Source organism: Canis aureus, chromosome 8, assembly GCF_053574225.1.
Source record: "Canis aureus isolate CA01 chromosome 8, VMU_Caureus_v.1.0, whole genome shotgun sequence".
NCBI lineage: Eukaryota > Metazoa > Chordata > Mammalia > Carnivora > Canidae > Canis > Canis aureus.
The window spans coordinates 427,916-568,956 of record NC_135618.1 but is presented as its reverse complement, the minus strand read 5'-3'; the positions used below and the strand labels follow the sequence as shown (position 1 = coordinate 568,956).

The following is a 141,041-nucleotide window of genomic DNA, read 5'->3' as shown; positions in this document are numbered from 1 at the left end:
ATTAGAAAAGCTGATATCAATGACCACTGCGTGTGCAAGTCAATTCACCAGCACGCAGTGAGGCAGTGAGAACTCCCCGACCTGCGGAAAAAGTAGGACGAGACCTTGACAATAAGCAATCGCTGTTCCAAATAAAGAAATTAAGACTTCTCTCCGGGAAGTGTCGTCGAGGACTGCACACCGAGTGGCCCCACAGCCATGTAATAATGTTGCTTATCGGCCATGGTGTGCACCCGTAGGTTTTCAAAGTGTGGTTGAAGTCCCTGGGGACAACCAAGACGGTTCCGGGACAAAACTATTTTCATGATAATACTAAGATGTTTGTGCCTTTTTTGCTAAGTTTTCCAGAGGCTATAGGACGTGAGATAATGCAACAGATGGAGTGCAGAAGTACACGTGAGCATCCAGCTGTCTGCCGTTGACACACATACTAAAGAGATTTGCAAAATGTTAAACAATGCCACTCTTCTTACCAAATTATTTTATATGGGGAAAGGTATATATTTTTCATAGAAGTTAAGTTATTTATGTTGACCTATAATGAACGTGTCACTGTTATTTTAAAGCAAATATATAGGGGATCCCTGGGTGGCTCAGTGTCTTGGCGCCTGCCTTTGGCCAAGGGCGTGATCCTGGAGTCCCGGGATTGAGTCCCACGTCGGGCTCCCTGCATGGAGCCTGCTTCTCCCTCTGCCTGTGTCTCTGCCTCTCTCTCTCTCTCTCTCTCTCTCTATGTTTATCATAAATAAATAAATAAATCTTTAAAAAAAAATAAAACAAATATATATATATTTAAGCTTTTATTTATTTATTTGGGAGAGAGAGAGCATGCACATGAGCAGGGGGAGGGGCAGAGGGAGAAGCAGGGAGCCTGAGGCAGGGATCACGACCAGAGCTGAAGTCAAGACACTTGACCAACTGAGCCACCCGGACGCCCTAAAATAAATCTTTTTAAATGCCTTAACTTCTATGCATAAATGTTGGTAGATACAATTAGATATATTTTATGCAGATATGTTGCATATGGTAGATATTTTATGCATAAATGTTGGTAGATATAATTCACATCAACAAAAACTCTTTGATAATTCTTAAAAGCATAAAGATGTCTTGTAGCCAAAACATTCGAGAATATCTGAGGCCTTTATAAACAGCAAGAATTGCTGAGTGCCTCAGCTGGAATCTGAAGCGACTGAAATCAAAAGTAGTTTGCGGGTGGGTGCCCGGGTTGCAGCCTGTTGAGCATCCCACTCTTGGTTTCTGCTCAGGTCATGATTCTGCGGGTTGTGAGATCTAGCCTCGTTGGGCTCCGCGCTCAGCAGGGAGGCTGCTGGAAGAGTCTCTCCCTCGGCCTTTCCTCTCTCCCTCTCTCTCTAATAAATAAATAAGTGTTAAAAAAAAAAGTTCAATATAAAACTATATCTAACGGGGAGGAGTAAGAGAGAGCCACACAGTTAGCACTCACGAATTACGATGTTTAGTAACAATGAACAGTTGGCGTCTCTCAAATGATCATCAACTCAGGGGCGTCATTTCGGACCACGACAAGGGAAAATGAACAAACTCAGAAGAAATATAGCACCCTGAAAGTGTTCACATTGTATATATGTGACATACGTGTGTGTGTGTGTACATTTTTATGAAATAGAGGCCGTTGAATTCCAAACGTCGCAGTGATAGCAGCGATGTAAAACGTGCCTGCTGGTGCACGGGCCTGGAATAGGAATGTGGAAAATGAAGGCTTTGCTTGGGAAGTCTGCATAGGAAAATCTGTTCTTTTACAAATTCCTTTTACTGGTGTCCCCAAATTGCTTATCTAACCACTATAAAGGGGTAAAGTTTTCTCTCTTGTCTGGTCAGAGAACTGCTGAAAGGTTGGGACACTTAAAGCCACGGTTCTCTGATCACATGGTTGATTAAACCCACAAGTCAGGCCCGCGTATCCTAAGCTATTTTACGGGCTGAATCCTATCAACCGTACAGCCATAAATTGTGACTATCAGCTGAGACCATGGCCCAAAAAGTATAATTGTCAATTAGTGTGTTTCATGTAGATAAGGCCAAAGTGTATTCATACCTATACTAAACGTCTCCCTCTCATTTTGATTCTGGGAGCTCAATTTACAAAGAGAATTAACATTTCTCTTTATTTTAAGTGGTTTCTATGGATACCTTCCATGAAGCATTTCATTCACATCTATCCAATTTAAGCTTCTTATTTTAATTTAAATACATTTTCCATCCCTCCGGAATTTGTATATGATATCTGCAGTTCATTTTCTGGATGTAAGTAACCTACAAAACGCATTTATGCACACAAAATTTTAAATTAATATGTTTAACGGTTTAAAAAGACAGAGAAACTCCAACGGCAGAGAAAGTCATAATCTCAGAGTTGGAGTTCTATTTTTATTTGCCTCATACTTGCTCAAAACGTGACCTGTAATCTGTAGAATCGTGTTTTTCTGATTTTGGTGTTGTGGATCCTTATTGGGTGCCTTTTTTTCCTCTCCTTTCTTGATCTTATCTATTGTTATACTGCAGTTTGCTTAGTTAGTGGAGATGGGATTAAAACTTTTTAGGTTCTAGCACAGTTAAAATTCAATCGTAATTTGACAAATAACTGTTAGATTTCTACTTAGCATAGAAAATTTGAAAAAAAAAGATTTTTTTTTAAAGAATACGGCCTCAAAAAAAAAAAAAAAAAAAGAATACGGCCTCACAAAACTGATGTAACATTGCCAGCATTTTCTGATCAATAAGCACGTTTTTAAAAATTTTCCTTTTCCGGGAATAACACGTAAACTTGTTAGGAAGATATCTGACGTCCTCTCCAGCTACACATCTCTCCTATATTTATCTGTTAGGCAAATTTCATACGCCTCAGCCTCGAAACCAAGGTCTCCCAATATGATTCCAGATTCTTGCCAACTTTTTCCACCCCCCCACCCCCCCACCACAGACCCCCTGCTACAGCTTGGCCTACTGAGCTCTCCAGGAGGTGAGTTCCCCTGCTAACCTCGGGTTTTCGCTCTTAACCATTCTTTCTCACTTTGAAATGCCTCCTTCAGTCTTCCCACTGTCTGGTACCCGAAATCTTATCCAGACCCCAAAACAGATGACCGGCGCCATTTCCCTTTCTTGATCCTCCCCATAGAGGTGGCCACTCTTCTCTTGATGGCCGCAGCCCGCTCACTATCCCATACTCTGGGCTTTTTTAAGATTCATTTGTGTGTTTGCTTTATCCCCTACTCCAAAATAAAACCTCCTTCAAAATGTTTATACTTTTTAATAAGTAACACACACCTATAATAATCATATAATTCAGAAGGCACCGAGGGATATTTGAGGAAACACATCTGCTTCCCACCCTCGTCAGCTCCCCAGTTCTCCTCCCCCGAGGCACATGCTGTCCCCAATTCCTTGTATATCTTTGGGGCGCCCGGGGGGGTCAGCGGTTGAGCGCCTGCCTTCGGCTCGGGGTGTGACCCCGGGGTCCCGGGATCGAGTCCCCCATCGGGCTCCCCGCAGGAGCCTGCTTCTCCCTCTGCCTGGGTCTCTGCCTCTCTCTCTGCATCTCTCTGGAATAAATAAATAAAATCTTTTTTAAAACCTCCTTGTGTACCTTTTTAGAGATAGTCTATATAATCCTGTGTGTGTGTGTGTGTGTGTGTGTGTGTGTGTTCACGCTACTCTGCGGGGCAGACACACCATGCTGGGTGGGTTATTCCTTACACAGGGCACCCCGTGGAAAGGGCCCAGGGGCTGAAATCCCGCCCACGCTTCTCTTGCCATGCTCTGTGCTCCTGCGAAGCACGTCCTAAGGAAAGGGGTTTTTCTTCAAATTTCCACAGATGCTCCTCAGAGCCTTGCAGCCTTCCTACCCTGTGTTTTTATTTCATTTTTAATTTTCACTTCATTATAAAACATCTTTGTTAATTTCTTTGCGCTATGATGAGAAAGGGCTTGTGTTACAAACTCATGTTTAAACAGTATAATCAGGGAAAAATATTAATTTGCAAAACCTGTCTTCAAGCACTGGCCTATTTCTTTAGACTTGCCGCTGTATAAGTCACCCGGGGATACACCAAGCTGATATTATTGGTTTCAAATAAAATATCCATGAAAAGACTTTCCAGAAGTCATGAGAATATCAATAATCATACTTATAATGGTTATTATTCTTTTTTGAAGCAAGAATTTTAAGCACATTTACTAGGCTAGGTTTTTGAGGTTTATTGAATCTAAAAAAAATGTTAATGTAATAATTACATCTTTTTCTTTTCCCCAAATTAGTCTAAGACATTTAAGGGGGAAAAAAGCACCATCTCCCTACCCTAAGGACTCATTGGGCGTCAGTTGCTGAACACATCAAAATCCAAGACTCTTATAGTTTCAGAAAAAAATTTATTTTTAATGCTTCTCACTCCAGGGGTCCCTTTTGATGTATTTCTGCCCTCATTTCCAATAGTTAAATCTAAACCTGTGTTTCTTCTTAGAAAATTCATCATTCCACTCTGGAGCCTGAGATTTGCAAGCAAGGAGCACAGCTCCTGGATTTGAGAACCCAGAGATTCACTCCTATAGCCAACCACCCATTTGTATCTTATAAACCCATCCAGATTATAAACCTTGCAGTCATCCCTCCAAGAACTTTATTTTAAATGGTCCTGTCACTCTGGGCATGTTACATTTAGGTCAAGATCTCTGGGCACCTGGCTGGCTCAGTCAGTAGGGCATGCAACTCTTGGTCTTGGGGTGGTGACCTCAAGTCCCATGTAGGGGGTAGAGACGACTTTAAAAAGTAAAATCCTAAAAAAGAAAGAAGGAAAGAAAGAAAGAAAGAAAGAAAGAAAGAAAGAAAGAAAGAAAGAAAGAAAGAAAGAAAGAATAAAAATCAAGTAACGTGCCAGTCATCATCTGCAAACCCAGTGCTGACCTCTAGACCTATTCCTCGCACTCAGTTCCCCTCCACCCTCAGGCTCAGAGAAGAGGGGGCACCATAATGACGATGAAGATGATGAACAGAAGGAGAAGAAGCCATACGCTTAGTGGTTGGCTTTGTCGGGTCTCCAAATGCCGGGAAGCCAAAAGTGCCCTGTGGAAACATCTTGCTTAATTTAAGGTGAGATGTATCCTGGCACAGTTTTCTCCAAGCAATGATAAGCATTAAGACATCATCACCTTTCTTTGCAGTGAAGGAGCCTAGAATTCTTCACTGTGGCATAAAAACGACGTTGAGCCAAAGGCATTTGAGAAGGCCTTTTTCCTCCTTGTTCCTTAACTCCTTTATCTGCAGAGGAGCAGAGCCTCCCCCAAAGAGCTCCAGGGAACTCAATTGTCATAAATCCCTTCCCCCTTCCGAGCAGCCGGGAGAGCCTGACTCTCAATCACCCCATGGAAACGGGGATTTTCATAGAACTGCCGCGTCTCCCACCCACTCTCACAAGGGCCCATTTACCTTGCCTAAAAGTCACTCGTTGCCCAAGAAGTGTCTTTCCGCCCCTTCCCCTGGTAGGAGAGCCCTCAAGGCCCAAATTCTAACCGCCGCCCCGAGTCACGGCTTCCTGCGGACTCCCCTGTACGGTGTGTGTACACGTGTGAATCCGAGTCTGTCTTTTCTCTTGCTAATCTGCCTTTTGTTAGTTTAATTTGCATATCCCCAATTATTAAACCTAAGAGGATAGAGGAAGAGCTCGTCTTCCCTGACATTCGGCAACAAGGGTAGGATGGTCGGGATTCCCCTACTTGCTCCAGAGACGGAAGCCGAGACCCTAGGCCTCTGATGAAGCTGGCCGGGGTAAGTTTCTTTCTTTTCTTTTCTTTTTTTCTTTTTAAGATTTGATTTATTTATTCATGAGAGACCCAGAGAGAGAGGCAGAGACACAGGCAGAGGGAGAAGCAGCTCCCTCCTGGGAGCCCAACACGGGACTCGATCCCGGGACCCCGGGGGTCACGCCCTGGGCCGAAGGCAGACGCTGCACCGCTGAGCCCCCGGGGGGCCCCGACGAGAAGCTTCCCTTGCAGTCTATCTCCTGGATTTCCACTCGGAGTCCAGTTGAACAGGACAGCTAAGACTCTCTTTTTGCCTTTTCTTTCTAAATTTAGATTGGCAGGACAAAACACCTGAAGGGACTAATTTTGGGGTACTGTAACCTTGGGTGACGCTCTGTTTTGACTATTCTTGGTTACGTATCTTTTCCCTGCCGGGGATAGCCATTGTGTCCTATTTGTCTCATTCCGTGTCCCCAGAGCTTGGCTTGGACTCGGTGAGAGCATCCTCTCTGGGGTTTCTGCTGCCGGGGAGTGCACACTGCTGGGCCTGCGTCTGCAGGTTGAGGGCCCCAGAAATCTATAATCGACCAAGCAGAAATGTGGGAGCCTGGGCGCCCAGTGTGTGGCGGGTGCCCTCCCGGCCGCTGCCGGCTTCCAGGGATTTGCCTATCTGTCCTCCCCGCCTTGCCAGCTCGCAGACCGCCTATGACAATTAGGGCCTTTCTTTCTCTTTTCTCTTTAGAGGTGACGTTGGGTCATGAAAGTGGCCTCTTCTACCCCCTTTTGGGGGACACCTTCTATCTCCATGGTTAAACCATAAAAAGGCTTATTGGATTGGGGGTCACTTTTTTTCTATAAACTCCTATAATTATGCATATGAATAAAAATCAGTCGTTTCTCCTGCTAATCTCGATGTGATTCATAGCCTCCCAGCTAATGGACAGAGAGGGTAGAAGAAAGGGTTTCCACCCCGCCGGCAGCATCTCTTCCTAGGAAAATAGTACTCACCCCTTAAGGCTCAGCTCAGATGCTACCTTTTTGTTTTCCTTCACTAGGACGTGGGTACCCCTTCTTCCAACTCTTGAAGCGATTTGCTCGTCCTTCTTTTAGAGCATTTCTGCAGATATCCTGATGATCTGTGCACCTGGTTTCCTCCCTCCTATTCTAACATGTGTGTTTTAAAGGCAAAGGCTAGATCTACCTGCCTTATCTTAGGATGACCAGTAGCGCTGAGGACCACGCGCTGTGTATACAACAGACACCAGGCAGGAAGAACACCTACCTGACGGCCCCAGCACTGTGAATCGAATAGCTCCTGAGGTGGTCAGGTCTTCACTCTTAGCTTTGGGCACGTTCCTTTCCACCCTCGGCCTTAGCTACCTCACTTACAAAATGACAAGTGCAGTACCTACGTGGAAACTTCCATTTTCCCAGCAGTAGCAGAGCCGTCTTATTTAAGCCAATGGCAGAAAGTCTAGGACATTCGTGACATGCTGTAGCGTTAGCTCCTCTGACCCCTCACACCTACCCGAACACACACCTGATCACCAAGGAAGCTCAGCAGCCTTCGCACCTGGACCCACCTGACTGTCTCCTGTAGGAGACGACCACCCTCTCTCCCACCCACATGAAAATGCCCCCAAAAAGAGTTTCTCCTCATAGGCAACAAATGGTGGGCAAAATCCCTTCCTTAGGCCATACAGAGTCAAAATGTCGGACTTCTGGAAATTGCCATGATCTTGTTCTGGGCATAAAGTTAGATCAGCTTGTCAGTGAGCTTAGTGGCTCCTGGGTCAGCCGAGAGAGGGTTCTGGAATGGCGGTGGGGGGAGGAGTTGAACTGGTACCGTTGGGCTTCAGAGAGGAGGGAGGAAAGAGGTGACCGTACGAGGCAGTCGTACCACCACAGGGAGGCCCCCGTAATGAAAACAGAGTCTTTTTTCCCTCGTGACTATAGATGAATACGTGCAGTCTTGTCCTCTATGGGAACCGGGAGTCCATATGCAGGGGGGCAGGTGAATCACGCAAGACAAGCCCATGCATCCCTTCATCCATCCATTCCTTTTCGTGAAATTAAATGAGCTTTATAAATGTCCCGGGGTAAAAAATAAAATAGAATAAAATAAAATAAGATAAGATAAAATAAAATAATAAAATAATAAAATAAAATAAAATAAAATAAAATAAAATAAAATAAAGTAAAATAAAATAAAATAAAATAAAGTAAAATAAAATAAAATAAAATAAAATAAAATAAAATAAAATAAAATAAAATGTCCCAGGGGTGCTGTGTGGCTCAACTGGTTGAGCATCTGACTCTTGATTCCTGCTCCGGTTGCGATCTCGATCTCGGGTCGTGGGATTGAGCCCCTCACAGGGCTCCCAGGCTCCCTGCTCAGGGTGGAGCCTGCTTGGAGTTCTCTCTCTCTCTCTCTCCCTCTCCGTCTGCCCCTCCTCCTCTCGAACAAATAAATAAAACCTTTAAAATGCCCCAAGTACCGGGAGGAAAAAAGACAAGCTCGCCTCCACCTACAAGGAGTCTGACTACAGCTGGTTCGCAGTCTGTTGGGGGCAGACGAGGATGCTCCACATGCCCTGGTCCACGACGCGCTAGCCCCACGCTCGGATGCTTGCCCAGGAAGGTGCGCTGGAGAAAAGGGAAGAAGCAGCAGCCCGGGGGGCTCAGCGGTTCAGCACCGCCTTCAGCCCGGGCTGCGGCCCTGGGGACCCGGGATCGAGTCCCGCTTCGGGCTCCCTGCATGGAGCCTGCTTCTCCCTCTGCTGTGTCTCTGCCTCTCTCTCTGGGTCTCTCATGAATAAAGAATTAAAATCCTTAAAAAAAAAAAAAAAAAAAGGAAAGAAGCACTACATGGGAAATTTTTTCTCTGCAGGTTCTACAAATACATATATTCTCCTTCCCGTCCCTTCCCCACCCCAGGAATTCATTTGAAATAGAAACAAACTTTTTTTTTCTTTTGACATCTACTGAAAGCCAGTACTATGTCGCATTTCCTCTCCCTTCCTCTACCAAGTTCCAGTAAGCAAAATAAAAATGTCTTTTAGCTACTGCATTTCCCCTGGTTAGCTGCGGTGGATTGCCGACTCCGAGCCACTGGCGTAGGACCCAGCCCGTGGCAAAGTCTCAGAAAGCGTCTGAAGGGTGTGATTTAGTGAAATGGTCTCGTTGGTACAGTGGAGACACCTCCTCCCGGTTCTCCGTGCGCTTGTGAGAGAAGCCCTGCCCCGGGCCTGGCCTTAGGACGCAGGCACATTTCCATACGTGGTAGATGGAATCGTTGTTGTCATCATTAGTATCAATCCTTAGAGTTTAGCAGATGGTGTTAAAACATTGAAAATATTTATTTTTGCTTTTAAAGTAAGGAGAGAGAGAGAAAGAAGGAGCATTGGGGCCCTAAGTGGGACCTATGGTGTGGTCCGCAGCTCTGTTTTCCAGAACTCTGTGAGAGCGCGACGTGTGGTCGCCTCCTCTTAGCCAAGCACCAAGGCCCAAGGGTCACCCCCAGGAGAGGACGTGGCCTCTGGGGCAGCCTGTCGCCCCGCAGCCTCCGGTCCCAGACAGGTGGTCTCCTTGGCTGCACCGAACGAGCCGGGCAGCGCACCTGGATGCGGGATGGTGGGCCTGGGCCCTGCACACGGGCCGCCCTTGGGTGCTGGCCGGTGCCTGAGGAACCTGGGTGGCCCCCCGACGGCTGCCTCACCCGTGCCGGGCGCCCAGGGCCTTGGGTCTTGGCCTGGGAGACCTGGGCCCCCCACCAGCTCCTGGCTGCCGTGTGCCTCCCGGGCCGCCCCTGCACCTGACACCCCTGCACCTGCCGCCCCTGCACTTGCCACCCCTGCACCTGCGCCCACCTGTGCCTCCCAGGACAGCAGGACCCAGTCGTCCACCCAGGGCCCCCCGGCCTCGTGCTGAGCACGGACAGCGGGTGTGTGAACACCTGTGGGAAGCTCTGGGTGCCGCCTGACCCCGACGTCGCCCGGCTCCCCGCGGCTTTTGGAGCGGCCTCCTGGGCCCCGTGGCCACGAGAGAACGGGGCACCCTTCAGAAACCTCGGGCAGGGCTCCGCTGAGGGGGCCACGGCGAGGGGACACGCAGGGACCAGTGGGGGGCCGGGCCTCCCGGGAGGCCAGCTGGGACCCGGGACCCCCGGCCGTGGCCGTGGAGAGCTGGCTTCTGGGCCCACGCGGGCTCCGCTCCGTCCGCGACCGCCTCCCACCACCTCCCGCCCAGCAGGTGCAGCACATGGAGCTCTCGCCAGGCGGAGACGTCGCCGGGGCCCAACCCGCAGGGACACGTGGGCCTCAGCTGGTCGCAAGGCCGCGCTGGGCCGGGGCCGGTGTCTCAGGAGGCCCACGCTCGAGGAACCGGAGCCCGAGTCCACATGCTCCCGTGTGAGCGAGCATCTCTATGCGTAAAGACTAAAGGAAATGGGACAAAATGCTGCGTGAATTGACTTTTCACGTTGTGGGGAATTTTGCCGGTTTTTCCATATTCTATGTCTATGCAGTCCGTATTTTTTAAAAAATTCTCAAAGTTCAAAACAGAGGATGTTGCCTGGATTTGGTCAGAGGATGAGGCTCAAAGGCCGCCAGGACCCTCACGAAGGCGCGGTCGGTCCCGGCCGGGGAGGGGCACCTGCCCCCCGACTTCCGCTCAGGTGCCACCTCCGGGCCCGGGACCCAGCTCTGCACTCGGCGGGATGTGCTCGCTCTCCCTCTCCCTCCGCCCCCCTTCTCTCTCTAAAATAAATAAACGTTTAAAAATGTATGTATAGGCGGAGTCCCACGGCCCCCCAACAGCCTTGTTTGTCCGGTATTAGTCATTTGCAAATGGAACAAAAACAAATGCAGAAAATTTAGGTAACGGGCTCCAGACCCCGCCACTGTCCGCGCTGGGACGGGGCCTCGAGCCAAGCAGCGGCCTCAGAGCCCTTCTCCCTCCCCGGCCGTGACGCGCTGGAGCCACTCAGATTCCCGTCGTAGGACGGGGCGACGGCCATCCTGTCTCCTGTCCCCCCGGACTCAACAGCTGTGCAGGAGAGTTTCATAGTTTCTCTAAGGCAGTGTTTCTGAGCCTTTTTTTTTTCCATTATGACTTTCCTTAAAGAGCCTTTTTAGACTTTTTTTCCTAACTGCCCCCCCCCCATAAACTTTTACTACCACAGATAAACTGTCTATCTGCTTACGCACCGTGAAGTGACACGAGCCGGGGTACAATCTGCTTTCTCACCTTCTAAGAAACAGTTGTTGCCTCCTTGGCGGTAACATCCTCCATTAAGAAGATGTTTTCTCTTTTTTAATATTTTTTATTTATTTCTTAAATTTATTTTTATTTTTTATTTATTTGTTGAGAGAGAGAGAGAGCAGGGGAAGGGGCAGAGGGAGCAGCAGGCTCCCCACCGAACAGGGAGCCAGACACGGGGCCAGATCCCAAGAGCCAGGGATCATGACCCAGGCTGAAGGCAGACACTTGACCAACTGAGCCATCCAGGTGCCCAAAGAATATATATTTTCTTTTTTTAAAAAAAAGATTTTATTTATTTATTCATGAGAGATGCAGAGACCCAGGCAGAGGGAGAAGCAGGCTCCATGCAGGGAGCTCGACGCGGGACTCGATCCCGGGTCTCCAGGATCACGCCCTGGGCCGAAGGCGGCGCTAAACCGCTGAGCCACCCCGGCTGCCCAAGAATACATTTTCTAAGTCAGGAAGCCAATGTCAAGGATTTCTCCAAGGCCTTTTATTTGTTCTTATTTATTTATTTTAACGAGGGAGAGGGGGCCAGAGAGAGAACCCAGGCAGGCTCCCTGCCCAGTGCAGAGCCCAACGTGAGGTCCAGCCTCACAACCCCAAGACCATGAGCCAAGCCACCATCAGGAGTCGGATGCTTAACGCTAAATGCAGCGACAGAAGATTCCAGTCCTTTCTCCCAGCTTCTAGGTGGCGTGTCTGGGGGCGGCTGCTGTGTTCTGGGAGGGTGGGAAGGAGTAACACCAAAGTAACTGCCTCCGAGCTGGAGATTCCAGTTGTCCTTGTTAAACAGAGTCAGTTTTCAATTACGTCTGCTAATGAGGTCCAGCAATAGGATGGGTGATTAAAATCCACAAAGAATTCCCAAACCTCATTTAGAAAACTATTTCAAGCTCCTTCTTGAGCCTGTGAACATGTAAGAACCAGACTGGGATAACTGTTCATTTTCTTCTATTATCTCCAGGCTCGATGGAAGGGGCACAACAACGGTGCCAGGTGCAGCGCGTAAGCGCTTACTCGGAACCCTCCCCTTGCCAGGCGCTTTGCGCGGTCACCCGGGTCTCCGGCGGCGTCTCGTTAAGCCGCCGTGTGCGGGACTATCATCCTTTCCCTTGAAAGATGTAAAGACTGACTCGCCGGAAGTGCTGGGCAATGGCAGAGTCAGAGTTCAGACTCAGGTGTTTCTAACTCCAAGAATATTCCTTTGTGGTATCTTCAAAGCCTTAGGAAAAAAGCTAGAAAGTCCTGGAAAATGTTCGATTCAATTGAATTCAGTGTACTTTGAATTGTTGATAAATTCAGACGCTAATTAGGTAAACTTTAAAGCCAGACAACCTGATTTATTTCTTTCTGATTTTGTGTCCATAAGCACGTCCCACGGATCTCGTGCTCAGGGTTCTAATCAGGAAAACTGTGTAAGGAGGATTAGGTGACGCAATGCTTCCAAGCACCTTGTGCATCATCTGCATCAAAATATCCTACTTCCCGCCCCATCATTAGTCCTCACGACACGTCACGTCACGTATTTGCCTTTTGTCCTATACTGCCCTGCTTCCTTACCTCTCATTTTGCAGTATCCGTCTGGTCTTAGCTGAATCATAAGAACCGCAGGATCGTGAGCTGTTTCTATGAAGGGGGTTCTCAAATTTTCATATCTGTATCTTTTTCGATGCATGAAGCTGCAAACACTACACGTTGAGGCTCCTAAAACAGCAGTTCTAAGCTAATTTTGGGCTTGTACACATCACCCGATGAGCAAGAATCTGAACTCTCAAATGGCAGCATCTCTTGCCAGGATGGTGACAATTTTTGCCTGTTCTGTGATATGAGCAGTTTATTGCATTTGTCCTTCTAATTTTATAACAAGTGAAAAACAGCAACCAAAAAAGTGATACATGAGATTAGGAGCTGAAAGGTGCCCCCTAAATGGCAGATCTAGAGCCTCCAATGGATGGGTATTGAACTTCAACCTGTATCTGCATCAGCTCCGAAGGGTAAGAACAAAGTGAAAAGTCATCGTGAGACGTGGAGAGTCTCTTCTCAGACTCTGCCTGAAAGGACAGCGCGGTGGTAGGAGACACGTAGAAATCTTTAGACTATGAGTTGCGAGTCTGTGTGAAAATCAGTGCTATGATTCAGACGCCCAGACGAGTTCGAGGCTGAGAGGGATAGTGCCAGGGGTAGAGCTCACACAGATGCCTGGGAACGAATGCCAAAGTTCAATTTCCTCTGACAAAAATTAAGAGAAAAAAAAAAAAGTACCATAAACTCATCATCATAAAGTCCTGCTCCATCTGCTGCCCAAGCACATGCACAAATCCTTCTATCCGCAATAAAATTCTTTTTTCTATTTACAAGATGTCATTGTTAGTAACCAAGGCCTCCACAAGCAGAAATATCTGTTTTGTTCACTGGTGTGCTCCAAGCACACAGATCCCCGCACCGAGTAATCACTTAATAAATAGTTACTGAGTATAATTGAACTAAACTGAAGTTGGCTGGGCAGCCTGGGGCGGGGGGGGGGGTGGGGGGTGGGCTCAGCGGTTTAGAGCCGCCTTCGGCCCAGGGCGTGACCCGGGGTCCCGGGATCGAGTCCCGCGTCGGGCTCCCTGCATGGAGCCTGCTTCTCCTTCTGCCTCTATCTCTGCCTCTCTCTCTCTCTCTGTGTCTCTCATGGATAAATAAATAAAATCTTTAAAAATAAGTAAATAAACTGAAGTCGGAGTAAGATATTACTTATATTCAGTTTTCTCTGTATTTAATAATCACATAAGCCTAGCATGATCCAGGAGCCTAACAGCACCTAAAACGGAGAATACACTTCAGATTTTATTGTTTTAGCTCTTGAGTCCAGAAAACTACTGGGTTAGTTTCTGTCTTGCATCAGGACGTACAGTATTGACCAAGTCACTAAAGCTGAACCTGGTTTGTTTTTTTGGGGGGTGGTTTGTGTGTGTGTTTTAGAGGGAAAGAGAGATCGTGGTGGAAAGAGGGGCAAAGGGAGAGGAGAGAGAGAGAGAATCTCAAGCAGACTCCTTGCTGAGCATGGAGCCCAATGCGAGGCTTCACGCAGGGCTCAACCCGAGGACCCTGAGATCATGACCGGAGCTGAAATCAGGGACCTGACACCACCTGAGCCCCCCAGGCGTCCCCTGAACCTGGTTTAAGGTAGATAAATAGTAACATATTTATGCAGCAAACTATTTATTTATATATCCACTTCTTAGGACAACTTAAAAGAGTACAAGAAACTGAATAAAGAATTATCTAAATATACACAAGTTCTAAGAAAATATAGGTGAAATGAGAAGATACGATAAAGAAAAAAGGCTCCATTTTTTTTTTTTTTTTCATTTGTAAGTTAAGAAATGGCATCAACTGGGGCACCTGAGTGTCTCAGTTGATTAAGCAGCTGCCTTTATCACGATCCTGGAGTCCTGGGATCAAGCCCTGCATTGGGCTCCCTGCTCAGCAGAGAGCTTGTTTCTCTCTCTCCCTCTACTCCCCCCCCCCCCAGTCATACTCTCTCTCTCTCTCTCGCTCGCTCGCTCGCTCGCTCGCTCGCAAATAAATAAATAAAATCTAGGAAAAAAAGAAAAGAAATGGCTCCAACCTCACAGGTTGATGTGACGTGTCTGGATGATTCCAGGTGATCTAACTTGCTAAGGTCAACACATTTTAGACCTTTTAGTTTAACAGTCATAATCATCATCCTAAAGGCCAGTAGGGAAACCTCATGTTTCTACCTTTACTCAACTGGTGGCATTAGTCCCCGAACTGTAATCTTCATGAGGGTCGTAGATGCTCGGCGGGTTTGCAGTGGGTCTTACTGAGGGTGACACAGTATGTGGTAGGTGATCTGCAAACCTGGCCACCGACAGCCGGTCCTATTCCCACATGTCTGCTGGTCTCTCATCTAGAACAGTCTAAAAGCCGGGAGGGCCTCGTGACTTGCTTTGCCGGAGAGAATGGAACGGAAGTAACCCTGTACGAGCTTTGTGGAGCGTTGAAACCAGCGTCCTCAGTCCCCTGGGAGCCCTGAAGCACCACGGAGTAGAGGAGCCCCCTACCCTGCGGGACAGAGAAGCCACATGCACAGACACTGCCCATCCCTGGCCTTCCAGCCACCCCGACGGGAGCCCCGGACACGTGGACCACCCCAGCCAATGCCGGAGGGAGCAGAGGCAGGCTGCCACCCAGACCTGCCCATTCAGAGACTCCTGGGCAAAAACATGGTTATTGTCATTTTAAGCCAGTAACCTGGGGACGTTCCTTAGTCTGCAACTGCTGGCCAGTTCGGCAGAGCCGCAGCCTCAGAAGGGGCCGTCCCTACCCCGTAGGGCCAGTTTTGTTGGTCTCAGATTTTATCGCCTGTCCTGGGCAACTTCCTCTTTACCTCGTCAGCTCCACTCCACGCTCCTGCTGTCTGCTACTCACGGACTTTGGAGGAAGATCAGTGACGTGGCGGAAAAGGCCTCGGCCTCGGGCTGATGCCCTCAGAGGAGACTGCCAGGTGCGAGTACCAGGTAGGCGAAAAAACATCTAAAACTCAGTTGTTTGGAAATACAGAAATGGAAAGCTGGGCCCCCTGTGGACCAAATACCAGAGATTGGGTGTCACGGCGGCTTGTTTGCATTAGGCAAGAAGGAAGGAGAAGGACGTGGTAGGTCCCGGCAAACCCCAATGAGATACGGGCAGTGCACGGGAAACACAGCCTCACATCCCTTGTGAAGTCATAAAGATTAACACACGCACAAACATGCCCTTTTTAGTCCTGGGTTTAATGTATCGTACAATCAATATTTTAATGACAAGGAAAAGAGTAAAATAAGCCACAATCAACTATTTCCATTTGCCAAGTTCCTTTCCAGTCATTTTCCATGTGCATTAACTGTAAGCCCCTATTTTTAGCTGGTTAATTATCCCACTTCTCTTGCACAGGCCCAAAGGCCAGTATGAACCCGAAGCAACGAGGGGGGCAGGAAAGGACAAGAGAAAGGAACGGTGCTCTTTGTCTCCACAAAGGTACAGAGTGCAGGTGTTAATGACTCATTTATTTCTCCATTTATTCAGTCAATGGACATTATTGCAAGTATTTTTAAGTACGTTCCACTTTTTAACATTCTTCGGCTGCGTAATTACTCGTTCACTGGTCTTCGGCCCAATTAGGCACGGCCAGGTCTGTTTTTATCTAATTCACTACTATTTTCCTAGCGTTTGATATAATGCCGAGCACTTCAGAGGCATTAAGTAAATATTTGTTGGATTAAAGCAGGAGAATTGCAAGCCCAGAGAACACATTTACCAAACCAGAGATGCAAAGGAAGAGGGAAGGGGAAATGGTGGTTGTTAAATTAAATAGTGTCTCAGAGTCTATATATTAAAATGAGAGCTCGCATGCCCTAATGTGCTTTAAAATGAATGTGGTCTATTTGATTAATGCTGCTAGGTAGAATTTGGGTCCACTGGAAAAAAAAAATGATGAAACCATCTCCGGAGACATTGTGTATTCAGTTCATTTAATATTTATATTGAGCTTCTTAACTCAGCATCCTCGAGGAGACCGAAAATGATCATTGCAATATGCAGAGTGATACTCAGGAGGATGGGGCAGGAGCGCTCCCCACTCTCCCAGTCCCAGATAAATCAACATAGATGGAGTTAAATTTAGATATTCTCCTAAGGGGTGGAGCGAGCGCTCCGGAATATTCAGAGAGGAAATATCCTTTCTTATCTCTTTCTCCGTAAGACTTCGGAGGAGGTTTAAAAACGAGGTTTGCTACCGCAAGGAATAAAAACCAGATAAGTTAGAGTAGAGGGCAAAAAGGGAGCCCCAGATTTAATGGCTTAAAGTGCAATTTTATCTGCTCGCTCGTAACAGGCCACAGGTAGGCAGGTGGGGCGAGGAGACAGCCGGGCTCTAACCAGTAAGTGAGCCCTGGATTCCTCCATCCTGTTGCTCCGTCGTCCCCGACTCTCGCGGGCCCTCTCAAATGTGCATTCAGAGCACCTGAGGATCCTGCTAAAATGCAGACTCCAGTTCAGTGGGCCTCGAATGGAGCCCAAGATTCTGCAGTTCTAAAACGTATCCAGGTGCGGGGCGCCTGCCTGGCTCAGTCGGAAGAGCAAGAGACTCTTGCTCTCAGGGTCATGAGTTTGAGCCCCACACTCAGTGTAGAGATACCAAAATAACAAGGAAACTTAAAAAATAACAAAAAGAGGGGATCCCTGGGTGGCTCAGCCGTTTAGCGCCTGCCTTTGGCCCAGGGCGCGATCCTGGAGACCTGGAATCGAGTCCCACCTCGGGCTCCCTGCATGGAGCCTGCTTCTCCCTCTGCCTGTGTCTCTGCCTCTCTCTCTCTCTATGTCTATCATAAATAAATAAATAAATAAATAAATAAATAAATAAATACATCTTTAAAAAAAAAAAAACAAAAAGAAAAAGAAAAACCGTCCAGGTGCAGTTGATGCGGTCAATCCAAAGACACGCTTTGGGCAGCGGAGCCCTGGGGCCCAATCGTCACCTGCATGGTCTGAGCTGGGCGGCTGGCACACCTTGCTTCCTGCTCTCAGGAAGAGAAGAGAACAAGTTCAGGGCAAAAAAAAATAAAAATAAATCAAAAATAAATTTAAAAAATAATTTAAAAAAAGGTTCAGGGCAAGAAGTTTCCTGTAAGCAAACAATGTGGAAATAGCATACACACTTTCTGGTGGCATTAAAAAGTTAAAGTCAGGCGCTTGGGTGGTTCAGTCGGCGAAGCACCTGCCTTCAGCTCAGGTCACGGTCCCAGAGTCCAGGATTGAGCCCCACATGGGGCTCCTGGGTCATCGGGGAGTCTGCTTCTCCCTCTGCCCCTCACCCCACTCATGCTCTTGCTTTCTTAGATGAACTTTTAAAAATCTTTAAAAATTTTTTAAAAAATCTATAGAAGTTAAAGACAGTAAGATGGCCCATCCTGCTTCCAGGGGGCTCGCAAGCGGGCTCCACCTCCAGCGGCAGCCACATTCCCAGCCGCAAAGTGAGGGAGAGAGAGGAGAGGTGCCATCCCCGTGGGAAATAGAGGACGGATATTGGGGAGCAGCGAGCACTCTGCTAAGAAGGCAGGACCTCGTATTTAAGCAAGAGGACGAACGTAGGAACCTGCCCCAGATGTGACTCTGGACCCTGGAAGGCAGCTTTAGCGAGAAGCTGTTGGAGCGGCAGCCAAGGAGGGCTGCTAGCCCCCCATTTCAGTGTCGGTCGGGGCGTGCTCCGCCTGAGTGCCCCCGTGCTTGCTCCTGGGCTGCTGGCCCTATGACAGGCGGGTGGGGACAACTCCGAGGCTGTCTCCCAGAGCCAGCGAGGCCCTGACGTCCACCTGTGTCGTGAAAAAAACAAAGGTGAACCAAAGCACCACTAAGAAAGACAGTAGGCCAAATGTTAAGATGACCCAGGCATGAATTAGGAACTTCTGCACATATTTAACATGAATTTATATCCCCAAGACCGTCAGCTGACCCAGGACCTATTTGGAAAGGTACGTGTCCCCGGCCGCCCCAGAAACAACATGCACTGTCCAGCCTCCTACACGCAACAGATTTCCTTGGAACCCTCAGTTGACTATTTCAGCAACTTCCAGCAAAGGAGATTACACGATCCTTTCTGACAGCCCCACCCCATTTCAGCACTTAATTATCCCGGATCTTTCCCAAGATCCCTTTTGCAGCTGATCCAGTTAGAGTGACTCTTGAGGCTGAAGCATCCTCAGTAAGATTGTGCCGGAACAATAGCCGTAAACGAGGACGATCCCGGGTGACCCAAGGCCGTGTAACCAAGTCTAGGTAATACCTCTCATATATTTTCCTTTATATGTATTCCTTATTTTTTATTTTTTTCATATAAAATAACACAATCGTGTAATATTTTTACGTATGTGTATTCGTTATTCCTGAGGGAGAAGCGGGGAGCACTGATTGTGGTAATAAAGCTTTTAAAGGTGCAGGGAACAGTCAGCTGCCGAGTCCGCTCTAAGCAGTTCGGGTCAAGGAAAGTGGCGGAGCCCGGCCCGTGCCCTCCGCAGATTAGACTTCAGCGCTGTTTGGACTGTCGCCTGGGTCCCCCGTGCGCCCCTCGCCGTGTGCCCTTGTTGGGCCGCGGTATCGCCGAGGCGTCTCCGGTCCCTCGGCCTCCCTCCCAGCAAGCCCGTCCCCGTCGCCTCGGCCACTCGGCAGGAAGCAGGGGACAAGGATGATTTAACTCATTGAAAATGCCGACTCCGTGTAGACTTCTTGTAGGAAAAAAAAAGAAAACCGGCCTGAGGATCCTTTGCCCCGGAGCCCAGCACGCACGGGCCACTGCGGCCTCTCTCCAGCCGAAGCTCCGTGTGTTCGGTGTCTGCGCTTGCCCTTTCAGGTGGCAGAGGCGTGCGACTGGTTGAGACGTTCAGAAGGGACACAACATCCTTCCTTCTCTCCTTCTTCCCACGTCTCCTCGCAGGGTAAACCGTAGCCTTAACGACAAGGCCATCACGCCCCAAAGCTTGTGTGGGCGCTTGGTAGCCCGTGCGGGCTCCGTTACCAGGAGAGGCTGGGAGAGCGAGTGTGACAAAAATACGAGCCCTGTCCCCCCGGACAGGTGACCCGGGCCGACGGGGGAAGGTGTGCAGAACCTGCCCCGGCGATGCGCCAACCCGGCAACCCGGCAGGAGCGGCTTCCCGCGGGCGGCCTCATGTGCCCAGGCGCGTTCCGTGGGGGCTGTTAACTCAGAACCGCGGCCCGGGGACGTCCGAGAGAAAACATCACGTGGGAAGGGAGCTGAGGGAAAAACCCAAGGCTGCCTTAAGCCACGGAGCCTCAAATGGAAGCACAAATAAGGAAATGCGGGAGATGGAGGGAGGCGAGAAGCCGAGGGCGCGGCGGCCAAGGTCTGCATGTCTGGATACGACCCTTTAAGTATTGCACGTCCGGTAGAGAAGTTTTCTTTTAAATGTGGGCTCTGGTTTGTCCTGCCCGAGTGGAAAGTAATCCTTATGCAAGTTGGAAGGTGCCAAATAAGGTGTATTTGTTGTTTCTTTTTCTTTTTCTAAAAAGATTTTATTTATTTATTCATGAGAGACACAGAGAGAGAGAGAGAGAGAGAGAGAGAGGCAGAGGGGGAAGCAGGCTCCGTGCAAGGAGCCCGATGCAGGACTCGATCCCGGGACCCCGGGGTCACACCCTGAGCCAGGGCAGATGCTCCACCGCTGGGCCACCCAACTGTCCCTGCTCAGCGTTTTCTACAAGCAAATAAACTTTGTCTATTCCCCGTTGTTGTTGTTTGAATCAAGCAGGCTCTGTGCCCCACGTGGTGCTTGAACTCCCGACCCGGAGGTGAAGCGCTGTGTGTTCCACCGACCGGGCCAGCCTGGCACCCCTGTTTATCCAACTCGTCAAGTAGACCCAGCGAGTTCTCTTAATTATATTCCCTCTCGGGGCCAACGGGACGCACTGCCGAGAGGCAAGAGCGAGCACCCAGGGTCAGCTGGCGGAGTCGGGGTACGGAAGCAGCTGCCAAGCAGGGGTCGGGGCCGACTGCGGCCGAGACTGCGGGCCGTTCACCAGAGCTGTTTTCCCTTCTCCCTGGAACACTTTCTGGCCTTGCTTGTAAGTAAATGTGATCACTTTAGCTAATAGAAGGGGAGCCCAAGTGAGCTGTGCTAATTGTAGGCCCACTCGGTGACCTTCCACGGCTCCATGACACACCGTCGTCTTTGTCTTCCTTTCTAGGCCTCCTGCTTGGTGACGGTCAACACGGTGCCCCGGGAGGCCCCAGGGTGGAGAGAGCAGAACCACAGGATAAAGGAGGCAGCCCTGCAGCTGAACTCGGAAGAGAGCCACCTGCCAATCAGATACCCGTTCCGGACTGTGTGAGAAAGGACTACGTCTCGTATTCTGTTCCTGGGACGCTGGTGCCCGTCTGCTAGAGCCACTGGCATCACCCTCGCCGACTCGTGTACCCACGAGAATGATGCAAAGTACAGCCCCAAGCACTTTAGAGATCAAGCCCAGCTCTCAATAGTATTCGGGGAGGTGACGTGATTCCCCAAGACCAACAGTCTAGCACTGGAATCCGGGTGTTGTTTATTAGGATGAACTGAAACCGTACAAAACAAAGAGTCACGTATTGGCTCATTTAATTGAAAAATTCCTGGGTAGGGCTGGATCCAGAGGCTGAGACAAATGCGCCCCGATCCGGCGTCTCCCTCTGAGCACTGGGTGGGCTCTGTTCCCAGGAGGCCTCTCCACGTCTGGGAGCGGGACGTGGCTGGCAGCTGCATGATAGAACCCCGACCAAATGGAAGTCTTTCCTCGCCCACCCTTGAAAACCTTGGAGGAATTGCTTCTGGTGGACCTGGCCCTGTCGGCTGCTCATCGCCCACCCAAACGCTGCAGCCACCAGCCTAGTTGACCAGCTGGGTGGCATCGGCCCCAATCGGGAGAACTGGAGCCAGAAGTCGGGGTTCTTGCCCTACTAAACTCACCACGACACCTCTCACAGGAGCATTGACTGCACGTCTACTCGGCGAACATTTGCAATACGCCGGACTCGGCGGGAGGCTCTCGTGGAGAAAAAGACGAGCAGGACACGCGCCTCCGCTCGACCCCCAGTCGTGTGGGTCTCGTCAAACGTGTGCACAAATAGGCAGCTGGGCCCCGGCCCACGGTCTGAACAAGCTGACTAGGAGGCACGGCGAGGGTGTGCCTGGGGCCCGCGGCTGTGAGTTCTTGCTGTGGGGCCACATGTTCAAGTCCGCGGGGAGTCGGTGCCACTAGAAGGAGTAGACACAGTGAAGCCGAGGAGTAAAAGAGCAAACTGAAGCGCAGCTGGACAAGGCAGGGAGGACCCGGACGTCCCTTGCGCTTCCCAACCCCACCCGACCCGCCGACCCAAACGGCCAGCTTATGGGAAGCAACTTAGGATGGAAGCGCGTTCGTCTCCCATAAGACGTCCTGCTGACAAGGGGAGAGCGGGCAGCTTAGCCGAAGGCCGCAGGTTCCTCCCGCCGCGGGGTCGGTGCTGCTGCTCTCCTCCCCCGGATGACGAGGAATCGCTGCTGCACCCCGAGGCGGCGTCCGAGCGAGCAGAAGGGGGCGAGATGCGGGGAAGGACATGTTCCTGCCTCCAGAGTTACCCCCAGAGGCTGGGGACACCAGCCCCGCTCCCGGCACATTGGCCGCTCGGGGGCCTGGGGAGCAGCTTTCGGGGCCGGGGCTCTGGTGAGGGGCCTCCTGTGGGCTCAGCAGGGCCAGGGCCCGAGGGGGTCGGCCTGTTCGGGGGGAGCGAGGCCGGAGGGGCCAGCGTCCTGCCTCGGTCACGGTCACGTCGTGGCCCCGCTCGGCAGCGTCGCCCCGGGCTGCCCCTCAAAGCACCTTTTAACACACCTCCGTGGAGACGACAGTAACAGGCACCAGCAAGAGCTTCTGGAAGAAATGTCCAAAGGCAAAGGGACTGCCAGCTGTCACCGCACGGCTCATAGGGCTTATGCAGATTTTAAAGTATTTAGTCGTGTTCGTTGACGCAAACTCCGATGCCATCAAAAGAAACGTAAATACTACAGAAGTTGTTCAAAGTGCAAATCTTCCTCTTCCCAGGAGTAACTGCTCTTAACGACTGGTGCAGATCTTCTCATAGGGACTGCAGAGGTGCTTCTGTCTAACCCCAAAGTGATAGGGTTCCCAGCAATATCTTTTAGTAGGACCAAGGGAGAAGGAATGGTCCGCGGCTCGGCAGAACCCTCCTCGGTCGTTGCAAAGTGACGTGGCTCTTAGGTCGGGAAACCCTGGGGGCACCCGAGGCCAGGCAGCAGAGGACGAGTTCCAGCACTGGGTAAGAAATGGGGTGCATTGGGCGCCCGGGGGGCTCACTCGGGTAAGCACGTGCCTTCGGCTCGGGTCACGATCCCAGGCTGGAGACCCAGGCCCAAGGCGGCTCCCCGCGCCGTGGGGGACCTGCTTCTCCCTCTCTTTCTGCCCCGCCCCTGCTTGTGCACAGCTGCGCGCGATCTCTCTCAAATAAATAAAATCTTTTAAAACAACAACAAAAAAGGAGAGAGAGATGCGGTGCACCTGTACCCGTCATCCTGCCAACACCTGGCCTGGCTCCTCGGCACCAATTCTTTCCTCCCCTCCACCGCCCAGCTCCCCACGCCCAAGCCGCTATGTTCCCAAGGACGCTGCTTCTTCCCCCCCCCCGAAGACTGGCTTCCACAGTCAAATACACCAGGTGGAAAATATTACAGGTGGGGTGTGGGGAGAGGAGGCGCTTGGGTTTTCTGTGTCGTTTCCTGACCATTCAGCAGTGACGGCCCCGGGAGTTTCTCTACATTCCCAGGGGACTCTGCCCCCCGGCGAGGACAGTGTATGCTGAAGGGCGGGCTCACGTGCACCAGCAGGACCATACGTGTGCCCTATAACCAGTGTCTTTATGGAGACTGGGGACAATCTCACTGCGTTAAGAAAATCAGTGAGATGCTGTGTAGGAACACTACTGTCTTATAAGCCTTTGTGGAGCAGACGCTTTAGGGCCCTGCTAGCAATGGCCTAGACCACTGGGTTGTTTTTTTTGTTTGTTTGTTTGTTTAAATTTTTTTTTATTCAAGTCATTCCTAGTATCAAAAAAGAGTAAACAAACTCATACACCGTTGACATTAGTGTCAGTGGATCCATAAATTGTGATTTATAAAAAGATCTTGAGAAACGAGGACATAACAACAAAAAATATTAGACCGAAACCTAACACTCCTAATTCCTTAGAGACTTAGCAAGCCTCGGAGTACAGACCTGAAGTGCCCTGGAAATTTTTAGCATCAATAACAGGATGCTTCGCGATGAATAAGCAAGAATTCTTTTTTTTTTAATAAGCAAGAATTCTACAATGTTTTTCTTGATCTCAGAGGGGCTAGTCCTTCCCCCTCCCCCCCTTTTTTTTATTAAAATGATGTCTATTGTTTTTATTTTTAGTTCTGAAGTTTTATGAAGATATTTCTGGACAAAAAGAGAAATGCATTGTGGAAGCCCCCCGGGGAGGGCTGCCGGTCAGCAGGTACCATGGATTCGGGGGAGGCTGGCCTCTCTTCCGATTAATCCCTACCCGACCAATGGTAATAGCCAGGTTTGTGTTTAAAAAGCGAATGTCAATTTGAAAACCAATTCATTCTTAGGGAGAGTAGGGTAAACTTAAAGTTTCTTCATTTTCTTGTGATCAAAAGTTTTAAATCAAAGGCAGCTATGGGGACTGGGTGGCTCAGCGGGGAGCGTCTGCCTTTGGCTTAGGGCGTGACCCTGGGGTCCCGGGATCGAGTCCCACGTCGGGCTCCCCGCAGGGGCCTGCTTCTCCCTCTGCCTGTGTCTCTGCCTCTCTCTCTGGGTCTCATGAATAAATAGATAAAAAAAACTTTTTAAGGCATATATGTTTTTCAACTCCCCAAACAAGTATCATTTACAAGTTAACTGAAGACAGTTGCCCTTGAGTTCTGATGCTCTTTTAGTCATGGTTTGGAATCACTTATAAAATAAACAGACAAATGAACCCACCTCTTCCACTGCTCCCCTCCCTGCAAAGAAACCCAACAAACAAAACCAGTGGGTGTCATTAACGCACTAACCCTTGCATATTTGTCTTCCTCAGAACACAAACACTTAATCCTTTTCATTCCCTCTGAGCTATTCCTGAATCTCCATTTTCTGTTCAGATTTGAAAAGCTCTACATACAGATGATGTGTGTATATTGATTCCTAAGTACTTACCAAAAAAAGGGATTTCTGAATTGGTATATTAGGTTTGTTGTTGTTGTTATCAGATAAACTTTCTAAGCTAGTGACCAATAAGAGAAAGATTCCCCAGCTTTTTCAACCAAAATTGGAGACTCTGCCCATTTCCTGGCCTTTAATAATGTGTCTTCTATTCATAGGACACCAAGATGGCGTGGGGAATCAGTTAATTCAGAAATTACTTCTCCATCATTCAAACATATAGAAACCAGATTTATAGACATGTAGAAACCAAATGATGAGGAAAAAACAACCTCGAGAAACTCAATCGTTTCTATCATGAGGGAATAAAAAAAATAAATTATTTAAGCCACTACACCTTACAAGTCTAGGCATAGCTTAAATAAACGACAAGTTTGAGTTTATTTTAAACTGTGAGTTATTCTCCCATTGATACTTTTCCACAATACACTGAAATAATCACTTGTTATGTTTTAGATGTGAAATTGTAGGTGACCAACTGCTTCCTCTTTACTTCAAAATTTTTTGACTTACGTATACTATTAAAATTGGAGGGGATCCCTGGGTGGCTCAGCGGGTTGGCACCTGCCTTTGGCCCAGGGCGCGATCCTGGAGATACGGGATCGAGTCCCACGTCGGGCTCCCCGCGTGGAGCCTGCTTCTCCCTCTGCCTGTGTCTCTGCCTCTCTCTATGTCCATCATGAATAAATAAATAAAAATTTTAAAAAATAAAAAAAATAAAATTGGAATTTTTTAATTAGAAGAATAATAAAACATTATAAAGTCAAATGACTTTAGTATTACTAGAATGCTAATTTGGGTACTAAAATGTTGATTCCACTGCTTTGCAAAGTTCCAAAGAAATCTGAAATGTAAGACTTAAGTTGTTCATTTTGCTGTTGTCCTCTACTGTTCAATTAATCTTAGAAATTTTTTGATGAAATCTGTGTTGGCAAAATAGTTTTGAAGTCAGCCTAGTTTCATAAAATTGAATATTTCTCTTATGCAGTAAGTCTCAAGGAAGTAACATGAGCCAAATTATTCAACCTAGAAAGAGCCTGAATCACTTCTAGTGGAAGTTAAAATTCATAATTTGGTTTAATTTTGGGTTATACTCATTTTATGAGCTTTAGTTCCACCTAAAGAAGGACTGGGTACCTGATTCTGACCAGGCAATGAAGCAAACACTTGGGCAAATTTCCTTAACCAGGGTGAAGTCTCAAATTTCTGACAGTGATACAACCATTAATGCAATTAATTGCAATTAATGCAATTTGTTATTTAAATGTTTTTTATATTTATCAACCAGATAATTTCTTTAAAAAAGATGGACTAATGAGTGACATTAATCAGAGGAACTCTACTAGTCAATGAAAATCGCCAAAAGAAAATATCATGACAATCTTCCTCGGTTTAATTTCTGAAATCAGTCAATGAGACTGAAGGCAACATTTGCCTTCATGGCAGAGATGAGTGGTTTATCGTGAACTCTGAATATTCGCAGTCGGTTACAGCAACATTAGACAAAGAATGGTCAAAACATGCTAACTTTCAGGGATTTGATTAATTTCTACCTTTAAAATGATTATTTCAGATTAGCATCCCTCCTAATACCCCAGTCTCTTAGGGGAAAAGCCTCTGTTGACTTTCTCAACAAATGCAAAATGTATATGACTTTTCCCCTGAGAATTGAGGCTAGAAGTTATTAGAAATCTTTTAACAGTAAAAATAATAGGTGTTACTGCAATAAAATCATTCTGTGCGTGTGCTCTACTTTTCACCATTAAAACATAAACATTGGGCAACCCGGGTGGCTCAGCGGTTTAGCACCTCCTTTGGCCTAGGGTGTGATCCTGGAGACCTGGGATCGAGTCCCACGTCGGGCTCCCTGCATGGAGCCTGCTTCTCCCTCTGCCTGTGCCTCTGCCTCTCTCCCTCTCTCTGTGTCTCTCATGAATAAATAAATAAAATCTTTAAAAAAATAAAAAAAATAAAACATAAACATTTTACATAAACATTTTTTAAATGTTTACAAAAATGTTTGGCACGAGGTGAGCAGAGCAAGCAGCTCACGGTTTCTCAACAAGGAACCGAAGACCTACTGTGGATTTTTTAAAAACTCCCTGTTTACACACGACTCCGGGACTCCTCCAGCTGCCTTTCAAGATCTAGAACACCTAGTCGCTGCTTTACTTTGTGTCAATGCCACTTATTTACCTGTGAGCTCCCGACGGTCAGCAAACCAGGCGAGAGACGTGCTCCAGGCTTCGGGCACCAGGCCCGGCCCGACGGCACCGAGTCTACACCCGTTGAGCCCGAGGAGCGGCCGAGTAGTGAGCCACACGTGCGTGCCTCATGCATCCCACACCCGAGCCCTGAAGCCAGCAGCCTAGACCTCCCAACAAGTCACAGACTTCTTCCCCTCCTGTCCTTCCACTTTGCAGTGTCTACGCCTGACACTCGGGCTGAGCCGGGGAGGCCTCCTCTCATCTCCGCCCGCCGCCTGATGTCTAGTTGCCCACGGGCCTGGGGGCTCAGATTCCACCCCGTGTCCGCAGCCCTCGGGGGGCCCAGAGGAGGCGCCTAGGAAACTACCTCACTCAACTGGATGCCAATGTCCCTGAGCCGGTGGCCCCAGGCAGGCGAACCTGCGCCAGGAGGAAGGCCCAGGGACATTCCTGGCCCTGTGACGACACCCTACCCGCTCCTACTCTCTTAGCTCTGCTGGCAGGACGTCCGAGCAGTTTCGGGGTGTTCACTAACTTCACGCTCCCCCATTGACTCACCGACGCCTACCTCCGTGTTTATCACGAGAGTGGGACAGTTACCTACTTCGGTGGCCTCTAAGATAGAGCCGTGGGCGCTGGAGTTCTACTGAAGGCCAACCGATAATTAGCGACTATACCATTTTTTCTATTTCCTCCATTATCTGAGGATCGTGTTTGTGAGGCGATACGAAGTAGGGCTGTGGACTTGTGTTTAAAGTGGAATATTGCCCAATAATAGTGCTGTCTACCATATACTTATCCCCAGCCCTTCTCGCCTAGATTATAATTAAAAGCAAGGGCTGTTACCACTGCATGGTTATTACTTGTTTCATGTTACGGTAGGTTGGTTGATGTCTTCTTGAAAAATAAAGAACTCGACTTCCAGCAGAGGGATTTTTCTAAATACTCCAAAGCAATCCTTGTGTGCTCAAAATTATGATTCTCAAGTTTTGGGGAGAACATTAAATAAATCCAAACATTTGTGAAAGAAAAATAATGGAAAACAATACTGCTGGGTTACTTGCAATTGAACCAGACCTGAATCAAAATGAATTGCATTTCTTTTTTCTTTTTTCTTTTTTTTTTTTTTGCGTTTATTTTTCAAGCTAGATCGTGAAGAAACAGCAAATCAAAAATAAGTAAAATGCGAGACGATTTTATGCTCTCAACTATTTCTCGGTGAATTTCTGGGCCTTTAAAAACTGACACACACACACACATAGAAAATTGACACAAATTTCCCATTGCTTTAAGAAATTAACTATTTTATTACAACAATAATATAGGTTCAATATTTTTAAAATTAACAGAATAGAAAGGTAAAAAGTAAAATAAAATTACCCTCTTTCTATCCTCTCTACTCTGTAGTCCTACTTTCTGGAGATAACCACTGGTAACATTTTTTCCTTTTATAGACATTTAAAATATTTCACTTTTACTGCTTGTATTATTTTTGCTAGATTTGCCATAACACAATACCAAACTGGGTGGCTTAAACAACAGAAATTCATTTTCCCAGAGTACTGGGGCCAGAAGCCCAAAATTAAGGTGTTCACAAGGTTAATTTCTTGAGGCCACTGTCCTTGGGTTGTGGAAGGCCACTGTCCTTGGGTTCCCGTCGTCCCGTGGTCTTTCCTCTGTTCTAATCTCTTATCTGGACATCAGTCAGATTGGATTAAAATCGCCTTGTCTCAATATAACCACCTCTTTAACTGTGATCTCCAAATACAATCACATTCTGGGATTCTGGGCTTCAACACATGAATTACGGGTAGACACAATTCAGCCCATAACACTACGAAAAGCAATACTACAAGAAAACTGGAATTCCTGTACATATATTCGAAAACTTTTGCAGGTATATGAGAAAGATAAATTTCAAGATAGACATCAAAGGATATGCTCATTAGTAATTTGGAAAGATACTGATACATTTTCTATAAAAGTTTTGTAATGATTTATACTATCAACAATGCATAGAAATGCCTATTTCCCTTGATACTTGGACCTACCTAATCAATTAACTTTCTAATTGTACAGAAAAAAAATGACTATCCTGGTTTTAATTTGTACACTTGAAAACATTAATATGGTTGAGTATCTTTTCTTATGTTGATTGTCTAAAATGTTTTTTCCATGAACCCCTGTGCCCATTTTTTCCACTGAGTTATCTTTTGTTTACTTGTTAGAATTTTTGTATATCAAAGATGGTTTGGGGCGCCTCGGGGGGCTCAGTTGGTTCATGTCTGCCTTCGGCTCAGGTCAGGATCTCGGGGACTGGAATCGAGTCCTGCATCGGCTCCCGGCTCAGTGGGGCATCTGCTTCTCCCTCTCCCTCTGCCCCTCCCCCTACTCATCCTCACTCTCTCGCTCTCTCTCACTCTCTCTCTCTTTCTCTCAAATAAATAAAATCTTATAAAGATGGTGTGTCACATGAATGGCAATTTTTTAAAATCTGTTTTTGTCACTCCTTTTGCCCCTTTTTACTACATATAGTTTTAAAATTGATAAAAATTTAAAATATGAAGATATAATTTTGGATATTAACTTTTCCTGTATAGCTTGATGACTTTGAAAATACTAAGAAAGGCCTTTCCCATGCCAAAATTATGTATGAGCTAATATTATTCCATGTTGTATTCTAGACATTTTATTATGTTTGTTTTTCACATTTTAGTATAGAAGGAAAAGAGGAAAATTTAGCTTTATGTTCCTTAAGCATTTGGCCAGTCTTACTGGCATTGTTTATTCAATAGTTCACATTTACTAAAGTGCAAATTTTATCATTTATTAAATTCTGATAATAAGGATGATTTATGAACTTTCTCATTTGTCTCATTGATGTGTTTGTCTTGTCCAAGGTTAGGGAAACACAATTTTAAATATATTATCTATTATTGCCCTTGTGATTCTTCTCTTTCAGAAATTTTCTTATGTGTATTTTTTTAATATGGATTTTAGTATCATTTCGTTCAAGTTTCAAGAAAAGTCCAAAATCCTTGCTCATATTTTTGATTGATTGAAAGATAAACTGATGTCTTTTTTTTTACTGATGTCTTTTAAAATATCAAATCCTATATCCAAATTAAAGGCATCTTTACATCTATTTAAGTTTTTTATGTACCTCTGAGAAATTTTAAATTTCTGTGCTTTCTTATTCATTCTTTTTTTTTTTAATTTCAACCCTTTTTTTTTTTTAATAGGCTCCACACCCAGCGTGGAGCCCAACACAGGACTTGAACACACGACCCTGAGATCAAGACCTGAGCTGAGATCAAGAGTTGGATGCTTAATCAACTGAGCCCCCCAAAAGCCCCAAATTTCAACTCTTCATAGTAATTGTGAATGAGACATTTCCTTCCATTCTGTTTTCTGAGAGATAATCATCATTCTAAAGTATTTGACTTGACTTTTATATTAAATTTGTGATTACCAAAAATCACATGGGGGGGGCGGGTGTGATGTTAGTATGGCCTTGTTATTTTGGACACTTCAGTGAGCTGCAAACTATTGGTGGATAATCTAGATCCACCAACAACGTTTTGAGCAACCCTGGATTTCTGCCTTCCTCTCCTTGAACTTCTACTTTCCCATATGAAAAATGGCGATAATTATAATTGGACAGACCTCCAAGGTTGTGAAGATTACCAAGATATTATCTTAAAATTGCACAGAATTGGTCCTATACAAACACAGGATAAGGTGTTATTATTCTCCATCTGGTAATAAACGTGGTTGCAAATGATAGCTCTTAAAGATCTGTAGATCTGTAATCATAATAAGAACAGCGCTTCTCCACCTTGTTATGTCCCTATCTCCCATGGCCATAGGTCTCCAAAGCGACAAGCTGAAGACAGACGGACCAATCACCCCTTCGCCGGGTATATCAGCTTTAGAAGTTATGGTTCCTTGATTTTAACCTTGCCCGTCTGTATTTTCCTGTTCGTCTACCGAGAGAATACCTACTCATCTTCTAAAACTCATCTAGAGCTATGTTTTTCTCTAAAGACTTATCTGAACTCCTTTTTTGCAAGGTAAAAAGTCAGCCTCTCTTTTTCAAGTGGCCCAATGCCAGGGTACCCTTATGCGGCAGCACCACTGACTACTACTACTACTACTACTACTACTACTACTACTATTACTACTCACTATGGCCACCCTTAGTATTACCGTGTTTGAAGCACTGATCAGATTTCTTTACGTGATTAAAACTTAAAGTCTTGGCATATGAGGTAGGTACTCTGAGAAAGTATAAAGCACAGGCAGTTTAAATGAATTTCCTAAAGTCACACAGGAAGTAAGTGGCGAGACTAGGCTTTGAACAGTCTGTCTAGTGCTTGGGTCTATTCGCTTAACTTCTCTGCAATCCTACCTGTCACTCTCTATTGTATTTGTTGGCCTTAATGTCCTTTCTGTTTTCTAGCTTTTTATTTTCTTGAGAAAAGAAACATTTTTTTTGAAGTATTTATTGTCTTAAATACATTAGGTGTTCAATAAATGTTTGCCGAGTGGGTGGAAGGTTGAATGAGTAAGGAGATCTTAACTTTCATCCTGGCAAGGTACCTCATGTTGATTATCTGGGAAATCTAAAAAGGAATTCTGGAACAAGGCTTTTAGGAGAGTAAATGCCTAATTTTTTTTTAAACGTTTTTTTTTTTCCTAAAGATTTAATTTATTTATTCATGAGAGACACAGAGAGAGAGAGAGAGAGAGAGAGAGAGGGGCAGAGACACAGGCAGAGGGAGAAGCAGGCTCCATGCAGGGAGCCCGACGTGGGACTGGATCCCGGGTCTCCAGGATCATGCCCTGGGCCGAAGGCAGACACTAAACCACTGAGCCACCCAGGGGTCCCGCCCCCTGCCTTTTATTTAAATTGCCTACTTTTTTGAAGTGAGTATTCACTTCCAGATTATTCTGGGTTTCCAGTTGAAATTTTTATTTGACTCTCTTTAAGCCAAGTCTATTTGCCACATAATCATGGAGAAAAATAGCACCTACCTCACAGAAGGTGTTGTGGGGATTGAAGGAAGTAACATCCACAATACATTCAGAGCAGCGCCTGATGCCTAGGAAAGCCGAGGGACGCTGCTATGACTGCTGTTTGAACCAAAGGCGGAAGAGAGGAACTGCTAAGTGCATGGACTTTGGTACCACATTGATTGGGTTCAAAGTACAGCCCCAGTGTTTACTAGCTCTGTGATTTTGAGTAAATCACTAATCCTATCTAAACCACAGCTTCCACAGTGTCTAAAATGGAATAATAGTTTGTATCTCAATGGCAGTGAGGACAAAATGCTGCAAGTGGCATGTGCAAGAGCACACTCAACACTTTAATCCTCGCCATAGCCATTTGAGGCATATACTTTTATTTTACTATTTTAGTTCTAAGTGTTACACACTTGTATACTCATCTATCTATCCATCCATCGCTCTCTCTCTCTCTCTCTTTTAAGATTTTATTTATTTATTCATGTGAGAGAGAGAGAGAGAGAGAGAGGCAGAGACACAGGCAGAGGGAGAAGCAGGCTCCATGCAGGGAGCCTGACGTGGGATTCGATCCCAGGTCTCCAGGATCATGCCCTGGGCTGAAGGTGGCGCTAAACCGCTGAGCCACCCGGGCTGCCCCTATCCATCCATCTCATGGCAAACAACGCTCATTATGTTGTAAATATAAGTGTTTGGTATTATTATGACAACGTATTATTTACGTGGGTTGGCAGATGATATGCTCAGTATCTGTTTATTACACTTATAAAACAGAAGTCTAGGATGATTTCTTGGTTTCCATTTGGGTCTTAGGACAGCCAGTACCTTGAAATAGGTCGTACGAGAAGAAGAATGCACAGAATCATAGCTTGTGACACCACCATAAGGTCGACTGCTCTATCCCTGAGATAATGTTATAGGGAGAGAGACAAGAGCTCCCCTGTGAGTTATAGGGAGTAATGTATGGAGACATGTCTTGGGAGCCTGGGATAATCCAAAGTAGCTAGACCTTAGACTACTCAGTGAGGTTGTACTAGATACGGGCTTTCTTTGTAGGCAGTGGGGAGATATTGCAGAGTTATATTCAGAAAGTGAGGAAAACAGATCTGTATTTTATAATGATCACACTTTGGAAACTGTACACAGACTGGGTTATCTGTGGTAAGAAGCTAGCGATGGGAGAGTTGATGGGGAAGATCTTTAATCGTCCAAGTAGGGAGGTGGAGAGGATGGGGAGGAGAGGCCCGCCCATGTAGCAGGGGGTAGGATCTGGTCTGGCTAACTGACTGTATGTGTGGGTAACGACTCGAGGACGGCCTTGAGAGCTGTAACTTGTGGGACTGGTTGCAGAGCTGGGCCATTAACTCGGGGAAGGCATCTGGTTGATTTGGCTCCGTGAACCTAAAGTTCGGGCAAAAGGTCAAAGCCTGAAGGTACATTTGTTCTCAGAACCCATGGGAAGAGATGAGGTTAAGGAGAGATTGGTTAAGGATATTGACTTTCAGGGACTGGACGGAAGAAACAGCTGATGAGTGAGAGAAGGGGATGTTAGAGAAGTAGGAGAACTGAGAAAGCAGAGTTATTGCAGCTGAGGAGGTGAGTTTCTTTTTTTTTTTTTTTTTCAAAAGAATGAGTGTTAAATTTCAGAGGCATCAAGGAAGGTGGACACCAAAGAGGCAACCAGTGGGCTTTGTCACAGCAGCGTCAATGGAATGCTGAATCTGGAATCTGGATGGTCTGCAGGGGGTCGGCGAGGAATGGGAAGGGAGATTCTAAAGCCAGTGAGTGTGAACTGTCCTTTTCAGAAGTGTGATTTACAGTTAAAGCAAAGAAGCCAGTGAAGGTTACGGATTAAGGAGAAGGCAGGGCTGAGAAGGGTATTTTTTAGGGCAGAGAAGATGTGGACAGAAGATTGAGGAAAGACACGAAAGAAGATCATTGACGAAGCGAGTCGTAGAAGGTGATGGAAGATAATTAAGAATAAAAGCTAACATTTACTGAGTGCGGCGCTGTGCTCAGCACCTTCTCTAGTAAGCACTTGCCATGTGCTAACTCAGTAAACGAAGCACAGGCTCTTACCTGGGAGGCTACGCTGGGCGGCTCTCTAATAGGTCCGAGCGTGGGTGCAGGTGGATGTGCCCACCTGAAGGTTCGTGCTGTGTGCAGGCCGTGGGTCACTGTTTCCTCGGGGAGCAGCCGTGGGAAAACGGTCATCAGGGTGCAGGACCTGCACCCTCGCATCAGGGTGCGAGTTTATGCCTGATGGCTCCTTCTCGCCACCTCCCCAGTAGGATAGAACATCTGTTTTGAGACGGAGGTGAAAAGGCAAAAATCTGCAAGTAGCAAAGCTCTGAGAGAATTGTTACAAAGCCTAAGGTTCTACTAGAATTAAAAAAAAGACTTTAGGGGCAGCCCGGGTGGCTCAGCAGTTTAGTGTCGCCTTCAGCCCAGGGCCTGATCCTGGAGACCCGGGTCGAGTCCCACGTGGAGTCCCAAATCGAGTCCCATGTTGAGTCCCCCGTCGGACTCCCTGCAGGGAGCCTGCTTCTCCCTCTGCCTGTGTCTCTGCCTCTCTCTCTCTCTCTGTGTCTCTCATGAATAAATTAAAAAATCTTTAAAAATAAAAATAAAAAAAGACTTATGTTTCAGGCACTGTTTTCAATACTTGAACAGATCATCCCATTCAATCCATATGACAATCATATATGGGGAGCATATTTTATCTTATTTTCTAAAACTTACTTTTATATTTTTTTAGTAAGCCCTACACCCAACGTGGGGCTTGAACCTCACCCCCGTGAGATCAAGAGTTGCACGCTCCAGCGACGGAGCCAGCCAGGTGCCCCTGGGGAGGGTAGGATTATTCCCATTTTACAGTCAAGGGCACAGAGCGACAAGAACTGCACCCGAGCTGGCCAGGGCGCGCTCCAAGGGCCGCAGCCAGGATCAGACCCCAGGAAGTCTGGCTCCAGAGCCCGGCAAGCTCTTCCTGCCACGGGGCGCCGGCCCCAGAGCGGGGAGGCCTGTGCCAAGCCCAGCAGAGCGCCTCGCGTCCTCTCGGTTCTCCACCTGAGCTCTCCCCCATGCCGCTCGCGCCCGGGCCTCCCGAGGACCCACTCGCGGCTGAGGGTGCTGCTGCTTCCCGCCTTGGCACACCCGACTCGCTAAGTGCTGCGAGAGCCAGGGCATATCTGGGCTTTTCTATTTGTGTCTCAGCACTTGCCGGAGACCTGGCATGTGGGAAACATGAATATTTACGAAAGAAATGGAAGAAAACATCATCAAGTCACTCAGGCTTCAGATTTCTCGGAAACGTAAGGACATATGTCAGAAATTGGGCACTTTCAGCCTCATAAATTCTTACCTGACAATCGGTGACATCGATCAAGCAATTGAGGTCTTTGGAGAGGAGGGTCTTTATTAGGGGTTCACATCACGGCAACAAAGGAAGGAAGCAAACAGAAGTACTTTAGGAATCCAGTTGCAGGTGAGCTAAGCCCAACCTGATTTTGTGCCCGGGACCGTCTGGCAGCGTGGATGCCTCAAGAAGGTCCTCAAAACACCGAAATTATGCTTAATTACTTCATGAGTCATTTGACTTGAAAATTGATCTTCAGCTTGGAAAAGCCTTAATGGCAAATACTACCACAGAATGAATTGCAGAGATTTAAGGCGTAATTGGTGGGAGTTTGCTCTGAAGTGGGGTGAGGAGATGAGGAGGAAACAGAGCGGACCGTGAACAAAGGAAGGGCCAAAGCCTGTCTCTGATCTGGCAGGAAAGGGGCTTTCTGCGTGAGCGTGTCCCAGGGAAACGCGGAGGGAGGCCCGGCTGCAGACCAGGGCTGGCCTCCTGCGTCCGCCACCCTGCTGGGCTCTTTCCTCTGCCCGGTTCAGGGCCTGTGACCCAAGGGAGGCCGGATGCAGGTTCCCCGGTGCGCTCGCCCGAGGTCAAGGACGCGTGGGCCGCAGCCCCTCCCGCGTGTCCATCCAGTGGGCCGCGACTCCTCCCCTGTGTCCGACGTGTGGGCCGCCGCTCCTCCCGTGTGTCAGGGCCCCGTGGGCCGCAGCTCCTCCCCTGATCCGGGCCAGTGGGCCGCAGCTCCTCCCGTGTCCACCCCGTGGGCCGGCTCCTCCCGTGGGGGTGGTCTGCAGGGGAGGGTACGTGCTTTCACAGCAGGTGGTGGGACTGGGCATGTGTTCAGGGGCTCGGCCCAGGGGGACAGCCCTATTCCCTCTCTCTCGGGGTCCTCCCCTTTGCCAGGGGCACCTGCTCGCTTGCTTGGATGTGCCGGGAGTCTGCGTGACATCCTGGCCTAATAACAAAGCCGCTTGCACTTCCGAGGGCAGAGCCCCAGGTCCCCAGAGGGCCACAGAGAAGCCCCGGCCGCAGGCAGGGCAGGTTCACGGTGTCACTCGTTTGGGTTCATCTCCGCAGACATGCCTTGGGTAGGAGAATAGGGAAAATCTGTCCTTCTCAAAGTGCAGTCTTATTTTCTCTGCCTTTAAGTGTCCCACATACGTGTTTGTAGTTTGTTTTTTTCCATTTTTTTCTGAAGAATTTATTTGGCAGAGAGAGAGAACATAGGCAGGGGGAGCAGCAGAGGGAGAGAGAAACAGACTCCCCGCTGGGCATGGGGCCCGATCCCAGGACCCTGGGATCATGACCTGAGCCAAAGGCAGATGCTCAATTATTAAGCCACCCAGGCGTCCCTGTAGTTTGATGTTTATTCATTTAAAATAAGTAAGTAAGGCAGCTCTGGTGGCACAGCGGTTTAGTGCCGCCTGCAGCCCGGGGTGTGATCCTGGAGACCCGGGATCGAGTCCCACGTCGAGCTCCCTGCATGGAGCCTGCTTCTCCCTCTGCCTGTGTCTCTGCCTCTCTTTCGCTCTCTCTGAATAAATAAATAAATCATAAATAAATAAATAAATAAATACGTGGGCCGGGGCTCCTCCCCCGTGTCTGCCCCGTGGGCTGCGGCTCCTCCCCTGCATCAGTCCAGTGAGCCGCGGCCCTTCCCCTGCATCCCTCCCCCGTGGGCCGCAACCCCTCCCCTGCGTCCCTCCCCCATGGGCCGCGGCCCCTCCCCTGCGTCCCTCCCACGTGGGCCGCGGCCCCTCCCCTGCGTCCATCCCCGTGGGCCGCGGCCCCTCCCCTGCGCCCCTCCCCCGTGGGCCACGGCCCCTCCCCTGCGTCCCTCCCCCCTGGGCCGCGGCCCCTCCCCTGCGTCCGACCAGTGGGCCGCGGCTCCTCCCCTGCGTTCATCCTGTGGGCCCCGGCTCCTCCCCTGTGTCTCTCCCCAGTGGGCCGCGGCCCCTCCCCTGCGTCCAACCAGTGGGCCGCGGCTCCTTTCCTGCGTCCATCCCCGTGGGCCGCGGCCCCTCCCCTGCATCCAACCAGTGGGCCGTGGCTCCTCCCCTGCGTCCCTCCCACGTGGGCCGCGGCCCCTCCCCTGCGTCCATCCCCGTGGGCCGCGGCCCCTCCCCTGCGTCCAACCAGTGGGCCGCGACTCCTCCCGTGTCCCTCCCCCGTGGGCCGCGGCCCCTCCCCTGCGGCCCCTCCCCTGCGTCCAACCAGTGGGCCGCGACTCCTCCCCTGCGTCCATCCCTGTGGGCCGCGGCCCCTCCCCTGCGTCCATCCCGTGGGCTGCGGCTCCTCCCCTGTGTCCCTCCCCCGTGGGCCGCGGCCCCTCCCCTGCGGCCGTCCAGTGGGCCGCGGCCCCTCCCAGGCGTCTAGGCCGCGTGGGCACTCGCAGAGTTCAGTGCTCACTTGCTCACTGGGTGGTTGACCGAGGCTGCCATGCCGCCGCTGCCCTAGGGTCGCAGCTCCCCGAGGGAGGACCGGGCCCTCTGGCCGCTTTCTCCCGGTGAAATAACAAACATGCGGGTGCTTGGGGATGGATAGGGGTGTGTTGGCTGCCCGGCCTCTGCTGAGCTCAGCGTCTCAGGGTCCTGAGATCGAGCCCGGGTGGTCTCTGTGCTTGATGACGAGTCGGCTTGGAACGAGCTCTGGCTCTCCCTCTGCTCCTCCCCTTCATGCTCTCTCTCTTCTCCCTCTCTGTGTCAAATAAATAAATCTTTAAAAAAACAATAAAATAAAATGATAAAACAGTACGTACCTCACAGAACTGTGGTGTGGATTAATGGTGGTGGAGGCCCATCCCGCCCGTGCTCCGGGTAGCTTGGGGATGGATAGGGGTGTGTTGGCTGCCCGGCCTCTGCTGAGCTCAGCGTCTCAGGGTCCTGAGATCGAGCCCGGGTGGGCTCTGTGCTTGATGACGAGTCGGCTTGGAACGAGCTCTGGCTCTCCCTCTGCTCCTCCCCTTCATGCTCTCTCTCTTCTCCCTCTCTGTGTCAAATAAATAAATCTTTAAAAAAACAATAAAATAAAATGATAAAACAGTACGTACCTCACAGAACTGTGGTGTGGATTAATGGTGGTGGAGGCCCATCCCGCCCGTGCTCCGGGTAGAGGCCCGTCCCCACACGTGCTCCAGGAGGAGGCCCTTGCCAGCCTAGCCCACTGCCGCAGCCCCTGTCAGGCCCAGGAAACCACAGGGGCCCTGCTGCTCCTTCAGGTGTCAGCTGCCCCCCTGCAGGCCTTGGAACCCCATAAAGTTTTTTACCTGCCCCTTCCAAGCTGCCCTGGTTCAAAAAGCAATTTCATAAGAGACAATAATTAGGGGTTTTATAGTTCTTTTTTCTTCTTTTCTCTCTCCCTCTATTTGGGAACAGAAACCTCCTCTTTTATAACATGCAAAATGTTTGTTGAGTGCCCACCCCATGTCAGACTCCCTGCTAGGCCTGGTGACGTCTGTTTAATGCTCGCCAAGACCGTGAAAGTGCTACTAGCAATTTTTTTTTTAAGATTTAATTTATTTATTCATGAGAGACACACAGAGAGAGGCAGAGACTCAGGCAGAGGGAGAAGCAGGCCTCATGCAGGGAGCCCAACGCAGGACTCGATCCCGGGTCTCTAGGATCACACCCTGGGCTGAAGGCGGCGCTAAACCGATGAGCCACCCAGAGGTCCCCCTTAAGGATTCTTAAATACTCTTAAATACAATCACCGTCACCGCCCTCTCTTACAAGAATACCAGGAGGCAGGTAGAGTCACCGAGTCCAGTTTCCAGGTGACAAAGCCCAGCGCCAGAGCGCCCACGGCCCAGCGCCGAGCCAGGGCCCAGCCGGTTGCACGCTGCAGCCCAAACCCGGACAACCCTTGCGTGGCCATTTGTCTGTGTTGTTCCCTTGGGAAATACAGATCGGAGTCGCTTTTAATTTTAATTTTTTAAAAAGATTTTATGTATTTATTCATGAGAGACACACACAGAAAGGCAGAGACCCAGGCAGAGGGAGAAGCAGGCTCCCCGTGGGGGACTCGATCCTGGGACCCCGGGGTCATGCCCTGGACCAGAGGCGGGTGCTCAACCGCTGAGCCCCCCAGGTGTCCCTCACTTAATTTTTAAAGAGATCTGATAGAAACTGGGTTTTCCTTAAAGCCGGTGGCGACCACGGTGGCACATGTCGCACCCTCAGGTCCGCAACTGCAGGCCCACCCCCTCACGGCCGACTCTGGATTGCTCTCAGGCCCCAGGCGCAGGCTATGAGGAGGAGCCGGACCTGGAGCCCGCTTCAGGCTCTCTGTCCCTCCGCCTCTGCGGGCCCCTCATGTGCCTTGTCCCTGTGTCTCTTGTGCTCTCCTCTCAAAAAGACATTGTCCTGTATGTACCTCTTTTTAATTAAGTGCCCTTAGGGCAAAGGGGACCGCGTGGGTGGGCGTGCAGTATTTTGTCTCCAGCCTGTCACTTCCAGATGGGGAACCTGGAGCCCAGGAACTGAGGCCAGTTCCTCTGAGGGGACCCTCGGGGCTGGGGGAGGCAGTGTGGCTGTCGCCCATGGGAAAGGGAGCCCAGGAGCTGGGGCCGTCACCTGTGGGAGGTGCGTGCAGGGACTGCCGGATGCCTGAGACTCGCCGGGGCACCGCGTGTTTCCCGCTCTGTGCCCCCCACAGGCCGTGGGTGCCGGGAGAGGTTCGCAGCAGGACCCTAGAAGGGGACACAGCAGGTGGGTCAAGCCGCGTGCTGTGGTCTGGCCCTCCAGATGCCTCCCTGCGCGGCATGCCGCCTTCCCGCGTGCCTGAGACACCTGCGTGCCGAACCAGGTGCGTGAGTGAGCAATCATTGTGCCAGAGCCTCAGGCTGCTCACCGACCTCCTGACAAGAAGGCACGAGGATCACCTGCTTTGGGCCCATCGGGCCCCCGCTGACGACAGGTAAGTGAAACCCCAGAAAACCAAGCTAGGATAAGCGGCAGACGACTAAACACATTCTGTGGATCCAGTTCACATTTCAAGTGCATAGAAACACCACCTCTTTCTTCTCCTTTATCTTTTTTTTTTTCTTTTTAAGATTGTATTTACTTATTCATGAGAAACACAGAGAGCGAGAGGCAGAGACACAGGCAGAGGGAGGAGCAGGCTCCGGGCTCGGGACTCGATCCTGGGTCTCCAGGATCAGGCCCTGGGCTGAAGGAGGTGCTAAACCACTGAGCCACCCGGGGTTCCCTCTTCTCCTTTTTCTTAAAGATTATATTTATTATTTATTTGAGAGACAGAGCAAGCAGGAGCAGGAGACAGGGAGAGGCGGACTCCTCGCTGGGCAGGGAGCCCTGACGTGGGCTGATGGGATCCAGGACCCCGAGATCTCGCCCTGAGCCCAGGGCAGGCGCTCAACCCACCGAGCCACCCGGGCGCCCCTCCTTTCTTTCTTAAATAGCAAAACATAGGATCAAGTGGAGGGGGAATCTTGATGTTGTGCCCTATCAGCCTTCACTTAAATTCCCTGGTATTAAAAGGAAAGTCTCACCTAAAGGCATCACTACTATTCCAGCGGGCGGAAGCTGGCAGCCTGCAGAGCCGAGCGCGCAGCCCGTGGGGTGGGCTGGGCACGCGGGTGAGAAGGGCATTCCCACCCTTCAGGATGCCCCGGAACCTGCTCTTGTCCGGGGAAACAGAAACGAGGTAAGCTTGTGAAAAGATAACGAAGAGAGGCAAATAACCGACGCGGGGTGCGGGTGCTGGGGTGCCGGGCCCTTCGGACCCCTGCTTGGCCGCCTTCTGCTCGCCCCTCCACCTGGCCTGGGGCATCCGGGGTGAAGGGCGCTGTCACTGCTCGGTGGGTGGGAGCTGGGCCGGCTCCTGCAGGGCGCTGCGGCGTCCTCACATCCTGCCCTCCTCGGGGCTGAGGGGACACAGCCTGGAGCATGAGTCGGGCTCGGTGTGTGAGCCAGCTGCCCACGAGGAAGGGGTGATCCAGCAGCACCCAGGTCCCCCGAACTGTCAAGACCTGTTAGACTCCCAGGAGACGGCCGTTCCCGTGCGCAGGAGCCTGTAGCCGGGTGGGAGCCTGGAAACGAGTCCTCGCACCCACCCGGGGGCATCTGCGGCACCTTCCATCGGGGAGAGGAGGGGAGACTGGGGGTGCTCGCTCTGCAAGAGGGGGTGCGGGTCCAGGGGGGCGCAAGGAGCCCGTGTCTCGGCGGTGGCAGGTGGTGGCAACCGTGTTCAGGGGTGTGTGTGTGTGTGCGTGTGTGTGTGTGACCAAGCGCAGGCAGGTTGTGGATGGAACATGGGACCCGCAGGCCCGGGAGGTCGCGCTCGGGTGGGACGGGAGCCGTCGGGGGCTGCCGCGCCGCCCTCCTTCCTTCCCCCTGGGGGAGTTGCAGGGACGCGCGCGTGCACCCCGCGGGGCGGCGAGGGGCGCTGCCAGGGCGCGCGCGGGCAGGCGCGTGGGGCTTCGCGGCGCCTCGGCGTGGTCCCGTCCGCGCAAGTTTGCGGAGGAGCGAGCGGGGCTGGAGTTCCGCGGGGGCGGCGCGGCGGCCTCCCAGTGGGTCCCCGCGGCGCGCCGGGCTCGGGGTGGGGGGGACGGGCGGGCGGAGGCGCGGGGGGCGGGCGGCGGCGGGCGGCGGGGGAGGAGGGAGGAGGGAGGAGGAGGAGGGAGGGGGGAGGAGGGAGGGCGCGCGGCGTCATGTGATCCGCTCCTGCTCCTTTAAGCGTCCGCAGGCGGCGGGCGGCCCAGTCTCGCGCCGGCCCCGGGAGCGCCCCGCGCCGCGCAGCCCGGAGTCGGGGCCCCGAGGGCGCGGCGGGGCGAGCGCGCGCGGCGAGGGGCGCAGCCATGGCCGGGGCCATCATCGAGAACATGAGCACCAGGAAGCTGTGCGTCGTCGGGGGCGCCCTGCTGGCGCTGCAGGTCGCCGCCTTCCTGGTGGGAGGCCTGGTCGGTGAGTGCGCGGCCCGCAAACTTTTCCCCTGCGGCGCCCGGGCCGCGGCCGCTCGCGGCGACTCGTTACAGTGTCGGCGCCGCCTCCATGAGCTAATTAGCGCGGCTATTGTGCGGCGGGAGCGCGGCCGCCGGCTCCGTGGGGCTCCATCCAGTCTAGTGGCTCGCAGAAAAGGAGGCGAAAAAGTTTTGGCCTAGTTTCAGTATCCACTTGAGAGGCGGCGGCGCGGGCGGGGCGGGGGCGCGCGGGGCGGCAGCAGGGACCGGCCGGGGCCCTTCCCCGGACCCTTCCCCGGCCCCGGACCCCCCCCCCGCCCCCTGCACGCCGCCCGGGGAGCCGGGGCAGGGCCCGGGCGCGCCGCCCTCTCCGCCCGGGGGTGCGCTCCGGGTGGCCCCCTGCGCCCCGCGGTCGCGCCCCGGCACCGGCGGGAGGCGGCGGGGGACCCCGAGCTGCTGCCCCGACCCCCGTCCCCGCGACCCCCGCGCCCCGGCACCCGGCGGGGGGAGGAGGCCGCGGAGGGGCCGGAGGGGAGACCCGCCCCCCCCGGCTGCTGCCCCGGCCCCGGCCCCCCGGGCCCCCCGCCCCGCGCCCCGAGACCCAGTGGGAGGCGGCAGGCGGGAGGCGGCAGGCGGGGGGGTCCTGGGGGAGTCCGCGGAGGGCGCCGGGGGCCGGGAACTGGGACCCGCCCCCCAGATGCTGCCGCGCCCCCGCGCCCCCGCGCCTCGGACCCCCGGACCCCTCGCCCCGGCTCCCCGCGCCGCGCGGTCGGGCCCGAGACCCGGCGGGAGGCGGGAGGCGGGAGGCGGCGGGGTAGGGGGGAGGGCGGAGGGGGGAGGCGGGGGGAGGGGGCCGCGGAGGGGGCCGGGAGGGGGCCCCGCCCCGGAGCTGCTGCCCCGCCCCCGGGACCCCCGCCCCCGCCCCCCAAGGCCCCCGCGCCCCGCGGTCGGCTCCAGACCCCGGCGGGACGCGGGAGGCGGAGGCGGAGGCGGCGAAGGCGGGGAGGAGCCCGGGGCGGGGGGCGGGCGCCGGGGGCCTGCGGGGGGGGGGACCCGCCCCCGGAGGTGCCGCCCCGCCCCGCCCCCGGGACCCCCGGGCCTCCCCCTGCGCCCCGCGGTCGGGCTCCGAGACCCGGGCCGGGAGGCGGGACGCGGCGGGGCGGGGGGGGGGGGGAGAGGGGGACCCGCCCCCGAGGAGCTGCCCCGCCCCGCCCCGGCCGAGCGCGTCCCGGACCCCATCCCCCACCCCCACCCCGACCCCGCCGGCCAGCGCCTCCGCGCCCGGGGCGGAGGGGGGAGCCCAGCGGGCTTCCTGGAGGAGGCGTCCCGCCCGCCGAGGCGCCGCCCCCCTGCCCGCGGGTCCCGGCCGCACGCGCGCCCTCGCCCCGACCCCGGCCCCGACCCCTCGGACCGCGGCGCAAACTTCGGCGCCAACTTGGCGGCGGGCGCGGGTGCGGGGAGGTGCGGGGAGGTGCGGAGAGCCCTGAGCCGAGCCCTGAGCCGAGCCCCCGCGCCCCGCGCCCCGCCCCCGCCCCCGCCGGCCCCCGCGGCCCCACGCCGGGCGCTCGCACAAAGGGCAGGGGCGGAGCGTCCCCCAGGCCCCCGCCCGCCGCAGCCCCGCAGCCCCCGCGCCCCCGCGCCCCCGCGCGCCCTGGCCCGGAGCCTCCGCAGCCTCCGCAGCCTCCGCGGGGCCCTGGCGGTGATTACGCAGCGGTTGCAATTACACCTCTTGTCTCCCTTGATGAGCCGTTGCAGGAGATGCCACCGGATCCTGTGTGATTTCCGTGGCAGACCGTAATTAAAATTTCTTGCACCTTGTGCTTTCAGAATTAAATTGGCCTATTATCCCCGTCTGACCTTCATCCTCTTTGAGGTTTTTGCACAAGCGCGAGCCCTGCACGTCGTGGCCGGGTGCTGGTCGGGGTGCGCGTGCCTTTTTCCTTCCCGGCGAGGCTGGTCCCTGGCCCCGGGAGCCCACGCCCCGCTGCGGGGCCGCCCTCCCAGGGCGCAGTGTCCAGCGTCTTCGTGCTGGGGACAGAGGTGCCACACCACGGTTGCCATGGGATCGCAGCCGCCCTGTGTTCAAAAGGGGTTTGTCTGGAGGAAGTGGTGCCAAGGCTTGCTTTTCCCACAGGGCTCGGCTGGCCACCGGGCCATCCCCGGCTCGAAAAGTTAGCGCTGGGTCCTCACCGTGGATTCCTCTCCCCCGGGGAAAGGGCTGCAGTCCCAGCTTCCCATAGAAAAGAAGGAGCTCTGTGTGGGACACCTGTTGGGGGCAGCTGTGCGGGTTCACCGCCCGGGCCCCCCTCCTCCCTCCCTCCCTCCCTCGGTTGCAGGGCCTGTGCCCCCGCTTGCCCGAGGCTGCGAGACCAGATCCAGTTCACCCCAAGCGCTGCCTGGTGGCTTGGTCAGCTCGGCTGCACCAGCTAGAGCCTGTCTCTCCGTCCAGCCCATCTGAACTGGGGTGCAGGGGGGGCTGGGGGAAATAGGGGCAGAGGCGAGGGGGATGCTTCCCCACAGGACGTCCCTAACATGGGCAGCGGGTGAAGCTGGGCGAGGGCAAGGGCGAGGACCGGAGCTGAGCACTGGGCCGCTGGGACCGGTGCTTGAAGACGCGGTTCCCAGGCTGCCAAGTCGCAGCTCCGCGGAGAAACCTCCTCCTCCACTGTCCCCAGTGGGAAGAGCAGCCGTGGCCGCTCAGTGCCCCTGCTGAGTAGGAAGCCAGGGGTGTGTGTGTGTGTGAAGTGTCGTTTCACCTCATCTGCAGAGGCCAAGTGAGAAAGGAAAATCTTTGCTTTGAATCGGCCCTAATATTTGTTTCTTTTTCATCACTGTTGTCCCCCACAAAAGGGAAACGCGGCAGCCTAGGAAAGGGGGGATCTGGAGGGCAAAGCCCCGTCCGGGAGAGCCCAAGGCCCCCGCCTGTGGACCTGCCAAGCACAGCAACCGGCCACCCCCTCGGTCGCCGCACACTGTGCACCCCAAAGCCACCAGGCACTTAGCCAACAAGTTTCATTTCCCTCCTTGGTGGAGTTTCATAGGATGTTTAGACTGGTATCTGGCTGCAGCCTTCTAGAGTGGATGGGAAAATGGAAACGTTAGATAAAAGCAAATAGGAGGGATTGGGTTTTCCTTTAGCCGGCTTAAATACTTCCCAGGGGCCTTCTCTGAACCAAGTTTTTGTCTCGGTTTCTGCTTGTTTTGGTCGTCGGCTCTTCTCTTGCCAGTTCTTTATGCTGCAGACCTTTCCTGGTATTTTGTAAAAAGGCTCTAGAAACCAGTACCTTATATGATAGCATTTGGGGTATTCAAAAATTCACAGTTATGCCATGCTTCTGTAAAAACTTTGAGCCGCTATAAAATCCTGCATCTGATTGTTTTCCTACGTGTTGAGAAGGGTTCTTAAGTGGCTGGCTTCTTTAGTATTTAGAATGTATTTAAAAAACTTAAGAACCCCTAAAGGAAAATAAGATATTTTTCAAGATGTAGCCTAATCTTCATCCTCCTTAAAAAGAAGCCCGCAGAAAATGTAAAAAAATAATTTCCCTTTGATTTCATGCACGGAGAGGCAGCTGCAGGGGTGGTAGGAAGGGGGAGGGGAGGGGGGCCATGTGCCCTGAAACAAGAGTGCAGCCTACTAAAAATCATGAACTTGAATCCCTGGCCCATTATGTGCAATTTGCTCAGCTTCAAATTAGTCATGTCTGGGGGATATAATGGTTGCAGAAGCAGGTCACCGTTCCCACCTGTTCTAACCCTGCGAGGAAGAGTATGGAGATCAGAGCTGAATGAATAAAACATGATTGCATTGTTCTAAGCATGCCGGAAACGAGGCTATTCCAAACTGAAACTCCAGATAAGTATCCACAAATCGCCAAATATTTTATCTTCGGGGAGGATTGCCTTCTTTCCAAAGCTTACCATGAGTAGCCTTCTTTGTGTCTTAATGCCAAGAATATCCCATATTTATAAACAATACATAATCAGTTTTCTCAGTTGGTACATGGACTGATTTACTGCTTTTCCGTGCTACAGCCCATGTTACGCTGCTATTGTTATTTAAATGGGAACTATTGATAGTCTTGATTGTGGTCCATTCATGTGGATTTTTGTTTCTGCTACTGTTTAGTTGGCAGTTGCAGGATTTTAAGAAACCAAATAAATTGAGAGCTATGCAGAGTATGTAAAGGTTTGCTTCCCAGGACATTAGGTTTTAAGCTTGCTGTGGTGTACATTATATTTCTGCATATATTAATAATGGAATGTCTGTAACCCTGCAGTGTTTGGGTATCCGGTGAGAATCTCAAAAAGAACTAATTAGTTGGCATTCGGTGGATGTTAGCCTACATTTTTTTCTGTATTTGAGTCTCCTTTTTGTTTTGCAAAATTTCATATCTGGCTGAACCACGTAATTTTTTTCTCTTTGTTAAACCGCTGGAGTACCTGGTGTGGCTTGTAGGACTACTGTGCAATCTCAAAAATTCTGCTTGTAAAAGGTGGGAGATTTTTTTTTTTTTTTCCAGTGGGAATTACATTATTTGACTTTTAAAAAAAACTTCATTATCCTCTTGGTTATTGCAACAAAACCATGCTTGTTCTCATAATCTCTCATCACGCTTTCATCTAATCGCTAGCCGCCTGTCTAGCCTTCTACTGGAACTTTCCCTTTTCCTTATTCAAGGTGAGAAACATTTCCTTGAGATAATCATGTCGTGTAGGGCTTTGGAAGGCTTTCAGATCTCCCGCCTGAACCCAGATCTAGACTCAAAGCCTTTCCTAGCTAGTTGACATTTTGCAATAATTTGGCCTTTACATTTTTTTTTAAGTTCATATAGACTGAGGAAAGATTCTTATCATCCTCGTAAAGGTGTTTCTATGGAGATTGAGAATTTGAGATTCTGTGAAAGTCCTTAGCTCAGAGCTCATGTGGGTCTCCTGCCTCATAGGCCAACTATTGATGAGAGCCGGCCGTGTGCCCAGGATGGGGCTGCAGGGGCTCCTGGGGGTTAGGAAGGAGGAGACTTGAAGCCCGGGTAGCCCAGGAGAACCAGAGGTAGAAGGGAGTGCTTCTTAATCCAAGTGCACGGGCAGAAGATTTCCTACGATGAAGTTCTAGCATCAAGATAATTCTCACTCATTTACCGAGAACCTGAGAACATGTGAAATGCGAAGCCCTGTCAGTTACGCTATCAAATGATTGGTCTTTCATCTTGAAAGAAATGTGTGGCTAAAATAACACAGCGGATGTTTAGCGTGTTAGTTAAACGTGCGCCGTGAGCCAGACTTTACCCGGTTCGGTCCATGCAAAGCCTTGGCGGATTGGTGGCCCCGAACCTACCTTACGTGTAAGTAAACCGAGATGACCCAGTGAGTCAAGACTGCCCAAGCTGGTCGGGGCCAGAGCTCCGCGCGGACTCTCGTCGGTCTGACATCAGAGCCACGGTCCTCAACCATCGGGCTATCCTGCCCCCACCTTCCAAAGCCTTGAAGATCAAACGAACGCGGTTTAAATCCAGAAAGAGATGATGAGCAACGCTGTGAACGCAGCTGCTTTCTCATTTTACTCATTAGGTGACATATCAGATGGGAAAAATCCAATACGATGATGAGCGAAACGGAGCTCGGCTTTTTATGACTGCAGGGCCGGACCACGGCTAAGGGGAGGACACCTTTCGAGAAGTTCTGCATGTGCCTCTCTGACCAACTTCTTACAGGTTCTAGCTAGTTCCTATAATTGTCTGAATCATCCAGTTGGCTGAGCAGCCAAGTTCATTATCCATAAAAGCGTTTGAGCTCTACTTTAAGAAAGATTACCCGATTTTATCTTCCCAGGTTGGTGGTTTTAGCGTATTTACACAGTTTATATACATCAGGGCTTTTTCAAAGGAAGAGGAGAGAAGGGATCCACCGGGTGGAGAGGCTTTTAGAGGGTGTGGATTGGCAGCCATGGGAGAGCCTTGAAAGAAGAGCCTTTAACCCAAAGTTGAAAGTTCTCTTCTCCAAAGGGAAATTTCTGTTTGTACACACGCCCGTGCATAATAACGAGAGAGCATGTCGGACCGGAGGCTTCCATGCTGACACCATGAATAGGTACATTTTGTTCTTTGGGAAAAATGCTGACGGGCTTTCTCTATTCAAAGATGTACCCGCCCTCCGTTCTGATAGAGACTCTGGGGGACGGTGGGAGACGGGACACCGAGAGGTGAAATGATTGTGTCTGTTTCATTCATGCCTGGTGTGGTCAGGGCGCCCTAACACACACGTGCGCCCAAGGTGGACGCTTCTGAAAGTGCCAGGATGGGGAGCGGGTGGCAGTGGAGGGGACCTCGACGTGTCGGTGATCTCAAACTTTTTTTTTTTTAAATGGCTTTTTTGAAAAAAAAAATTTTTTTTTTTAAAGATTTTATTGTATCTCTTTGGGAGAGAGAGGGAGCACAAGCAGGGGGAGAGGGAGGGGGAGAAGCAGGCTCGCTACTGAGCAGGGAGCCTGGGTGTGATGCAAGGCTCCAGCCCGGGACCCCGGGATCATGACCCGAGCCAAAGGCAGTTGCTTAACTGACTGAGCCACCCAGGCGCCCCGATGATTTCAAAATTGATGATGAAATGTTTTGCAATCACTCATTTTCATAATAAGGCTAATGTAAAGGGATTGCTAAATACCAGAAAGGAGCAACCCTGTGTTTGAGAATACAGAAATACTTGGTTCACCTCTTTGCCTTTTACTGCTACCTCTTCTCCCCTGCGTCCACCGTGTTCCACCTCTAATTAAATTTTATAGGGGAGCAAAAGCAGTAATCAGATTGTCATCGGACCAGTAGTGAGGGATCTGCCTACTTGTGATTTGTTGCTTTTTGAGTATTCATTGGGAGGCTACGGGAAGTATTTTACACGTGTGGATTCCTTTAACCATCATGACGACCTGGAGAAGCAGGTGCTTTCTCCAGTTTTCAGATGAACCAGATGCTCATTTAAGGAGCGTTTCAGGGGATCCCTGGGTGGTGCAGCGGTTTAGCGCCTGCCTTTGGCCCAGGGCGCGATCCTGGAGACCCGGGATCGAATCCCACGTCGGGCTCCGGTGCATGGAGCCTGCTTCTCCCTCTGCCTGTGTCTCTGCCTCTCTCTCTCTCTCCCTCCCTCTCTGTCGATCATGAATAAATAAATAAAAATATAGAAAAAAAAAATAAGGAGCGTTTCAGAGGTGACCGAGACCGGAAGCGAGAAGGCAGGCACGCGAGTGCGCGATTCTCCACTGCCTCCTAAGTCGTGCTCCTACGTCTAAAGCCGCTCTCCTATTGTTCCTTCGAGTTTTACGGAGACCAGGTGTCGAGCGTGATAAGATTGGTTCCGCACAGATTCGGCACAGGCTGGAAGTCCAGCCTCCCCCTTTTCTGTTTCTACCTCTTTCCCAAACCACGTGCCCTCGTCGCTGCGTGGGTACTAATCGTTGACCTAGTAACTTCCTAAACCAATGATCCTGATTTTGAGTGCAGCGGCCGTTGGAAATGCTGACCAGCGCTTGCAGGCCGAGCTGGAGAGAGCGGACCTGAGAAAGTACCACCCCAGCTCCCTCCAGAGACAGATCCTCCCACACAGCGGACGGGAGCTGAGAGTTGTCGTCGAAGATGAGTCAAGATAACCGCAAAGTCCCGAACGCCCGGGATGCCTCCTGGACTCAGCTCGCAGGAGACGTCCTGAGTATGGCCCCCGAGCGCAGGGGAGGCGAGGGAGGGTGGGGGTGGATATGGACGCAGGGAGGGAAACTCAAGGCCCTCTCTTTGGGACACGACTTGTACCTGGGTTTCCGAAACCGATCTCCGATGCCGTCCGCCGCCTCCAACCTGAGCCGTTTCCGGCTCCTGTGTTTTTTAAACCCCGGTCCTCAAGGGCGATTTCCTGTTCCCTCTTTCTCCTCCCCCCCACTCGGTTAGACAGGTGTTCCTCCTTCCCTGGGCCCCGGGAGTCCTAGGGCCTTCTGAGACGCCTGGCGAGTGCCCTGGGTTAACTCAGAGGCCTTATCCGCAACTACGCATTTCCAGAGCCGAAGTAACTAAAGACGAGGCCAAGTTCTTACCTTTGCTCTGCAAGCTCAGTTATGATTTTCATTAGAAGGAAGGTAATGGAGCTGTCAGTGGTTGGTTCTTCTTCTTCTTCCGTTTCTTTTTTCTTTTTTTTCCCCAAAGCCCAGATTAATAAGCTAAGCTCACAAGGCCTGGTTGGGGCCCAGTTGACTGCTGCCTTAGTCCTGGCTGAGCTCCTCCCAGAGAGAGATGGAGGAGCTCCCCATGGTGGAGGGAAACCTGGCTTGACCTCGGCAAACCTCCTCTGGTCTCAAGTCACAAAAGCCTCTTGGCCGCCCCCCTCGACTCTGTGGGACAGGGCCCTCCTGCGTCATGGTGATGGCCGTGAGGAGCCACCCTCTACAGGACATGGCACCTGTTGGGCTGTCGCACCGGAGCAGGCCCAGCGAAGATGCGATTCCCAGAGGACTTCCACCGAAGCCGTCTGCTTAACCTCACGTCCATCGCCTACTTTTCTTCCCCCGTCCTTCTCCGTTCCTGGATCTGGGGCAACTTCCCTACGATGTTGTTTATTTCCTATTCCTCGTCTTCCTTGAGTCAGCACCACTTTGTCCAACACCTCCAGATTCGGGAGGTATGGGAATGACCCAAAACATAGCTGCTTTGGGCTCGAGAGTGCGCAGAGAGGTCATCTTGCTTCCAAACCGTAATTCCCGTTACCACCTGGGGTCTCGTAGTGAGCCTTCCCCAGATGGTGTTAATGTTGTAGATCGTCAGTAAGTCAGAACGCAAGTCTACGTGGTCGTCTGAGGCAAGCGCATTTTATTCCCAGGAGAATTCCTCATGCTTTTATTTGAGGCCTGTTCATTACTTTTGCTTCATACACGATTAAAAAACATGTATTTAAGGAACTTGTCTACCCAACGTGGGGCTCAAACTCCAAGATCAAGAGTCACACGCCCCACCCACCAACCCAACCAGGCGCCCCTGCTTTCTACACCATTTTAGTAGAGCTCAGGTGTGCCGTTTCCTAAGTCTACGGTCGTTGGGGTGATTCGCCTCCTGAGTTCACTGGCGGCAGGGAGATGTGGACGTGTAGCAGGTAACACGAGGACAAAGGAAGCAGGCCCAGGATCCTGGGGTCTCTGGGATACAGGCGAGTCGTCTCGCACCTCGGTGGCCCCCAGGCGGCGTCATTGCAGGCCGCCGTGACAACTGGTCTCTCCAGTCTTGTGACCTGCAGCAGTGCAGCTCGTCGGGTCCACCGAGGCTGTGCACGGTGGTGGTGTTTGGCCTGAGTGGAGGCTGTGGGTCTGCTATCAAGCTGTAAAGGGGCCTTGGGGACCATCTTGCTTGACCTCCGTCGAGGAGGCATCAGAGCCCCAGGAAAGGGAGGGGCCTCGGCTTACGCAGTTGGAGGCAGGGCCATGGCTTGGACTGAGCGTAGGGCCGGTCAGCCCCGCAAGCTCATATCTGCTGAGCTTCAGCGTGAGGCTCACCTGGAAGGCCCTGTGGTTTGTGTGCAGAAACCGCCGCGTGTGGTTCCTAGAGCTCCGTTGACTTTGCTGTTAGTTGAAAATGTCATAGTGAGGCCCCTGGGGGGCTCGAGGTGCCTGGGGCTCAGTCGGTTGAGCATCTGCCTCTCGTTTTTGGGTGAGGTCATGGCCTGGGGGTGGTGAGGTCGAGCCCGGCGTCAGGCTCTGAGCTAGGCCTAGAGCCTGCTTGAGATGCTCTCTCGCCCTTTCCGTCCGCCCCGCCCCACCCCCTCCCTCTCTTAAAAAAGAAAAAGGAAAGAACAACAACACGAATGTCTTCTCACTCTTGCCTTCGTACACTTGGTATTCTTGGCAATTACACCCAGTGCTGCGCTGTTCTACGCGGATTTTAAAGAAACTACAGAACTTGACAACGACTAAATTCCTTCCCTGCGTGCAGAGTGTGGCCCGGGCCCTGCATCCTGCTTGAGAACCTGCGGATTTAAAACTTAATGATAAAAGAGAAACCTCACAACCTTGGTCCTTCCTCCTGCCACCTGGAGTTCCGTCCTTGTGCTGAGTCTTAAGACGTCACCAGTCGCGGGCGTCCTCGTCTGAGAGTCTGTGACTCGCTCTTCTACTTTCAGGGATGTCTGGGGCGGGGATAGATCTGAAGTCGCAGTGGGTCTGGGGGCGTCCACATGCCCTATATTCTTTTGGTCTGTGCTTGCTCGTTCTTCATCTCCGCCACCTCTTCACCCCGCCGGTAGTCGCAAGCAGAACGTTCCAGTTGGCCCGGTAGGGCTTAGAATGGAGCTCTCCGTGCCTTGAGGGCTGCCGTCGTGCATGTTTGTGATTCCACAGGGCCACGCAGGATACCGTGAATTATCCGTCCTCCGCCTGCCCCTTGGTTGGAAGGAGGCAGTCACAAAGACGAGTTTTCCCCGCGTCCTCTGATTTAGCAGGAGAGTACGGACGTCGTAAGTGACGTCTGATGAGCCTGGAGCATTAGTGTCCGGCGTGCAGCATGACGCCTGGGTGCTTGTCCCGCGAAGTGGTCACCACGGAAGTCTGCCTACCATCGGTCACCATGCAAACGTACACGGTGGATTTTTCTGGCGATGAGAACTTTTAAGATCTGTTTGAGCAACTTCCAGCTAAGCGCTGCAGTGTTGAGGCTGCGGCCCCTGCCGGACCCTGCACACAGCCCCGTGACTGACTTATTTCATCACTGGGGGTTAGTGCCCCTTGACCGCATTCACCAAGTTTGCCTGACCCCAACCCCCTCCCCTCTGTTAACTACCAGTCGGCTCCCTGTAGCTCTTAGTTTGGTTTTGTGTCTTCATCTGGTTTGTTTTTCAGGTTTAGATACAAGTGACATCATAGGGTATTTGTCTTTGGGTTATTTCATTTATTAGCATGATGTATTCAGGGGCCGTCCGTGTTGCTGCAGATGGCAAGACCTCACCCTTTTTCATGGCTCAGGACTATTCCGTTGCGTACAGGCCTCACATCCGCACCCGCTCATCTGTCGATGACACTTGGGATGTGTCCGTAGCCTGTCGTAAAGAATGCTGCAGTGAACAAGGGGATGCATGTATTTTTTTGAATGAGTGTTTTCACTTTCCTTGGCTAAATACCCAGGAGTGGAATTGGTGGATCATACGGTCATCCTATTTTTAATTTTTGGAGGAAGCTCCGCAGGTTTCCCACTGTTTACATAGTGGCTGCGCTGGCTTCCATTTCAACCCTGCACAAGGGTCCCTTTTACTCCACATCTTTGCCAACACTGGTTATTTCTTGTCGTTTTGGTAATAGCCATTCTAAGGGGTGAGGTGATATCTTTCTGTGGGTTTTGGTTTGCATTTCCACGTGGATTAGGTCTGCTGAGCATCTTCTCGTGTCTGTTGGCCATCTGTATGTCTTCTTTGGAAAAATACCTATTCAGGTTCTCTACCCGTTTTTTTTTTTTTTTTTTTTAAGATTTTATTTATTTATTCATGATAGTCACAGAGAGAGAGAGAGGCAGAGACACAGGCAGAGGGAGAAGCAGGCTCCACGCACCGGGAGCCCGACGTGGGATTCGATCCTGGGTCTCCAGGATCGCGCCCTGGGCCAAAGGCAGGCGCCAAACCGCTGCGCCACCCAGGGATCCCTCTCTACCCGTTTTTAAATCAGATTGTTTTTTGTTGTTGCTGTTGTTATTCGGTTGTGTGATGTGGCTTTTGTTTTTGGGTTTTTTTTAATATTTTATTTATTTATTCATGAGAAACACAGAGAGACAGGCAGAGACCCAGGCAGAGGGAGAAGCAGGCTCCCTGCAAGGAACTGGACGTGGGACTCGATCCCGGGACTTCAGGACCAGGCCCTGGGCTGAAGGCAGGCCCTAAACCTGCTGGGCCACCCAGACATCCCTGTTTTTCTTGTTTCTTTTTTTTTTTTTTTTTTTTTTTAAGATTTTAAAGTAGTCTCTACGCCTAACTCAGGGCTCAAACTCAGGACCCTGTGATCAGAGTTGCGTGCTCTGCTGACCGAGCCAACCAGGCACCCCAAGTTCTTTATGTATTTTGGGTATTAGCCCCTTTGGGGATCTATGTTTTGCAGATATTTTCTCCCATTCAGTAGATTTCCTTTTCATTTTGCTGATGGTTTCCTTTGCTGTGCAGAAGCTTTTAAGTTTGACGGAGCCTTGCTTGTTTATTTTTGCTTTTGTTGCCCTTGCCTTTGAAGTCCGATCCAAAAAATCATCGCCAAGACCAGTGTCAAGGAGCCTACCAACTATGTTTTCTTCTAGGAGTTCTGTGGTTTTAGGTCATACATTCAAGTCTTTAATCCGTTTTGAGTCGTTTTTGTGCGTGGTGGAAGAGAGCAATCTGATTTCCTTCTTTTGTTCAGTTTTCCCATTTATTGGCGAGACCGTCCCTTCCCCCTTGTACATTCTTTGCCTCAAATCTTGGCTTTCGAGTCCCTGTTTCACATGCTTGCCTTTAGGTGATCACAACCAAAAGTTGGGTTCCATATTTTATTAAATCCAGCCCTTTCTCAAGGCAAATCGGGTCTTTTTGAAGCCCTGTTCTTTTTACTCTGGGTTCTTAGAGATTTTATCTGCTCTCATTTAGGTTGTAACTTGCCCGAGAATGGAATGCCTTCAATGTGGAAAAGACATGTCCCCACATTCCTTTCTTTTCTCTGTTCTGTTAAGCTCGTTCTGGCTTGTGTGAAATGGGCTCCAGCCTCAGCCCCAGCCTGCCTGGGCGAAGGGAAGGTGTAGATAAGATTTTTACTGAGCCTTTGAAAAGGCTGAACCGCGTGGGGCCAGGCTGCCACTCACAGAACACACCTCTCTAAGCTTAGAAAGGCTCAGCTTCTGAATTCTAAGTAGGGCGTGGGGTGGGGCTCGCCTGCGACGGGAATCCGGGACCTTAGGCATCTTTTTGCTCACCCTTCCTCCTCATTTACCCAGTTTGCAGGTCCATGAGCCAGCCAGGGTCACATCCCCAGCATCATCCTTTGAACATGCCTAAACACAAAAGAGTTTTGTACTGAGAACATGACGTTTCTGGACAATGGTTGATGAAAGAGAAACAGGATAATTTGTACACAAGATCTGTAACCTCAAAGGACACTTAAGGTCACTTTTCTTTCTTTTTTTTTTTTTTTAATTTATTTTTATTTTTATTTTTTCACTTTTCAATTAGTATGTTTTCTTTCTTTTTCTTCTTTCTTTCTTTCTTTCTTTCTTTTCTTTCTTTTTTTCTTTCTTTCTTTCTATAGGTATCAGAAGAATCCTCCCATTCCCCTCCTCCCTGCTTCACCCACCTGTTTAAAAAAAGGCAAAAGAGAAAATAGAGTTTGGGAGAAGGATGAGCAATCCATTTGGGATTTGAACAAAATCAGCATACGTATATATTTGAGACGGTAATATTTCTTGTCGGGACTTGGGTTATGTCCTGACACCAGCCCCGTCTGGGGAAGTCCTCTGCCTCACATCCTAGGAAGTCTCCTGGCTAACCTCAGCTGCTGCGATAATTTTCGACGTTGCCTTTGATGACTTGGGCTTCTGACTGGATTCCTGGGGAACAGTCACTGTATAAACAACAAGGCAGTCGGTTCAAGGTTTTCCTTATGATGCTTCTGTGTTTCGATAAACATACTGATCCTTCCATTCAAAGTGATCAGAGTTCTGACTGTCGGCATGTGGTCTTATGGTTGATCAATGGGTATGATCTGGTTTGTTCACAAATTTGCTTTGTAACTTGGATAAACCATGTACGTGCTGTGAGCCTCAGTTTCCTCATCTAAAAATGTCTCCTGGGGCACCTGTCGGTAGAGCGTGCGGCTGTTGATCTCAGGATTGTGAGTTCAAGCCCCACGTTGGTGTAGAGCGTACTTAAAAAAATAAGATAAAACTTCCCCTTTATAGGGAGGCTGTAGGGTTTGAGGAACCTAAGTGACCTACACCTACGTGTTACATCAATCTGTGTATTTAACTATTTCCCTGATTTACGGGTTGTCACTAATTAACTTCCCAAGGTTTGCTCTTTGGTTCTTTCCTTCTTTTGATCCCTCTTTCTCACTCTATCTCCTTCTTTCTTTCCTTTTTTGAGTCCTCCTCTGTCTGGTTAGGCTCATGGCAGAGTGTTTCTGCTTCTTAGTGGAGGATGTAAAGTTAGAAACCCAGCAACCCTGCTTGACAGCCTTCTATTAGGCACCTTCCATGCTATAGCCAGCAATTTAAGAAGCATGTCATTTACCCATTTGGTGAATTAGAGCGATTAACTTTTTGAGCCAGTTAGTGATAGTTTTCACCAAGGTTTAGTTTAAATCCTAAATTTTTGCCTTCTTTTAAAATGCCAGACCAGTCTTCATGGCTCTTTATAGCATGGAGAAGCCCAGGTAGCAAGACTTTTAAATGGATATCACTCAGTACATGGGAAGAGGTATAGTCCATCCATGCTTGCTGCAAAATTGAATCCCAGTTGTTCTGTTTTAAATTATAAAATTGAAGTCATCATCCATTGGGAAATTTTCTGCTTGCAGATAGGATGTAAATGACAAAGAGCTTTGAAAGTCAAACTTCGAGGGAAAAGAAAGTGATGATCTTTTTCTTATAAAATATTAACTACTTCTGATACATTAGCTAGACTTAGAATGCTGTAAGAAATCGTAAGCAAAAAATAAAGATGAACATCTCACCTCTATGAGACCGTAAGCTACATGAGAGCAAGGAAGGGCCTAGTTTGCTTACCTCTGTCTTGAGGGCTTGCCACAGCGCAGTGCAGCATGGGTGCCCAGAAATAGAGAAGGGAGGCAGGGAGGATGAGAGGGAGGGAGGAGGATGGGAGGGAGGATGGGACGGATGGAAAATAGGAGGGAGGAAGGGAAAATGGGGAGGGTGGATGGGAGGGAAGGAGGATGGGGGAGGAGGATGGGAGGGATGGAAAATAGGAGGGAGGAAGGGCAAATGGGAAGGAGGATGGGAGGGAGGATGGAGGGAGGGAAGGAGGGAGGATGAGAGGGAGAGAGGATGGGCCTCCCCGGTCCCTTCGACTGGGCCTCCCCTGAGCTCGGGCCCAGGGTCAGGGAAGCCCGCTGCGGGGCAGGGAGCCCAGGCTCCTGACTTTGGTCTCCAGACTGACCATAGGATTGAGAACGTTGAACAGTGTTGGCAATTGTGTGCTTTACTGTCTACGTTTCCTTTGTGGTAAATGCATTTCTTCTGCCCCAGGAAGGCTGGGTTTCAGGGGCTTCTTTAAGAAGAGCACATGGTTTGTGTGACGTCCTGTAAGCTCTTCAAGCTGGGATACTCCCCTTGCCCAGTTTGCCCCTAAGAACTGCGCAGACGCTTTTGCAGCTCCTCGGAGGGATGGGTGATGCGTCAGGATGGCCGCCCTTGTCCCTGCCCTCGACAGCAGAGCCCGGCGCTCAGGTGGCCGCCTGTGTGCGGGCGAGCATCCCCCGGCCTCCAGGCCCCGGCCCGGCAGAGAGGGATGGGGGCCTGCCGACCGTCCAGCGGAGCAGGTGGACGTGGGAAGAGACTGAGGAAGCAGATGTGGTCTGACAGGGACGGAGCCAGAAGCCAAAGAAAAGCCCCACGGACGCCGGACAGGGACGGGACGTGGGATGGGACTGGGATGCCGGACAGGGACGGCTCTCAGCTTGGGGGGTGGTGGTGCTGGGAGAGCTGGGGCTGGAGAGCAGGGGCCGGGCCTTCCTCCCCAGCTGGGTCATCGTGTCACTGTCTTCCTCTAAAATAATGAAGATTCTCCTCCCCTCCCCCTCCTCCCCTCCCCCCCTTCCTCCCCCTCCTTCCCTCCTCCCTCCTCCCTCCGTCTGTCCTCGTCTGTCCTCCTCGCAGTGCCCCATCCAAGGCTCCAAAGCCTGGGTAAAACCGCACTGGCTAGGGGGTTGCTGTTCCGGTGTGCACCAGAACTGAGGGGTGGGGAGCAGCACCGGGCGCACAAGCCAGCCCCCCCTCGTGTGGCTCCGTGGCCCCCGCGTACACCCCACCCCAGAGCCTCAGTTGCCTGGTCCCTCAGATGGGTGAATAGGGCGCGGGAACGTGCATCTCCCGACCTTTCCGCGAGGATTAAAGGGCCTAGTAAGTGAAGAGGATGAAGCTTTGAGACAGGAGCGGCCGGGGACGTGCTGGGTGCGAGGTGCTGCTGCGTCGCGGCTGGTGGGGTTTGGGCCGGGGGGAGCGCCTGGGGTCCCCGCCACCCTGGGGAGCTGGGCCGCCCCGACTGCTCCGCGGGGAGGCAGGTGCTTCCAGGGTCGGCTGGGGGGTGCCCTGTGGACATCTAAAATCTAGAGATGAGGGTCACATATTTTTGTTCCCTCCTCCTCCTCGTTTTCACTGATGTTTTTGAACAAGAAGACGATGCTGGTAAAGGCATTAAAAACGAAGAGAAGGATCCTCCGGAAAGCCACCATTTCAGTACAAATCCGTGTTGATTTTTTATTCTTTTTCTGCGACTGAACGTTTCCAAGTTCATATAAAGAAGCGGAAAAGCCCAGCGGCAGAGGCTGAGGCGCTGGCGGCTCGGGCAGGTCAGCAGTCGCCCCCGCCCTCCCCGCCGCCTCCTCCTCCGCCCGGGCTGCTTGCTGAACCACTGAGCCATGGGAAATTCATTTTAAAAATCGGCTTAATTGCTGTGAGACTTTTAATTTGTTCTGGATGATGGTGCTAATGTCTGGGAACGGAGCGGAGCCTCCGAGGTGGCTGATTCAGCCGGCCGGCGGGGGGGCGCCCAGCTTCCCACGGGGCGTCGGGCCCCTCGTGGCCGCCTGGGCCCGGAGGGACGGAGCCGCCCGCCGTGGGGTCGGCGCTCGGGGCGGACTCCCGGGACGCCCTCCGCGGCCCCCTCCGGGCTTGCCCCGCCGCCGTCTCGGGTGCAGGTGGGGCGTCCGCGCCCGGGGCAGGTGTGGCGTCTGCCCACCTGCGCCTCTGCGGGGCCCGGGGTGTCGGCGCGACCCCGGCCGTCGGTGCCCCGTAGCCGCCGCGCTTCTCCGCGGCGCGACTGGTGAAAGCTCGCTCTGTCCTCCTGATAAATTAGCTTGTTTATTCCTCTTCTGCTTATTTCCATCCCGCTGTTGATTAGCGTAATGAAGCGGAAGCGCATTGTGTGTGTTCACTGGGTAGCGCTCCTCGGGCTCCAAAGGGGGTAATTGAGTAGAAAGGAGAGCGCTGTTGGCGCCCGGGAGAAGTTAACACCGCATGAGGTCACCGGGCTGCGGGCTCTAATCCGCGTGGACACAATGCGATTGAGGCTTTGAAAGGGGTTTGTTTATGGTGTGCGAGCAAGGGTCAGTAGTTAATTTGAAATGCTGTAGGTGTGTTTTCCTTGAACCGAGAAGGTACAGAGCATGTGTCACGGGGGACTGTAAATATCCTCGAGGGAGGGATGTAATTGGGGTAGAGGTTTAAAAAGGACGCCGCTTACACTCCAGCCTGCTTCCTATTGACCCGGCGCGCTTTATTTAAACGTGCACCGTCCTTCCAAACGGGAGGGAGGCTGTCGGGGGACGCCGCGGAGGCCTGGAGGACCGAGGAGCGGGCCGCCGAGAGGCACTTGTCGTCGTGGTCGTCGTCGTGGTCGTCGCCCCGAGCGGTGGTTTCCGTGGGGGGTATCAGGAGCGCGCGGCCTGCCGCCCTCCGAGCCCCGTGCGCGGAGACCACAGGCACCTCCCCTCGGGAGCCCCTGGCCTGGGGACCGTCCCCGCCGGCAGCCCGTCCTGGCCCCTCTCCTCTCGGCGCGGTCCCTGCCCCTGGAGCCCTCCGGGACTCCGTCCCCGTTCCCACGGCTGGGAGCGCCAGGCCTCCAGGATGGCCCGGGGCCCGCTGGCGAGGGGACGCCCGGCGCTCTGTCGGGTCGCAGGGCAGCCCTGAGGGTGGACCTGGCTCCTCGGAAACGGCCGGGCGGGGGGCGTGGAGCCCACGCGGGCGCCCGGGCACTTTGTGGGTGCGTGTTGCGTTTAGGCGGTGAATTCCTGCCCTCGCCGCCTCGCGCCTTCAGACTCTCCTCCTTCCTCACTGCGCGTCCTTCGGCCTCGGAAGGGGCCTCGGGTGGTGGGTCAGGACCTCAGGCAGCAAGCACATCCGGGACCTTGGGCGGCGGGTCAGACCTCGGGCGGCACCTCGGGCCTCGGGCGGTGGGTCATGGCCTCGGGCAGCACGTTGGGACCTTGGGCGGCGGGTCAGACCTCGGGCGGCACGTAGGGCCTCGGATGGCGGGTCAGACCTCAGGCAGTGGCTCAGGACCTTGGGCGGCGGTTCAGGGCCTCGGGCAGCACATCAGGACCTTGGGCGGCGGGTCAGACCTCGGGCGGTGTCAGGCGGGCCACCGAGCGCAGCCACCTTCTAAACCTCCGGGAACCGAGGGTGCACGGCCGCGTGGCGGGGAGTTGGGCAGCGTCTCACTCGGTGCGACCGGCCGGGTGGAATCACGGGGACTTGCGGTCCAGCGGCCCCCGAGCATCCGTGAGGCTGCGGAGGGTGACCTGTCACGGGAGCCCCGTGTCGGCCGAGCGTCGGGCTGCGAGCTGCCCCGGGGAAGGTCAGGGCCTCAGCGCTCTCTTCTCGTCACCCTAACCTGCCGGGACACGGAGATGCCCCATGAACAGTTGCCGAGTATGAGGAACGGCCCTTTGAAGGTTCCGCTAACTTCAGGCGTCGGGGAACATCCAGATGTTTCGATCTTTCCTCGGCAGCATCTGGACCCTCAGAACCTTGTGGTAAATCCTGAGGAGGAGCCGGGGAGCGCCCGGGTGGAGTGCGCCGACTCACTAGGTTTGGCGGGCGGGTGGCGTGTGGGGTCCCCGCTGCGCTGACCCGTGTGCCTTCTTCCGTTGATGCTGCCCACTGTGTAGGCGTCTGAGGGCCCTTTTTGGTGCTGGTGTGATACCCGTAGAGTAGAGGTCCTGTGATCAGGTCACTCGGGGTCCTGCAGCTGGACATTGATCTTTCCCTTTGGGGGGCGGTGTGTTAGCCCCCCAAAGGGAAAGGGGACTGGGGACATCCTTCTGGTAGTTAAATTCTTGTTGACACCCTTGATTATTTCCTTAGAAATTTCCTTCTGGGCCCCTGGGTGGCTCAGTCGGGAATAAGCACCTGCCTTGGGCTCAGGTCACCATCCCGGGGTCCTGGGGTGGAGCCCCGTGCCTGGCTCCCCGCTTCCCTGCCTCTCCCTCTCCGTCTCCCTCTGCCGCTCGCCCTGCTTGTGCGCTCTCTCTCCATCAAATAAATAAAATCTCAACGAAAAACAAGAAAACAAACTCCGTTCTGTGAATTTATCTTAGGTCAAAAGTCATACTTTAAGGGGTCCCTGGGTGGCTCAGCGGGTTAAGTGTCCAGCTCTCGATTTCAGCCCAGGCCTTTATCTCAGTGTTGTGAGATTGAGCCCCGCGTGGTTGGCTCCACGTTCGGCAGGGAGTCTGCTTCTCTCTTTCTCCCTCTCTCCCTCCCCCTGCTCACACATACATGCTCTCTCTCTCTCTCTAAAATAGGTAAATAAATATTTTTTTAAGGCATGCTCATTTTTAAGGATTTTGATGGATGGAGCCTGCCAACTTGCCTTTCGGACCCCTGCTAACCACCGTATAACCCATTGGTCAAGTCCGGAAGTGTCCATCTCCCTGCATTTTGGCCGGTCCTGGCATTGTTTTTATTTTTAAGATTTTCTGATGTGCCAAGAATATCTTGTAATTTCCATGTCTTTGCTTACTAGTGAGGACGAATCTCTTTTCATATGCTTTCTGGCTGTTTATACTCTTTTGTGACTTGCCTGGTTATTTCCCTCTTTATGTCCATCCCTGTGAATACAGCTTCTTAGAGATTAGGGCAAGAGAGAAGACTTCCTGGGCAGGATGGTTCAGCCTAATCCTGTCCGTAGCAGGACCCTGAGTGTCCTTGTTGCATCTCCCCCTCCCCACTCCTCAACTGTGTGGTTGAAGAGAATCTTCACCTGCGTCTCCGGTGATGAGCACGTAACCAGGGCACAGGGAACACACGGCTCACGGTAGTAGTCTACTCGGACTGCGTTCTGAGGCTTGTTGGAGGCCACCACCACGACAGGTCTCTTCTTTTTCTTCCTGACCTTGAACCTGGATAATGGGAGCCCAGAGCTGTTGGAGTCCCTCTAATGAAGCCCAAGAATGAAGCTAATAAGATCTAAGGTAGAATTCAGGGACTGTAGAGAAGTGAGATCTTTCACAGGATGTCATTTCTCAGAACAATCACTCTCCGAAGACCACTCTGTCTCTGGACATTTTTCAGCTTCACCTTGTTAATCGGTTGATTAATTTTTGCTAAGGCAACTTTGAGCAAGATTTCCATCTCTCTTGCAACCCGAAGACCCAGACTGATGCACTTTACTGCATTTTGGTTTGAGGATAAGTTGGTGGAGACCATCCGGATACTGCAGAAGGGCGGGCGTATTTAGAGAGTTTGCTCATGTTTTATGCAATAAGTCTTCTGTAACAATAAAAAATAAAATCAGGTATGGAACCAGCCTCTGTGAGGCATAGCTCATCCGACCAGGGTAGCGGTTGAAACGACGTGTGTATGTGTGCGTATTGTACACTGTTGGAGCATCAAGTTGCTGGTGAAGATCATTAGTGACAATTCCTGGAGCTCGGCCAGGCTGCTGGCTTTGAAGTGAAGCTCATTGCAACACGTACTCCTGCTGAGCTGGATGTCTGTGTGAAATGGATGGCAACAGGATGTCCCAGCAGCTAAAACGAGGTTCTCGAAGGCATCGGAGAAGCTTTAATGACTGCCCAAGCAGAGCTGTGTTTCTGGGGATGGTTGGGAAGCTCAAGGAGATGCTGCAGTGGCTTGAGGTTTCTTCAGGACACCCAGGAGTCTGTGAAGCAGAACAAAGACCGAACCAGCACAGCACGTGTTCCCATCGTCCATGAACCCGGTTGGTGACGGGCTGCAGACGGAAGTGCACACGTGGCCCTTGTCTTCGAGCAGCTTAAATTTGATTGGAGAGGCAGGATCGATAACATGAGACAGTTTGTCGTTAAGGTCAACGCTGGGTGAAATAGAGTGTGTTCTAAGCACTTTTTAGATCAGATAAAAAGGTTTTTTTTTTTTTTTTTTAAGAATTAGAGAGTTTGACCTGGTCCTGTAAAGTACAGGGTGGTCATTTGAAGCAGAACTTGATGTGCGTAACCCATGACAAGACTCTCCCCTCATGTAAGGCACTGAATGAAAAATTGAGCTAAATAGAAAAAGCCATGAGCAGATTATCCAGAGATCTGACTCTAGCCCCTTTTGCCCCCTTACACGGATCTTCCAGTCCCCCTGCTGCTTTTTGTCTTTATTATTTGCTAAATGGACCTGGTAATGCTTTTTCTTGGCAAATAAAAACAGAGCCATGTCTTTCTCAAAGCCAGATAGGTTGGCTTTTCCACCCATTTCTTTTTATTAGAAAATCCTTAATAAATCCTCAGAGCCTTTAGTTACCCACAGTTTGGAAAACCTAAACAAATTTTAGATGGCGATTAAGGTATGTTTTAGTACGTTGCTGAATTCTGAGGAATATCAAGAGCCACAAGAAGGGATCACGCGCTCATCTATGGAAAGAAAGCACCGGATGTGAAGTGAACGAATTTGGGAATTGACCACTTGCCCGCTGTGAGACCAGGTTTGCGTTTCGTGTCCCGTCCATCACGGGCCATAGACCGGCAGGACCTAGGATGGTGACGCGCAAGAAGGTGTAGATGATGGTGTAGATGGCGCTTACCTTTTGGAATGGATCGAAGACCAAGTGGCGCTGCGTTCGCTGAGTAGATGGGGCAGGATGTGAACAAGACTATCCGTAATACATCAGCAGCGTGTGATAAAACGCCGGGTGGTAGTAGTTGGAGCTTTTACCGCGTGCCTGCAGCATGCTAAGTGTTTTATATGTGTTCTCTCAACTGCTAAGGTGGGTTGAGCTGGGAACTGGAATCTTTGTCTCACTTTTGTTTTTATGTTTAAAAGTCTTAGAGATAGGAGGATCCTTAAAGCCGTGGTTTGGACTTTCTTAACTTGTTAACTGCTATTTTTTTTTTTTTTAAATCCTTAATTCTAAAAGCAAAGGAGTTTGGGGGACAAAATCTGGAGGTGGTTGTAAATCGACCAGAGGGTTTACAAATACCCGTAAGGACAGGCATTATGTTAGACATTGTGGGCAAATCCATTCAGCCCAGGGCCTTCGGTTGGTATTTTCTTTTGTGAACTCTTTTGCTGAATGTCCCATCATCCTTTGTTGAGATGAGGTCCTGTTCATCCTGTCTGCTTTCACGACATGAATGTTTTAGGAACTCTCCACAGACTGGCTGGATTGTCCCTGTGAGCTCTGAACAGATTGTGTGGGTGATGAGACAAGTAGGAAAAGACTCAGCAGTCAACAAAGCGAGTGGAAAGCTCTTTCTCTGGCTTTCAGAATGGAGCTTAGACACAAAGGAAACTTCGTTAATCATGCCTCCTTTGTAATCAGAGTGGTAGGGGCATTTTTTTCAGCCACTATTATTTTGTCCTCTGTCTCGTCTGAGTTAAGCCAATTGTTAATAGCTAATTGAGGGGTTAAAATTTTCCCAGACACAGCCAGGCGGAATCCACTTCCCTTGCTAAAGGAGCAGGGACGGTTCTGGTCGGAAAACCAAACCAGGTGTAGGGCAGGTTTCCCGTGGTCGGGGCCCGTGGCCTGGTAGGCTGCCCTCGTCCAGCGTCTACGTGGGGGCAGCGTTGTGCTTCGATGATGATGAAAATGTGATGTGTGCGTGAGAAGTGGGGAAGAGATGGGTAAGACTTGGGGGTTTGGGTGAGTTTACAAGATTCAGTCACTTTTTAGTACTGAGTCTCTAAAACAAGCACTGGATGGAAAGCTCCAAGCATCTCAATTACTGAGCAACCTTGGACAACTTCACTCGTTTCATCTTTCTGTAGTTGCTTTCTTAGAAATCAAAGGAGGGTAGTAATCTTTGGTACCCACTTAACCAGCATTGTGTGAAGTAATGAGACTGTAAATGCTTTGAGTGCCCTGGAGATGAAGAGATAGGGAAGATTCTCTTAAGTATTATTCATATTTAATATGGAAAGATGAATCAGTATAGGTTTTTTTTTTCTCTTTAACCCGTTGGGCTTTCAGCACCTCCCTTTTATAAGAGAATGTGTGCCTGAGCAGAGGCTGACTTTGTAAGAATTCAGTCTTCCAACACAGGCCCCGCAAATTGACGACGTGGGTTGGTTTTCGAAGAGGCGAGTTTGAGGGTAGCCCTGTCCTCCCCATTCCCTGACTCTGCTGGTGAGGGGTTCTCTCTAAGGAACTCTTGGTGGAGCGTAAACCAAGGGTAGTGATACCAAGGCGATCTTCACGTTTACAGGAGAGCTAATCGGCTGTTACTCTAGCGAGCCCCTCGCTGTGTGTTTGCTACTTTCTCTTAATGGACTTTTGAGGCCAGAACAGTGAGAGGTGGTTGCAGATTCCAAGGAAGAGGCAACACCTTGTTTTAGGGCTGGAAGGTGCCTGGTTTCTGCTCTCTCTTTTTTAGCCCTAGTGCCCTATGTCTTGGTCGTCTGTCTAGGGCAGGAGGAAAACGTCCCCCGCAGAGCCTTCGCCTCCTGTATCTTGTCTCCCCTAAGTGTTTGCTTCCCAGGCGTGGCTGGGGTTCACGCCTCCCCTCTCGGGGAGCGGCTATGCTGGTGCTTTCTGCCCAGTGGAGATTCCCACCACCCCTCCCCGCCATTTTTCTGTTTCCCACAGGAATCGATGATTTCCCAATTCTTCAGAGAAGCAGGTGGTTCTTTTGTAGGGGGCATGAGCATTTATCCAGTCCGGCCTCACCCACCCTGGGGTCTCCCCACAGGGACCACCTCCCTGCCATCACCTTCTCATTCCAGTGATGAGTTCGTTGTTCTCTAGGCAGCTTGTTTAACTTTTCAGTCCAGTTGAAACACTGGTGGTTAAGTGTCCTTTCTCATCACTTAGTGGAAAACGGAAAACTTCCATTACCACGTCGTAATTTCCATTTACAGATCCTGGATTTTCCTTTTGAAATAATCTAGAACACATGCTCCCCTTCTGTGGGATGGTGGCCTTTCAAATACTTGAAAACAATGACCATTTCTGTCCGATGACTTTCTATTTTCCAGGTAAAAAACATTCCTCATCCGGTTTTGACTCCTTCCCGAACTTGCTGTCCCTCTCGGGTGATTGTATTCCCAGTCAAGATTAAGTTTATCTCGGCTACTATGGCAACTAGCTGTTGCTTGTTTCTACTCAGAGGAAACCACCATTTTCCTGTTTTCAGCAGAAAATCCGTAATTAAAAAATCGACATGTTCATAACGTGCTTAGAACAAGGCATTTACGTTGCCGGTGGTCAGTCTATTGCGGAGATCCGTGACTTCTGCGGCGGTCTATGCGCCGGCCTCCCCATTCTAACTCCCGTAACTTACCCTGAATGCATTTCCCGAATCTCTCTCTGCGGTGGTTTTCTCATTAGGAAACATCGTGTGGCATGAGTCAAAGAGAGACTGTAGGCTCCGATGGATTTAGGTTCAAACCCCAGTTCAGCCACTTACTGGCTGTGACCATGGATGAGTCATTAACATGTCAGAGCCTCATTTTCCTCATCTCTAAGTGAGACAATAACTACTACTTCTGTGTAGACGCAAATCAATCGAGTTAAATCCCCTAGACCAATGCTTGGCACATAAGAAATTTCCAGCAGACGGTGGTTGTTATAATCCTTTATAGCGTGTAGATGACAGCCTGATGCGGGAAGTCCAGCAGGTGGGCAACTGCAATGGTCGTGGATTGTTGAGACTTTGGAAGCCCTCGAGTTGTCAGCTCTGTACAGGGAGGGTCACGGAATGGCTTGTGGGGTTAAGTATCTCTTCTAAGCCTGGGTGGTTGGGATAAAACGGGTTCTTAACCAGGAGCAGTTTCCCACAAGGGGACATTCGGCCATATCTGGAGACGTTTTTTATCTTCACGACTTGCTGGAGGAGGACGGAAGATGCTATTAGCAACCGGTGGGCGTAGCAACTAGCATCCTGCGATGCACAGACGGCCCCCAGACAGTTCTCTAGCCCCGGATGTCAGTGGCTCCTCGGTCGAGAAACCTGGGATAGAAGCACGGGCCGGGGGGCGGGGGGCAAGGCTTCCAGGATGACTAAGAAGAACCCGGCAGGTGCAGCTCTCTGATGGTGAGGAGCCCAGACTTTGACCAAAATATTGAAATAAGATAATGACCTGGTGTAGCTGCAGCTCTAACCTCATGTAGTCTAGTCCCATAGTCCTAATGTGCCTTTCTAAGATGTCCCTCCTTTCCAACTTCCAGTGTCATGGGGTAATTAAATAAATCCTGCCAAAGGCTTATATGAGAGGTTTGTGCCTGCCGTCTTATGTTTTTATGTCGCCCCTACTAAAGGTGTGCCTGACCTAATTGGTCCAGTCTTGAAGCACTGATTGTGTCACAGAAATGGACAATCATCCAAAAATCAATTCCAAATAATTCCGTAACTTCAGTTCTTTACTTACATTGCCAAAACCTGGTAAGGAAGACCTATAGTAGCAATACTTCTAGACATCCTCCTTTCCCCCCCTCCATTTGATACTTCTAGCCTCTTCCAGAGTCTCTCAGAGACCTCCTCTGATAAAACGGTCCCCCCAACCTTAGCCCGTCTCCTCTGCTGCTCCCTTTGTCTTGATCGTGTCTCATGAAAACCCAGAGGGGCCGCATCTAGCAACAGCTTAACTCTCATGGGGTGGGGGGTGGCTGGGCAGGTGAGGGCGTGCAACGGAAGAGGCAAAAAGCATCCCCTGTACCTGTTGGGAGGAGGGGAAGGAGCAGGGAACACCCACGTAAATACTTGGGACTATCATGATTTTATAATTTGCGAACACAGTTGTGGAAAGAAGGTGTCATAGACCCATTTCACTGAGGAGAAAACTGAAGGCTCATTCTCATGTTCCCTCAAACAACAGGTTGCTCAGGATGTCCCTGGGATGTTTCTCAGGGAACGGCGTCTTAAACGTTTGAGTTAAAGTTCTTTGAGGATCATCTCTGATTGTGGGGGCTCTTCGCTGAGAGACAAGGAGACCTAAGGTCCCCAGATCCAGACCTTCTAGTTCCCTACACGTTGGCTTACACGTCCCTAGGATAGAGAACACGGAGCATGGTGCCCGCTTCCACCCCATTATCCTTCTCCGTGTGTTGGCAGCACCGTTACCGCTAACATTTAGGGCCTCACTATGTGCACGGTGCTGTAATGGGCTCTTTCTATTAATTATCTTCGCTAGAAACCTATGGGGTGGGAGCTCCTAGTGGGAAGCTGGCCGCCTATGAAGCTGTGCGGGTTCCCTGATTGAATTGCTAGTAAGTAACAGAACTGGGATATGAATCCCAAGGTTTGGGTTTTTTTTTTTTTTTTTTTAATTTTTAAATTTTTTCTTTTGTATCTACAGCTTTTGCTTTTAATTTTTTCTCATTCTGATTTCATAGAATACTTTGGTTTTTTTCCAGCAGCACAAAGAGCCCTTCCTGTAAAAGCAGTTCGTTCCCTTGTCGCACTGTAATCATGGTGTTTCTCCTACGGAATATTTATTTTGTAAAGGGTAATCTGGGGGTAAATTTCGAAATATATTCCGAATCCCGCAGTTTAAATGAAAATTGGAATGTCGTGAATTGATGTCTCATTAGCAGATTTTGTCAGTGATCTTTTGGCTTAGGGCAGCGTGTGCCACGACTTCCATTTCTTCTGAATAATAGACTCAGCTCTGGCGAGCTTATTTCTATCACCCTGAAAAATAGAGGTTGGACTGGCTCCAAATTATTTCATTGTATTGGAATGTCTTTGTGTTGTATTACGCGGTGAGCGTACGGGCCATTGGCTGGAAGCTGGAATGGAGTTTTGCTTTTTTATGCCTTAAATGATTTCATTATGATTGGATTAGACCCACCTTCCCGTGGTTTATTTTATGGGGATGCATTTCGTCATGCCGAATACATCAGCATATGAAGGTTTACATTTGCTCTGGTTTGCCCTTGCTTCCAGAAGAGTTAGTTGGTCTCACCAGCTGTTGAGAGAGAGAAAACACCCAGAGCCCCCCGGGACCCCTAAGAGCACCGGAGCAGAGTAGGAGGGTTCAGACCTTTTCCTCTAATAAATGTGAACATAGAAGGAAAACGAGGGGAGAAGGAAGGGGCTTCCACGGACGAGGCTTGGTGGCCTCTACTCTGGGTGTATAAATTGACCCTGACTTAAAAGGTTATTTTTTAACCTTAAAAGAATGACTTTTGCTGTAACCTAGAGCATATACATTCCCCTAAGAGGCATGGGACTTCTAAGTTAGGAGTGACCAACAGGTAGAATACTGCCTTTCACAGCTGAGAGACCTGGGGGCCCGTGTCGGTTGATTGCCTGCCTCGTCGTGTATCCGGCACTAGACCCCGGCGATCTGACCTTGTGGGGTAATCCGTTCCGCCCAGATCTTCCCAGGGCGCAGGAGTTCGGGAGTAGCAGACGGATTGGTGGCGCGGAGGTGGGGCTCTGCATGCACGAGGGGTGGTCACAGTGATGAAGGAAGCCCTAGAGGCTCTTGTCCTCCCCGTCCAGTGCTCAGATGTCCTCTGCTCGCTCTGCCCTCCCCGAGGGGTACAGCAGGTGCGCCTCACTCACGGCGTGGGCAGCGCAGGGTCTCCAGCTCGGGTTGACTTTGGGTCCTCAGATTTTACGGGCCTCAGATTTCCTTCCTTGGAACCTGCAGCATTGGGACTATCTGGAATAAATCTAATTCTTCTAACAGATCTTTTTTTTTTTTTTTTTTTTAAAGATATTTATTTATTCACGAGAGACAGACGGAGAGAGAGAGAGAGAGAGAGAGGGAGGGAGAGGCAGAGACACAGGCAGAGGGAGAAGCAGGCTCCATCCGGGACTCGATCCCAGGACCCCAGGTCACGCCCTGAGCCGAGGGCAGACGCTCCACCGCGGAGCCCCCCAGGGGCCCCCTCAGCCAGGTGTTTGACCTTGGATGTGTAACCTGTTCCCCTCCGCCCCCCTCCAAGTCCAGCTCTCCGTTAACAGGCTCTGTGGCCTTCGCGTATCCCAGCTGCGTTGCGCCTGATTCTCCTCTCATTCCTCTCCCTAGCAGTGACGCTGCCCCCTCTGCTCCCCGGAGGACCCTCGGGGACACCCCTCCCTTTCTCACTCACATCCCCAGGAGTCAGTAGGGTCTGCAGACTCTTCCTCCTGAGTAGGGCTTCCCTCCCTGCACGTCGCATCTACCTGTCACCAGCCAGAAGTTCCGTGTGTCCCCTCGAGGCTTCTGGTCCCCGTCCCGTGCTCCATGGTTTCTTTCTTTTTTTTTTTTTTTTTTTAAAGATTTTATTTATTTATGAGAAACACAGAGAGAGAGAGAGAGAGAGAGAGAGGCAGAGACCCAGGCAGAGGGAGAAGCAGGCTCCACGCAGGGGGCCCCCACGTGGGACTCGATCCCCGGTCTCCAGGGTCACGCCCTGGGCTGCAGGCTAGACCTCTGAGCCCCCCGGGCCGCCCACCACGGTTTCTTCACACCTCGTCCTCCGCTGCTTTTCCCCGCTGGTTCTTCGGGAACTTTCAGACGTGAAGCATTCAACCAGCGAGAAGAACGAAGACCTTTAGAGCTGCGAGGAAAATGGGGTCCTTGGCCCATATTTCTGTCTGAGCCTGTTTGTAGATTTGACCTCAAAAGTAGGAATTGATGTCTTTGGGGGGGAGGGTGTTTGTTTTTCTCTCTGGTAGGACGTGTTTAGAGGATATTAATGAAATGGCCTGAATTCTCCCTCTGCGTGTTCTGAGCAATATAGACTTTGCCGTAAAAACTTTACGGAGGCAGCCGTGAATTATACGCACTTAAGGCAAAGGTGCGAATATTTTATCTCACGTTGTCTCCTGTTTTCTCTCCAGCATGTGGGCTTTGATCTCCTTAGAGGAGTGCTCCAATATGGTAAATAACTATAAGTCTTCCTTTTGAGAACCTCAATTTCCAGAAAATATGCTCAACAGTAGTTACCTAAACATGTTTCCACAATTTTAATGTTGGCTGCAATCCCTTTAGGGAGGATTTTTTTCAGAAATTCCCATGTTTTTGCTTGCCTGTTGTCAGTCTCCTACACAGACTTTTGATGTGCAAATTTACTTTATTTCCTGTGGATTGGGATGATAGCATTTCAGTTTAGGAAGAGGTCGTTTTTTGTGGTTGTTGAAAGTCTTTTTTTTTTTTTTTTTTTTTTCTTTTAGCAATGTTTATACCCATCTTGGATCAGGACCCCAAGATCAGGGGTCACAGGCTTCTTCTGACTGAGCCACCCAGGCACCCCATTTTGATGTTCAAAATTTAGTATTCAGTACATGTGTAGGTCGGGACAGTTCTGGAGGAACCATCCTAAGTGGCCGTGAACCTCACCTGGGGATCAGGTGTAGCACTGAGCGGTTGGCGTCATGGAAGACAGCCACGGCGTCTCCCCAACTCTCTCTGAATGCCTGTCTCGGTCGTACTTCCATGTAGGCAGGCTATGGATCTAATCCACTATGGCATTTTTATTTTCTTAGATTTATTTTTAAAATTCCTTTATTTATTTGAGACAGAGAGAGAGCATGAGTGGAGAGAGGGAGAAGCAGACTTCCTGATGGGCAGAGAGCCTGACACGGGGCTCCACCCCAGGACCCCGAGATCACGACCTGAGCCGAAGGCGGATGCTTAACCTACTGAGCCACCCAGGTGCCCCACTATGGCATCTTTCAAAAATGCCTTTTAGGTGTTTGATAAAAGCTTCTTAGGTAAATCAGCTTATTTATTTATTTATTTATTTATTTATTTATTTATTTATTTATTTATTTTTATTTTTAAAGATTTTTACTTTTTAAGATTTATTTATTCAGAGGGAGAGAGAGAGAGAGAGAGAGGCACAGGCACAGGCAGAGGGAGAAGCAGGCTCCCTGCAGGGAGCCTGACGTGGGACCCGCCCGCGTCTCCCGGATCACACCCCGGCCTACAGGTGGCACTAAACCGCTGAGCCACCGGGGCTGCCCATTTATTATTTTTTTTAAATTTTATTTTTAAGTAATCTCTACAACCCAGTGTGGGGCTCGACCTCACAACCCCTGAGATCAAGAGTCCCGCCCTTTTCCTGACTGAGCCAGCCCTGACACCTGTAAATCAGCATAATGTAATGCTAATGTGCTCATTAGGACGGAGGGACTTGTGTTCAGGTTTGGAGGATGGGCGTGTTCAAATCTTTATGCGTGGTGCCAGAAGGAAGGATAAGATGTGGTCCCTGCTCTCCGGAGCCCATAGTCTTGTAGCGTTCAGAAGCTGTATCTGCAAATAAAGTGGAATCTGCAAGGCAGACCCGGGCCAGGTGCTCTTGGCATCAGAGGAAGTAAGGATCATTCGTTGCTGAGGGGAAATTGGTGAAGGCCTCACGCGCTGGCACGGTGGAAGCACCGAACAAGTGGAGGGAGGTGGCCTTGGAGCTAGAACCTAGAACTGATGAAAATATTAGAATATTTACCAATACATAGTGATTTTGCTTTATTTTGTCATTTCAGTGTTTTTGTAAAAACAGTTCCTGAGAGTGTGGCTGTTAAAATTGCAGTTCACCCTTAAAACTTGCCTTTTTGCCTCCAGTTCTAGGGAATTCAGAAGTCCTGAGGTCTCACCTTTTCTTTGAATATTCAGGGAAGGACACATGGTGATTCCTGGCATTTCTGAAATTCCAGATCAAGCCCTAAATGAGTCTTGCTTGACCTTGGCTTCAGCTTGAATGATCGGGCGCTGAAGCTGTGGCCCTTCCGGCCCGTGTGTCGGTCCTTTGATTGCTTTGTCTGTTGTTCTGAGATGGGTCAGAATGTGGGGAAAATAAATGGGTAAGTTGATGGCGCTTTGTAGTGGGTCTTTCGGCCTCCGTCCCCTGGCACCTCCCAAGTGTGGTGGGCGTCCTGGTTGCGGTGGCCCCGAGGAAACCTTGCTTGGTCAGGGGCCCGCGGCTCGGCTGGCTAAGGTTTCCACGGTGGCCGTCGCCTCCCCCGAGTGCGCCCCACGAGCAGCGAGGCCTAGGTTAGGCTCCTGGAGCTGGCGGCGGCCGCCCCGTGTCCTCGGGTCTGGGCCTGGTGGGTCCGGGACAGCAGCCCCCGGCCTCCAGGGAGGTCCCCTGTTTGGCAGCGCATGACCCCGGCGTCCCCGCGCGGAACCGTGTCCCCGAGCGAGGCCCCGGCGCCTGGCCGGCGGTCCGTGCGTCCTGTGGGCCAAGCGGCAGCAGGGCCCGATCCCGGGCCGGGGCGGCGCAGGGCACAGGGAGGCGGCGGGGATGGGAGGTCGGGGTGGCCGCCCGTGACCGTGGCCCCGGAGAGTGCTCTCCAGGAGGTACGTGCGGTCCACGGGCGGCATCTGTGCTTGTGCCAACCCTGGCAGTGCCACCGCCAGTGGACTCTCGTGGCTCCTAAGTGAGCGGGTGCAGGGGTGCAGGCAGCAAGCGGGGCCGGACGGGCCGCGGCGGCCTCCGAGCAGAGCCTGCCTCCCAGCCGGGCCGTCGGGGCCGTCGGAACCCGCGCTCCTAAGGCTGAGGTGCCGGCGGGCTTGCTCGCCAGGGAGGGCCGGCCGCCCCCCGTCGCCCCGCACCCCCAGCTCGGCCGCCGGCTCCGAGGCCTTTCCCACGCTGGCGGCCTGACATCGCGGCCGCGGAGCAGACGGGGAGGTGCGGCACCCGTGGCCGTCGGTGGTCTTGGCTGCGCTCCCGCCTTCTGGCTGCAAGGTGGCTGGTTTTGAAGCCTGGCCCAGACTCAGAACTTCGGCCCAGATGACTGGCTTGCGAGCAGGAGCGTCGGCAGATGAGCCGTTTGGTTTTTCTGTGGAGGTCTTTGGTGTTTACTTCATGTGCGTTTGATTTTTACTGTTTTGAGTATTTCTGGAGCGATGGAGAAACAGGAATTGCAGGCATTTTTCAGACACAGAGGTTAGAATTAGTAATTTAATGTACTTACCTTGAGCTTCCTGATTTAGTCTCTGCTGCTAGATGTTAAAGGTGAAGGTCATTTTTTTTTAAGATTTTACCTATCTATTAGAGAGAGTGTGTGCACGCACGGAGGGAGAGGGAGGAGCAGACTCTCCACTCAGCAGGGAGCCCAACGCGGGACTCGATCTCAGGACCCTGGGATCATGACCTGAGCCAAAGGCAGGCGCTCCACCGACTGAGCAACCCAGGCGCCCTGAGGGTCGGTTTTTTAATCTGCATTCAGGATTTGAGGTTCCCCCTCCCCAAATAGCATATCTAATGGCCGGCAGATTTTATGTGCCCTTTTGTGCAGGGCCCTTTATGTGCATTTTATTATTTTTTTCAAGAAGATCAAAAAAAAAAAAAACAAAAACCCCAAAAAACTAACACCAGTCTTGAGCCTAAAGTAATTTCATGTTTACCACAGCATCTCAGAGACGATGTAAGAGTTTGGCTCTGTGTCCCACAGCACTCTTAATTTTTTTTTCCCTCTTGGTTCCAACGCTCCTCATTTCCACGGGATCCGAGCCAGGCCAAGTAATGGAAGCCAAGTGGCACTGCTTGCTTGCCGCGTAGATCCTGACAAATATAGAGTAATTCTTCTATTCTTCAAAGCTGTCACATCTTTGCCTCCAGAACAATTGGGGTTGCAGGCCACGCATTTAAAATTCTCGTCAGCCTAAGATGTAAACATTAATATTGATAATAATGTTTATTATTTAAAATTAATGATATTTTTCAGTATTTTTTTTTTTTATCAGAACGAATCACACCAGTGTTTGCTGCGGTTTCTGAGACTTCGCCGTCAGAATGTGTCATTTATCCTTGAATTTGTCATGTGGGGAACTACTTTTAAGGGCTTGACTCTTGTGTGTACGGCACGAGTTACTTTGCGTTCGACTCTGCCGTGTGTGTGTGTTTTGGTGCTAGAAGTTGAGCGTAGAGGAATGTTCTGCGTTGGAGAACTTAGCTCTCCTAGAACAGATGTTAGCATAATTAGCGACTCACTGAAGATCGCTGGTGAGAACGAGTTCCTTTCACTCGGCCGACCCCGTTACACGCGCTAGGGCGCAGCGGGGCGCAGCGGGGACCATGCGGAAAATCCTTTCTCCAGGCCTTGGCCCTGCGAACCCACTTTCCGTTCCCGGGTACTTGAGATCGAATCGTAAGATACCATCTCACTTAGTAACCTAGTGGGATCGAATGGTATGGTTGACGGATGGGGGGTTCCCTCTTCCAGGCCAGTGGCAGAGGTGCAGTGAGCGCCTGCCCCGCACGGCTTCAGCGCACTGTCCGTACAGGAACTAGCAGACCCGGTCGGTTAATTAACTCCAAAGCACTAAGTCCGTTTAACCCAAGAATTTACGCTTTAGCTGAAAAATCTGAAGCGGTCATTCTACCGGGACATCCCACAACGTGCAACCTGCTGGAGCAGACACCGAGGAGGCTTCTTAGAAAGGACTGACCTGGAGGGGACAATACGCAGACTCGGCTCAAGGAATCGCCAGTCGTCTAAAGCCTCGCAACGCAATCAGAGAACACAACCCGGCTCCTTCATTCGTTCCGTGAATCCCACGCGTTGCCTTTTAACCAGACATAAAGCAGGAGGCTTTTGAGCTTGAGAAAGGGAGGCAGCGTCTTTGAGGGAACTCCGTTTAATACATTAAAAGCCAATTTCTAAACCCTGCCGAAGTTTCCTTTATGTGAAATAAGTGCTTTTGGGGGCCTTTGAGTAAAAAGCGTAGTTGTATAAATAACAGAAATTCATGTGGTCCACGTGGTTTCTGCCACCTGTGTTCCTTTCCCCGCCCTGAGGCACATCAGAAAGTCCCAAACAAACCCTGCAGTCGTGCAAGGGCCCGGGAGCCCGGTACGTTTCGTACAGGTTCTCATTAGGACAAACATAGATGTTGGGGAGGAAAGGCCTGGGACCCACGTGAGTGTATAATCTCTGACGGATCAGAAATCCCGCTCATTGTGAGGCCGTGGAAGTTGTGTCCACGATACAGAATGAAACGTAGCTTTTAGCGACCTTCAGCTTTGTAGCCCGTGTGAGCGTGGTGGGGGCTCCGGCTTCCAGCTTTTGTCCTCCGCCTCTGCCTCTGTAGCTGTGGACCTGGGCCAAGCCGTTCTCCGCGCCCCACCCCCACCCCCGCCCCCCGCGGGAGTCCTGTCCTTTCAAATCAGCCTCAATTCTTTTTTTTTTTTTTTAATAAAGTCTAAAGTCTACTTTCTAGTAACCCCAGGTCTTTTAGGAATGAGCTAGAAAGTAAACAAATGGCATTAGAAGAGATAGATAAATAAACGAAGCATCAGTGTGTCTGCAGGTGCAGGGACCGCGGCAGCAGAACCTTAAGTGAGCCGGGAGCTCCGCGGTGAGAGCGACGGCCTTGCTGATCGCTGGGAGAGGTTCTGTGGTAGCATCGCCCTGTGTTGTTAAGCCGGGGGGGGGGGGGGGGGGTATTTTGTTTTCATCTCTGTTAGCTGATTGCTGCGGCGACAGTGCAAGTGTCTCAAGTGTTTCCGAACTGTTTGATCATTTTTACTTAAAATCATTACTTTTTCAAGTGAGGGTTTCTGATCGTTAATGTTTGTGAACGCGCCTCTACCCCCGACCGTCCGTTCTGCACGTCCCTTCCCCTCGCAAGGCCGACATGGATCACGTCTTTGTCGCAGGAAGACGCGCTTTCTCTGGTTTAGGTGACCCAGACTCCGGAGGCTCCTTGGAGGCCCGGTGGCCAGAGTGGGAGGCAGAGCTTCGCCGGCCCCCATCCCTGCCCCCCGTCCCCGCCCGGTCCCTCCCCACGGCCCCCTTGCTCCTCCTCCCAGGAGCCCTCACGTCTGGCCTGGGGCTGCCTGCAGGACAGAGGCGGGTGTCTCGGAAGGAAAGCTCCCCTAAGTACAGGTTCGTGGTCATTTGCAGATCTCGTTCGTCGTCTTGCAGCCGGAGCAGAGGCCGCGGGGAGGGGGAAGCCGAGGCGCCTGCTGGGCCACCCCCGCCGCCGCCGCCGCCGCATAGAGAGCAGTTTGGGCGCCGCTGCATTTTCCGCTGCCGAATGGTCTCTTCATAAATTCTGATACTCAGGTGCAGGTGTTTGCAGAGCGCCCTGCGCCCAGGAGTGCGTGGCCTGGCACACGCTCTTCCCCGGTGTGCCCCCGGCCGGCCGCCCCGTCCCAGCTGCCTCCGCCCGAGCAGGCGCCGTCCGGAGGGCGCCCATCGTCCCTGCAGGTGGCGGCGCCCGCGGCAGCGGTACTCCTGGGCCGGCGAAGGCGGGGCTGGCCTGGGCTGACCTGCGCGGAGACCGGGTGTCCTGTCAGCGTGTTGTCTTAATTTTATTTTAACTTTTCTAGGAGGCGACCAAGTCTCGTCTGTCCGTCCGGCTCTTTAATGACCGGTTCCGGAGGGGGTGGGGGCCGAGGATCTGCCGTTGACTCAGCCCGGCCGGGGCCGCGGTCGCCTGGCTGCCAATTTGCGAGCGGGCGGCCTCTGGAGATGCTCCAGCGGGAAGCGGCCCGGGGCCGGGAGCGCCCCACACGGAGGGCAGGGTTAGTCATCGGTCCTTACGTTTCCACTCGAGGTTCTGTTGTCACGACTGGAATTTCTGCCTCATTCTAGTGAATTCGTCTCTCTTAGCTCCCGGGCGTCTTCCTGGTGCCCTTTCTCAGGTGGCGTCAGGATGAGATGCGGAGGAGCCTCTGTGCCGCGGGGGCCCCGGGGGTGTCTGCAGCGTCTCAGGGCCCTGAGCTGGAGGCCCCGCTGGTTTCGTCTCCTTTAGCATCCAGTGTCGTCGGGAATCGCGTCTCCCGATCGCCGTGCCGCGGGGGACGGGCGCGGGCCGAGGACACGGGCGTGCAGGTGCGCGAGGAAGGCAGCGGCCCACGTGGCACCCGGGGAGAGAACTGCGCTCCAGGGAAGGGCTCGCGGCCTTACGACCCCTGAGCTTGGCGGGAGCCACCGCGAGCCACCGCGAGCCACCCAGCCGGCCCCGTCCTGCGCACGCTCCTCTCCGGCCACATTGCCCTGACGACTCCGTCCTGATGCTGGGGGAACCTCTGGCCCATCTTAACCCCCCAGTTAAAGGCTTTGGGTGGGCAGAGGGGACAGCGGGTGGTGTCGCGTTACCGTCCCGTCCAGGAGCACTGAGGAGTGGTTACTTTGAGCTTTCACCTGAGCAAACATGACTCAGTTTGTTGACCTGAAGCCATCCAGGCCCTTCCTAAATACACAAACTCTACTAATTCCCGGAGCCACGCTAGTGACTAAGTAGGGCCTTCGTGACCTATACCTGCTCGTTAGTTGCTTGTGGTGTCTTCAAAGGTCATGGGTAATGTCAACATTTTCCATTTTATTCTTTCCTCTTACAGTAAAACCCCTCATACTTTTGTTTTTTTGTTATTGTTGATTTAAAGATAGAAATCAAGCTTTTTTTTTTTTAATTTTAGACACTGTTCTGTGATCCGTGTAGTCACAATTTTGGGTATAGCTAGTAAAAACACGGCCTCTAGCTAGAAGCTTTGTTTTCAGTTGACTTTGATGGACTTTTTCTACATAAAGAAACATCCAGGAATTCACTTGTAGCTGGTATAGGAAGTTGTCTTAAGTTGTAAATATAGGGGCGCCTGGGGGGCTCCGTGGTGGAGCGTCTGCCTTCGGCCCGGGCGTGACCCCGGGGTCCCGGGATCGAGTCCCACGTCGGGCTCCCTGCATGGAGCCTGTTTCTCCCTCTGCCTGGGTCTCTGCCCCTGTCTGCGTGTCTCTCATGAATAAATACATAAAAACTTAAAAAAAAGTTATAAATATGTTATTGGGAGAGCATCAGCTGTCCATGTTTGAATATCAGAATATTACTTTCTCAAAAATTACAAGCACTGCTGGAAAATCGAAAATGTTGAATTATCTTTAGGTTTTGAACCTATGCTAAAGGTTTTTGAGACTAGAGGAGGACTAATTTAGTCAAGTGAAGAAAAATGTTTGTGACTCCCATAATACGGCTTGAGATGCACTCGAGGTTTCTCCAAGTTCGCTGCCATGAGATTTATGAAAATATTAGTATTCCTGGGATTTTTTTTTCTTTATGCAAGATACACTAGACTAACGAAAGAATGAAAATAATTCAGGCTGCTACAAAGGCAGGCGTTCACTGTGTCCATTAAAAATGCAGCCTTTGTGCCCGTAAAGTGTTCAGCTTCTCTGTTATTAAGTTTGGAATGTGGTTTTGGAGCTTAGCTGAGGAACTCAGTTATTTTTCATTTTGGTCTAAGGAGGGAGAGACTTGTTTTTCAAAAGTGGGGAGGGGAAGGAAAGAAATGAAAAGAAGGTTCGTTTTAGAAGAATTGAAGTTTTAAAATGTAGTAACTATTTTCTGCAGCAAATAGTCAGTCTGAGTATGTTAGCCAAAAATAAAATTCATGAGTTTTGTCTCCCTGTTTATTTCTCTAGCTACGTTAAAAAGGGTTCAGTTAAATGGACCATTTGGTTTTAACGACGTCAGGGGGCGGTCTGGCTAGGTCGGGATAACCAAAGTTTGATGGATTCATACTTCTAATAAGCCAGATGTCTGATTTTAGGTGGATTAGGTGTAAAATGTCTTTGTGATACAGTTTTGAGTTTTAAAGAAAAACTTCCCTTGCCTGGATTACTTGTGGTTCTGTGGTGCCCGAAGGACTTTCAGTAGAGCTTAGTGGTGCTGTGTTTCCAGATACATTTTAGTAGACTTTGCCACACCTTTCTGCAAACATAACATTTTGCCAAAGATTTACTGCTAGGACAGATATTTAGGGATAGAGAAAAATATGTATTTGAGCATTAGAAGCAGGGCAAATATTAATAATGCACACTTTTGCCTTTTTTTTTTTTTAAGATTTTCTTTTTTTTAAGTGAACTCAGTACCCACCAAGGGGGCTCGAACTCACAACCCCGAGATCAGGAGCTGTGCAGTCCCCTGACTGAGCCCTCCAGGCACCCAGACCGCTGTCTCCTAAGTGACCTTCCTCCTGCTTTATTATTTCTCTGGTTGTTACCTGATGTCTGTTACATAGGAAATGATTTCTGTTCATAAAAGGTGTGAAAGCACAGTGTGCCAGGGATCAGATGCACAGAAGTAAACGTGCTTAAGCTACCATAATCTATAATGTTGTCCTTTCCCTGTTCATTTTCAGAGATACATTTTATAAATCTATTTTATTTTTTATTTTTTTTAAGATTTTTAAAAATTTATTTATTAATGAGAGACACACAGAGAGAGAGGCAGAGGGAGGAGCAGGCTCCATGCAGGGAGCCTGATGTGGGACTCGATCCCGGGACTCCAGGATCACGTCCTGGGGCGGAGGCAGCACTAAACCGCTGCGCCACCGGGGCTGCCCTATAAATCTGTTTTATTTTATTTTATTTTTATTTTATTTTTTTATTTTATTTATTTATGATCGACAGAGAGGGAGGGAGAGAGAGAGAGAGAGAGGCAGGGACACAGGCAGAGGGAGAAGCAGGCTCCATGCACCGGAGCCCGACGTGGGATTCGATCCCGGGTCTCCAGGATCGCGCCCTGGGCCAAAGGCAGGCGCTAAACCACTGCGCCACCCAGGGATCCCTATAAATCTGTTTTAAAAGTATATTGTGCTCGCAGGACCTACAGGAAGAAAATTGTGAAAATTTTCAGAGATATCAAAATGGACTCCAGCTCATGGGGAAGGAATCGCTGTTCTTTGACAGGAAAACTAAATGTTGGGAAAGGATGTCCATACTCATCCTTGTAGGTTTAATGTAATTTCAGTCAAATCCCAGCAAAAGGATAAAAAGGGTAAATTTGAAATGGATTGGGGGGGAGGATTCACTCTATCAGATATTGATAGAAGCTAATTTATAGGATTCAGCACAATGTTGTATTGAACCATGAAGTGACAGTTCAATACATGAAATCGAGCAGACTGTCCAAAAACATCTATAGGTATACATGAGATAAAGGTGAGGTCATGAGGTCATAAATCAACAAGAAAGGAGAGTCTGTTCAGTAAAGAATAATGTAAATGTTTAGCAAAAATAAAACTTGGGAACTCAATTCGTCTTTTATATCAAAACAAATTTCAGATGGACCAACTATGTAAATATTTTTAAAAATTAAGTTGTAAAAAAATAGAAATTAATAACGATGGCTGGCTATTTATTGGATTTGGAGATAAAGAAGGTCTAAGCACAAAAGCATGGGAAAAACCTAAAGCTAAAGAAATATTCCTTTTTTTTTTTTTTTTTTTTAAGATTTCATTTATTTGAGAGAGAGCGAGAGAGCAGGCATGTGAGAGTGGGGCAGGGGCAGAGGGAGTCCCTGTGGGGCCGACCCCAAGACCCTGGGATCAGGACCTGAGCCAAAGTCAGATGCTTACCTGGCTGAGCCACCCAGGTGCCCCAGGTAGAGAGAGATTCTGTATAAAATCTGGAACTTTGGGGATCCCTGGGGGGCTCAGTGGTTTGGCACCTGCCTTCAGCCCACGGTGTGATCCTGGAGTCCCGGGATCGAGTCCCACGTCGGGCTCCCCGCATGGAGCCTGCTTCTCCCTCTGCCTGTGTCTGCGTCTCTCTCTGTGTGTCTCATGAATAAATAAATAAAATCTTAAAAAGAAAAATAAGTAAAAACATGCATTTAAAAAAAAAACTATATCAGGTGTGCTCCTGTTTTCTAGAAATGTATATTAATATTAGTATGTATTACGAAGTTACAGACTGTAACTCATTTATAAATTTTATCTAATTACACCCTCCTAGAAAAGATAGTATTTTGATATTTTTCCAACAGCGGTTACTTCCCTCTAGTGGGATTTTGGGTAAATGTTGTCCTGAACTTTAAAATTTCTATATTTCGCAGATTTTCTTTCATAGTCGTGTAACCATTTGATAATCACAAAACTGTGTGTTCTTGAATGTTCCGTAGTTAGATGTGCCGACCTCTTTTGCAACGCACAGATCGAGTGCGTGGGTTAGATACTCCCGAAGTACGGCCTGTGCTTCAGTCCTCCCGACAGCTGCGTGCCACACGGGGGCCCGGGGTTGGCGAGGCTCTTTCTGTCCATCGGATGCAGCATAGAGCTCAGGAGCGTCCTGAAAACCAGCTGTCTTGGCCGGTCTTAGGAACGGACCCTCTCGTTTCTCAGATGAGGGTCCTAGAGCCACCAGATTAGACCCGCTTGCCCGAGACTAAGCGGCGGCGAGCTGTTCACGCGGGCTTCAGGCCCTGTGCTCGCTGAAGTCCCAGGGCCTCCTGCCCCGAGGTGGCTGGGAGCTGCAGCACGGTCGGTCGATTTTTGTCACATTTGTTTGGAGGAAGAAAGTAACTGAACCAGGGATGCACGGGTGTTTTGGTGGTTGAGCGTCTGCGTGTGGCTCAGGGCGTGACCCTGGGGTCCTGGGATCGAGTCCCATGTCGGGCTCCCTGCACGGAGCCTGCTTCTCCCTCTGCCTGTGTCTCTGCCTCTCTCTGTCTCTCTGTCTCTCATGAATAAGTAAATAAAATCTTTAAAAAAAAAAAAAAAAAGGAAGTAACTGAACCAGAGTGGTTACGAATATATTCTTTCAATCAAAATGACAGTGATTGAAAACCTAGTGCGAAGACTCTTGGAGAAACTTGATGACACCTGTGGAGATCCCTGGGTTTGGGGGCTCCCTGGGGACTACGATCCCAATTATAGAAGGCAGGGTGAAAATTGGAGGCAATGTCAGCCAAAAAAAACAAACATTTCAGTGGAAGATTTTTCTAAAACAAAAACCTTTTCTTTTCAGCTCCAGGACCCACGACGGCAGTGTCCTACATGTCCGTGAAATGTGTGGACGTCCGTAAAAACCATCACAAGGCAAAATGGTTAATGCCTTGGGGACCCAACCAGTGCGACAAGATCCGGGACATCGAGGAAGCGATTCCAAGAGAAATCGAAGCCAACGACATTGTATTTTCTGTCCACATTCCCCTGCCCTCCATGGAGATGAGTCCTTGGTTCCAGTTCATGCTGTTTATTCTGCAGCTGGACATCGCGTTCAAGCTGAACAACCAAATCAGTAAGTGTTCTCTCTCCTCATTCCGTTCCTGCCTTGGACATTTTTCCTCTGCAGGTTCACGTTCTCAGCAGTTCAGTGAGGTAGGTCTTACTATTTCTTCCTGTGGATAGAAACCTTGGGCCCCCGCGAGGTTGCTCAAGGTCAGAGGCTTAAGAGAGTGGACGGGCTGGGGTTCAAACCCAGGCCGCCTGGCTTCCGAGCCGTACCCTAACCACCGAGCTTCATCACCTTCGTCCTGTTAAGACGGAGCTCAGCCCAGCAGAGCGATTTGAAGAATTCTGAAAGGTCCCGTGTTTCAAAATGTCTTTTCCCACTAGACTTTGGGAAAAGGCATCATCTTGGTTAGGGTCCCTGTCAAAATGGGAATGCCAACCCATGAGCACCCATTTTCCCATAAAGCGGGGGTTGGGTTTTGTTTTGTTTTTGTTTTTTGTATCTTACTCGGTTGTGGCTCAGGGTTCTGAGGGCATGGGACATACAGACATCTCATGAGCGGGAGAAAAAAACGTTGGTCTCAACCTAACGTTCCCTATACGGTTTCTCAGACGCGAAAGTTAGGTTGAGACATTTTTTTTTTTTACTGACACAGGATTAGGGGTGAGATGGAAAGAGAAAGACGAGTGTTGGAGGCCTCTCTGCCTGGGGCCTGTCCTTGGATCAAGGCACTTTTTCTAATTCTGATGTTCCTGTATCAGCAATAATCCCCATATATAATCAGGAAATTAATTTTGCTTAGGACTTTTGCTAGTATATGTGCTTGATCGACATCTTATTGGGAACAAACAGATATGCTGAGATAATTTCCAGAATGAAGAGCCCCCCCCCCCCCGCCCCGTCCATTCATTTAGTGCACCCCATTGTTCCAAACCGTTTGCAGTGCCTACCACTGCCAGGCCCTGTGCTGATGGCCGGACATACGGAGACGGGAAGGTACGACTGCCCTTTAGGGGTTTATACTCAAGTGCAATGACGGGCAAATAAATGATCATGCCAGTGTGATGCGCAGGAGGCTGTGGAAATAAAAATAGGCTGTGGAACATGGTGAGGGAAGATTGCCTTGGTACACGTGTGAGCAGGTGTGTGTGCACGCACGTGTGTGTGTGGAGCTGAGCAAATAGATATCTGGAGCGAGCCTTACGGAGCTGAGACCCCGGGGGCACCCGGGTGGCTCAGTCCGGGTTAGAGCACAGCTGGGAGCAGTCAGAGGTACTTTGCATTTCACATGTCCACATTCTCGTATCTATTGTCGCCTTTGTTGGTTGTGTAACACACTCATTCACTCTTTCAAACCTTATTGTGTCTCAACCGTATGTTAGACTCGAAGTACTGAGGATGAAGGACTGAGAAACAAATGTCCTTTTAAGGAGTTGGGAGAGACAGTGGTTGGGAAATAGACACTTAAACTTCCCAAACTACATATGTGTGTATACACATGCGCTGTAATAAGGGGAATAGGCAGTGTTGTGATAATGTGATTTATAGGAAATATATATTTGGTCATCCAGATCACCAACACGTATTTCTCATATATTTTGGGTTTTACCCACAGTTCCTGGCTCATGGTTCCCAAAACCCTTAGAATTTCCGGAGCGATGAGAATAATGGGAGCATCTTTTGTTATAATATTTGGTCTCTTGTCCTCAGTTCCTGAAAAAGCGTCAGAAGCCATAAAAGTGAAATGGGTGTTCTTGTTCATAACAAGCCCCTTTCTGCCGCAACTGGGCTTGTGTTAATGAGGTGACTTTTGGAAAGCACCTAAGGGGTGGGGGCTGGTTGCCAGGGGAACCAACTGTGAATAGAGGGGTGGCACTTTCAGTTCCACTCCTGGTTTTCAGGGAGGGGAGAGGGGCTGGAGGTCGACTCAGTCACCAGTAGCCAAGGATTTAATCAGTTGTGCATATTAACGAAACCTCCATAAAAATCCCAAAGGAAGGGAGTGCAGAGAGCTACCTGTTTGGGAAACCAGAATGCTTTCTTATGCTACCCTGCCGGTCCCAAACTCTGTGAGGAACGAAGGAATTTCTTTGTTTTAGATTTTCCTTATTTATTTATTTGAAAGAGAGAGAGAGAGAGCGAGAGAGAGCGCACACAGGCACAAGGGCAAGTGGGGGGGGTGGAGAGGGAGAGGGGGAAGCAGACTCCCCGCTGAGCAGGGAGCCCGATGCGGGGCTCCAGCCCAGGACCCTGAGCCGAAGGCAGACACTTAACCAACTGATCACCCAGACACCCCAGAAAGAAGGCATTTCATTAGGGATCTTGTCCCAGGGATCTCTGACCCGGCTGTTGGTTCATATCCTTTGTAATAAATCAGTAATCTAGTGAGTTAATGGGTTTTTCTGAATTCTTTGAACTGTCCTAGCAAATTAAACCCAAGTGGGGGCTTTTGGGAACCTCTCATTTTAAAGCCAATTGGTGAGAAATGCAGGTAACGCCCCGGGCTTGAGATTGGCATCTGGAGTGGAGTAGTACAGTCTATGGGACTGAGCCCTTAACATCTCCAGGTAGACGGTGTCAGAACTGAACTGTGTTGTAGGACTCTGCTGGTGTCCAGAATTGTTGGGTATGTGGGGACCCCCCCCCACACACCACATCATACTGGGTGGTCAGAAGCGATCACATGTTTTAACAAATGAATCACTTCCCAGCAAATACTTGTTTTTAAATATTGTGTTTGTTTATTTGAGAGAGTGAGCCCACACACGCAAGGGGGGGCAGAGGCAGAGGGAGAAGCAGGCCCCCCGCTGACCAGGGAGCCCAACGAGGGGCCGGACCCCAGACCCCAGGATCATGACCCGAGCCGAAGGCAGATGCCCGACCCACCGAGCCACCCAGGCGCCCTTACTTCCCAGCAAATATTAATCCGAGACATTAAAAATGCCTTCACTGGTGAGGCTTTAACTAAAACATTTCTCTTCTTTTTTTTTTTTTTTTTTTTAAGAGACAGCTCTCTCTCTTTTTTTTTTTTTTTTAAGATTTTATTTATTTATTTATTCATGAGAGACACACACAGAGAGAGAGAGAGGCAGAGACACAGGCAGAGGGAGAAGCAGGCTCCATGCCGGGAGCCCAACGCGGGACTCGATCCCGGGTCTCCAGGATCAGGCCCTGGGCTGAAGGCGGCGCTAAACCGCTGAGCCACCAGGCGTCCCAACTAAAACATTTCTATACGTAAATGAATTTGAATGTGTCTTGCATTTTCTCTCTCAAGTATGTACTCTGCCTCGAAAATATATTTTATCTTCATGTAGAAAAAAAGACTGTACTAAAGATTCTTATCTTAAAACATTGTTAAATTTCGTGTACTAGGAGGGCCCATACCTCATAGGGGCACATTAAAAAATTAACCAACAGCTCCTTCAGTTAATGTATAAAATAACTGACACCGTAGAGCCATCAAGAAAACCAGGTCAAAAAAGTGCTTTCTGGGGGCAGTAGCTGTGGGTGGGAGCTGTTACCTTTACTATGAGAAGGCTGGCTATGTGTCAGGTTTGTGGGAATATTTTTTTCCTTAAAATTTATTCTCTGTGCCTTTGTTTATGGACACTGAGGGAGGCACCCATTAAATTAAATATTAAATAGGGATGGTGTGTCTTTGCTCACAGAGAGGTATTTTTAATTATAATAATATTTATTAGGCCCCGTAGATCTGTTTTCCTGTGATTCTTAACATTCTTATGTTAAGAATGCATGAAAGTTCTGTTTATATTTTACCATTAGTCTGGATGCCTTTCTGGCAGTGGTAAGTAGGACAGGAGGAAAGAGATCAGGAATGTGGTGAACAAGATCCTATTACATGTGGTCGACTTCCTGTTTATCAGAGATTGAGCCATAACAGTATTATCTCAAGTGTAAGGGAAAGTCAGGACCGATTCTGTTTTTTCTTTAAACTTTCTTAGGCAGTCTGTGAGATGAATTCCTGATTTCAGATAATGAGAAGAGATTTTACATTTGGGCTATGAAATTAATATTGAGATTTCCAGATATACATAAGCCTGGCCAGAGTTTCCAGCTGCCTTTGAGGGGCCTTTGAGCAGATAAAAGAATCTAAGGACTATGTATTTTAAATGACTTTAGTCCTTGGGTGTTAAATGTATATTCTTTTTAAGCTTTTCCATTTATATCGATACAGGTTTTGGCTGGAATTTGAGGTCTTGACAAACCCCAGAAAGCAGAAATCATTGACTGACTCTTTAAGAGCTTGTCATTACTTAATCAGTTCCACGATTTCATCACATTGATGCCTTTAGGGGGGAAAATGGTGATATTACGGGGAAATTGTCCTCAAAGTGGTTAGAGAATGTGCAAATTATATTTGATTGTTGACAAAGAAGATAATCCCATGTGTGTTAATGTAAAAAAACATAATCCTTGTTTGAAAAAGCAATTGTAAACAGAACCTCTACTTTTCACCATTAAAACGTAAACATTTTACACAAACATTTTTTTAAAGATTTTATTTATTTATTCATGAGACACACAGAGAGAGAGACAGAGAGAGGCAGAGGGAGACGCAGGCTCCATGCAGGGAGCCCGACGCGAGACTCGATCCCGGGTCTCCAGGATCACGGCCTGAGCTGAAGGCAGACGCTTCACCGCCGAGCCACCCAGGGATCCCAAAACATAAGCATTTTAAAACCGACAATTGTCTTTAAGGGAGAAGTATAAAAAGTGGCGGGTTGAACTTTGAGGCGGTGACAGTTTTAAAACCACAGGCTGCAGGAGCCGGGGAGGGGAGGCCCGTTGGAGGGGATCTAGACTCAGAGATGCTTGGAAGCGGGAGTGACCGACCTGTTGGTGAATAGCAGTGACAGGTCCCGAGCAGACCCCTCTGTCAGAATCTGTGATTGGGTCAGTGCTCACTTTTTCCTGACTATGTCAAAGACTTGGAATTAGCCTGTCTGTCGGGGCCCTAACGTGGTGCTTCTGTAGGGTCGTAGGAGTGCCCTGAGACGGGAACAGTGGGCCGAGCCCTCTGGCCTCTGGATAAGGGGTTAATCACTGGGGGACATGAATGCTTATCTGTGTGATGGGCATCGATTTTTCTGTGATCCCAAATTCTGTTACTTGAAAATATCTTCTAAAGTGGATGTACCTCGGGACACCTGAGGGGCTCGGGTTGAGCATCTGCCTCTGGCTCAGGGTGTGGCCCCGGGGTCCCGGGATCGAGTCCCCCCGTCGGGCTCCCTGCCTGGAGCCTGCTTCTCCCTCTGCCCGTGTCTCTGCCTCTCTCTCTGTGTCTCTCATGAATAAATACATAAAGTCTTAAAAAAAAATAAATTGGGTGTGTACCTTCTTTTTAAAGTGTATTATCAGTCATTCAATTTATGTATTTTTCTGCAAAGGCAGGTTTGGATTGGCTAAGATGGTGCCTGCTCGTAAACAGGAATGTCACTCTACTAATTACCACTGCAAGTCACATACTTAGCATAACCTCAGACTCTCCATGGGGCTTCTTCTGAGGAACCTGGGTGCAGAGATCAAAGAAAGTTGGGTTTTTCTGACATGTCTCTACCCAGCTTTCACATCTACAGGCCGTTGAAATAGCAGCCCCGAGAGTCATTGGCGGAAAGCCTCAAGATGGATTGATCTGTGTTGGGTAGTAAATCTAGAATTTTAAGGGGTTGAGGGATTCCTTAGTCTGAAAAAATACTGGAAAATGCTGTGGGGTAGGAAAAGCCAGCACATCCATTCTGTTCTTAGGTAATGAAGTCATGATGTTTTGCCTTGAGCCCTGTGCTGTACGTTACGATGGAGTATTAAGTCTCTCTTGCTTGTTCCGTTACCGCAAATGACTACATGAAATGATGGAATTATTTCTATAACTGACAAGTGATTTTTTTCTTCTCTCTGACTGAAAACGTTTCTGTAAAACAAATTTCTAGTCAAAAATAAATAATTACAATGATGATATTACCCCCTTTTCAAGTTTCATAGCTGAGAGTCCCTAACTCTTTACAAAGTGATTGTGCTTTTCCATTTGTACGTCTATGATGGAATGTTAGGCACCACATGAAGACAATTGGGATAAAAAAAAAAACCAGTCTGCTAATTGTAAAAAAAAAAAACAAAAAACCAAAAAACAAAAAAACTCCAACTGTCATGTTATCTAAAATGATTAGGGGTGAATTTAGAGGAGGAGGAAAGTCTGTGGACTTTTTGACCATTAGCAAGGGTGGTTCATTTTTCTGTATTTTCAGATGCCTCTTGGGAGGAGTCCACGCGCCTGCTAATCACGGCGCCAGGCCATTGGTAAAATGGCATTCATGCGGCTGGATTTCCGTGCTTTATCAGATAGTCCTTTTTAACAAAATATGTTGAAGCAACTACTAAGAAATCTAATCGTATTCTCCCAGTCCTTTCAAAAAGACACCTTTGAGTCATGACCATGTTACGGTCTCTGTTTATAACAAACATTTCTGATCAGATAGGGTTTTCGTTGTTGTGGTTTTTAGGTTTACTTATATATTTGACAGAGACAGAGAGGATGAGGGGGGCCCAGAGGGAGAGGGAGAGAGAGTCCATCCGGGGCTGGTCGCAGGGCTTGGTCTCATGACCCTGAGATCACCACCCAAGCCTCAAAGTCCAAGGCTTAACCAACTGCACCACCCAGGTGCTCCTGATTGGATAGTTTTTGTTACAAGCTGGTGTCCCCAATATTTTTAACTTGTCTATTAAATCTCTTTACCTAAATCAGAGTCAATATGAGCAGAAATGACCTCACATTTTCCCTCTGCCCTCACCTCCCTCCCCCAAAACGATAAACTGAAAAAGCTCAAGGTCCACCAAAAAAGATCCAGGAGACTTAAATGTGGCAGGGTTTGCAGAGGTGGGTAAAATTAGGAGGGTCGTCAGTGTTTGAGGTGGGCTTATGGGGCCAGTCTGCTTTCTTCTTATGGAGTCATGTACCCCTTCAAACCTGGGGGAGAACCTAGAATTTTCGAATGTGAATCAGTCTTACCTACTGACTTGGGTTAGGAAGAAAGTAAGTCCCAGGAGAAGACTATTTCGTTGATTCACCCAGGATAGTGGAGATTAGGGACATCATGTTTGTTTGCTTTCGTTTATGGATTATCTTTCCCTTTGAGGGACTCTTCAGGCACAACTGTGGAATTAACCATTATGAACAAGTTTATATTGGCAGGAAAATGGGAACCTTCGGCTTTGTTTTATTTGGGTGTGATTATTGGTGAGCTCGTTATTTGGCCGGCATCACTATAAAACCCTCAGGATCTCCATCATCTGGCGGAAGGTTTCGTGTGAGGTTATGTATATCCAAACGAAGAAATGCAGCCTAGAGACAGGGTTGGGCTCCTCTAAAACCTTCCCAGGATTGCTAAACTAATGTGTAGAGTTTGGTATATCCAGTCCCTCCTACTTCCTCCCAGTCATCCATTGGCTTATGGGTCAATTTAACGTTGGAAAGGAGATCCTATTGGGTCGGTGTTTAGTCACAACAAATCGCTTACCTGTGGTTTGAATGATTTTCAGTAATTGTTGTTAAACACCAGCTGTGTGATTGCAGACTTCCAGCACTGAAGGAACTTGAGGGTGCCTTAGTCTGGAGATCTTCAACCAAGAAGCCCGTGGGTGGATCCCAAGGGCCAGGCGAGCCCCTTGGTATTCTATGTAAAATTTCGGTCATATTTATTATATGTATTTTTGGAGTAAGAGGGTTTGTGGCTTTTGTCAAGGTTTCAGATTGGCTTCTTAATGCCAAAATGTTAAAGGGACTGATCCTTTAATTTACTGGGTAAGGAAACCTTATACCCCGAGACAGGTGCGCACCGTGGCACAGCTGGCGGAGACAGAGCAGGACCTTGTCGCTGTCGTTAACCACGTAGGTGGGCGGACGGTCCATAGCAACAGGCGCGCTCCCACATCCAGGTCCTGAGCCTTCTACCCAACAGCACCCAAATATTCCTGGACAGAAGTTGCACTGGTCTTTCTAAAATGGTGTATTTTCTGTTTTTCGTTTCTAAATCTCCCAGTCTGTAGTTGAGGGAATGTAGTGCAGCCTAGAATCTGTTTATAGTGCCACAGCTGCACATCACCCACGTGTCTGATTTCCTGCTCTGAGTTTAGAATATAAACGAGGAGATTCTCTTTGCATCCATAACAAGTATATCCTGGTTACTAAAATAAATCCTTGTGACATCAATGAAGAATGTGGATAGCAACGCAGCAGCAGATTCCTTGATAGCACCCCCACTGTACGTATAAGGTGGTTTTAGGGTTGTTTTGTTGTTTTTTTCTTTTTATCTCCTCTCCTAACTTGGAGTATTCCTGTCAGTATTTAAATGCCAGTCAGTCATCCCATAGCTAATGTGAGGTTATTTTACTGAGAAGCGTGCGTATCTTTATTTTGGTTCACTTAAGAACATGTGAAGAAAAACTATTTTCTGGATTATGCTTTTCAAAGCAAAAATAAGTGAGGTGGGGGAAGGAAGATCCTCTGATAAACAAGGCAGAGCAGATTTCTACTTGCAGCAGTAACAGGGACTCTACATTTGGGGAAAAAATTTCCCTTAGCATCTACCTGTAGTTTGCACACTGATGCTAGACGTGGTTCCAGTTCCTCTTTTGCTTTGGCAAGTTGGTGCTAATTTGGTTGGAGGGCAGTAGCAATTTTTTAAAGCAAGAGGAGGTTCTGATTTTTAAATTTTTCTGGGTTTAGGTTATTTCAAAATAATTACCCAATCAGTGTATCTTTGCTGCCTTAACTGTTCATTCGTGTGGTCATCAGGAAAGCCCAGGCCTAACCTAACAAGCGAGATTATTATCTCTTTAAGGAGGTAAGGTTTGGGGGGGAAGATTGAAAATATTTAAATGAAGCATCTTGGAAAAAAAAAAAAGGTGCTGTTGCATTGTTGGACTTGTCCCTTCAAGTACGGAGCAGCTTGTCACGGTGGGTATCAAGCGAACGCTGATTGGGGTGGAGAGTCCAGGATGACCACAGTGATAGCCTATGCTGGGCGGCCCTCTCTTTACAAAGTACTTTTTTTTTTTTAAAAAAAAGATTTTATTTCTGTTTATATATTCATGAGAGACACAGAGAGAGAGAGGCAGACACAGGCAGAGGGAGAAGCAGGCTCCACGCAGGGAGCCCGACGTGGGACTCGATCCCGGGACTCCAGGATCACACCCTGGGCCGAAGGCCGGCGGCCTAACTGCTGAGCCCCCCGGGCGTCCCTACAAAGTACTTTTGTACCAGAGATGCTGATGGTTGTCTTTGTTGCCAGCCATTTGCTTTGGCTTCGCACCATGTTCTTGGAGCACTTGCCCCCTGCCCTCCCTCAGAGTGTGGGCCTCCCCGTGCCTGTGCGCCCCCCGCCCCCCCCAGATGATGGATTAGGACAGGGCCTTCACCCAAGGAGAGCCAGCAGGTTCCCGCGGGCCCGCTCAGGCCTCCGTATTTCCAGCCCCGAGGGCTCCCCGGGCGGCCATCCTTCACCCCACGCCTGGGGAAGCACAGAAGGTTGTTTGGCAGAGTGGGGGAGCCAGGGGCCACGGACGGGTGGAGGTGGAGTGAGGGGTTGCTACGACCGACAACAAGCGGTGGCCTTCCTGCTGGCTCAGGTTCCTCAGGTTTGGTAGCACTTTCTGCCCTCAAGTTTCTTGAGATATCCGTCTCCTTCCAGCTAATTTCCGTGGGAGCTCGCGTGGGTGGAACCTTCCTACCCACAACCAAACCATCTCCGTCCGATTAAGACGACTTGACTTTTATTTCAACCGATCATCTCAACAGGTCCCCCTGGCACAGAGCGGAGATGGAAGACCAGAGAGGTTCCCTGACCCGTCCGGGGCCTCACAGCTGAGAAATAGAGGGATTAAAAGCAAAAGCGATCTCGGGGCTCCAGTGCCTTGACCCCCACCCTGAGTCTGTCTGTAGTGCCAGGGGGCGTGCCCCTCCTCGGAGTAGGAAATGGCCCCAGATGGCCCCTGAAGTCCTGCCTACTCCAGCTCTCTTGCTGCGAGTCCATGACTCACTTCAGATTCTTTGGTTTTCTAAAAGCCTGTGAGTATCCATCCCTCCAGCTTTGTAAACAGGCGGCTTCACAGACCCTCAAGTATGAGCCATTTTAGAAGATGCCCGGCCGTTAGTGGGTGAGCCTGGTGTTGACATGAGTGAGTTTTCTAGTATTTTCTTTTGTTACGTGTTTACCTTGTGTTCATTTCTAGTCCTTGGGTAGGCAGACGGGGCTGGTGTACTGGAAGTGTATTTTTAGTCTGACATTAAAAAATGTATCATAGACACCAACACAGGAAGCAGTTTTTAGGTGAGTCAGTGTATAAATAACCTCAAAGAGTTTTCATAAAGGGAAGGTAGACCTTTTAATTCGACAGCCCGGCTCCTGAGGCCCTCTTCCCAACTTCCTTTATTCATTCAGGGGTCATTTATTGGGCTTCTACTATGTGCTGGCATTTTTTTATACTTTAAGTCCTTACCCTTTACACTACAATGTCAGAAAACTTCAATGGCCCTTCTTTGTTTACTTCTCTCTATCCAGCAAGACTGGATTTTGAGAGCAGGGCCTGTATCTTGTTCTTCCTTTTGTGTCCCTACTTAGCATAGCCCCAGGCTGTATAAATACTCAAGGATGTACTCAAAATAATTAATTAGGAGCTCACAGTCTAGTCCAGCGAGAAACAGAAAATCATACCAATGTGTTCAGTGCTAAGTGCCCAGAGTATCGCATGAACAAAGAGGGGGGAAATGATTAACTTATACTCAAAAGGCAAGTTTTCTTTTTTTTTTTTTTGTTTTTTTTTGTTTTTAAAAAGTCTTATTTAAATTCGACTTTCCAACGTACAGTATAACACCCAGTGCTCATCTCGTCGTGCGCCTTCTCTGATGCCGGTCGCCCAGTTGCCCCATCGCCCCCGCCCCCCGCCCCCAGCCCTTTGCTTTGAGTCAGGAGTCTCTCATGGTTTGTCTTCCTCTCTCATTTTTCAGAAAAGGTAATTTTTTTTTAAATTGAGTTTTGAAGGGTGGAATCTTCTAGGAGTTGTTGAAATTCATGACTGCCTAATATATGACGGCCAAGACACAGTCCCGGAGTAGCTGTATTTTGTTCGGGGAAACCAGAGTGTTTGGGCTAAATTCTTGTCCTGACACTTGTCGATTTCGTGACACCTTTGGTAAGTTCATGAACTTCCTTCATTTCTTTATGTATAAAATAGAGATAATTGTAGGGCCATCCTTATAGGATTGTTTTAAGGATGAAACTAGAATAGTATGTATGTGGCTTTTTCATAGTAAGTGCTTGGTATGTGGTAAATGTTCAGTAAAGGTGAGCTATTCCTGGACTTGGGCAGAGAGGAGGAGTGTGAGTCCTGGAGAGAATGCAGAAGCCTAGCAAGTCCAAGCGTGCAGAACAAGGACCTGGGGGTTGCTGGGCATCGGCCTTTCATTACTTCAGGACAGTGGTTCTTTTTTTTTTTTTTTGAAGATTTTATTTATTTATTCATAAGAGACACACAGAGAGAGGCAGAGACATAGGCAGAGGCAGAAGCAGGCCCCATGCAGGGAGCCGGGAGCGGGACTCGATCCCGGGACTCTAGGATCACGGCCTGGGCTGAAGGCAGGCGCTAACCGCCCAGCCACCCAGGCGACCCGAGGACAGTGGTTCTTAACTTTGGATCAAGGACCTTGACCTTGGGGGAAAAATGTGCGTAGGTCCCATTCAGATGTTTTGTGTTCATATTTCAGCTGAGTCCCCGAAGGTCATCTGTGGGATTCAGAGGTTTATGATTCTCAGGGTAAGGGCTCCAAGTTCGTGAGATAGGTTGACCCCATGAGTTTCAAGTTACATATTGGTCAGCACTTAAGCAATTGGAGAACACTGTAAGATAGAAGATGTGGAAAATTCTCCGCGTCCTTCGGAGAGTATGCCCAGAAGGCATGGCTTAATTACGCGGGACTGTAAACACGTTAGCAGGGAAGATAAAACGTCTTGGAATAGGATGAGAGTAGAAGTGTCTGGGACACGACCTCTTGAAGCTCTGCAGGCTGAACGTGTGGCAGTGAAGTGACTTCTCCAGGGTCACGGGGTTTGCACCCGAGAAAGGGCCCAGGTCCCGGGTTTCCTGAGTGAAATGCTGTGAAAGAACCTGTGGTAGGAGGAGGACAGTGAGCCCGCTTGTTAGGCTGCAGAATTCCCTCTGGGGGAGGAAAGATAAGCTCCTGACACACCGAGGGGGCCCTGGGGACTCGCATGGGTGGCCAGGCAAAGAAATTGGAGTCTGATCCTTAAAAGGAATTGATCTCGCGGGTGGAGCGCTGAGGTACGAAATGTGGAATTCAGGATGTGGGCCTCAGGGCCTGCTCCTTGTGTTGGGCCGTCACTGGCACCCGGGCCCAGCCGCGGGCCTCGCGGCGGGAAGGCTGCTGAGCCCCGAGTGGGAGAAGTGGGCCGCGGGGTTAGGCCGTGGGGCGCCTCGGGAGGCGGGGTCAGGCCGCAGGGTCGGGGCTGCAGGATCAGGGCCGTGGGGGTCAGGCCATGGGGGTCAGGGCCGCGGGGTCAGGGCCCCAGGGTCAGGGCCACTGCAGGGTCGGGCCGCGGGGCGCCCCGGGCGGCGGTGGAACCCCAGGCCCCTCGGCCGCAGCCGCAGCTCGGTGGCCCGCATCCGGGGCTCCAGTAATTGTGGGTTTAAGTCACAGAGGAAAAAGATGAGAGAGCAGCAGGGCTGGTTTTTCCGCAATTAAACGTGGCCTCCCGGGCTTCCCTGGCGGCAGGGATCCGAGGGGTCAGGAACCGCCGGGCATATCCTCTCCCTCCGGCGCCCGCCTTCATCTGTGTCCCCTCCTCGCGCGGGGACAAGAAAAGGTGCGTCGGAAATGAAAGGCCCGCGCTGGCCGCTTTCTCCTGCGGAACTTGCGGGAAACAAAGCTCTCCCGTGAACGCGGCGGAATCCCGTCTGGCAGCTGCCTTTCCTGCGGGCGGGGGGACGGGGACGGGGACGGGGACGGACGGGGACGGGGGCCCGCAGAGCAGGTGCCGTCCCGGGGCCGGGGTGGCTTTCAGCCCCCGACACGCTGCGCGCCCCCCGTCTGCGCGGCGGCCACTGTGCCCGCTGCTGAAGGCCGAGGCCGCCGCCGTGGCCCGGGGGGGGGGAGGCCGCCCGCGGCGGGGTCGGGAAGGCCCTGGCTGGTCCGCCGTAGGGCCCGAGCTGCACGCAGAGCCTCTGCCCCGCTGCCCGCCGCCGCCTCCCCCCCAAACATCCCCGGGGGAAGAGCACCGGGCTGGGGCGAGCGGTACCACAGTGGCGGACACGGCCCGGCCCGGACCTGGGGCGCAGCGCTCGACGGGACCTGGCTGCAGCCCCATGGCGGCCTGCCGGGCCCTGACCCCCCAGGGTCTGTCCCCTGCCGGGTCTGTCTCCCCCCAGGGTCGTCTCCCCCCAGGATCGGTACCCCCCCATCTGTCTCCCCCCAGGGTCTGTATCCCCCCAGGTCTGTCCCCCCCAGGTCTGTGCCCCCCCAAGTCTGTCTCCTCCCACAGGTCTGTCTCCCCCAGAGTCTGTACCCTCCCACAGGTGTGTTTCCCCCCGAGGTCTGTCCCCCACCCCCTGAGGTCTGCCCCCCAGGGTCCGTCCCCCCTTCTACCCCCCCATCTGCTTCCTGCCCACAGGCCTTCCCTTGCTTCTTGAAGCCCAAGGCTCGTTCTCTCCGTGGGTGGCTCAGAATGAGGAGAGAAACTCAGACATTGTCGGGCCAGGAGAGGAAGAGAAATGGTCGCTCCGTGAGGCACCTGGCCTCGCCCTCCCCATCCCGGCTTCCCTCCAGGGTCATGGGCAGCCCCGGGAAGGCGGCAGGACTGAGCCGCGGTGGGGGAGGGCGAGGCCAGGTGCCCCACAGAGGGGGCCTCTTCCACGCATCCGGAGCAGGCGTCGATGGCTGAGCGCGTGCGGGGCCGGTGGTGCGGGAAGGAGTCCAGGGGCAGGCACCCAGGGCCGCCTGGCAGATCTGGCCGAAGCCTTGGCTGCTTTCATCAGGATTTGGGGAGGGCCGATGAAGGGCCACGGGGCCGCCCGCACCCCTGCAGCCCTTTGAAGACCTGCCCGCTGGGTTTCGTGCAGCCGGGACGGCCTGTGCGCCGTCGGTGGTCGGTTCCGCAGTTGTTCAGTTACCGGGGTGCGGCGGCCGGCGGCTGCGTCCCGAACCTGCCGTGGGCAGACGGGGTGTGAGTGAAGCCCTCCCCTGACTGCGGGGGGGGCAGTGGTCACGGCAGCTGTTCTGAAGGCGCTGGCGTTGGCGTGTCCCGGGAGCAGCGGTGGGGCGTCCCGGGGGAGCAGCAGAGGAGCCTGGGCCTAGTCCTCCTGGGGCCGCAGGTTTCTTTTCTCTCCACATTTGTGTCGATCATGGTCACATGGGAAATCTCGGAGCCCCGGGGCCCCGGTCGGCAGAGATGAGCGCGCTGCTGAGTTCAGACTCCCTGAAGACCGGGAGGTCGGCTGGCGATAGTTGCCAGGAGGGACAGTCCTCCTGCGCTTGCTGAGAGCTGGGTGGGAGCCGCGGTGACCTCCAGCCGCTCACCCCGCTGCCTTCCCCTACCCGGTTCCTGTCTGCCTTTCACACACCTGCCGGGTCTCTGCCCCGACTCTCTGTGAACAGGATGCCCCGGCGTGGGGAGCAGGCCGGTCCCCTGCCATCACCCCCCCGCCCGCCCCACCCCAGCGTTGCCCGTTCTCTGCACGCCTTCTCCCGCCCTCCGCCACGTAGGAGCTGGTTTCTCCGACTACAGGCCGCTGTTGACATGTCCTTTGACATGGGCAGCTCCGTCTGCCTGTGGCTCTTTCTCTTCAGTCCCCAGTGACCTTACTCCTGTGCGTCAGTTAGACGTCACCTCCGAGGGAGGCCCAGGGGTCCCCTCAAGGAGCCACTTTGGCCCCAGCCAGCGCTCGCCGTGGTCGTGCTGACCGTCGGCCTCAGGCCCTCACGTAGCGCCAGCCCCCGTGGTTGTCCTGATTCGTGTTGACGCTTGCCATCCCTGCTTCACCGCGGGCAGTTCAGGGCAAAGTGCCTCGTAGGTCCTTGTGATCCTCCACCATTGGTGAAAACTAGGAGGTGCTTAAAAATACCTGGTGGAAGAAAAAAGGCGTCGGCCTGGACGGCGCATCCAGTATTAGAGGTTTCAGAGGCATCTCTTTTTTTTTTTTTTTAATTTTTATTTATTTATGAGTCAGAGAGAGAGAGAGAGAGAGAGAGAGGCAGAGACACAGGCAGAGGGAGAAGCAGGCTCCATGCAGGGAGCCTGACGTGGGACTTGATCCCGGGATCCGGGGTTATGCCCTGGGCTGAAGGCAGACGCCAACTGCTGAGCCACCCAGGGATCCCTCAGAGGCATCTCGATTGCGTCCTGGCAGCACCGGCCGTCACGGGCTCCGGGATCCTCAGGGGCGTCCCTTCCCGCCTGGCCCAGGAGGCCTCGGTGGGTTACCAAGGACACGGCAGCTAGAGCTCGGTGCGGTCTCTCCTCTGGAACCTCTTGCAGGCAGTTCCTCATCCTACAGACTTGGACAGGCGTGACGTACCCCTCCAAGGGCAATCCCTTTACTACTTTGCTTGATCCTTAAACTGAGAGACTTCTTTGATCTGTAGCCTCCGAGTCACACCTTGTTTCCTCCTTTGCCCTCAGGAGCCCTCTCAAGCAGAGCATTAGTGCAGCCCCGTATTATAACTTAGGGAGGGGGAAAGGGGACAGACAGTACCTCCCTCGGGATCACTTCCCTTAAGAGCCCCCCTTCCCAGTCCTGGGGAACAGGTGCGTTGTTCCTTGACGGACCACTGGGCCAACCTCGAGGACACCGCCTTCCCGAGGGGTACGTGTGTACGTAGGTGTGCATGTGTGCGTGGGGGGCGGGGACGACAGCAGGCACGGGGGGAAGAGTGAATGCCACCGAGACCGCGGACGGCAGACCACACGCGTGGGGCCTACAGGTAATGGAGTAACAGAACTCTGGGGTTGTGAAGTACCTGGAGGAAGAAGGATGATGGTAATTTGACAGTTAATGACCGTCCCATAAAGACGTGAGTGAGGATAGTTGTGAGCAAGACCGAGCAGTCCCTGGCTTCCGGGGACCTCTCTGTGCACGGGGTGGTGGGTGGGGAAAGGCACGGTGAGGTGGTTGCACGGCTGGGGGTACTGGGGGGTACTGGGGGGTACGTGCGGCAGAGCTGGGTGCGCCGGGTACTGAGGGGTAAGAGGGGTGCTGGGGCGAGGCTCAGTGAGTGTGGGGAGGCGGGAGTGGGCCGGGGAACCCAGAAGGTGAACCGGAGTCTGCCGCAAGGGAGTGCAGAGTGTTGTCTCCGGCCCACAGGAAAGGGAACCTTCTGGTGATTCAGCCTAAGGAGACACCTGTTTAAGGCTTGGGGTGCTGGCAGAGACCCCGAGTGCAGCCAGCGTGGGTGACCTCGAGTAGCAGCCTCGAGGACCGCCGTCCGCATTTACTGAGTGTTTGCTGCCTGCCGGGGCTGTGCCAAGCGGGTCCCACGTAGCTCCTTTAACCCTCACAACCGCAGGGCGTGGCCGTCGCCCGTCCCTATCCGTAGATGGCAGAGACACTTGCCCCGCTGCCACGCAGATGAGGCCCGTGGGCTACCGGTCCGGGTCCGGGCTGTCTGCCCGCACAGCCTGAGCTCTCAGCGCGTCCCGAGGCCGCGGGTGGGGCGCGGAGCTACGCTCCAATGGAGAGGAACCCCGAAGGTAGGAACCCAGGGTGCCCACCAGGGACCCCCTATTCGCCTTTTCCTTTTTCCCGTTGAAGGAGTTTCCGCGTTAAACATTCTGAGGAGGACCCACGAGGGCATCGGCAGTGCTTTTCCGAATCCTCTCCTGGCAGCAGCGCGGAGGGACGGGAATGGGGCCCGTGGCGGCTGCTGAGGCCTGGGACGGTGGTGGCCACGAGCAGGAGCGGGGTCCACGGCTTCAGCCACCAGGAGGCAGAGCCGTCCGGTGGGGAGTGAGCGTGCAGCTTTGGGACCCAGCAGGGGGACCTGAACTTGGGAAGGGGGCCGTGCCTCAGTGGCAGGTGAGGCTGCAGGTGAGGCGGCAGGTGAGGCGGCAGGTGAGATGGCAGGTGAGGCGGCCGGCGGCGGCGACCTGGGCAGAGGCAGAGGCAGAGGCAGAGGCAGAGGGAGCCGCTGCAGCCTGCTGAGCGGCGGCCGTGGCTTCTCTGTATCCTGCGGGGCCTCGGGTCAGTTCGCCCGCGGAACAGCGGGCATCCCCAGCGGCTCCCCGGAGGGACAGGAGCAGTGAGCGGCTGATTTCCCAGGACATTCCCTTTGCGAGTGGCCCGGGGTGAGGGTGTGAGGGACGCTCCCCTCACGCTGCCCTGGACGCGTGCTTCAGCGGGGGCGGGGGCTTCCCAGCGGGCAGGGGACCACGCCGAGGACGCTCCGAACCTGCCCCGTCGCACCTGGAAAATCTTGCTCCCAGATGCAAGCGCTTGATGCGATGGTGGAAAACGAGAGAGGCGCTGTGAGCTACACTGTTAGGCCGGTTTGCGAAATAATCGTACTCATTCATTTTTATAACTGCGCACACCCAGGCCCCGAGGGCATCTTAAGAAAACAGCCAGGGCCAAATTTATAATTAGCCGAGCCCATTTTCGCCAGGCCTCACCGTGGATGTAGGACGGGCTTGGTTTTGTTATTTCCTTAATTGAGGGCGTCAAGAAAATACCAGCCGGGTCAGAGAGTTTTTGATCGGGGGAGGAACGAGGAGGAACGCTGGCCCAGACGGCCCCAGATGATGCGGGGCCGGGGCCGGGGGCGGGGGCGGGGGCGGGGGGAGGCTGGTCTGTGCGGCCTCCTCCTGAGGTTACCCACACAGTCCTTGGTGACTGGCAGCTCCCCTGTGGAATGTGCGAATGCCTGCGAGCGTCTGGAAATTAATTTTCTTCCCAGGGCCGGGGCCTGGGGAAACCCCGGGTTTCTCAGGGAACCTAAAAGCTTCTGACAACCATTAAAATAATTCTTTATTTACTCTTAATGCAGCTCGCCCTCCCCTTTCTCCCCTTTATTTCCAGTTAATAGGTCAACCCGGCCGTCTTGAGCCTGGATGGAAGGGAAACTAGTGTTTTCAAGTACTTAGGGTATCAAATGGTCCCGTCGGCCTTGGGAAGTAGGCCCAGCGAGTTCCATCTCGCACACAGGGAGGCTGGGGCTCATTCAAGGCCGCTCATCCAGAAAGTGGCAGACACACAACCGCAGAACATCTCTTGGCCTGCACACTCTGCTGTCTTGGCCGGCAAGTGCCAGTTTCGAGTCTAAGTGAGAAGCATCCTGATTAGCGCGCCGAGGCCCCATCTTTCTCTGCGTCGCCCCCCGGGGCCGGTTCTCACTGTTAAGCAGCTGCCCTAGATTCTTGGGGCGCTCGGGTTCTTCCCGTTGGGCTCCCCCACCCCTTCCGGCTGATGCAAAGCACTTGCCCTCCTCGTGGCTTTGTGCCGGTCTTTGGCAGAGTGGGCAGCTCCAGGACAGGGTTCCATGCTTCCCAAGAACGGGCCTGGTCGGTGCTGCGCGGTAAGGGAAGGCACGCATCTTCCCGCCCGTCTGCTCCTCCGCCCTTGCAGCGCAGAGTTCCTCCCGCCAGAGCTCTGCCTCGACCAGGACGGCCGTCCTGTGTGCAGGACCCTAGTGCCTTTCCACGCCTCCTTTCTCCGTGTTCCGAGTGGATTTTCCACCCAACTGAAGTGTGTCTCCAAAGCCGTTTGAGAAATGTGGGCCTTGGGTAGCACACAGTAGAGCGAGCTGCTGGCTCGGGGCCGTGAGGAGAGGGTCTCTGCACGCCCTGCGTCCATCCGTACCTTAGGCCTCCACCCCATGGAACTGGTGGAACCAGTGTCCTCGTTTATAGGGTTGGGTCCTCCACGTGCCAGAGGCGGCCTCGGCGTCCTGCCATTGTCCCAGGGCCGGCAAACTGGAGTCTTGGCTTTCATGAGGTCCCTGTGGGGGAGCCTGTGGCCCACGCGGTACCAGGGGCACGAAACCAGCGTTTTATTGCGCGCAACACAGTCGTTAAAGCTGGACTTTGAGTCCACTGGAGGCCGGACGGACGGAAGATGACCCGGGCGGCTGACCTCACGTCCGAGGCTCCCCTGCCCCGTTTCCGAGGTTGGTGCCCCGGGTCGGGTTGGGGCGTCCCGGGGCCCGGGTGAGGCTCCCGCTGCAGGGTTCCCTTTGTATAGAGCCCAGGCCGCGGGGGCTCGCGGGGAGGTCTGCCTCGGACCAGGCTGTGACCGGGGCCCAGATCGAGTCCCACGTCGGGTCCCCGTGGGGCGCCTGCTCCCCCTCTGCCTGCGTCTCTGCCTCTCTCCGCATCTCACGGGTGAATAAGTAAAATATTAAATAAACCGTGGGTCCCAGGTTAAGGGCCCCTCCTGCTGGTGTCGCGGCCAGTGGTGCTCCGAGCCCTGGGCTCCAAGGACTGATCCCCCCTCGCACAGCTTTCCAGGCCTGCGCTGAGCCCTGGGATCGAAAGGCCCAGCCTGTGCGCCGGGCCGGGAAGGCCGCAGCCCGTGCCTGTAGCAGAGCGTGGAGACCCGATGGAGCGGCGGGTGGGTGCGCCCAGCAGGAGGCCTGTCGAGCAGGGCGGCCCACGGCTCCTGTGCTTGGCCCTGGGTCCCTGCGCAGCCGGCGACCTCCGGCCCAGGTGGGAGGATGTGCAGGGGCTGCAGGTGCACTGACTCCAGCACACGCTCTGGCCCAGTCACCTGTGACCAGCACCTCACCTGCCTCTCCTCTGCGCCAGCGCTGTGCTCAGGCCCCGAGTGCCCTGGACGGCCGGCGGACGGAGGGCTCACTCTTCCAGGAGGTCCCCTCCCTGTGGCTGTCGGGAGGTCCTGCCTCAGCTACTTCTCATTTTCTTAATTCTTTATTTTTTTAAGATTTTATTTGTTTATTCATGAGAGAGAGAGAGAGAGAGGCAGAGACACAGGTGGAGGGAGGAGCAGGCTCCATGCAGGGAGCCCGACGCGGGACTCGATCCCGGGACCCCGGGGTCAGGCCCTGGGCTGAAGGCAGGCGCTCAACCCCTGAGCCACCTGGGCTGCCCATCTATTTCTCATTTTTAAGCAAGTCGTTGCAGTCTCTGGTCTGCCTGTGTCATTACCATTATTTTGCCCTTGAGATTTAATATCCTTTCTTTCCTTATACTGTTTTTTGTTTGTTTGTTTGTTTTTCCGTGCTGTTGTGGGAGGGAGAGGAAGAAAATGGGAATGGCCATTTCACCACGTCGGAGGACTGATGTGGTACCAATAAAGTAGCAGGGTGCAGGTGTTGACGGAGGGTTTCATCTGGATCCAGATGGCCTCAGATCTCGCCTTTCCTGCCTTTCTTGAATTCTTGTGCTCTCAGAGGACGCTGTCAAATTGGCTTTAAGGAAGTCACACTGGGCCAGTGGATAGAAAGCCCGAATTCTCCAGACAGCACCTGTTCTCCATCCCGCCTGTGACCCGTCACGCGCTCGGGTGCCGGAGCCTAGAGCTGAGCCCCGTCTCATAGCCCCAGTGGCGGCGGCGGACTCTCCATTTTGGAAATGTGACCCGTGCCTTTTTTTGCCCCATTAAGACTCTTCTATTCTTGAACTTGCTCAGCCCAGTAAAAAATAGACAAAATGGATAGATGTGATTTTATTCGTCGAGTCTCCTCAATGAGCTCTGTGGTGAGTTAACACCCACCTACGGCCCTTACTAATACGGAAGTCCGTGTGAACGTCCACTTCCCCAGTTACGTGCTCGTTACCATGTTCTGTGTAGAAGTCTTTGATTTTGGAGAAACCCTTCATCTTTCACATTAACTTTCCCCACAATTTGCAGAGGGGTTTTGAGCTTTTGGGAAGCAACAGGTCCCATATGGAGAGCTTCTTGGGGAGTAACTCTTAAGAAGGATGCCTCGAGACTAGGGAATGTTCAGGAGACAGCACGGAAGTTCTCTGTCAAGTCATGTCTCTGGGGGGTGGTTGGAAAGTTTTTGTCAGAAAGAAGACCCAGGAGATGAGGCGTGGGTTCCAGGTACGTGGGGCACTTTTGTGGAGGAAGGACCTCCTGTTCCGTGTGACTCCAAGGGACAGACCCAGGACCGGTGTTGCAAGTCCCGAAAGAGAAGTGTCGACCACGAGTCCCCGTGTGCCCATGTGAGCTGCTTCAGAGCGGGTGAGAGCCTGTCTCCGGAGGACTTGGGGGCACCGGCCTCCACCCTGGACATTCACCCTGCGACTTTTTTAAGTTTTCAGATTTGGAGACTTGGATTTGGAGTCTGTTAGGAACTACTGTGTTCTGTTTGCCTCGTTGGGTTCCAGGGCAGAGCCCGTGAGAACCTTTGAGCTGTTTCCCCATTACCTTCCCAGATACCGTTTCTGAATTGTGCCTCCTTTGTCTTGCAGGAGAAAACGCGGAAGTTTCCATGGATGTCTCCCTGGCTTACCGTGACGATATGTTTGCTGAGTGGACTGAGATGGCCCATGAGAGAGTGCCCCGGAAGCTCAAATGTACCTTCACATCCCCCAAGGTAGGATGCCTCGCCGTCTACATTGATGGGGTCTCTCTTTGGGTTCCAGGTACAAGAGAAGATTCACTTTACAGATCGTAGATACGTTCCTTATTCCCGGTGTGCATGACCGCAGAGGTCGGTTAGTCGTCTTTGTCTTAGTAGAGAAAAGGGCGATGCAGAGATGTTACGTCCCCGCACAGGGAGGAGGCCTGTCTGAAGCGATGTAGTAGTTTCTCTGAACTACCTCCATAAAAACAAACCCTTGGTTCCTTGCGCCGAGAGCGTCTGAAGAACGTTGCTAAGTTATCTTGAGGTGCAAGGATCTGTTCGTATTGGATCAGTGCTCGTATCTGCTTCTCCGTTTCGTAGGCATCCCTGTTGCCAGAGTTAACGTGCAGGTACAAAGACTAAAACTCCCAGCGAACACCGCACACGAACAGAGGCCCTGAGGAAGGAAATCCAATTTCACTGGAGACCTGGGTCTTCCAACCCATTTTCAAGGCTCTGTCTTCTCTTGATTCTTCCAGGAGCTCTCATTCAGTCACCCAGCGGAAGGACGTTGGGGAAGGAGGTTACCCTCTTGTGCTGAAAATAGTCAGAGGTCTTTAATTTCATGATTTGATGAAAATGCAGAGATTGACTCAGGGACCCTCAGAGGACAGTAAGATTTGATGGTACGAGGACCAGGTCACAGCTGGCCAGGGGCCGTTTTCACTGGCGGGGGCTGTCCTCCCGCACACGCCTTCCCGAGATCCCGACCCCCCGACCTGCACTTACCACCCAGTTTTGAGAGTTTCTGTGAAGGTGAAATGGAGCCGCCGTCAGTGTTACTCCTATCCCTCAAGGGTGTTGACACGGGGCAGCAGCAGCTAGGGGATCTCTGACGTCCCTTCAGGTACAGGAATGGTCTCATTTTGTGTGTGTGTGTGTGTGTGTGTGTGTGGTGCACCGAAGCACATTCTTGATCATGTCCCTTGTCACTTGGCATCTTCAGGTCAGTTCCTTTTTTTTTATTTTTTTTATTTTTATTATTTTTTTCGGTCAGTTCCTTTTTAAAGGATTTGGACAGCTTGGAAAGCATACCTACTCCACTGATGAATTTGGTTCCTCTTCTCTCCTAGCAGTGGCCTTTCCTGACCTCACCGTGGCCCATCCCTGCAGAACTGGGGTTCCCTAGGAGTGGCAGGATACTGTGCGGGTGACAGTGAACGGTCGAGAGGAACTGGAGGTAGCAGGAGAGAGGAACATCCGACGTTTTCAGATCTCTATATGCAATAGGGGAAGTTAATTAAAACCTTTTCAACTGTCACTGCAAGCTGATTGTATCTTCCAGAGGTGAGATTGGTTGGATGCCTAACCTAAAGGATATGAAGCTCTGGCATATGGAATTTCATCCTCGGAAAGGGGAAAACTCATTTCTCACCTTACTTAAACACGTGGAGGGTGCCGAGAAGCAGAGCGAGGAGGAGGTCATTAAGAAGTCTGCAACTGCTGCTTAATGATGGCTGCTTAATTATCTTTAGGATGTGTTGATCCCTTTCAAGAAAGATATTAAACCTTGAAAAGTGTGAAGGAAACGAATCATCAAATCTCTGCTTTTTGATTGCACTGAAATTTAGTCTTGAGTCTGAAGATTAAATGAGAAATTGCTCTAAAGCTTTTTAGTCCCTGGTGGATTGTGAAGTCGAGAGGGAAAAAAAAAAAAAAAGTCAAGTTGCCACCTGCTGTAATTTGTCCTAATTAGACAGGCTCATGCTGGAGTTGGGGGAGGGCTGAGGGGGATGGGGGAAAGGGGGGGGAGTGTCTTTCTTCTTAAATGCCCTAAATACTGGCAGAGGCTGAACCTCTGCATAGGAAGAGTCCCTGACAGGATTCAGCGGGTTTGTCCCTGAGACAGGTAGGTCGGGCCAGGGTCCCAGGAGCTGATGTATCTGATTTGTTGAGCTTCGGTAACGTCTCATGGAGTGGTAGTGTTACCCCCCTCCGTGAGGACCGAGCAGTGGGGGACGCCGCGGGGACCGTCCTGGGGGATTGGAAGGAACCCCAGGGATCGTGTTTTACGTGGAGGACAGCGAGGCTGAGTGAGGCAGGTGACCTTCACAGCTGCCCAGCGGGGGCAGATCTAGGCCTCCCTCGGCACAGCACCGTGCCTGCCGTTGGCATGTCTGAGGCGGCATCACTGTCTCCTCCCTGCCGTCAGAGCTGGAGGCTGGACGTGGAAGGCCCCTGTCCCCAAACCAATGTTGCTACGACTTTGGGACCTCGGGCGAGAAACAAATCCGTGGCATTAACACTCAGTTTTGGTTCCCTTCCCTCTCAAAACTCTCAATTTGTAGAAATAAAGCAAGACCCTCAATGGAAACACGTTAGAAAATCTTTTTCATGCTGTTTCCACGGAGGGTAATCCGTTTCCTCGGTGCAGCTTCATCTGGAGCCAAATTAGGGCCTCCAGGGTATTGTCAGTAGTGCCTGCAGGGCCCCGGACCGGCCCTGACTCAGAAGGACAAAAGAAAGGAGCAGAGGGGAGGGAAGGAATCTGTGTGGGAAGGTTCATCCAGTCTGCAGCTGAAGTTTGGGGGAGAAGCAGGAAGCTTTCTACAGGAGAATTTTTTAAATCTTGCAAGCCAAGAGTCGTCAACTGCGACTGCTGAAAGAGCCCTCGAACCTTCGACGATGAAGAACTATCGCGAGTGACTAGTAGTGGCTGCTGTGAGTGAGGAATGGGAGGATGGATGTGTAAATCCAGCTATTAGTCTGCTGAAATTCTGTGTGTTGCCCTCCAAGCTCTGAGCGTCCAATAAAGAATCCCCCAAGATCCGAAAAGGAGCAGAGACCCTCCTACGCACGTTGGGCTGCAGACTCCTTGTACCTTCCTCTGGTTTCTCCACTGGACTTTTTACTCCGGAGACCTAAAAATATTTGTGTGGGTCATGAGAATATAGGTTTAGGAACAACAAATTACACTTGCTCAAGAGCTGCATGCCAGCAAGCACTGATGCTGGCACAGAAACCCTCCGCTGATGGCAGACACTCCTCTCTTCCCAAGGGGGAGTCCCTGGCTGCTAAAGCTCCTGCCTCCTCACTCCCACATGTACCCCCACCCCCAGCTCCTTGGCCGGGGCGCAAGGCCCAGGGTCCTGGGTGAGTCAGAGCGGAATTTAGTTTTCAAAAGCAACCTGTACCCCCCGCCCCCACTCTTTAATAACCATGCTCTGGGCAGTAGCTCTTCAATCATTGGCAGGAAGTCTAAGACTTTTTCTCAAAACTGGGCTAAATTTGATTTAATTAAAGTCTCTGGGCAGCCCGAGTGGCTCAGCGGTTTAGCGCCTGCCTTCATCAGGGCGTGACCCTGGAGACCCGGGATCGAGTCCCTCGTCGGGCTCCCTGCATGGAGCCTGCTTCTCCCTCTGCCTGTGCCTGTGCCTCTGCCTCTCTCTCTGTCTCCTCTCTGTGTATTCTCATGAATAAATAATAAAATCTTTAAAAAAATAAAATAAAATCTCTGCTCCCTCCTGCCATCTTACCTCTTGGGCAGAAAACCCCAAGTGTGCGTCTCTAGCAGACTAACCCCATTATTACCTTTTGCCCTTTCGGTCTTCCCCAGATTCTAAGTGCTCCCTGACTGACTGCTTTTTCTGTCAAATCCGTAAAGAGAGGATCGTTTCACCTTCTTGTAGCTTCTCCTTCAGGCCTAAACCGTGAAAATAATTAGCCGTCATCGAAAAGCGTGATGAACACCAGCAAGGGTTTCTCCCTGAATGTCTTAGAAGCTGACTGGTCTACGCAGCCGCGAGGTCTCCAGTGATGTGTTGTGCGTAGAAAGCCCTTGCGGTCCTCGTAGACCAGCTTAGTCTGATGTGAGGCTTATGAGGACTGGAGAACCGCAGAAGTGTTAAGGGATAGAGGAGAGTCGGTTTTTATCTAAAATTTCTGGTTCTACTTCAAATGTGGCTGGGTTTTGGGGGGCGGGGGCAGGAGCAGCCAGTGGACGCCCTGCCTCCAGCGTGCCCTGTCACCTGGAGCTCTGCGGTGCACCATTAAGCATTAGCTCGTTAGGGCGGGTGACCCGAGGCCAAGGTCAGGGCGATCCCACGTAGCCTGTGGAAATCGTGATTGTGCCTCAAACCCTCTGCTCTCTTCCAGACCCCAGAGTATGAGGGCCGTTACTACGAATGCGATGTCCTTCCTTTCATGGAAATTGGGTCTGTAGCTCACAAGTACTACCTTCTGAACATCCGGCTGCCTGTGAACGAGAAGAAGAAAATCAACGTTGGGATCGGGGAGATAAAGGATATTCAGTTGGTGGTGAGTGAATCTCATGGACCCAAGCGGCATGTGGCCCCGGGACACTGGCTCAGGACACGGGGGTGTGAGCAAGGATATCGGAAGGGGGCTCCAGGCCACCCTTGGCACCTCCGTGTGTCAGCTGCTCCACCTGAGAAATAGGAATAATATCCCCACGATGACTGGGGGCTTAAATTTACACGAGAGACTACAGAAGTGGAAAGCAGTTCAGTTACCGTGCCCGTTGAAGATTTCATCGTAATGGTCACAATGACATCGTAACACCAGGATGAACTTTGTTTTTTTTTTTTTTTTAGCATGTCTCACCTCACAAGCACAAGTGTTAAAGCAGTCGTTTTAGGTTCTTTCCATTTTGTTTAACATGGAAAAAAAGGTAGAACATGAAGCAAAAGGCTTTTTTTATAAATCTAAAAAAAGTGATATGAAATATGTATTTATTGTAGAAAATTAGGAAGCACAAGCATGTAGAAGAACATAAAAATTAAAAAACAAAAGAAGAACGTAAAAATTAAAAAAAAAACATAAAAATTACCTGTAATACATAGAGAAAGAATCGTTGTTGAGGTTTTGACGTCTCTCCTTATAGATCTTTTTCCTGCATAGATAGATGGAAGCATATGGTTTTTTTTTACCAAAACCAAAAAAAAAAAAAAAAAAAAAAATCACACTCAACTGATTTGTTCCTTGCTTTTTTTCATTTAATAGTATATTGAGAATATAATATACTTGGCAATGCTGCTTAGCGTTCCACTGAATACATTTGCCTTAATGCATTTTACCAATCCCAACATTTTGGGCATCTTAAAATATCTCAATTTTTCGATTAAAAAACCTTAGGGGGAAAAAAAAACTTAGGAAAAAATCTTTGATCATGGTTGTAAGGATTCCTGTTGTATAGACTGGGCCCATTTTTTTTGTTTTGTTTTGTTTTGTTTTTTGCCTTTTAGTTAGATTTCTGCCTGAGGGAGGGGCTCGGGAGAACGTGAAGAGGGTCCATGCCATGAGTGCTAAAGCTCTGGATTGAAAGTTCAGCAGAAAATAGCTCCTTTCGCATCTTCCCAAGATGCATTTGCTGGTAGAAAGCGGCACTAAGATATATTCACCTTCAAAATTATGGTTGGTCTCTGTCCAGGGGATCCACCAGAATGGAGGCTTCACCAAGGTGTGGTTCGCCATGAAGACCTTCCTCACGCCCAGCATCTTCATCATCATGGTGTGGTACTGGAGGAGGATCACTATGATGTCCCGACCCCCCGTGCTTCTGGAGAAGTAAGAGCTGGTTTCAGAGCCCTCGTAAGGCTCCGGGCACCCCGGGTCGGCCCGCGTGGGCCTGGTGTCCCTGGGGCCTGCCTCCAGTGGTCCGTGTGTTACTGGGGCTGGTGATTGGACCCAGTCATCCTGGACTCTTCTTACTCCTTCAGGTTTCACATGCAAATCACCGTTAAACCCTGGGGATCCTACACCTCTCCTGTTTCTGGCTCTCGGTTCTCTCTTTGCTCGTCATGCCCGTGGTCTGAGTCAGATAACTGTCTCTGTCACAGAGACAGGGGACACACGCTCTTGCGCCTAAGTCCGACCCCCTCACCTCCGGGACGGCAATACCCTCGTCCACACATTCCCTTTCTGTCCCACGTTCCCGATTTTTCCTTTCTGCCGGGTTATTCTCATTACCCTACAAACATGCTGTATCATTCGCTTTCTTGGACAAGACTCTGACCTTTCCTACTCCCCCCGGAAGCCACCGCACCGTTTTTCTGCTCCTCTTTACACCAACCCTCCTAAAAAGAGCCTCGTCTGCCCTCTTCTCTGCCGGTCCTTTCTTGAGCCCGCCCCGCGCCTCATTGAGCCTGCTCTTGGCAGGGTCACCCGTGACCTTCACGCTCCTAATCCGATGGTCACGGCTCAGCTCTCACTTCTCTAGACTCGGCACCAGCATTCAACGTCATCGGTCACTTCCTTGTTCTCCACGGAGCCCCCTCCACCTTCTCACGGTTCTCCTCCTCCTCCGCTGGCCGTCTTGGTCTCCGGAGCCGTGTCCAGCCGGCTTCCCACCCTCCTGACCTTTGGAGCCAGGGCTCAGTCTTCGGACCTCTCCTCTTTATTAGCTCTGCTTGTTCCTGGAGTGGCGTCTAGTCTCGTGGTCTTGAAAATCATCTAGTGTCTGATGACTCTTCATTCTTGTCCTTACCCTCAGCCTCTCAGCCCTAAACCCAAATATTCCAGCTGTTAACTCAATGTCTTCACTTTCCGAAACTGTAACACGTGCAAGGACAGTGTTCTGTGCCCTCCTGCTTCTAACTGGCTCCTCTCCCCGGCAGCCCCGTCCAATGGGGATGGAAATGGCAGCTCCAGCCTCTCAGCTGCTCGGGTTAGGGAGTGGGAGTTCATCTTTGCTTCCCGGGTTTCTCCCCGGCCCTCATCTAGCCCAGCAGGGCGGGCGTCTCACCGTATCCATCGCTGCCCCCTAATCCAACACCCCATCACCTCTCACTCCGCACCTGGATGATTGCACGTGCCTCTCCACTGTCGCTGCTTCCGCTGTTTTCCTTCCTGTGGTCTGTTCTCACAGCAGCCAGTGTTCCCTTTCTGGTGTAAATCAGATCTTGTCACTCCTCTACTCAGAGCTCCCGGTTGGCTTCTTACTTCCTTTGCTCTGACCTCTGAAGCCCTTGATGACCTGGACCCTTGCTACCCCTGATTTTGTTTGCTGTCCTCTGTGCCAGCTTGATGAGGCTCATACACGTCTGACATGCTCCCACCTCGGGGCCTTTGCACTTGCCGCTGTCTTCATCTGAATGCTCTTTCCTAGCTACCTCCGTGGCTCAATACCCTTCAGGCCGGCCGTAATGTCTTTTATCTTTAGCCTTTATCTTATCCGCCGCCTATAAGATAATACCCTTTCTCTCTCCATTCTCTTACCTGGCTTTATTTTTCTCCATTATATTCCTAGTTCATTAGTTACCGTTCCTCTCAGACCCCTGTCTCCCCTCTTTTGAATGCAAGCATCGTTAGACCAGGATCCTGCCTGCTTTTTGCTTACTGCCATGTCCCCGGTGTCTAGAATAGTGACTGGCACATAGTAGGAGCTCAAGAAGTATGAATTTAATGAATGAATGATGTCACCCCATTGTTTAAACTTCTTACTGGAGCCTCCGTTTTTTCAAGATAAATTTCAGATTCTCTAATGGGGCGGGCACGTTTCTTCACGAGCTCCGCCTTTTTCTACTTCTCTGGTGCCGTGTCCCGTCATTTCCTCGATGTCCGGCTTGCGGCTGCCCAAATGATTGAGGCTGTCCAGGCTTCTGGGCCTCATGCAGGCTCTCCCCTGCTTGGAAGGCCCTTCCACGTCCCCGGTCTTGACCCACGAGGCCTCCCAGTCTCCGTGTCTGTCAGGGGTAGAAGTCCCCGTGGCAGCCTGTGCGTGCGTCGCCAGTATCTCCGGTCACTCTTCACGTGGCTCAGCCGCCGCCGAGTCTTCCTCCATGGGTTGAGGAGCCCTACGTGGCCCAGTTATCGGAGGCCCTCCCCAAATGCCCAGCCTGAGATCCCTGCGTGATCAGCACTTGCATTCCGTAGGTGTGATTGAAAGTAGGAATGAGTCCCTTAAACAATGAACGATACTTGATAGAGCGGTGGCAGTTAGTCGGGCAACACGGGAAAAAGCAAGCGCAAAACTAAACAAGCCGCTAAAAGAAGCTGTTGGGGGTAATTTATTACTGAAACCAATGTGCTCACCTAGTTCATGATCGCTGAGGATATTGTCGTCATCGTGGATGTTGTGAATGATCAGGTTAATGATTATCTGAAGACGTAAAAGAGCATGATTATGTCCAGTGAGGTCTGTTTAAGGAGGCAGAGGAGGGGATTCCTGGGCGGCTCAGAGGTTGAGCGTCCGCCCGCCTTGGGCCCAGGGCGTGACCCCAGGGTCCCAGGATCGAGTCCTGCATCGGGCTCCCTGCAGGGAGCCTGCTTCCCCCTCTGCCTGTGTCTCTGCCTCTCTCTCCGTGTCTCATGAATAAATAAATAAAATATTTTTTAAAAAAAGAAAAATGAAGGCAGAGGAGGGGACAGCATCACAGAACTCCTGATCTGATGTGGGCCCAGAGTGCAGCGCAGGGCATAAGGAGGGGAGCCTCAGCTGTACAGGAGGGTTAGTGTCGCACACCTTCATTCCGCGGGGAGTGAACAACGTGGGGCACGTGGCCTCGGTGTAGAAACCCACGGTGAGAGCTGAGGACTCTGTCACGTGGCTGTAGTTTCAATATGTACCATCCTAATTCTCAAGCGACTGGGTTGGGAGTTTTTGTTTTTTTGTTTTGAAAATCTGCCTTTGGGATGAATAAAATGGCTTTCCTGGTATCTTCTCATGATCAGAGTCATCTTTGCTCTTGGGATTTCCATGACTTTTATCAACATCCCCGTGGAATGGTTTTCCATCGGATTCGACTGGACCTGGATGCTGCTGTTCGGCGACATCCGACAGGGCATCTTTTACGCGATGCTCCTGTCCTTCTGGATCATCTTCTGTGGAGAGCATATGATGGTAAGAGCTCCCGAGGATGGAGGGGCAGGCCGCGGGCCGGTAAGCTAGTGGCTGCAGAACTGAGCCGTGGAGTCGGGACAGCGGTTCACGCTCTGACTCCACCGCTTGTGAGCTAGGCAGGTGGCCTTAGGCGAGTGACTGTGGCTCAGAGTCTCAGGTTCCTCATCTGTAAAATGGATTTTAAAGGCCTGGCATAGAGCTTTCGTGAGATTCAAGCGAGACAATGTGAGTATTTCACAGAAAGTCCACACACTTCTGCTTTGGCTTCAGCTCTGCTCATCCCAGGACCAAGGTAACCCCCGGAGCATGTGGGTCTGACTCTTTCCAGCTGGCGGTGTGTCCAGGCGGCCTAGTAACCCCTGTGACCCTGAAGTACAGACCTCCCTGGGCTCCGCCTGCACAGGCATCACATCCTATTTCAGGAGGCACTGAAGGTGCCGTGGATAAAAATAAGAGCGGTGCCGTCATCACGTTGTGGCTGCGGTGATCTCTGCCAGCTGGAGCGGGGCCTCCCGTCAGGCAGCCGGCCTCCTGGCAGTGCACTGCTCTTGAACTCCATCGGGGTGGGTCATCGCGTCTGAAGTCTCGCAGCCCTTCTGGGGGAGCCGTGAGGGGAGACAGCTTGGCTGAGAGCTGGGGCAGCCGGGGTGGGTGTAGGGCTGCTCCTGCAGTGATGCACCCAGAGCCCCTGGCGGCAGAGGTGGGCGCCCGGAGCCTCGGGCCCAGCAGCAGCACAGCAGCCGGGTGGGCGGCCCAGGGGGACCTTGTGTACACGGTCCCACCTGGGCTCCAGCCTGGATGCTGACATTTGTCTTCTGCCTTTCCCCGTTTCCTCGCTCTACATTCCTTCATCTTCTGTCTCTTAGCGTCTTTGTGTATCAGAGGAACCACGCTTGTTTGCAGTGGAGATGTGGGGAACATATGTGTAGTTTCCTCACCATGAGACACATTGATGTATCTTTTGACATATTTTAAAGCCTCCAAGTCTTTATTTTGTCCTCTGGGCATCGGCGGCCTGAACAAACACAAGTGATAATTCACATAAGAATTTAGTTCTGGGGAAAAAAATAAAATAAAAAATAAAATAAATTTAAAAAATTAAAAATATTAATGAATGAATGAAAGAAAGAAAGAAAGAAAGAAAGAAAGAAAGAAAGAAAGAAAGAAAGAAAGAAAGAAAGAATTTAGTTCTGGGGATGCCTGGGTGGCTCCAGGGTGGAGCTCCTGCTTTTGGCCCAGGGCGTGACCCCCGTGTCCCGGGATCGAGTCCCACATTTGGGCTCCCTCCATGGAGTCTGCTCCTCCCTCTGCCTCTGTCTCTGCCTCTCTCTGTCTCTCATGAATAAATAAATAAAATCTTAAAAAAAAAAAAAAAAAAAAAGAATTTAGTTCTGGGGCGCCTGGGTGGCTCAGTGGTTAAGCATCTGCCTCTGGCTCAGGTCATGATCCCAGGGTTGTGGGGTCAAGCCTATGTCGGGCTCCCTACCCGGTGGGGAGCCTGGTCATTCGGCCTCTCCCCTCAACCCCCCCTCACTCACACTTGCATGCACACTCTCTCTCAAATAAATAAATAAAATCTTTAAAGAAAAACAAAGAATTTAATTGTGAATGCGTGATCTTGCACAGAGCTTGGGCTGCTAAGGGTGCAAGGCCCTTTGTGTCCGGGGCAGCCTGTGCTCGCCCTGTGGATGGGCCGAGACATCCTCCGTCCTTTGGAACGGGGGTTTTGGACTTGCTCTTGGCCGTGTGCTTGGTATCGAGCAGGTGGTCCGCAGGGGCTGTGGGAGGGCCTGACGGACCCAGAACGGCTTTGCTGTCTCTTCCCTCATTTTCCATGTTGCTTTGCCTCAGGATCAGCATGAGCGGAATCACATAGCCGGGTACTGGAAGCAGGTGGGACCCATTGCCGTCGGCTCTTTCTGCCTCTTCATATTTGACATGTGTGAGAGGTGAGCAGGTGCCGGGGGCCTGGGCTCAGTGTGCACCCCGGGTCCACCGCGGCTCTGGGAGGAGCATCCTAAAGGCGGGAGGCTGGCGGGAGCCTGTGGGGTCCAGGCATCGGCCCCGCTGCTCCTGAGCCTCAGGCTCGGTACGGCCGAGCTTAGACACGGGCCAGCCGGGCGGAGGCGCCGAGGGGGTGGACGGGGCGGCTCCCCTTTGCCCGTGGGCTAATGCTCCTTCCCATCTCGTTCTCTTCGCAGGGGGGTACAGCTCACGAACCCCTTCTACAGCATCTGGACGACAGATGTTGGAACGGAGCTGGCCGTATCCTTCCGTGACGGCTGCGGGGCTTCCTTCTGCCGCAGCTCTGATCCTCACCCAGTGATAATGGCACAGTTAGGGCCAATGATAAGAACGAATGCTCGCTCTTAAGCCGGGCCAGAGCGGGCGAGGTGCGGAGGGCGCAGCGTGTCCCCGGGCAGGGCGGCGGCTGCTGGCCGTGCTGGCCTCGCGGTGACCTGCTGGCCGCCTGTTGGCCGCACGCTCGGGCGTGCCTGGCGGAGCCCCCGGGCCCTGTGGGCCGCCCGTTTCCGAGGTCGGGCGCGAGGAGACTCCTTCCAGCGGCCTCGCGTGCTCCTGGCCGAGCGCGGGGGTGAGGCCGGGGCACGGTGGGGCTGGCGGGGCCCTGTGCGGGCCGACGCCACGCCGCCTGTCCCCCGGGAGGCTGGATCCGATGTTCTGTGTCCCTGAGCGAGGTGCCCGTGCTTGGGGCGGGCGGCCACAGTCCTGGTCCCGGGCGGTCCCTCGCCGCGGACCATGCACCTGTCGGGCCGTGCAGCCTGTGCAGGCGCCGCGGTGTCGCAGGCCCAGGGGAGCAGGAGCAGGAGCAGGCCGATGCGTCACGGCCTCGCCTGACGACAAGTCCAGTCCCCCCCCCCCCCCCCCGCGACTGGGGCGGCCCCGCGCAGGGAGGACTTCCCACGTGTTGTCCTCCGGCCTGTCCCTCGCGCAGAAGCCGTGACGTCCGGGAGGCAAATAAAGTCCTCCCAGAGCCGTAGGTGATGTGCCCTTCCTTCGGGCCCGGCCAGCGTGAGGGGAGGAGCCGCGGCCCGCAGGCCACCTAGTGAGCCGCGCCCTGAGCTCACGCTCGCTCGTGATTTGGACTAGGCGGCTCGCGGTGGGCGACCGCGGAAAGGACTTGGGTCAGGCTCCGCGTGCCCTAGGTCTGCGTGGTCCTCGCGTGGAGCTCTCTAGGCGGCTCCTGCCCCCACCCCCGGGCCCCGCTCTCCGTTCGGGCCACGGGCTTCCCTGGTGCTGACCGAGAAGGGCAAGCCCAGCCCCACCCCGGCCCAGCGTCCCCTGCTGCTCCCCCCTCCGTGTCCCCTCCTGACGCCGCGGTGGCTCTGGGGCCTTATAAACGTCCAAGGGGGAGCCCAGCGGTCCTCAAGCACGACCATGCTCGGTTTCCTTGCCCTTGGAAGGCCCTGGAACCTGGGCCGTGTGCTGACCCGTCTGCTGACTTGGAGGCAGCGTCGGTCCTATGTGAGCCGCCACTGGCATCCAGCACGCAGGGGTCTGGCGCTTCCCCAACGCGCATACAGGTCTCCTGGGGATCTTGCTGAGAGGTGGGTGCTGACTCGGGCGGCTTGGGGTGGGCCCTGGGTCTGCATTTCTCATAAGGGGGCTCCCTTCCCTCCGCTTCTTCCTGGCCTCAGAGAGCGACGTGGAGCGTCCCCTCTGTTGTGCTTCAGTGTCCGGAAGGCCCTGCCTCTGGCGCTGGAAGGCCGGGTGCTAGTGTCGGTCCCCCCAAAAGTTGCCGAACCGTTGGGAGTCGAAGGGCGCCGCAGCCCGCGGAGCCGAGAGGCGCGTGTGCCGACAGTGAGCCTGCACTTTCCTTCACTGGACGCCTCAGATGGCCTTCATCATCGTGGCCGGCATCTGCCTGTGCCTCTACTTCCTGTTTCTGTGCTTCATGGTGTTCCAGGTGTTCCGCAACATCAGCGGGAAGCAGTCCAGCCTGCCTGCCATGAGCAAAGTCCGGCGGCTGCACTACGAGGTGAGCAAACACCCAGGCTGAGCGGGAGGGTGACCCAGTATCCCCGCTGGTGTCGACGCACAGCACGCACCTGCACCGGGCGGTCTGCACCCTGCGTCGGCTGCACACGAGAGGCGCTCCCGTCCCGTAGGACGACCTCTGGGCCAAGTAAGAGGCCAGCCCGACCCTGGGAGGCCGCAGGCTGGCTCCTGTGGATGTTTTCTGAGGTTTATAGTCTCTCCGTCCTCAGAAGCGGGGAGCCTGCTGGACGGGTTCTGCAGCTTTGGGGTGGAATGTGGCTGATACCAGAAGGGAAGCTGGGGAGGGAAGGGTCAGGGCCTGGCCCAGGGAGGCTTTAGGCAAGGTTCCCTTGCTGAGAATCCGCCTGGAGCCCGGGCTGCAGCCCAGGTGATCTGATTTTCAGACTCTTAAGAGGCCACATTTCCCCTAAAATATCCAGCAGGTGATCAGATAAAATCCAGTAATCTCCTTTTTTTAGATTATGTGCCTCATGCAAGGGAAAGTGCTCAACATCCTCCGACCTCTAATGCAGGCAACACGGTCTTAATTTTTCAAGGATCCCTTGGACTCACGCCTAAGTGGCTGTCCTTGGAGACATGGGCCTAATTCCTCTCGTGAAAAGACACAGAAACTGCAGAACCCTGGGGTTTTTTATGTGCGGTGGATCTGCAGCTGTGAACCCTGAATAAGACGTGTCTCTCCCTGCAACACAGGTTGCCTTAAATCCTGCTCTCGGGAAACCCTGGGCGCCTGCTGAAGCTTTGCTGTCTCCAGAGCTGGAGTGACACACGAGAAAACTCAACCAGATCCACTTCATGTTGATTAATATGCACATTTCTTTTTGTTCACTGGAGCAGAATTTTATTACAACCGCAGAAAACTTGGATTTGGTGACTTTGAACCCTTGCAGAGAAGCATAACCAGCTTAGCAGGGAAATTAGCAGCCTCATGACGTGCCGTGAATGTAATTTCCCAGGCTCTGATATCAGTGTTCTGTGGGAGATAAGAGCCCGAGAAATACTTGGCCGGTGAAGGTTTCAGCCGCCCTCACCTCTGCAGGGGAGATGTCGACTACGTGGAGCTATTTTACTAGTCGCTCTGAGGGGTTTTGTTTTATGGATTCTTTAAAATTAGATTTTTTTTTTTTTTTTTTTTTTAGATTTTCATATCAAGAAAAGGACCCGTGCTGGGGCTAGCCAAGAGAGTGTCGACTAACCTCTGTCTCCTTCCCAACAGGGGCTGATTTTCAGGTTCAAGTTCCTCATGCTGATCACCTTGGCCTGTGCTGCTATGACCGTCATCTTCTTCATCGTTAGTCAGGTGAGTGGACCCTGCAGGGTCGGGGTGGGATGTCCCTGGAGGTGTGCCTCGGCTCTGCATAGAAGATTCCAGAAGGCCGCTGAGGGTGCTCCAAGGCCCCGGCCTGTGTGCTCCTTGGAGGAGCAGGAAGTCGCTGCGTAAATGAAAAGCCTGCAGCCGGATCGCAGGGCACTTACCTGGTTTACTGAAGAAAACACACTTTTCAGGCCCCAAAGAAGAACCCTAACAAGCGTATTACCTTGACTTGATCCTCATCCCGCCTTCACGGAGATCCTTTTACAGCCCGTCGCCCATTCTCGGTAATAATTCTATTTCCACTGAAGTAGGATTCAGAGGTCCCCTTGCTGGGATCTTCCCTTTCCGCTGGTGATTGCCCAAACTCAGGATTTGGCTTCTCCTTGAAAACCTTAATAGTGGTAATAATTTAAAAACGTCAGTGACTGGTTTTTAGGAAGCGGAAAGCCCCGCGTAGATCTGACATCCGGCCTGTCGTTCACTTGAGCTTCACAAAAATCCTGCGGGTTCAGCCAGGGCGGTAGGGGCAGTTACCCCATTGCTAGGATACGAGATCTAATGGCCTGAGAGGCATTTCCCGTTTCTGCTGTTTCCCAGCTGGGGGGTTGGGGGCGAACACCTGGCTTAGCGGCCTGAGGTTTGCTCTTCTGCCGCGTGGCGTGGACGTGATAATGGCACCGCTGCACGAGGCGGGCGGGCCTGAGGGCCCCAGGAAGCGAGGCCTGCAGAGCGATTGCTGCAGGGCGTGAGGCACACCGGGAGCAAGGGTGAGAACACCGAGGAGGTCGGGGACCAGAACCCGGTACCTCGGACTGTCCTGCGCCAGCTGTCCTCCCCTCCTCCTGGTGGAGGCCCAGCGCGGGGCTGTCTCCCGTGGAGCTCATCTCCTCCTAGGGGAGGGGCTCCCGTGCGCCTCTTGTACGGCAGACGCCTCGGGCCTGCAGTACTTTGGGCTTCAAAGATACGAGCGGTTGTACGTGTCACAGACGTCACGGGCCTGTGTTGTGGTTGACACGGAAGCGTCGTGACTTCTGTTGGAGACAGAATCCCAGGTGGTGCCGGCGGGGGTACCAGCAGCAGTTGTCTTCTCCGTTTGTAACTGAACGAAACACAACTTGAGTTCGAGGCTGGTGAAGGTGAAGCTACAGCTCTCCCCACCCGGCTCACGGACCCCGTGAATGTGACACCGGCCGCCCGAGGGCGCCCCCGAGCCACGCGAGTGTCGGGGTTGGAGGCTGCAACGAGCGTGGGGAAAAAGGAACCCTAATCATCGTGTCTTCGTGGGTTCCGCTCCCGCGTCTGCCGGGACCTCACCGGGGCTGTGCTCGCATCAGACCCTTCCTAGAGCCCTGGCGCCGCCGCCCGCCCTGCAGTGCGGCAGAGACCCCGGGTCTGAGTGAGCGCTGCTTGCCCGGCTGAGGCTCAAGCGAGGGCGGCTGAGGCCTGACGTGTCCTGGGGCTGATCCTCCTGCGGCCAGCGTGTCCGGCCCTCCGATGCTTGGGAGAGCGCGGTGGTGCCAACAGGGCCGGGTGGGGCGTGGGGGACCGCAGGGCGCCGGGCTCGGCTCAGGACCGAGAGGTGACCCCAAGGCGCGTTCTCAGGGGGGCGGGAACAAAGGGCACTTTGGGCCCCAGCACACGTGTCCGTCCCCTGAGCCAAAGCCGCGCTCCGCAGCCCCGCGGCACCCCCGCCCCCCGACGGTGGCCGAGGAGGCCGCGCGTGCCCGACGTAGCCGTGCTCGTGTTAAGTAACTGGTGCACCATTTGGAAGCGGGGGACGCCAGTTCTTCCAAGGAGCAGAGTCGTGGCTTTTCTTTGGAGGAAAAGATTAATATCGCTTTGCCCCAGTATTTTCCAACAGGGCTCCAGCCCGTGGCTGGCTTTTTATATCCGCCGCGACAGTCGGCCCGAAGTGGATTTCAGCTCCAAGGGGGTAGCAGCGAGCTCTTTCGGATTCCATTAGGTCCTCACATTCCTCCTGCTGGGCTATTTTTTTTTAAGGTTTATTTATAGATATCTAAGACGTTTTCAGGCATAACTCTCGATGTCCCAGGTACTGTACTAATATAGTCATCAGAGGGTTTATTTTTTTAATGTCATTTTGGAATGTCTCAGCAATGAGCTCACCTGAAAGAAAACCCATTGGGTAACTTTTTGAAATAGATCCCAGCCTTAGGTAAAAGGGATGTATTAAAACTCCCATTATACTCGCGGGCTTGCTGAGAGAGCTTGCATTTAAGCCCCATGAAATATAATGCGAGGGGATCTCGCCAGGATATTGAAGCTCCGAGGCCGGGAATGAAGGACCCGCAGGAAGCTGTGGGATGCGGCGACCTTGAGGCTTTGTAGCTGGTCCTGAGGGGCAGCGCTTTAATGCCTGGCATTTTAATGGCCTCAGTCGTAGCAGCCAGGGGATGGCACATCACAGTCTGGTATTTTAGCCCCTTCCGTCTGGAAAAGAGGCGTTCCGCGTGGAGGTGGCGGGCGGTAGGGGACGGAAGTGCGGTGCAGGGGAGAAGGTCGCCCACCTTCGCCAAGGGGACCCCCAGGTGCCTGACGTCCGGGTCAAGCCTCAGGCAGCAAACTCCCGGCGAGCCTGCCCAGCTCTTCTGTGTGGGATCGCTGCCTTCCGTTACTCACAGAGGAAATGTTTCCAGTAAGGCAGCCTGTGTCTGGGATTCGGAAATCTTGTTGTTAAGTGGAATGTTGGTTGTCAAGACTACTGGGTGCAAAGGGATTTGACCTGCACTTGGCTCCAGGGGTATAATTGGGCGGTTTCACACAAAAGTAAATTGTTCGAATGTTAAATCAGGAAAAGCAGGGACTTTTAGAAATAAGACTTCTGCAGAGGGAAGAGGATTTTCTTTTTTTTTTTTTTTTCTTTTTTTTTCTTTTTTTTGCCTGGTTGGGCTGATTTTTTTTTTTACCCCTCCGGGAGTTAAAATGGGGGGACTGTCCCCTCGCCGCCACCTTGGCATTAATAAGATCTCGAATTTCCAAGGCCTGCTCCGTTGAGGCCGCGTACTGTGGTTCGTGGTGGTGGGAACAGGCTGTGAGCTCAGGGGGTCCCAGGCGGGACGACCGAGGGGGGGGTGGACACCCACTGACGGGCCGACGCTGTGCGTACGGCTCCTTGTCCCACGCGGAGCCCTCTGCCCTCAGGAGAGATAGTGCACTTGGAGGTTACTGAGTAAATAGTGCGGGCAGTCCTGCAGCTCGGTGCTCCCCGAGGTGCCCGTGTCGCCCGTGGGGCGTGAATCCGCCAGTGCCTGGAGCCCTCGGAGCGCCGGTGTGCGCCCCGCGGTGTGAGCCTCTCGATCCCGTGGCCCCTCCGGGAAGCCGTGGCTTACGTGTACGTCCAGTTTTGAGCACCACCCGTTCCTACGTCTAGGATCTCTAGGGCGCATATGCTACTGGATTATATATGGATTTCGGTGTGCAAATCTGTGTGTGTCCGTGTGTGTGTGAATATGGACACGCTGGACGATAAGGGGCATTGTGGTCAATTGAGTCAACCTTGGAAGGACGTTTGGGCTCCACGGTAGCTGCGTCATATGCCAACGTAACAGACTCCCCCCGCTGAAGACAACGTCCCTACTCTTACGCCGCGTAACGGTTAACAATACCTTGTCTTGGAGTCAGAGCCGCGACTTTCCGACGGAGCAACCTTGGGAAGGACAACGTGCCTCACCGCGGCGTAGTTTTCCCACGTGTTGAGTGGGACCGTCCGTGTGAAATCCCTACTGTAGTGCTTGACACATCAGCGTTGAATAAATGTTAACTATCATCCCCCTTGTTATTATGTTAAAAAGTCTTAGTTTTGTGGGTATCTGTGTTTGCAATATTTAAGTGAAATAACACGTACTGCCCATTGGCTTACTTTATTTTTTTTTAATTTTTTTTATTTATTTATTTTTTAATTTATTTATGATAGTCACAGAGAGAGAGAGAGAGAGAGAGAGAGAGAGAGGCAGAGGCACAGGCAGAGGGAGAAGCAGGCTCCATGCACCGGGAGGCCGACATGGGATTCGATCCCGGGTCTCCAGGATCGCGCCCTGGGCCAAAGGCAGGCGCCAAACCGCTGTGCCACCCGGGGATCCCTTGGCTTACTTTAAAGGACAATTCTCATTATTTACCGGGGAATACAGTATTTTCACTTTGCCATCAGATACTTCCTCAGAGTCCCTGTCTCTGTCCCTTTCTACTGCCGTGCACCTGCCCTGGCGTTCCCGCCCAGCCTGTACTTTTGTCCATGTTCATCCAGCGAACATCCGTCTGTCGCGTACCACGGTGACCAGGTGGACAGGTGGACATCCCTTGGGCTGGTTATGCCAGTCCCAGTAAGGATCCATTTCAGGAAAATTCAGTGCTGAGTATTCCCACTTTATGTCATGGGAAGTAGGGTCTCTTGCAGGAGAGAGACCTATTGGGGGCCTACTGCCTTCACAGGGAAGACGAAAATTAACCTGGAGCCACCCAGCCTCCCCCGCGTCACCTACAGAACAGGTCCCCTTGTTCTGAAAGCGGGTACGTGTATTTCCAGAAATTATCTGAAGACTTCCTCTCCTCCTCCATTATATGCATTAAAAATCATTTTATTTTATTTTATTTTTTTATTTTTTAAAGATTTTATTTATTTACTCATGAGAGATACAGAGAGAGACAGAGGCAGAGACCCAGGCAGAGGGAGAAGCAGGCTCCACGCAGGGAGCCTGACGTGGGACTCGATCCCGGGTCTCCAGGATCACGCCCTGGGCTGAAGTCAGGCTCTAAACTGCTGAGCCACCCGGGGATCCCTAAAAATCATTTTAAGCATGCCCTAACTACTGTAGTTTTTTTTTTTTTTTTTTTTAACAAAGTTAGGCTATTCTGTTAAGAAAAGTGACACTTGGCGACCTTTCTAAGAAGTTAGTTCTAAGTAGCTTGAACGTTCACACATGGTTCCAAAACCAGTGATGGTCATAAAATAATTCTTCTTCAAAAAAAAAATATTCCCGAGCACATTATATCAAATAAACTATGTTTGAAAATAAGGGTTTGCGATAGTGGTTTGTGCATCACAAAAATGAAAAGTTAATGCGTCACCAGGGCCCAACTAAAACGGGTTAGTCTGCAGTTTGTTGACCTAATTAACTGACGCTCCAGGTCTTTCAGAAGGAAATACCTGTGCTTCCAGCCGGCTTCCACCTGGGGCCCCAGGGGGTCGTGGGCTGCGGAGGAGGTGTCAGGAGGATCCAGACTCATGAAAGCCACCTGCCCGCTGAGTCATTATCATCTAGGTACAGCTCGTGGCCCTTACGTCCTCCACCGTCCTCCACCGTCCTCCACCGTCCTCCGTCTCCCGCCGTAGCTCCTACAGGGGCTCCTGGAGACGCTTACATAGCCCAGCTCATGTTCTCACAGGGGAATTTGGCCATCGATGGTGCCCTGTGGTTGGCACGGGTGGTCGGAGCCGTTCCACTCATCTCAGCTGGCACAGACTGTTAGTTGCCGGTGCTTGGCGTGGTCCACAGGCCGTCAGCCCTGCCAACCATGCTCGGGTCATGAACGTAGACAAAAGCAGCCTCACCGCGGTCTTGGAGAACTGTGAAGCGTACGAAAGCCTCACGATTACCCTCGTCAGCGACATCCGTATGGACGTAGCCTTATGAAGGGTTCACCGAGTGTCAGGAAATTTCTAGGAGCATTTTTACCCGATTCCCCTGCAAGTTTCTGTTTTGTACTGAAGGAGACCGCAGTTCGGGTCTTGGTCTCTTCCTGCGTTAAGCAGAGAATGAGTGGTGGAGTCTGCCTCCGAGTCCAGGGCCGTGACTCTCCGCTTCCCGACTTCCCCGCGAGGGAGGACTGCTCACCCGGAGGCGTCTCTTGCTTGTCTCGCCGGCCTGGCCCCACCGAGCCAGTGCGACGCGCCAGGCGCCGAGGGTGGGGCAGTGCACGAGTCAGGGGTGGTCTCTGCCCGCAGGGACGCTGCGTCTAGCTGGGAGGCGGCGGCAGGGTTACGGCTGTGGGTCAGCGGGAGATGCAAGCACAGTTTCTGTAGGTTGGGGTGACCTTGTGCTGTTATTTAAGAGAGAGATGCTCCCTGGGTGGTTCTGATGTGCACACAGCTCGACGGCCACTGGCTTGTACCTGGCACAGGAAACCCTCAGAGAACCTAATTCATACTAGTGTGATTTAGATGAAAAAAGGAGTCGTAGCGGCACCTGGGTGGCTCAGTTGGCTAAGCCTCTGCCCTCCGCCCAGGTCATGACCTCGGGGTCCCTCGGGGTCAGCGTCAAGCCCAACTGGAGGCGTCTGCTTTTCTCTCTCCCTCGGCCCCTCCCCTAAATAAACAAGTAAGCAATCTTAAAAAAAGGAGTCCTACACGGCCTTCTCCTCGTCCCGTATGGAGAAGGCGGCTGGTTTCTGTGTCGGTTGGTTCTGGTCTCGCTGTTGTCTCCTCTTGGTTCCAGCTGAATGTTGTCTCCTTTCTCCGTAGGTGACCGAAGGCCACTGGAAGTGGGGCGGCGTCACGGTCCAGGTGAACAGTGCCTTCTTCACAGGCATCTATGGGATGTGGAACCTGTACGTCTTTGCTTTGATGTTCCTGTACGCGCCGTCCCATAAGAACTACGGGGAGGACCAGTCCAATGGTGAGTCCAGTCTCGTCAGCACAGCTTCGTTCAGGATACGTAGGCTCAGCCCCTGCGGGGTTCACCCGGCAAAGGCTCTGGGGTCCCCAGTCAGGCTCCCTCCAGGTGTCCGTGAGCACCCCCGGGGACTGGGAGCCACGAGACGAAAGCCACCGCAAGGCAGATACTTCTTTAAGTCATCGTCGTCTCTCTCTCTCTCTTTTTTTTTTTTAATTTTTAAACATTGAGAAGATTGCATTCTAGTCTGAAATACGTGCCCGTTTTATTTTAAAGCTTAAGTTTTCTTTCCTCAGTTTCTTGAACAAAATCGACTCTCAGAGATTAAGCCACGTTTATTCTTCTGGTTTGAAAAGCGTGATCTTAAGATACCAGGTGGCCTGGGACCGGGTCCTGAGACTTGAAGACTGAGCCGGCTTCGTGTTTCTCCTGCTCATTCTTGATGCGCCTCGGGCCCATGGCTAGTGCCCTGCCCGTGGCCTTCATCTCCTGCGGGGCTACTGATGCCTCCAGGGGCCTCGGGGGACTTGGCCGGCCTGGCTATTTTGTAGATGGGGACCTGCGGTCCGGAGAAGGGAAGCGCGGACCTGGGGCTTCTCCACCAGCCGTGGCAGAGGGAAAGGGCTGTCACTGCCTAGGGTGTGCCCTGGATTTGGAATTGGTGGCCCAGGAAACGACAGTCGGAGAGCTCGACTCAGCCCTTTTCCTTTGACTGCTCAGCCCTGCGCTGTCTGGCTCCACCCCTGCTTTCCCCGAGCCGTGTCCTTGCTGTTCTGAACGAGTGGATTCCTATCCTGGGTCCACTTGGGCCCTGATAAAACCCTCCTCATCTCCTGGGCTCACTCAGAATGCTTCCTCTTTCTTGAAACCTCTTCCTGATCGCCCTCGTTGGAGTCCAGCCGACTGTATTCAATCGAATGTTGTTGCCGTAGGATATTGATACGTCTGAGTAGTCAAACGACTTAGAGTCGTTGGGTTTTTAATCAGCATTAATGAGGTTTTTCCTGCAAGACATCTTGATGCCTTTAGTACTTTAATTTGCACCATAGGCCTTTTTTAAATGGGTGGGACGGACAGCTTTTCCCCAAATCACTAAATCATTTGGCCCTATGCTCCTTTTTCCAGGCAGTGTTTTGTTTTAGGTTTATTGGGGTTTTTGGGTTTTTTTTGTTTTTTGGAAATCGTGTCCTAAGGAACAGTCCTGGGGAAACACGATTATACCCTTCAGATGACCCCGTAAGTGTCGTAGATGAGCTTCCTGTCTCGTCGGCTCCGCTGCAGAGCTAACTCCTGAGCAAGGACAGGTCCTTGAGGGCCCCCGGGAAGTGTTGATTGAGTTGAGGCATTAGAAGTAAGAGTTCGGGCTCAGTTTTCAGATTTCACAGATGGGCCGGTGGTGTTGAGAGTTGAGGTTAACGCGAGGGGTGACGGGTGTGGGAGGTAGAGGGCCCGTTGCTGAGGGTTGGGGCCGCGCCAGCCCTCAGCCACCCTCCACCTTCCGCCTGCGCCCGCCGCTGCGTCGGAGGGTCCTTCCGGCTTGGCCGCCACCCTGAGCGTGGAAGTGGGGGCACGTAGCCTCTCAAGGTGGGCCTCCTGGCGCCGGCAGGAAGGGATGTCGGGCTTGTGACCAGGAGTCGCGGTTTCGTGTCGCGGTCCTGTCGGAGCCGAGTGGCCGCGTGGGCATGTTCCTGAGAGCATCCAGCAGGACCCAGGGAAATGCCGCGTGAAGCCGTCGCCGGGCTTCCCGGGAGGTTGGGGTGGCCCTGCTGCCGGGAACAGTCCGCGGACCCGGACTACGAAAACTCCCCGGTGGCTTCCGCTCGTGACGTCGGCGCGCCTGGCCTCTGCCGCCCGACCCCTGCGCCGCGTCTCCCAGCCGTGCTGTCCTGGAGCCTTCGGGGCCGCGCGAGTCTATAGCTGTGTTTCTCCTCGTGGCCAAAGCGCAGGAGAGGACCTCGCCGGGAAGTGGCAGCCGGGCTGACCGTGTCGCGGCTCGGGGGTTTCCAGCCGCTGGGGAGGACCTGCCCGTCCTGCCCTTCTAGGCCGTGGGGGCCGGTGCCGCCCGCCCTGCCCAGGCTGCCTGACCGCTTGCCGCCCGCTGGGCCAGTCGCCCGGGTTGCAGGCCAGGTGTCGGCCCCCCCGAGGAGGACGCCCTACTCTGCACCACGGCCACCCCCGAGGCTTGAAGCCCTGCGGTTGACAGTAGCACCGGGTCTGTTCCCCGTAGGTGTTTCTTTCGTTGTGCTTTTTTGTTTTTTGTGTGTTGTTTTTGTTTTGTTTTGTTTTTTGTTTTTTGTTTTTGTTGTCGTTGAAGGTGGCCTGACCTAAAATTTCACAGAAAGCTCAAAAGCTGGTTCTCACCAGCAGGTCCCATCCCTCCCCCAGGCCCCCCGCCAGAACTATGCATGCCTGTTTGGTCTTGGATCTGCCGCTGTGACTGGGAGGTGCCCCTGGTACTTAGGGCCAAGCAGGTAGACCCCTTGGGACCCTGTCCCGGTCACGAACACACGTCACCCACCTTAGCAGCCGTGCGATGGTGACACGATCAGCTGTGACGGCGCAGCCGCCCCGCAGCCCCCGGCAGCTCGTTTGCCATCCCCGTGCCACATGGGCTCTCCGATCCCGCTCCCCTCCTGCCCTCCTTCACTTTTCGTCTCCTCGACTGGCGCCAGCCACCCAAGGCCTCCCAGGAGTTACGGAGCATTTGCCAGGATTTTGAAGCTCCTTGGAAAGAGCTAGTTTGAAATATTACATGGAAACCTAGAAAATGAACTCCTCGGGGGATCCGCTGTATTCTTTAAATTCTCTGGGTCTCTGGATGACATCCCTTCCCCTCCCCCAGCCGCCCATGCTCCTTTTCCTTTCTCATGGAAAGTTTTTATTTTTGAGTTGGCTTGGGCTCCCCGGCTCCCCTGCTTTTAAGGTCCAGAGCCAAGAAGTCCGGTCTCTTGCTGTGGAGGATGAATCCCAGGTGTGTGGTTTCTTGCCTTCTTGAGGAGGGTCCTGGGCAGACCTCTGGAAAAAGCTCGTCTCCAGGGACTTGGCAGGTGGTTTTTGATGCAGCCAAAGGGGACGAGGAAATAGAACATTGAGGGGGTCGTTGTGTTTGGATGTGGAGAGAGATGCCAGGAGGGGGCACGAGGGGCAGGGGGTAGGACGGAAACGAAAGCAGCAGAGACTCCGGCGTCTCCCTTTTGGTCAAGGAACAGACTGAGAGAAACACAGCAGACGGCAGGTTCTAGAAAGGGTTGTTTTCCCAAAAGCGTTTTTTTTTTGTTTTTGTTTTAATTTTCCCTTGTACATCTGTGCCTCTTCTATTGTGTGGATCAGACAGTGACCCTTAGGAATGAGCCACCAAGTACCTGGGCCCGGCGTCAGGCTGGGTGAGACGGGGTGGAACGAAGCCCGAGGGAGGGACGAGGCACCTCTGCGGCGGCTGCTGGGTGCTCCCAGGCTGTGGGGCTCCAGGTTCCGTCTTGCTGGTACCGTTGTGGCCACGTCAGTTATTTCACACCATACGCATGTGTGTTTATGGACGCGTGTATTTATTTTTTTATTTATTATTTTTTAAAGATTTTACTTATTAACTCATGAGAGACAGAGAGAGAGGCAGAGACACAGGCAGAGGGAGAAGCAGGGTCCCTGCAGGGAGCCCGAGGCAGGACTCGATCCCGGGACCCCGGGGTCAGGCCCTGGGCCGACGGCAGACGCTCAAGCACTGAGCCGCCAGGGGCTCTAAATAGGATCGTGTCCTGTGCGTGTGTATGGACGTTTGTGCACAGACACGAACCAACACACGCAGACATTTGATTTAGCAAAGATCGCTTCGGCCTCTTTCTTTTAAGGACCGTTCACATCTTCTGCCCTGTTCCTCCTGCCATTTCCTTCAAGTCGTTCTTTTCAGCGTCGCCGTAAGCAGTCTGTGGAGCACCTGGGTGCGCGCCGGGCAGACGCCGGGCAGACGCCAGGGAGGCCGGCGTTGACCTTAGGGCCGAGCGACTGCAGCGTCTCCCCGGGCTCGGCCTCGATGCGCCGCACACACAACACTGCCCAAGCCCCCGACCACCGAATCGTGGGGAAAAAACGTCGGAGCTGCTTCTGAAGTGGGACATTTGTTAATAACAGGCTCTCATCGCCGTGCCTTCGTCCGTAGAGTTCTGGTCAGAAGGTTGTAGAAAAAAAACCTGAGCCACGGAATTCCTGACTGGATGACGATGACGAAGGGACCAGGAGACACCCATTGCCGGCCGGTCCCGTTCTGTTTCTATCGAGCGGGCTTTTCCCCGGGTATGTTGGGGACCCAGCCCCGTGGTGCCTGCGAGCGCGATGCACGTGGTGGGAGCCCGGACCCGAGGTGGCCCCCGCCGGAGCCGCTTCCCGGTGAAGGTGCGAGCGGGCGGCCCAGTCCCTGCTGCGGCCCCGTGGGTGGCGGCCGCCTCGTCGTCTGGGGCACGTCCCGCCTCCCGAGCGTGTCCGATGGCCGGGCTCCGTCAAGCACCGCAGCCCGTGGAGCTGAGACCGCGAAGCGTGGGCATGTCCTCATGGCTCCAAAGGCTCGAGGCCCCAGACCGAGTGCGTCCGGCTTCCCTCCGTGCCGTCATGCGGCCTCACTGCTGGTACCTCAGCGCCCCTTCTCATGAAGATGCAGGCCAGGCCGGACGAGGGCCGCCCCGTGACCTCATGGGACGTCCTGACCTCCTGCAAGGCCGCATCTCCCAACAGTCACGTCCGAGGGCCCCCAACTAGGACTTGAACAGCTACATTCGGCAAGGCTAGGGTTCGGCCCATAACATTAGGATTTCCAAAACTTGTAGGTTTGGTTGTGCCCACCCTATTGCAGGTGCCAGGGACCCGGTTCCTGGAGGTCCTCTGGGGGCCGGGGGCAGTGGCTCACCCCTCCCGGAATAATCCACCTCAGTGGCCGAAGGCGACCGAGGGGTGGCTGGCTGCGGCCGCTGCGCCCGTCCCTGCAGGGCTGGAGCTCGCCGTGTGCGTGCAGCCGGGAGGATCTGGACTGGCCCGTACCCAGACAGTCGTGCTGGGGGTTTTAATGAGCACTTACTACCTATCAGATTACTGTACTGGCTATTTATGTTCTTTGAAAAAAAAATTTTTTTTAAAGATTTTATTTATTCATGAGAGACACAGACACAGAGAGAGGCAGAGACCCAGGCAGAGGGAGAAGCAGGCTCCATGCACGGAGCCCAACGTGGGACTCGATCCGGGACTCCAGGGTCATGCCCTGGGCTGAAGGCGGCGCTAAACCGCTGAGCCACCCAGGGATCCCCTGAAAAAAATTTTTTTACAGATTTTTTAACACCCACTGTCCACTGTATTTTTCACATCCCAAATGTAGGAAGGACGTAACCTCAGAGTAAACCATAATCCTTTACGTGGAGACCATCTAGCTTTACAAACACTACCCGCTCCTCGTTTTTCTCATCGTGCCGTGAACCGGGCTGGACCTTATTAGTTACCGTTTGAGCTTAGCTTTGAGGGTGAGTAGGGGTTCGGTCGGTACGAGACTAGAGGAAATTCCGCAGGGAAGAACGGGGTCGGGAGTGTTACAGGAAGGACGTAAGCTCTGGGGGTAGACACAGGTGGTCTGTAATCCAGCTCCAGCAGGTCCTGAAGAGCCGGGACCTCGGGGCGTGAGAGCTCCCGGGCTTCCAGATGGAGGCAGTGGGGTGTCCGCCCGCTTTGGGAGCCCCATGATGGCCGGAGGCTGCAGGTCTCCCAGACCCCTGGGACAGCCGAGGCAGTTCTCCTCCCTTCTCCTACGGTAGCCGCAGACGCGCAAGGGACGGCCGTCGAGATGCAGCCGCGGCAGGGAGCTGCGGTCACTGCTGCCTCCCTGTGGGGCCCTGGAGCGTTCCGCGTCTCCAGGAGGCGTTTAGCCGCAGGTGCAGGCAGGTAGCCGCGTGCCTGCGGACGCCAGGTCGTAAATACGGACCCAGCGATGGTCCTTAGTGATGGAATCGGATGCCAGAGGTTAGCCTCCTTCCACAACAGCTGCACAGAAACAGGCCGACGGGAGCCGACACCAGAACCAGGGAAGGAGACTTCTGCGAACTGAAGGATTCTTTTCTTCACCTTTCTCAGTTGTCTTCCCGTTTATTCTCCCCTCTTCCCAAAATAAGAAACATACCACATTTTTCGAAAAGGTGTTTTATTTTGTTTTTAGGAAAGGTTTTAAGCCCTTCTGTGCACTGAGTAGCAGGATCCAAGAGGGAGGGAGGGAGAACAGCAGGTGGAGCGAGACCTTGGCAGAGGTAGGGGTTGATGGGATTTGGAAGAAACGGAGGGTCCCCGCTCCTGCCATATTCCCATGTTCTCCCCCTAAAGGGGGAAGAGTTGGCCTTCAGGGCACAATAAAACCACAATTTGGCCGCTTGGGCCTCCTTGGCCTGGGTCCTCAAACGGGATCCCATTAGAGAAGCTGATTGCTAAGCCTCCGCGTCTTCCCGTCTTCTAAAGAGACACACGGCACGCAGAGCCCCGGGAGCCCGCCCGCGGGGCAGACGCCGAGTCCCAGCTCTTGGGACCGTCGGGGAGCCCATACAGCGCGCCCTGGATTCTCTTCCATCAGATACAAAAGCAGAGCTAACATGCTGGGCAGTTTATCCAGACCCCTGCGTGCGTTTATGGCCACGACCCGCTGCACGTGGACTCCTGCGTTGCCAGCAGAACCCACTGGACCTTGGAAACCAGGAGGTTTAGAGTCCACATGGCCTCAGGGCTTGGGAGCCCAGCTCCCAAGCCTGGCGGTGCAAGTCTGAATCACTCATCCCAGTGCACCAAGCCGGCCCTTGGTGGGGCCAGTGCCTCCGTTTTTTTCGTGAATAGAGTGGAAATGACGACAGCGTTCCTGTCGAAGTACTGGTACGAGGATTGAGCGCGTTAGGGTCTGCAGAGTGTTTAGAACGGGGTCGGCACGCGGCAGACACGGATGCGGGGGCTCATGAAAACAAGCTGAAGTCATTTTGGCCCAAGGGAGCTGTAGGATCCTACACATTTTGTAGGACATGCTGAGGAGAGTCAACACTTTAAGCCTGAAGAATTAGCGTCTTGGGTTCGAAGCCTGAGTAGAATTCCATTCTAGTGTCTGGTTTTGAGTCTTTGGTGAAAGGGATTCTTCGGGTAAACACTCGGCGGTGCTAGTGGGCCCACGGGGGTGGTCAGGCTTCTCTTTGGAACTGTGATGACTTACACAGACATGCAGATGCTGACGGCGGCTTTGGGGTTTCCAGGGCTCACCCAGATCCAGAACCGGCTTCGCCTGAGAAACTTGAGGCCCAGGCACGGTGCTAGGCCCGGGAGTGGGCTAGAAGCCGCCGCAGCGAGAAGGCAGGCTGGGGCCCTGCCTGTTGTGTACGTAGTGGGTCAGCGTGGCCCTCGCACCCCGCTGGTGTGCGCCCTGGCCATGCCGGAGGCCGGGCTGCCGCCTCCCGTTGCCTGCTCTGCCCACCAGCCCGTGGATTGGACCTAGTGCACAGGGCCCCAGATCCTATCAGCAGTCCTGCAAGAGCCGAGGACCTCGCTGCGGAAAGTAGGGAGGCCCGGGTAGAGCGCTGCCCGCTAGCGTTCAGTAGGACCGCCTCGGCTGCGCCGCTGCTGGCCACGGGGTCTGCAGGGGAACCCTGGCGGCGCATGGCACGTGTGAAGGGCACCGGCCCTGCAGCTTGTGGGACCAGTGTCCGGGTGACGCCCGGGGGTCTGAGCCCGTGCGATGCACTGACGCCCACCATCGGTGACATTAGTTGCAGGCGTAGGGCCAAAGCTCTCTTCCGACTTTCCATCCCAATTGAAAATAGCACTTATTTCCTTAATCCTGTGCTTTGAACTAGGAAAAACCTTAGTCCCAGAAAATAGGTGTCCACAGTTCAGATATAAAACTACAAATGCAAACTGTAATAATACGTGAAACCGTGTAATATAATAAAAATACCTAATGTAAATACGAACAGAACGTGAACGTCGCAGACCCCGCCCTGACCTGGCACTCTCCAGCGTCGCTCCCTGTCTGCAAATTTGCAAGTGCACGTGCGCCCCACACACGCTGTCAGAGGACGGCGGCCTCTTGGTTTTCCATCTCCCCTCTGCCAGTTGTGCATTTCTTTGATCTCCTGTGGTGCCCCCCCCCGCCCCGGGCCGTGTCCTCACTGCCCTCCCTGTTTCCTCTTGCGTGTGGCCCTGGGGGGGGCCAGACACCACCCCCAGGAAAGCACCGGGAGCCGCGTGGTCCCAGGTAAGCCCTCCTCATGCGCTCCTGGTGACTGCGGGGACGGAGCATGGTGCAGGCGCGTGGTCGCTGGGGTCTCCTCTCTGGGGGACGGGAAGGCTCCAGAAGCCCCGCGGGGTGCGAGTCCGAGGGTGGATGTGGCCCGAGGGTGGATGTGGCCCACGTCGGCGCCCCGCTGGCGTCTGAGGCCGGGAGGGGGGAGAGGGCCGGTCCCGGGCCGCCGGCACGGAGGCGAGTCCCGCGCCCGTCTAACGCCAGCACCCTGTTCCAGGTGACCTGGGCGTCCACAGCGGGGAGGAAGTGCAGCTCACCACCACCATCACCCACGTGGACGGCCCCACCGAGATCTACAAGCTGACCCGCAAGGAGGCCCAGGAGTAGGAGCGCCAGCCAGTGGGGAGCGTGCCAGCGTGGGGCCGACGGCGCGCGGGGCTCCAGCCGTGGCTTCGTGGGCCGGTGGCCTAGACGCGTGTCCGCTGGCCTTCTGACTGCGGCTCCCGGAGGACGGTTCCTGCGGCCACTAGGGCGTGCGTGTGGGAACAGCCTCCGATGGGACACGCTCTCTGCTCGTCGTGGACTAGGGACGTAGGAGCATCCGTAGCAGGTGCTTAGGAAGCCTCTTGCGCGGGGTGCTCTCCTGGGGGATGGTTCGGGCCGGAGGGGTCTCTGTGGAGTGGGATATTGACTCTTTTTCCTGTTTTAGATTCTAGGATAGATTTTAACACCTTTGCAGGCCAGGGTAGGCTGGTGGCTTAGTCTTCTCAAACCTAGTCTGTGACCACTTGGGGTTTTTTTTTTTTTTTGTCTCATTTTTTTTTCTATTTATATCACCAGGTAGCCTATTGAGTTAATATTTAAGTTGTCAATAGATACGTGTCCCTGTTTTTTATGGCATAATATGAAATAACTGCGTTTCATGAGAAGGTCTGTTACGCCAGGGGCATCTCGGCTTTGAAACCAAATCTGTGTTTCCAGTACTAACCAGTCTGTCGGATGTGGGTTTTGAAAAACTGTTTGCTAAACTACCCAAGTAGGATTCATTGTATTAAATGGCCTTTGGGTCTGAAAAGCTTTTTTACCTCTTGCTTAAAATGTGTTTTCTTTGGATAAGATGCTTCCCACAGCCTCCCAACGTGTAGATCCCACCATTTGAATAAACCTGTCTGTATATGCACGTCTGTATGCGCACACGTCGTCCTCCGGCCCAGCCGCACGCGGGCCCGCCGAGGCTTTGCCCTGCTCACTCTGGGGTGGGGGGTGGGGAAATGGGGTCGTGGGAAACCAGAGTGTTTGGGGGCCGGTAGGTCTTTCTGGAAGCCGGGTAGTGTTTTCTGTGCCAGGTGCTTCATCTGCCTAGGCTGGCAGGGAGAGCTCACACGGGAGGCCTCAGGCGCGGGGAGGACGCGGGAGGACGCGGGCAGCCCCCCCAAGCTCCCTTCCCCAGCAGCCCGTCCCGTCCCATGGTTCTGCCCCTGCGTCCCTCACAGCGTGACCCTGGTGCAGCCTCCGGGCCGGGCTGTCCTCGCCTACTAACCAGTTCAGAAACTTGAACCGCTCCGCGGGGTTGCGGCCCAGTTAAAGGAGTTCGAGTGCTTGGAGATGTTCCTGAAGCTCGAGGCCACGTAAACGTGTCCTTCCGGGAGTCGAGAAACCATTTGGTGAGCGTTTCTCGCAGGCGCAGGCCCGGCCGTGTACCACGCAAGGTACCCGCTCCGCAGCTCTGCCGCTCCTTGGCCCTGCTTTTGGCTAACGTCAGGCCAAGCCACGACGGAAGGAGACACGTTGGCTTTGGCTCTCGGCCGGGCCTTCCCCGGCCCGGTCAGCACGTGATGGCGCAGGAGCCCGTGCACTCAGCCTCTGCTTTGTGATCGGCCGCTGTGGTGCCAGGGATGGAGCGCGGCCTCGCTTCACCGTCGGGGGCGGAGGGTGAGCCCGAAGCGTGACCGATCGCCCGTCCCGAGGGATGGACGGAGTTTCTCCTCAGGAGATAGGAGTTTACCAAGACCAGCGGGCAGAGGGGACGGCAGGACGGCAACCCTAGGGGACGTTACGGAGACTGGCTGGGGCTGGCCCCCGGGCCTGGCCACTCGGTACGCGGAGTCGACATCCGTGGGCCCCGTGGTGCCGTGAGCCACGACGAGGTGGGGTTTGGACGCCGTGGATGGGCTGTAGGGCCTCACCTAAGGCTCTGGGCGGAGAAGCCGAACGGCCACGGCGACCCCTGGAGCCTGGAGAAGCTGGATGAGCATCGCAGAGAGGTCAAGGCCGGAACCAGGGTGGCCGCGGAGGACGTGGAGAGGAAGGGATTACCTGGCGCTAAGACAGACATGAACGGGAGCCTTGTGGAAAGGGTGGACTCAAGCCTCCAGGCCCTGCTGGATGAGGGAACGGCAAGGCCTAGACAGCGAGAGCTTCTAGGGCTGGCTCAGTGGGTCTGTTACCTGTAGGTCTGTAAGTGGAAGAAGCCTACTCCAGCAGCCTTGGCCAACACAAGAAGTTGCCCAGAACGTTCCTGGGGTATCCCCTGGGTCCGTGGAAGAGGGGGATCCTCCAGAAAGGTGAGCAGCTGGGCCACTCACTGTGAGAGACCCCGCACCAGGAAGTCACGGCCCCGTCCCCCAGCCTTGCACCCAGCAGCCACCCCCAGTCCTCGTCTCGGGAGAATGAGCTGCTCAGCCCCGGGCGGCTCCTGTCCCTTTGCAGTCAACTGTGTTCAGACCAATTCCAGTAGCTGCTAGTGGCTCACCCCGTGGATTGGGGTCAGTTTCTAAAGAACCCACTCTGAGCAAACACTCCGGAAAGCTCTGCCACGACGGGCAGGACGGGGAGCTTGGATTTGCCGGGGCTGAATTTTAAAAGCCACCTTGTGGGAGAGGCGACAAGCAACCATTGGAAACCAGAGATCAAGAAAGTGGCGCGCTCGGGGCGGGACGTTGGCCCCGTTGGCACTGTGAGCGAGGACGGGGCCTCGGAGCCTCGGGAGGGGCAGTGCGAGAGCGCTGAGGAAGGAGGCAGGTTGCCCGGAAAAGGGCAAGTTGTCCAAAAAAGCCAAAGAGCCGGGTCCACAGGGGAAGAGACTAGGAATCCTGAGGGGATGAGACCTGCTGGATCTGGTGGTTTGCACGTCCGTGACCCTGCAGGTGGTGGGGGGCACGAGCCGGACGGGGTCGCGTGGGCAGGCGGGAGTTGGGGGGCTGCTCCAGGAGGCGCCCACCTAAAAGGAAGGCTGCGCCTGTACCCGGAGGAGACCCGGGCGGGTCTGTAAGGCCACGGACGAGAGCCCGCTGTGAGGTCAGGGTGAGGAGGAGGCCCGAGCCCCAGGGAAACATGTGGGATCAGGGGCGCTGGCTGGTGGGTCGGTTCTGGGGAAAAGGTGACGTCCACCCTGAGACCGGAGGGAAGGAGCGACGTCCGGGGCACCCCCTCGGCGCTGCCTCTTGTCCGCAGACGGGGGCCGCCGGGGGTTCTGAGGGCGCCCTCGCTCCAGGGGCGCAGGCTGGGCACCACCAGTGACGGGAGGGAAGTCGAGAGGCTCCCCAGAGGTCGGGGAGCTGTTCCTTTTTGTTTTTAAAGAGTTTATTTATTCATTCATGAGAGACCGGGAGAGGTGGAGACCCAGGCAGAGGGGGGAGCAGGCTCCCTGCAGGAGCCCGACGCGGGACTCGATCCCGGGACCCGGGGTCACGGCCTGGGCCAGACGCCGACCCCAGCCAGTGAGCCAGGCGCCCCGGGGAGCTTCCACTAAGGGCCGTGGACCCGGGAGGACCGCGGCCTCACTGCCAGTTCTGCGGGCGCCCTGGGTCTTCCCGTGGCCGGAGGGAGGTCGGCCAAGGAGCACGGGGCCCGCTCCCCTGCTTCCCGAGAGTCGGGGACCGCAGGGACCGCAGGGACCACACCTTTCGCATGGCGGACCCGAGTGGCCGAGGCGCCCCTGCAGCTCCCTCCGGGCGCCCGCCACCTGCGGGGCTCTGACCCCCTTGCAGACCAGGGTCGCCAGCCCTGCCCTTCACGGCAAGGAGTGTCCGTCACCGCGGTGCTGGGACTGCGTGGGCCGCCTGGTGACCCGTCACTTGTCCTGCGGAGCCTGCGGCCCAGCCTGATGCAAGTGCGCAGGAAGGTCCTCTGCTCGTGCAGCGCGGGTGTGGCCGCGGTGCCCGATTCACACACACTCATCCAGACCGAGGAGCCTCCCGCAGCTCGGCATTGCCCCGTGCTCACCGCTCTTCACACACGCACACACAGGCACGCGCACAGACACGTGGAGCAGACGCACACACATGCACATACATGCATGGACACGCACGCGCACACAGGCACACACGCACATACACATGCACCCCCATGCACACGTGCACGCACACGGCCCGGGGCTGTTGCGCTCCCCCTCGGTGGTTCCGTGTGATGCACACACTGCCCTAATGTGCCCTCGACGGTCCCGTGGCCGAGGTCCTGCATCACATACTAGGGAGCGAGACGTGACCTGGCCGAGACGTGACCCGGTGGGGGCTGAGGAGGCCTCCGCTCAGGTCCCCGCGGGACGGCGTGTTTGCAGCAGGAGCAGCAGGAGCCCGGGCCGTGGGCCGCAGCTTCCCCCGCGGGCCTCCTCCTCCGGTTCCGGGAAGCTCCAGCCCAGGCTCCATCCGCGGCAGGTGTCTGCCCTCTGCTGGCGCCGGAGGATGGCGGCGGTGGACCTGGAGTGGGGACCTGGGGGGACACCGGACAGGAGGCGCTGCTTGCCACGGCCACGGGGGAGGGGGAGCCTCACGGACCGACCCCCGCCCGGCCCAGAGCTGCGCTGTCGGAGGCTGCCAGGCTGCTCACCGCCCGCACTTCTCCCCTCTAATCTAGAGCTTGCCCTCTCCACCGGGAAGTCCTCACGCCCGCCCCGACTACCCACCCCGCGGGCGGGGGCCTGCTCCCCACGGCCTGCCCCGAGCTGCCCAAGCGGCCCTCCTCCATCCGGGAGCCGTGGGGGGCTCGGTGAGGCCCCCCCCGCCCTGCTCTGACCCAGCCCCGGGGCACAGCCACAGCCCGAGAGTAGCTCGCGGGAGCCCCGGGGCCTCCATGCGGGGCGGGGGGCGGGGGCGAGGAGAGAAGGCCCTGCGGGGGCCCGAGTCCACAGCCGCCGGGTGCGGCCCATCAGGTCCCGGCGAGTTCACCGCGCAGCGGGGAGGCCCGGCCATGGACTGCGCTGCCTGTGTCTCCACTGCAGCCGCAGAGCAGGTGCCCTGGGGGTGAGCCTTGTGCTGGCTCCAGTGCGGGTGTGACCACGACGCTGAGAGCAGGGACAGCAGAGGTTAGGGGCAGGATGGACGGGGCGGGGGTGCAGGTGGGGTGGGCCTGCGGGAAAGGGAGTAAACCAGGGGGGCCCGGAGGTCCAACTGCTGCCAATCATTCCAGGTGACGCGCAGGTGAGTGTGGAGGCTCAGGACGGAGGGTCCCCAGGGTCAGGAGGGAGGGTCCTTGGGGGCTCAGGACAGAGGGTCCCCGGAGTTCAGGACGGAGGGTCCTGGGGCTCACGGGGAGGGTCCCCGGGTCAGGCTGGAGGGTCCCCGGGTCAAGACGGAGGGTCCCCGGGTCAGGATGGAGGGTCCCCAGGGATCAGGACGGAGGGTCCCCGGGTCAGGACGGAGGGTCCCCGGGTCAGGACAGAGGGTCCCGGGGCTCAGGACGGAAGGTCCCCGGGTCAGGACGGAGGGTCCCCGGGTCAGGCTGGAGGGTCCCCGGGTCAGGATGGAGGGTCCCTGGGTCAGGATGGAGGGTCCCCAGGGATCAGGATGGAGGGTCCCCAGGTCAGGACGGAGGGTCCCCGGGTCAGGACGGAGGGTCCCCAGGTCAGGATGGAGGGTCCCCAGGGATCAGGACGGAGGGTCCCGGGGCTCAGGACGGAAGGTCCCCGGGTCAGGACGGAGGGTCCCCGGGTCAGGATGGAGGGTCCCCGGGTCAGGATGGAGGGACCCCAGGGATCAGGATGGAGGGTCCCCAGGTCAGGACGGAGGGTCCCCAGGTCAGGATGGAGGGTCCCCGGGTCAGGACAGAGGGTCCCCGGGTCAGGATGGAGGGTCCCCGGGTCAGGATGGAGGGTCCCCAGGGATCAGGATGGAGGGTCCCCGGGTCAGGACAGAGGGTCCCCGGGTCAGGACGGAGGGTCCCCGGGTCAGGACGTGAGGGTCCCCAGGGATCAGGACGGAGGGTCCCGGGGCTCAGGACGGAAGGTCCCCGGGTCAGGACGGAGGGTCCCCGGGTCAGGCTGGAGGGTCCCTGGGTCAGGATGGAGGGTCCCCAGGGATCAGGATGGAGGGTCCCCGGGTCAGGATGGAGGGTCCCCGGGTCAGGACGGAGGGTCCCCAGGGATCAGGACGGAGGGTCCCCGGGTCAGGACGGAGGGTCCCCGGGTCAGGACGGCCCCAAGTCCCCGCGAAGCGCTGCGCCGGGCCCTGCGCGCCGTGGCCTTTGCCGCCCTCTGCCGGCGCCGGCGCGTGGTGGCGCCTTGGGGAGCGGGTGCGGCCGCGGGGAGGCCCGTGCGCCCCGACCTACTCCGCCGCGCGGCCGCGCCCTGGACTCGCTGCCCCAGGCCAGGGCCCGGGACACAGTAGTTTCTTTTTTAAAGGATTTTATTTATTCCTGAGAGGGGCAGGCGCCCTGCGAGGACCGATCCCGGACCCGGTCGCGCCCTCCCCCGCCCCCAGCCGGCGGGCGCTGCACCGCGGAGCCCCGGCCCCGTGGCCTGCGACACGCACCGCGTCCTGCTGCTCCCGGGCGAGGTGGTCACCGACCCCTGTGGCCCCGGAGCAGCTGCGCTCCCCGTGCACCGAGGAGGCTGCGGCCCCAGAAGCCCGGCGGAGCTGACACCCGGGCTCCGCCTCGGCCCCGGGCGACCACCAGACAGCGTCGCCCCCGCCCCGTGGAGAGCTCCGGGCTCCGGCAGGTGCGCGCCCCCCGCCCCCCGTGGAGAGCTCCGGGCTCCAGCAGGTGCCCCCGCCCCGGAAGCGTCTGGAAGCTGCTGCGGCCCGACCCGCGGCCTGGGATTCGTGCGTCTCCCGCTGCGCAGTGGGCGCCCCCCCGCCGGGACTGGACGGGACGGGGCGGACCCGACGCCTCCCGGCCGGGACCAGACC

The 141,041-nt window shown here is 52.9% G+C and overlaps 1 protein-coding gene across 1 annotated transcript; it reads left to right on the top strand.

Annotated features, from left to right (window-relative positions):
• The first annotated feature begins 42,147 nt into the window (after positions 1 to 42,147).
• Positions 42,148 to 135,097, top strand: WLS (Wnt ligand secretion mediator). Its single transcript, XM_077904985.1, has 12 exons — positions 42,148 to 42,321; positions 83,107 to 83,379; positions 104,766 to 104,890; positions 109,016 to 109,177; positions 110,310 to 110,446; positions 113,552 to 113,720; positions 115,572 to 115,669; positions 115,922 to 115,985; positions 117,574 to 117,717; positions 118,954 to 119,037; positions 125,531 to 125,684; positions 134,195 to 135,097. Exons 1-12 carry the CDS (start codon positions 42,216 to 42,218, stop codon positions 134,302 to 134,304), a joined length of 1,626 nt encoding a protein of 541 aa, XP_077761111.1. The 5' UTR covers positions 42,148 to 42,215; the 3' UTR covers positions 134,305 to 135,097.
• Positions 135,098 to 141,041: the final 5,944 nt, after the last annotated feature.

Excerpts from the sequence above, each read along its gene's own strand:
- WLS (XM_077904985.1), top strand. The coding sequence starts at position 42,216 with ATGGCCGGGGCCATCATCGAGAACATGAGCACCAGGAAGCTGTGCGTC. Across the intron at positions 115,670-115,921 it reads ATATTTGACATGTGTGAGAG|GGGGGTACAGCTCACGAACC; the intron begins GTGAGCAGGTGC and ends TTCTCTTCGCAG. Across the intron at positions 115,986-117,573 it reads ATGTTGGAACGGAGCTGGCC|ATGGCCTTCATCATCGTGGC; the intron begins GTATCCTTCCGT and ends TGGACGCCTCAG.